Below are 105,848 nucleotides of genomic sequence, written 5' to 3' on the forward strand. Positions count from 1 at the left end.
CAATTGATTTATTTGATAATTGTATGGTAAAAATGAGAAAGTCAGCCATTTGTCAGTTTTGTAATACTGTGCTGGGACACTTTTGTATTTTTATATCTGATTTTGTAAGCAAGTAGTTTTTAAGTGAGGTGAAACTTGGGGGTAAACAAGACAAATCAGACTCCTGGAAGGGGTACAGTAGCCTGGAAAGGTTGAGAGCCACTGATCTTTGTAGCAGTGGTTGTCAACCTGTGGTCCTTGGATCCCTGTGGATCCACAGACTGTGTGTAAGATTTCCAAAGAGGTCCAGACCTCCTTTTGAAAATTTTAGGGGTCCACAAATGAAAAAAGGTTGAAAGCCGCTGATCTATAGCCAGGAGAACTGTTTGGAAACGGATGCTGTGTTTCATAAGTTTTTTTAAAGCTCATTTTTCAAATTTTCAAAAATCCACAGAAAATTTTGACCCCCAAAAACCCAAAAATGTTTTAGTTTTTTAGTTGTGAGGGCAGGAATGGTCTCTTGCTATGTGTCTGTGCAGCACCTGGCACAACGGGGGCCCTGATCTCCGTCAGGGTCTGTGCAGCACCTGTGTTTGGCTAAAGCATGTTTTCTGGAAAGGCATCCACTCTGGATCCGAAGATATCAGAGATGGAGAAGCTGCCCCTTCCCTTGGTACTCTGTTCCAATGGCTATTCACCCTCACTGTTAAAAATACCTGCCCTAGTTTCTAACTGGAAGGTGTCCAGCCTTCCTGTCCAGCCATCAGCTTCTGTGCTGCCGGTGGGAGTACTTACCCAACCTGATCAAGTCACCACATTTGTGGTCGTGGGTTTGGAGCTGAGTTAAACCAACCTCAATGCCAGGTCATTTCCTGCCCAGTCACCCAGCTCAGAGTTCCCCATCAGAGCACCTGCAAGGAAGGTAGGTTTCTGAGTCACCACAGCAGCAGTGGAGACCCCCAGTGCCAAAGCTCCAGTTCAAAATCCGTGAAACTCCTCATCGCTCACATCTGCCATGCTGAACCTGATAACAAGCTAGGCACGCTGCAACCACTGTTCCTGTTTGGCCCAGGATGGGGCCCATCCAATTCTTCCTGTAAAACCAACTTCCCTGCCCCCCACCCCCACCCGCCGGCGTCTCATTTGTCTCACCCACCCTATTACCATATACCTCACCATACATGAGGCAAGAAAGGGATTTTATGTCAATTTCACAGTTGGGGAAACCGAGGCACAGACGCACATACACTCTCTCTATAGAAAAAGGGGAGAGCAGAAGCAACTTTGCCAGGGCTGCAGACAAAGTCTGTGACAGAGCAAGGAATTGAACCCGGTCTGCCTTAAACCCCAGGCTAGTGTTCTAACCACTGGACCACTCTTCCCCTTTCTTTTCTGCTTTGTCTACTTGAATCAGAAGCCCTTCGGAGTGGACCTGACATTTTCTATGTTTGTCAGCACCTAGCACAGCTGCAGCTCTCTGTGCTACTGTTTACTGTTTAAAAATTTAATAAACAACAACATACTCTGGCATGTGAGAGGCAGTGGGGTCTAGTGGCTAGGGCATGGGCTAGGGACTGAGAACCTCTGGGTTCTAATCCCGCCTCTCCCACTGTCCTGCCAGGTGGCCTTGAGAAAGTCACGCCCCTCTCTGTGCCTCAGTTTCCCCTCCCTTTGTCTGTTTGGAAGGGGAGCCCTTGGGGGTGGGGTCTGTGGGTAAGTGCAGCATTGAACTCCCTGGAGTTCAGCTGATTTACACCAGCTAGGGAGTTGGTCCCCAGGTCAAGGCTGGCGATTGCAGCCCCCGGGTGACCTAATAGTGACAGCATCATCCTTCCTGACGCAGAGATTACTCATGGCCCCGGACACGGTGCTGCTGAGATGAGAGTCAGCCAGCTTCTCTCAGCCTCAGCTCTGTTCCAGGCTGACACAGTCATGGTAACAGCGGGGAAAGCTGTCAGCAAGCACCCGCCACCTGTCCAAGAAACTCACTGGAAAAGTCAACCCACTCCTTCCAGCCCCAGCTGCCACCAGCCATCTGGCCCGTTGTTCCTGCTTCAATCCTTGCTGGGCTCCTACTTCCAGAGTCTTTTATAAAGGAAAAGCTCCTTTATAAGGCCGTGATCTGATCTCCCAAGGGAGGTTGGGCTGGATCCGACCTGGGATGGGGAACCTTGCACTAAAGAGAGTGGTGAGGGTGGTTCCGAAGGGGGCGCTCTCCATTCCGAATCAGCGCTGGCCCCACTACCCCAGGGCAGCACTAGGGGGCGCTCTGCTGCAGGGAGCAGAGTGGGTGGGTGGCTGGCTCATTCAAGGGGGCTTTCCCCTCTGAATCAGTTCTGATCCCAATCCCATAGCCTGGTGGCAGGGGGGCGCTGTGCTCCAGGGAGCGGGGTGATGACTCAGTAGGGGTCGCTCTCAGCCTCCACACGGACCCCAGTGCTGCGGCATGGTGGCAGGGGGCGCCATTCAGCTTCACACAAGAGATGGGAAGGGGGGATACCAGGAACCCGTTGAACCAGAGGGTGGGAAGCAGTTCTGGCTGACACACAGCAAGAGGCAGTGTGGGATGGAGCCGAGGGGGGCTGTGCACAAGGCCCTGGTGACAGGAGGTGTTTCGTGCACTGGCACACACATTCACACTCAAGCCGACACCAACCCATAGTCACATTCACACCAACAGTCCTAGAGGAGTGGTCACATCTACCGCACAAACAGCAACCCTCACCGTGGCTGTGCTTACACCCTCACCCCCCATCACACCCACACCAGCTGCCCCTCCACAATCGGACTCACAATAACTCATAATCACGCAGGCTCCCAAACACACTTCTCACACCTTCAAGGCTACACAAACACACTAGCACCCAGGCACACTCGAAACACAGACTCACAAAGACAACCCAGCTGACACCCACAAGCCTACCCGAGGACACTAACGTGCCATTACACCAATGTACACCCAGAAATCAGACTCACAGACATACCAGCTCACACTCATACTCTTCAAACTCACACCCAAAACACACAACCAGACTCATCATCTCAGTCACAGAGATACACTCAAACTCACACCCACTATCACATCCAAAACACAAAACCCAACTCACCATCACACAGATACATTCAATCTCACACTCACTAACACACCCAGAATACACAATCCAACTCAGCAACGCACAAACTCAGTCACATACACTCCAGTCACACCCAAAACACACAACCAGACTCACTTTCTCACAGTCACAGAGATGCTCTCAAACTTACACCCACTATCACCCCCAGAATACACAACCTGACTCACCAACTCAGTCACACAGATACATTCAAACTCACACCCACTAACACACCCATAATACACCAGACTCAGCAACACAAACTCACAGTCACAGAGATACACTCAAACTCACACCCAGAACACACAACCAAACCCACAGTCACACAGATACATTAAAACTCACACCCACTGCCACACCCAGAACACACAACCCAACTCCCAGGGATACACTCAAACTCACACCCAGAACACACAACCAAACTCACAGTCACTGTCACACCCAGAACACACAACCAAACTCACAGTCACTGTCACACCAGAACACACAACCAAACTCCCAGGGATACACTCAAACTCACACCCAGAACACACAACCAAACCCACAGTCACACAGATACATTAAAACTCACACCCACTGCCACACCCAGAACACACAACCCAACTCCCAGGGATACACTCAAACTCACACCCAGAACACACAACCAAACTCACACCCACTGCCACACCCAGAACACACAACCCAACTCCCAGGGATACACTCAAACTCACACCCAGAACACACAACCAAACTCACAGTCACTGTCACACCCAGAACACACAACCCAACTCCCAGGGATACACTCAAACTCACACCCAGAACACACAACCAAACTCACAGCCACAGGGGTACACTCCACCTCACTCCCAGACTCACAAGCGTTCCCCACCTCACATCGTCACCCCCACAGCCCCTCACCGTTGCACGCAGCCCCGCCCACACCCACAGGCTCGCAACCCCCCCGGCTCCGGCGCCCCTGCCTGCTCCCGGGCTCCGCTGCTCCCGGGGGTGGGTCCGGGCCCTGGGCGGAGCCGCTGCCGGGCGCTGGAATGTGCGGAATGGGGAGAGCGGCGAGCCCGGAGCTGGCGGGGACCTGCCGGGGCTGGAGGGGGAGGGAGCCGGAGCCGCGCACGGGACCCCCAAGCGCAGCGCTGCGCCCCAACCGCTCAGGTACGGGAGAGACATTGGACACCCACCCCTGCGCCTGCCCAGGCTGGGGGTGGCCAGGAAGGGGGAGCCCTGCGGGGGGCGGGGGGGTCTGCAGGAGACCTGTTGCTTCTGTTTGGGGGAGCGGCTAGAATCGGGGGAGGTGTATCCTGGAGGTGAGATCTGGGTGGGTGCCCTGCCCTATAGGAAAGGAAATGAGCCAGATCGGGGTGGGGGACTGCCCGGGAGGTGAGATGCGGGGGGAGGGGACCTTGCCCATAGGAGGAGATCCAGATGGCGGGGGTGTCCTGAAGGTGAGATCTGGCGGGGGGAGCCCTACCCTATAGGAGGTGGCCAGGATGGGGGGCAGCTATCCAGGGCGTGAGATCTTGAGGGGATGCAGCCCAATAAGAGGTGGCCAGGATCTGGGAGGGGGGAATCTACTCTGGGGACCCCTGCCCTGGCAGTGACATGGGAGACGTTCCCACTGGCTCCTGCCCTGATGGGGTACCCAGTTACAGGGGTGAGAGGAGATTTGTTTGCGGGGAGTATGTTAGCAAATACCTTCTCCCCCACCCCTCGGAGCCTAGGGGGAATCTTATCTCTGTTCCCGACCGCCATTTTTCAGACTGTTTCCCTAGAGAGACTGGAGCTCTCCCTAAATCCCCTGCATACCCTGCCCACACCCCAACACCCTTTGTTTGTTGGTTACCCCCCAACACACACACACACACCCTACAGCTGGCTTAAAAGCACAACCCCCCTTATCTAGCCCTTGGAAGAGGGGCTTTGGCTGCGCGATGATCTGTCTGTGGGCAAGACAATTGGGGGGTGTAGGGGCTGGTTCAGCCCCGACCCCGTGGCAGTCGGAGGGGGACCCTGGATTTACCCTGGGGTATCTGAAATCAGCATGTGGCCAGCATGTGTCCTGCCTATGCTGTGGTCAGGTGGCCCGCGGCGCCCACGGAGCCCTGGCAGAGGTGAGTCCACAGGCTTCACTGGTGGCGGTGGGCCGTGGCTGATCGGAACAAATACACGTGTCACGTCACTTATTTCGGGTGACCGGCTTCCTTCCCCGGCGGTCGTCCAGTCGTTGGTGTCCATGCCCTTTGCCAGTTTTCCTTTTGGCCCCGGGTACATGGGCGTTGCTCTGCGGGAGTTGATGGGGCCAGATGCCCGGCTGGTGTAAACTGGCTCTGCTCCTTTGGAGTCGTGGCTGATTTACACCGGCTGAGTTCCCCGGGGAGTGTGGGAGGAGGAGCCAATCCCTGAGCCTGCCTCCGCACTAGTGTTGTTCCAGCAAACCGGGCCTGCAATGGCCGGGGGGAAGCACGCCAGGGTGGAGGATTTCCTCCCCATTGTGTGGCCGCCCAGCCCTTTGTGTTTGGATTCCCAGGGATGGAGCCACAGGGCCGGGGTTTCCATGTCCTGAGCCGGGCGTGCAGCTCCCGTCCAATGGGGCTGCGCTGGGGGATTAGAAGGGTGGTGAGAGCCAGGAAAACTACAGCATCACCAGGCCCCTGCATTGCCGCTCGCCCAGTGCCACGGAGTTCAGGGGCCAGGACTCAGGGACTGTCCTGCAGGATCAGGCCAATGGGCCCATCTACCCCAGTATCCTGCCTTCTCCCTCCCCGCCCACACCATGGTGCCAGGTCAGGCCAATGGGAGCATCTAGCTCAGTATCCTGCCTGCCCCACCCTGGATCAGCTCCATGGACCCATCTAGCTCTGTGTTTCCTCACCCTTGATGGCCCATTGGTCTGAGCTGTCACAGCCAGCCTGGTATCACCCCCCCCCCCCACCCCCCAGTCCCTGTTGCATTAGATCCAGACAATAGTGTTAATCCGGGGATGTCACTGAAGTGACTCTGGATTTACACCACCCTAGCCGAGGCCAGAGTCCGGCCCTGCGTCTCCCCATTCTCCGTGGAGCTTGGCTGGTGCGCGCGCCTGGCTTAGCTGCTTATTTGGTCTGCCCCACGGATAAAGATCAGGACCCAGCATGTGCCATCATCTCCCTGTGATTTTTTATCTGTCTCTCTAATTCTTTGCTGATGAAGACACCGGGGCTCCGGGTCTGGGCCCAAGAGCTTGGGAGCCGCCCCTCCTTTCATCTCACTTGACTCGCCATTCAGTTTCTTCCCAGGGGGCTTTTGATCTGAATCTCATCCCCTTTTAGGAGGAAGCATCTCTGTGGGGGGTTGGCGTGAGCCCTGGAGGGTGGAGACCCAGTGGTGAACGGTCCTAGCAGGTTGGATGCCCCGTCAGACTGGGCATCCCCTCACGTGAGGCCCTGGAGTTGCCTGTACATCGTAGATTCTTGTATCCCTTGATCAGAGTGATTCAAACCAGCCTGACTCTGAGAGAATTAAGCAGCCTGATTTATTTCGGTTAAGAGGTGACTTGATCACAGCCTAGAAGCACCTATGCTAGGCAGCTCTGACATTTAGCAGGAAGAGATGCAGCGGCTGGAAGCTGAGGCCAGACAAATTCATGCTGCAAATAAGAATCACATTTTTAACAGTGAGGGGGAATTAGCCACAGGGGAGATCATGTCAGATCTGGGCTTGTGATTTACAGAGCTGGGAAGCTGCGCTGGCTGGCTCTGGTGTAGGGGGCTCAGCCCTTCTGTAGACGGGGGCCTGTCCCTGACCTTGGCAGGAATTTTGTCTTGGCAGCTTTGCTGCAAGGATCAAAGGAAGCAGAGGGCTGGCTGGCTGAGCAGGGGATATAATCAGAGCTCTAACACGGTGCTTTCCACAAGCAGATCTCAAAGCCCTTCACCATTTTAATATATTTATCCTCCCAACTCCTCATCTGAGGCAGGACCCTGCTGGTACCCCCATTGTACAAATGGGGAAACTGAGGCTCAGAGAGGCTACCTGACTTGCCGAAGGTCACCCTGGGAGTCTGTGGCAGAGCAGGGATTAGAACGTGGGTCTCCCAAGTCCTAGGCTAGGGCCCAAATTATTGGAACATCATTCCTCTTGGAGCCTTTTCCTCTCTGATTCCAGCGCAGGTCTGTAGCAGCTGGTGCCCACGTATGGCAGCTCAGCAGCACCTGTGTTGAATGAACGGGTGGGTCTGAGCCCTGTTCCATATGGGCTTGTGTCCCTCCTGTGGGAACCCAGTGTCAAGATTCAGGGGGGCAGAGCATCCTGGCATCTGCAGGATGACGGCTCCCTCCCAGTCCCACGTGTGAGTAGTGTGGACGGTCGGGTAGCTAATGCATGGGGCTGGGAGTCAAGAGAACGGACCGCTGCCCACACTCAGGGCCTGATCCTAGACCTGTTGCCATCAGCTGCAGAATGCCCACTGAGTGGGATCAGGGCTGGAGGTAGAGCTTTTCTGATGCCAGAGCTGGGGGGGGGGGGGTGGCCCATGCTGCAGCACCCCACAGCTGGAGATGGGACACCACGGGGACCGGTGCTCTTAGGAGGTCCAAAGATGTCTGGCTGGTGGGTCTTGCTCACCTGCTCAGGGTCAAACTGATTGCCAGATCTGAGGTCGGGCGGGAATTCCCCCCCTGCCCCGGCCCAGATTGGCAGGGACCTGGGAAGTGACGGGATTTGCCACCTTCTGCAGCATGGAGCGTGGAATGTCTGCCGGGGTCACCTGGGCATGTCCCCATGCCCTGATCATTTTGGGCCCCTAGCTTGTCGGGCCGAGGAAGCGGGTTAAACTGCAATCGCTCCTCTTTCACCCAGCAGGATCCTTGTGTCGGATGGGCCTTTCCTCGTTAATTGCATTCAAGGCAAGCAGGCTTTGCGGGCGCCTAGTCCCCTGCGAGGAGGCTTCAGACCAGAATCCCAGTCGGCGGCTGTCTCACGTCATCTAAAGGGGGCAGAGCGTCCGTCCGGCTTGGGTGTGGTACCTGCGGGTGCACAGATGCGCTAAGCCTAGACAGGGGTTCTCAAGCTTTTTCTTTCCGAGCCCCCTTCCCCTCTCCCCCTGCCCCATGCTATACAAATTCCACGGCCCACCTGTGTCACAATGGTTTTTCTGCATATCCGGTAGATTAAAAGCCAGGGCGGAGGTCAGGGGGTAGCAAGCAGGGCAATTGCCCGGGGCCCCACGCCCCACAGGGGAGCCCCCGTGACGCTAAGTTGCTCGGGCCTCGGCTTCAGCCCCAGGTGGTGGGGCTCGGGCTTCGGCTTCCTGCCCTGGGCCCCAGCGAGTTGAACGCCGGCCCCTCTCTGGTTCGTTTTGGCGGGCCCCGCTGAAACCGGCTCGCAGCCCCCCTAGTTGAGAACCACTGCTCTAGGGTTCCCGTCGTGGAGACGCACCCAGGCCACATGGAAGGACGGTGTTTGGGGACAAAGGGGCTGGGTGAGCCATGTGGCCATGGCACCGGGAGCTCAGAGTCTCAGTGACCCACCGAATTTGGGATCCCTCTGCTGCCTCTGTTGTAGAAGTACCACGGTAGGAAATGTAGGCTACCCCAGCCCTGGCCTCTCCCAGCAGGGGGCGCTGTGGGGAGCGGGGCAGGAGAGCTGGCTGTCGTGGGAGCTCCTGGCTACCCCAGCCCTGGCCTCTCCCAGCAGGGGGCGCTGTGGGGAGCGGGGCAGGAGCGCTGGCTGTGGGAGGCACTCCAGGCCACTCCAGTCCCAGCCCCTCCCAGCAGGGACTGGGAGCCCCAAGGTGCAGCCCCTAACTGGAGGGACCACAGCTGTGAAGAGTAATGTGACTTATTGGGGGTCTCTGTAAGTAGAAGAGGCTGGGTGTCCGGGGTGGGTGGAGGAGACGGGGTGCTTGTGGGGGCTGGGGGAAGTCACAGCAGGAGCAGGGGCAGGAGTCCAGCAGCAAGGCTAGCAGGGGGTCCTGATCAGAGGGTGACCGAAGCCCTAGGAAAGGACTAGACGGACGTGGGGATCCTGGATCCAAGGGCTGAAGGTGACTGCTTTCTGTTCAGTAAGATGAATTAACCAGGCTCTGGGAGGGCAGTGGGGTGTAGTGGTTGGTGGGGAGACTGGATTAGAACCCAGGAGTTCTAGCTCTGGAAGGGGAGTGCCAGGCGGGCTGGGGAGTAGGACTCCTGCATTCTGTTCCCAGTTGCGTGGCCTCTGAATGCCACCACGGTGAAGGAGGAGGGGAAACTGAGGCACACACGCAACCAGGGTGCAGTGACCTTGTGGGGCGCACGCTGGCTGCAGGGCAAACCCCCAGCTCCTGCAGTGCCCTCTCCCTCTCCTCCGTAAGCAGGAGCGCAGACTCGTATCAAACGGCCCCGTCCCCTGTGCTGAGGGCTCTTGCACGCCAGCCAGTTGGAGCTGCACCACGGGGCCTGCTCGCTGGGCTGGAACTCTTCCGGCCTGCCAGGGTCACGGGCTGCTGGCGGGCTCCCAGTGCCGCTGACTCAGAGCCCAGGCATCCCAAGGTGTGCTCGGCGTCTGATAACCTGCCTAGGCAAGGAGCTGCGTGAACCGGAAGGAACCACCCCGAGCAGGCAGTCCGGAGGAGCCAGCGTTGGGACAGGAGGATCTGATCCCGAGGACTAGACTCCTCCGGGTCCGGGTGAACAGCCAGGCTCCTCACAGGGTAAAGGGATCGGAGAGGGTTACATGCCATGGCTGCTTTTGGCACTTTGCTCTTTCCACTCCCCCCCATCTTATCGTCTTCCCCTCGTCTTCCCGCTCTTTGCACAGCCATCCCGGGCCCCACCCGCAATGTTAGTGGTGATCTGACCGTAGGTTCTGGAGCAGTGGTTCTCAGGAAACCACGGGGGGGCCATGGAGTTTTTATAGCACGTTGGGGAGGCCTCACAAAGGAAAAAGTTGAGAACCCCTGGTCTAGGGGCCCCGATCGGGATCGGCTCCCCCTGCCCCCCGCCATCGGGCTGGGTCCTGTGCAGGCCCCAGTTGAGATTGGGGGTGCCCCGGCCATGCCGGGTGCTGCTCAGCCCTGAAGAGCGTCTGTGCCCTGAAGAGCTCACAGACTAAAGAGACACAGCGAGAGGAAGGATTGGTATCCTGCATTTTATCATTTTGTCTATTTCTCGTTGTCTGCAGTGTCCGGCACAGCGGGGCCCTGATCTCAACGGGGGCATGGACATGCAGGGGGTGGGACTCGGTGACCTCCTGTGGTCCCTTCCAACCCGGATAGTCTGAGATTCTATGACACTGCCCTGTCCTGAGGTCAGAGGCTGGGAGAGATCAGGCTGCGTGGATGGGCCGGGAGGTCAGAGTCCGGGGGGCGGGGGGGGGCACTAAACCAGTTGTTGGGAGGAAGATGTTGCTGCTGACCTGTGACCCTTTGCCGCCCAGGAGGCCTACGCAGAGGTGACCATGGAGTTGGCCAAGGAGAAGCTCAGGAAGGAGCTGGAGGAGGAGCTGAAGCTCAGCACGGAGGAGCTGCGGAGCCACGCGTGGTACCATGGCTGCCTGCCACGGGAGGTACCCACGATTCTGATCTATTAGGCGTATTATGGTAGTGCCCAGAGGCCCCAGCTGAGGTCAGGCCCCATTGCCCTGGCTGCGGCATAGATCCCATGGAGCTCAGTCCCACCAGCCCAGGAGGCTCGGTATCCCTGGTTTACGGAGGGGGACCCAGAAGTGCAGGGAGGGGAAGTGACTTGGCCAAGGTCACACAGAAAGTCAGTGAAAGAGCCAGGGATGGATCCCAGGAGTCCTGACTCCCAGCCCCCCCACCTCCCGCTCTAACCACTAGACCCCACTCCCCTCCCAGAGCCAGGAATGGAACCCAGGAGTCCTGACTCCCAGCCCCCCTCTCGCCCGGCTCTAACCACTAGACCCCGCTCCCCTCCCAGAGCCAGAAATGGAAAGCAGGAGTCCTGACTCCCAGCCCCCCAGCTCTAACCACTAGACTCCACTCCCCTCCCAGAGCCAGGAATGGAACCCAGGAGTCCTGACTCCCAGCCCCCCCCCCAACCACTAGATCCCGCTCCCCTCCCAGACCCAGGAATGAAACCCAGGAGTCCTGTCTCCCAGCCCCCGCTCTAACCACTAGACCCCGCTCCCCTCCCAGAGCCAGGAATGGAACCCAGGAGTCCTGACTCCCAGCCTCCCCCCCCCCCGCTCTAACCACTAGTCCCGCTGCCTGCCATCCCCATCAGTGAACAGCCCTTGTCTCCCCAGGAGGCCGAGTCCCTGCTGGGGGAGGACGGGGATTTCCTGATCCGGGACTCAGGCTCCAGCCAGGGGGACTATGTGCTGTCCTGCCGCTGGCTGGGCGAGACCCTGCACTTCAAGATCATCCGGGTGGTGCTGCGCCCTCGCCAGGGCTACTCCCGCACCCTCTTCCAGTTTGAGCAGGACCAGTTTGACAACGTGCCGGCCCTGGTGCGCTTCTACGTGGGCAACTGCAAGCCCGTCTCGGAGACCTCGGGCGCCGTGGTCTCTCGGCCCGTCAACCGGGACGTGCCGCTGCGCTGGCTGCAAGAGCGCTACGGGGCCACCGGCCAGCCCCGTCTGGACGAGCAGGAGCCGGCCGAGGGGGACGCGGCTCCTGCCCACAGACTCGGCCACCACAGACTCACCGCTGGGGAGATGCCGACAGAGGGGAACCTGCTCCGGTGAGCGCTGGGATGGGAAATGGCACTGGTTAGAGCTGGGGCTGGGAGTCCGGACTCCTGGGTTCTCCGCTCAATTCCAGGAGGGAAATGGGGTCTAGTGGATAGAGCCAGGGAAGGGCAGGGAGTCAGGATGCCTGGGTTCGGTTCCCAGCTCTGGGAGGGGAGTTGGGGCGGGGGGGGGGGGGTTGTGGGTTTGAGCAGGGAGGACTCAGAGTCAGGACTCCTGGGTTCTATTCCCGCTGTATCATAGAGTCACAATGTGACCTCAGGGGAAGCCCATTCCCCTTTCCTTGCCTCAGTTTTCCCATCAGTGAAGTGGGTCTTCTGATCTTCTCACCTGGAGATGGGTTGTGATGCTAAATTCCTTGCTAAGCGCTTTCCGAACCCAGGGGGATAGGGGCTGCCCTGATTATTAACCCTGTGTCTGCCAAACTGCCCCCCGTGCTGTGGGCTGGGTCTCAAAGGCCGGTCCCTGGTGCTGTGTGTGACTCACACGAGTGACTCGGGCTCCAAACTGGCTTCCCCACAAATGATCACGTTCCATGAAGCAGCCCAGCCCTGGCACGGAGGGCAGGATCCCCGATCCAACAGCTGGGCACATTACTCCGGCATCCCCTTCATTCTGGGCATGGGCTCTTTGCTGCTTGGGGGTCTGCAGCAGCCTGGGGCTCACGGTGTCGCCGCTTCTCCCTGCAGGGTGAAAGACAGGAGCGGGAGCCAGCCCACCGGGCTGGATCAGCTGGGCCGGCGCCCCCTGCTCTACACGGCGCAGTCAGACAGTAACCTGCGGACAGGTGCGTGGGAGCTGGGGCTGGAGGGCAAAGGCTGCCTCCACTGGGGGGAGGGGTATTAACCCCTTCAGCCACCTGGGGGGGTACAGGGCAGGGGTTGGTTTGGCTGCTACCTTCAATGCAGTTCCTCTGGATTTACGCCGGTGTAACAGAATTTGTGCAGCCTCCTAGTGCAATGCTCCCAGGTGGTACCGTAATGCACCTAATAGATAAGGTACAGTGCCTAGCATGCTCCTGGTCCATGAGCGGGGCTCCTAGGTGCTACCATAATACATCTATTAGATGCCTTAATATGCAGAAGGTTTAAAACAAACAAAAGGAAGTATTTTTTCACACAACACACAGTTAACCTGTGGAACTCCTTGCTGGAGGATGGTGTGAAGGCCAAGACTATAACAGGGTTAAAAAAAGAACTAGATAAGTTCATGGAGGGTAGGTCCATCAATGGCTATTAGCCAGGATGGGCAGGGATGGTGTCCCTAGCCTCTGTTTGCCAGAAGCTGGGAATGGGCGACAGGGGATGGATCATGTGATGATTCCCTGTTCTGTTCATTCCCTCTGGGGCACCTGGCATTGGCCACTGTCAGAAGACAGGATACTGGGATAGATTGACCTTTGGTCTGACCCAGTGTGGCCGTTCTTATGTATAATGTACAGCGTCTAGCACACTCCTGGTCCACGAGCAGGGCGCCTAGGCACTACCATAATACATCTAATAGATAATGTACAGTTCCTAGCACAACAGGGTTCTGGACCATGACAAGGGCTCCCAGGCATTACTGTAATACACCAAATAACGGACTCCTTACAAGCCAGATCCTCAAGCTGGTGTAAATTTGCATCTCTCCATTGACTCCAATGGAGCGATAGCCCATTTCTGCCAGCTGGGGATCTGGCCCTGCTGCATATCACCATCGCTCTGATTGCCACCCCACTGCTTTCACGCCGGTGTAACTCCCCTGTCCCTAGGGGAGCGACTTCAGATTCACATCAGTCCTGGCTGAGATCAGAACCAGGCTCTGTGGGAACCATGTGTACGGCTGCTCCGCTCCCCACTTTGACATGGTCCCGTCTCCTTCTGCAGGCAGCCCGGAAGTTCCAGCCGGCACCCAGGAATGGAGCAAGCTCCCGCCCCCCTCGCCCGTCTTCCGCACTGGCAGCGACCCCGTGCTGCGGCCCCCCGCCCCCAGGTGCCTGGACCCCGAGGGGGGTGCAGCCCTGAGCGGCTCGGAGGGGCAGCTGCACTCCAAGGCTCCCCCCAAGCCCCTGCGGGCCCCTTCCATGCTGGTGGGCGACACCCCCCAGGAGCAGCCCAGCACCTACTGCGAGCTGGTGCCCAAAGCCCCGGCCGGCCTGCGGAGCCACGTGGCTCGGCTGCACACCGAGGAGAAGTGGCGTGGCCGGGCCCGGGCCACGGACACGGCCTTCGGCTTCCTCGAGGACGAGGGGGTGCCGCTCCCCCGGCCACGCCACTACGAGGAGGAGATGGGGGACTTTGTGCGCCCCCTACTGGAGACAGCCTCCTCCTTCCAGCCCCACAGCTTCCCCTCGCTCCTCCTGCCCCCCGACAACAAGCCCCTGGAACCCGGCGCCCTCAAACGGCTCAAGGACCTCTTCACCCGGCATGACTGCCGGACCATGGCCCTGCATGTCCTCTACATGGACTGTCTGGTAAGGGGGAGCTGGGAGCCAGGATTCCTGGGTTCTATCCCTAGCTCTGAGAGGGGAGTGGGATGTAGTGGTTAGAGCAGGAGGGTGCTGGGAGCCAGGACTCCTGGATTCTATCCCCAGCTCTCAGAGGGGACTGGGGTCTAATAGTTAGGGGGGCAGGGTGCCAGGATTCCTGGGTTCCAGTCCCAGCTCTATTGCCAACTCACTATGCAACTATGGCCTGTGCCTCAGTTTCCCCCATCTGTATGGTGAGGGGGATGATAGGGCCCTCCAGGGCAGTGGGGTGCGGGGAGGTGAGCTGGTTGTGAGGCTTTGAGATCCTTTTTGTGGAAGACCCCATAGAGCCATAGAATTTAAGGCCAGACAGGATCATTGGCCTGGATATCACGGGCTACCAGCGCCATGGTAGCCACTGACACCCAGCACCCAGACACTAAACCTGACTGGCATGGGTAAGTGGGTGGCATTACCCCCTGCCTCTAACAGCCCTGGACCCCAGGACCCCCTGGGAATGCAGTCGGACCCTGGGGGTAAAAACTGGCCACTGGGATCTGTGCACTTGTACCCCAGCCATGCCCAGCGGCTGCTCCGCTCTCCCCTGGGGAGAAGCTCGGGGGGCTTGTTATCCTGCGCGGGTGGCCCCATCTCATACCTCTCCAGCCCAATTAATAGAGAGCTCCTCTCCTCTCACGCCCCAGCCCCACCCGTGGTCCTCAGACTTTCCCCCCTCCAAGTCCCCTCCATTGGACTGGCCCTTCCCAGAGCTGAGACCTTGCCAGCTTAGCGAAGCTGCAGCCTGTGGGTAGAAGGGGTTAAATATTGAGGGGGGGGGGATTGCTTGGGGGGTAGGGGATCTCGGGGGCTATGGAACTGTCCCCACCCCCACCATAAGGGGAATGGGTAGGAGCCCCATAGCTCCGATGGGAAGCAGCCCTGGAGAACAGGAAGTAGGAGATTGGGGTAGTTATAGCGGGTTGGGGTCGGCACTGCCTGTGGGGGGGAGAGCGCCCCCTCCTGAGCCCCCCGCCCTGTTCCTTTGTAGCACAGCACCCCCTAGCATAACTGTGTGGGGAGAGCGCCCCCTACTGATGCCCACTCCCTGCAGCCCAGCGATCCTGGAGATGAGTAGGAGGTAGCTTATGGACCGACGGGGACCCACCCTCCCTGGTCTTTGCATGGGCCTGCTTAAGCCTGGCTGGGGGTACTGCTCGCTCCCCAGTGAATGTGGAATGGGGGGATCGGAGTATCCATGGGCTCTCAGTGTAATAAGACAAGCCCCTGTCCCTTGGGGGACCCAGTGACCTCGCTCCCCCCCCCGCCGGCAGGAGGGTCCCTTTGTCCCGGCAGATCTCGGGCCCTCACCCCTGCGCTTGTTTGTTGCTTGCACCAGGTTGGCAGGATCACCAGGGTGTCCAGGGAGCAGCAGCAGGCGATGGGGGTAAGCTCGGGTCTGGAGCTGATCACCCTGCCTCATGGGCACCAGCTGCGCCTGGACCTGTTGGAAAGGTACCGGCCTGGGGGAGCAGGGTGTGGGGACGGAGGCTGCGGGATGAGGTGTAGCAGTGTTGAAATGCGGCTGCCTCTGGGTGAGGGCGCGAGGATGGCGCAACAGCTCAGCAGGATTTGCACTGGCAGGAGGAGGAGCTGGAGTCTAGTGAAAGCCGCGGGGGACAGTTAGAATAAAACGTGGCCGGGGCATGGCTGGGTAAAGCCCTTTACTGACCACAGAATAGGTTAAGACTGCATTTAACGGCTCATCTGCATGAAAATTTAGTTTGCGGCAAGCTAGGGTGGGAGCCTGCCCCCCCCCCCCCCCTGCACGCTCTGTCCCTGTGCACCCAGGTGACGTGCGACATGCAGTACCAGCTTGTGAATGTGCTTTGAAACACGACTGGATCAACTCACATTTCCAGTGGGCATCAGCCGGGGGACTGGTGGTGGGGGGCGGTTCACACCCCTGGGTGCCGGAGTTATAGGTGTGTAGCGGAGACCAGATCTTAGAGCGCGGCCGGCTGGGGTAAGTTCCCAGCCCCAGCTTGCTGGGGACTAAATGTTTGTGTAGACAAGCTCGGGGCCTCCGGTGAAAGATGGCAGAGCGCCTCCTAGCACTGCAGTGTGGTACTGAGGTCTGCACTGGCTGCCAGGGGGAGAGCACCCCCTCCTGAAAGCCCCACTCACTGCAGCAGACCCCAGTAGCACCACGCTGGGGCATTAGGATCTGCGCAGACTTAGAGCGTGTCTGCGCTACACGCCCTACGGCTGCAACGTGGCCCCCCCCGGCACGACAGAAGGGGTTTTTCCCATCACCAAGCCACCCCCTCCAGCAGCAGTAACTAGGGCAACGGAAGAATTCTTCTGTCACCCTAGGGTGTTTGCACTGGGGCTTAGCTTGGCTTATCTAGATCATAGGGGGAAAGGGGGGGGGATTAATTTCTTACACTTAGGCGGTTAACCTATGTTTTAAGTGGAGACCAGAGCTCAGCGGGGAGCGCTCCCCCTCCTGAGCCCCTCCCCAGGTTACGCAGGGGGTGTTTCCCTTGCAGGTCTCCCATTTAACACACGCCCAAGCCCAGACCTGCTTAGCTTGCCCCAGCTAACGCCAGCCTCCCTTGAGCAGCTACAGTCCCACCGCCCGCCCTGCTAGTGAGCGGTAGGGCTCAGCCCCTTGCGGTGTCTCTGCCCCTTCCAGGCACCATCTCATGGCCCTGGGCATCGCGGTGGACATCCTGGGCTGCACAGGGGGCGTGGCGGAGCGAGCTGCCACCCTGCACAAGATCGTCCAGCTGGCCGTGGAGCTGAAGGGCTCGGCCGGGGACCTGTTTGCTCTGTCGGCCGTGATGAAGGGCCTGCAGCTGCCCCAGGTGAGGGGTGAGCTGGGGGGGAGGGGGGGTGTGACTTAGCTCCTGCTCCCCATAGAGGCCGGCCCTGGCCCCAGCCTATAAGGCAGCCTTGATGAGGCCAACAGAGAAGGATGGTTCGGGCCGGCCCATAGAGAGGGGCGTATGGAATTGTCTTGTCACGGGACGGGCTGTGAGCCCTGGGGAAAAAGACGGGAGGGAGCAGAACTGCCTTGGTCCCCATTAGAGGGGAGGAGAGGGAGGGTTAGGGGGAGGTAACGTGTTAATGGACTAGGGAGACCTGTGACCTTCGGACAAGTCGCTTCTCCTCTCTGGGCCTCAGTTTCCCTTGCCCGCACTGTGCGTGTTCACAGTGAGCTGTGCAGGGCAAGGACTGCCTATGGGTCTGTGCAGCACCCAGCCCATGGGGGAGCCCTCGATCTCAGCCAGCACCTGAGCAACACCTGGCACCAGGTGGCCCCGACCTTGGTCAGTTGGTCTGTGCAGTGCCCGGCCCAGTCTTGAGTCGCTCTATCGTAATGGGATCCAATAGGCCTTGATCTACCCCTAAGGAACGGGACTCCCATCCATCTGGCGAGCGGCCAGCGTCTGGTCCACGACGCTTGCCCCAAGGCATGGCACCCACCGTAGCCTGCCCCCCAATGTCTCACTCCTGTCCCTGCCCCGCCCCCACCACTCTGCAGGTTGCACGGCTGGATCAGACGTGGCAGAAGCTGCGGCAGAGCCACACCGAGAGCGCCATCGCCTTCGAAAAGGACCTCAAGCCCTTCGTGAAACGCCTCAACCGGGGGGAAGGTGAAGCATGGCCCGCTGGGTGCCCAATCCGTGGACCTGAGAGGGGATGGAACAAGCTGGGGAGGGATCTGCCTGGGCAAGGAGGGGACGTGGTGGGAGCATCATGGGGGTGAATCTCGCCCCGGGAAGAGAGGGCTGCAGGGGGTGGTTGACACCTGGAGAGGTGGGAATTAGGCTGGGGCAGGGGGGTATGGACGGATGGCCTCACCTGGGCTTGTGTGCCACCAGCCTGGGCTGGCTCAAAGCCAGGCCCCCTTCCCCCACCTCTGATGCCAAATGGTACAGGTCCCCTAAATGTGCTGCTCTCCCCCCCCTGCAAATACCCTTTTATGCCAGAGCCCTGGCCCAGTCCAGGAGGATGGCTTTCCCAGTGGTTAGAGTGCTGGCCTGAGACTAGGGAAAACCAGCTTCAAGTCCCGGCTCTGCTCCAGTATCCCGGTGGACAAATCACATAGGCCCTTTGTGCCTCAGTTTCCCCATCTGTACAATGGGGATGAGAGCCCTGCCTCTCTGGGGGTGGTGAGGATAAATGCATTAATGACAGCAAGGTGCCCAGCTGCTAGGGTGGTGGGTGCCAGGTCAGTACCTAAGCTAGAGTGGACATCCTTCTTTCTGTCCATGCGGGGGAAGAGGATTCCTGTCTCAAATGGGGTCCGATCCTCTTCTTCTCCCAGCATCCCCTGCACTAAGCCTCAGTGCTGGCCATGGATCCACCCTTTACACCAGGGCTGCATTTCACCCTCCGTGGCCAGTCCTCCTTACTCTAGCCCCAGCCTGCAACAGCAAAGCATCATTCAGGTAGAAGGGAGAGAATTAGACCCTCCCCCCCAGGCCCCGTACTGACTAACGCTAGGTGTGACGGGTGATGGCTGGAAGCATCTACAATCATGTGGGAGGGCGCGGGGGAGGGGAAGCTGGTGCCCATTTATCCGAGCAGCTTCCACTGCAGTTTCGGGGCGGGGGGATGTGATTAGGACAGACCTCTTCTGGTTGCCTGGTTGCCTGATACATCAACCCCAGTGGCTAGACTTGCAGAGACCAAGGCCCGAGATAAAAGAGCTGTTGCTCGAGCAGCCACGGTGTGCATGTCTGGGGTTGCCGGCCCAGCTCCCGCCGGGTGCCTGGCCTCCAAGGCACAGGCTGGATACGCGACCCTGCTTGGAGGTGGCTCTCTGACCCCTTGTCCCCCTACTGCAGGGAACTCCTCCCCCGGAGAGGTCGCCGTCCCTCACCTCCTGCCTCTCATCAGCCTCATGGAAGGGGAGCAGCTCTGGGACGACCACGAGGAGAGCTGCGACCTCCTCTTACGGACGCTGGAGTCCGCTCGCTCCATCGCCACCAGCGCCGGGGCATACAAAGCCACCGCAGAGGCCAAGCTCCAAGGTAGGGCTGCAGGGAGCCCGGTCTATCTGTTGGGGCAGGCTGAAGGTTTTCCAGAGCCTCAGTGGAGTTGTAGTTCGGTTACCTCGTCATGCTCCCTATTGTCTCTGGGCTGCGTTCCCCAGCTGGACTACATCTCCCATGATGCCCCCCTGACGCCATTGCTTCACTGCCCCATGAAGTGATGCTGTAGTGAATCATGGGAGATGTAGTCCAACGAGGGAGCTCTGCCCCTAGAGGTGATAGTGGATATGCGGCCACTGCACTGCAACTCCCACAAGGCAGGGCCGAGGCAGATCCAGACAGTAACATTCTCAAACCCAGCTGTGATGGAAATGGTTTGAGTAGCCCCAGTGGATGTAGAGCTCGGTCTCGCCTTCAATAAAGCCAGTTCTTAGTCCCCGGGCCTGCGATTACACAGACAGCATAGGAAGGTGGGGGAGGGATAGCTCAGTGGTTTGAGCATTGGCCTGCTAAACCCAGGGTTGTGAGTTCAATCCTTGAGGGGGCCATTTAGGGATCTGGGGCAAAAGTTGGGGATTGGTCCTGCTTTGAGCAGGGGGTTGGACTAGATGACCTCCTGAGGTCCCTTCCAACCCTGATCCTCTATGAAGGAATGAGCCAGAGCCCCAGCTCTCCTGCACCTCTCAGCCCTTCCCTGGTATCTTCTCTCCTCTTGCTAGGATTCCAAGCCACGCCGGAGCTCCTCGAAGCTTTCCAAACCGAGTTTGCGCTCCGCTTATTCTGGGGCAGCAAAGGAGCGGCCGCGGACCGGGCTGAGCGCTACAGGAAATTTGACGCCATCCTCACGGTGCTGTCCCAGAAACTAGAACCAGCGAGGAAAACGGAGCCCTGAGTTTCCTCCACCGCCACGGCACAGCCCACGAACAATGGCTTGCAGAGCCAAGACAGGATGGAGGAGCGACAGCGCCCCACTGCCTGGAGATCTCTCCCCTAGCCTGGCCACCAGCGCCGGTAGCAGGATGGGGGCAGGGGAACGAGCCCAAGCCCAAAAGCCTCCTGGGCCCCGGGCTGCGGAGGACGGGGGGTACAGAGATTTCAGCGGCTTTACGCCCGGGCAGTATTCTACCAGCCCCCCGCGCCTTGCTGCTGGAGGCGGCTGCTCCGTGTGCAGAAGCTTGCAGGAGTGAGGAGGATTGGTGGACCCATTGCACCCACGGCTTTTTAAATGCAAAATGCCACTGCAGCTGCAGCTTCCCCCGCCTCTTTGCCAGCGTGGGAGGGTGTGAGATGGTGAAAGGGAGCAAAGGAGCAGGGGGGATTCCCCCTCCCAGCAAAGTGTGTGTGGGCGGGGTGGTGGTTGTAGCAATAGTAATAAACCAAAGCCTTCCAGCTGGTTTTGGTAACGGCTGCAAAGGGTTTCTCCAGGCCCTGGGGTGCTGCAGTTATGCAGGGGCGGCAATGCAGGGCTCTGGCAGAGGGGGGCTAAGTTGCAGCCTGGGGCAAGTTGGAGTGGTGCAGGAGGAGCGGGGCTAGAACTCTCAGCCTGGGGCTTGAGGGCTGTTGCCTTTCCCAGGACAGGGCAGGGCGGTAGACACCCATTGGGCCCTTCACCCCCTTCAGGGGGTGCCCTAGCCTGAAGGGGGATCCATGCCCTGCCCCCTTAGAATGACCACTGGAGGCTTAGAGGATGTTAAAAATCTCTGCCCCTACCCCCTTCTCCCCTGAAATGAAGCGGTTTTGTGCTGCCCTCAATGCATTGGGGGAGCTCCCCTGAGCGGGGGTGGCAGGGGGGCTGTTATCTCTGCCCTGGAGGTGAAGAATTGCCTAATGGTTACAGCAGGAGACACCTGGGTTTGGCTGCCAGTTCTGGCAGGAAACATGCTGCAGCAGTGGGAGCAGAAGGGGTGAAGACCCAGGAGAGGCCGGCCAGGAGTTAGACTAGGACCCTCGTAGCGTCCCCACCCCCAGCCTGGTCCCCCAACCTGAGCCCAACACGCTCCTCAGCCGAGGGCAGTGGGGAAGTGAAACCAGACAATGCACCACAGAGGGGAACAGTCCAAGCCAGGCTGTGGTGTCCCCCCCCAAGTCTATGCTCATGTGAGGGGAACCAGCTTGAGGCGGTGCCCCCCCCAAGTCTATGCTCATGTGAGGGGAACCAGCTTGAGGCGGTGCACGTCCAATGCCCCAAGGAGCGGCTGGCCAGGAGGGTTATGCCCATGAGAGCCTAAGCTGGGAATTTAAACGAGGGTAGTTACAACGGGGCTTAGCCCTGTGTGGATGCTCTGAACTCAGGCTAAGCCCTTGTCTATGGGGGAAGGTGAGGGTGTGAGGTTTAAGGCCCCTGCTCTCTGTAAACCAATGCACACTCCAGCTCAACTAAACTGCTCTTCCATTCATGGGGTCCCCCTCTCTTCCCCACATCCACTGTGGAGTAAGAAGGGGGGTGGCTGGAGACAGCACAAGTGTGACTGGCCCCCTGCTCTACTCTAGCAGAAATTAGCAATTGAAATGTTGCCTCTAACACACTATTGAGAACTTCCGAATGGAAGTAAAAGTACCACGTCCCTGACAGGGAAACTGAGACAGGCCTATAGTCACACAGCAAAATCAACGGAAGGCAAAGATAGGACTCCACACCTACTTGAGCCCATGCCCCTCCCACAGTTGAGAATAGAACCCAGGAGTCCGGACTCCCAGTCCCCCTCCTCCCCTGGGCCTAGCCCTGCTAATGGAACCCAGGAGTCCTGGTGGCCAATTCCCCCTACTCTAAACCCACTAGCACCCTGTGAGGGCACCTGTGTTCTGGTCTGCCACAGCGCAGCTGGGGGGTTGTCACTGCCTCTGTGCCTCCGTTTCCCCAAGTGAAAAACAGGGATAATCATTCCTTAGCTCTGTCCTCACTGAAAAACCAGGATGCATTTCTACTGCCGGGTAGCCACAGGAGGGCTGGACATCGCATTAGCAGACAGGGTAATTTACCTCAGGCGAGGTAGTCCAGAACAACCCTCCAAAGCTGGGGCTGGCCTCAACTAGCTACATAGCATTTAAAAGCTTCCTGGGCCACATCCCCATCCAGGCTCTCCAGCACATGAGCAAAAAAGAAGCACCCTTAACTTGTGAGCCAACACACTGACGCAAGGCAGAGCTCCAGGGAAGAGCGGGCGTAGCCTCAGGGAAACCTTAAGCCCCTCCGTAGTTTGTAGCGGGACCTGCTGGCACCTGGGAACACCAGACCCTGCCTCGGCCACACGAGAGCGTCCTCACCTGTATTAGAATCCCTCAGGGTTTGTCTTCGCAGTACAGCTGCATCGCTGTAGTACTGGTGTGAAAACGCTCCTCTCCCGCCGGGAGAAACTCTCCCATCAACAGAGCGCCGGGTACACAGGGGGATAAGTCGGTATAACTGCATTGCTCAGGGGTGTGGATTTTTCACACCCCCTAGATCGACAGAGGGGGCGTGGTGTAGACCTCGCCTTAGTGAGGACGAGGCCCGGCTGCCTGGCCCCCGGGCCACCACAGTGGGGTCCTGCTCTCAGCTGGGGGGCTTCTAGACAGGATGGTAACCTACACAACTAGCCGCGCCCCTCTCCCTAAGAGCAGGGTGGGCTAGGTGGCGCTGGAATACGGACGAACCGCTCTGCTCCCCTCCCACGGCCGAAACAAACCGAGGCCACAGAGTCTGTACTGTTTTTATAAACTTCTTAAAAACTGCACTGGGGAAGGGAAGAGAGAAATCAACTATTTACATAAAGTGTAAAAGGCACCAGGCTGCAGAGGAAATACATTCTATGGCTCGGGGGCTCCGGGCTCCGGCACAGCGACCCCCCCCCCCCCCCGACCAACTTCTCAGAACCAGAGGGGAGACAGGATCTGCCTCTTTCCCCCCCCCCCAGTAGGGTGAACAGACACCAAGACCACCGGGACATTTACACTTATGTTACGGGTTAACTGAGGCATAGGCTAAAACGAGCAGTAATTGGTCACTGTATAAAAGGCTAATATATTAGAGTCCTCTAAAAAAAAATTATTACACACAAGGGGTGGGCTGCAGCACAGACCCCTGGGCTCCCCCCAGCAAGATCAGCCCCCCCCCCCCCCAGGGGACAGATTCATTTATGCAGCAGGCACTTTATGCATATTTTTCCCCCCTTGGCTGGGGGGGGGGTTTGGAGTCTGGGGAATAAAGTGCATGTCATGGCCCCAGCGGTGGAAGGGGAAGTGGACTGGAGCTCGGCCAACGCTCGAGCTGGTGGCATGAGCTGCAACAGGCACTCGCTCCCCCCCAGGGCCAGGTGAATTGAGACCCACGGGCCCTGGCAGAGAATGGCCGGAGGTTCAGGCCCGGGGGCTCCCGGCCGGCTGGCACCTCTGTTCCATTAACATCTGGGCTGGGGCCAGCCTAAGCGGGGAGCCACAGGTCCTGGGTTCAAATCCCAGAAAGGAAACAACTGACCCAGGATTGAGGTTCGGCATGCTGCTTAACATACACCTGGAAGACGCCCAGATGCCAGGGTGATGAACGTGGAAGAATCAATGCACTTTCTATTCCATAAGCCCCCCCCCCCACCTCCACCAATGGGCTCTGCCCATCACACCCACATTGAGCCTGGATCCCTTTGCCCTAAACTAGCAGGAGGCGGTGCAGCTCCCTTCACCCCAGAGACCTCATGCACCCCCCCCTCCCCACAGGAGGAAATAACAACAGGCTCCTATGAGCCCCACCCAGGAGGGGGTGGGGGGTAGCATGGGAACCATGTCCCTATTGAGTATAGAGGGATGGAATCTGAACCATACCCCCTTGTGGACACAGGGATTATTGCAGCCACCTCCCTGGGGGAAATGTGGGGTTCACAGCCCAGGTGCTTAAGAGCAGGGGAGAGGGCAGGGTGCAGCAGATGCTTTTAGGAGGAGGTTGAGTTACTCACTCACTCACGGGGAACTGACAGAGGGGGCACAGTATGGGAGTATGCAGGGGCAACAGCCAGAAACCCAGTCCACCCCTCCCCCCAGGACCCACTGCGACCTCCCCCCGCAAGCCGAGAGGCCGTGCTGAAATGTGAAATGCCACAGAGCTGGGGCTTGGGCAGAAGGGGGTGATGGGGGGGGTTTCTCCTTCCCCTCACAGGCGATCTGCTTTGCAAGCAGGCACCACTGCTTGCCCACGAGGGCCACTTGTCTACGCCGGGCCAGGGGCCACTTCCACACCTGTACCCATGAGTCCCAACCCCCGGGCTCCAGCAGCGCTGCTCCAATCCCCGCCGCCCCCCCTGCAGCTCCACGAGCCAGCTGCCGCTCTCCAGCCGGGCGGGGAGGCCCGAGCTCAGTTCAGGGTGACCCGCAGGTAGGACGTCGGCACGTAGCCCTCATCGCCTTTGCTCCTCCGCACACGGGTCCAGCCGTCACCTTTGTCCTCCTCCATCAGGCTCAGCTCCTCCCCCTCCGTCATGGAGATGGTGCCTTCGCTGGAACCTGGGGGGAGAGGGAGGGAGGAACGGGGTGGGGGAAATCCAGGCAACGGGGTGAGAAGAATCGCTCGTTTCAGAGCTCAGCTAGGTTCCCCTCCCGCATCCCTGTGAAGGGATGGGAGGGCCTGTATGTTAGAGCTCTCAGAAGCCCTGGGGGATCACACCTGCAGCAATAGGCCACTGGGGGCTGGAAGTTTCCACTGGAAGACATGGGTGAATGACACAGACCCTAAATGACCCTTCCTTGTCCCCCATTAGCCAGGAAATATCCCAATGGACAGCAGTTAGAGGGAAACTTATGCCAAACCCCTACCTGGGGGTGTGGACCGAACAGGGGGTTGGAGATGTAGCCTGCTTGGCGGTGAAGGCTCCAACCCCTAAGTGGAGTTTGAACTCAAGGCCTTTCAGTATTAAAACCTTTCAGTAGGTTCCTACTGTTTGACCTAAAGGAGGAGCTCTGTTAGCAGCCAGCACTAGTAAGACTGTTATCCTCATTGCGCACCAGTCACTGGGATGTGGAGGGAGGGGGAAGTGGCAAAGGATGGTTGAAAAATTTCCAGCAGAAAATTGGTTTTTGACTAAATGAGATTTTTCAGGTCAAGTAACTGCTTCCCATGGAAATGTCCATTTTCTGTTGAAAAACTACCCAAAAAGCAGAATAATTTTTTATGAGGAAATGCTGCCATGATGCCTCATGGGAGTCATGGTTCAGGTGTGCCTCATTCTCCTTTCTGGGCCCAACTCCCAAGCGAGACTTCATTTCCCATGATGCACCATGGCCCAAGACTCCCATAATGTACTGCTTTCTCAGTCAAAGAGGGGCAAGACCCTGGTGAATCACGGGAGATGTAGTCCACCCTGGGACCCTGGCTCCGAAGTGTCTTGGGCGAGTACCTTCAAACTGGTACATGGCCACACAGGTGCCGATGGGCGAGGCCAGGTCCTCCTCGAAGTCCTCATCAAACTCTGTGTAGATTGGCTGGTTCAGGGCATCTTGGCTGTCATCAGAGTGGGTGGCATCAGGGCTGAGGGGGGAATGACACAGGGTGAGCGGCTGTTTCTGGGGGGTAGCTCCAGCCACAGGGAGTCCAGTGTGGCTGTTCAGAAGGAGTGTGGTCTAGTGGTTAGACCAGGGGGTGGCAGGCCGACAGCCAGGACTCCTAAATTCTAATCCCCATTCTGGGAGCGGTGCAGGATCTAGTGATGAGAACAGGGAGCTAAGGAGCCAGGACTCCTGGGTTCTGTTCAATGAAAAAAATCCTTCCCTCGCGAGACAGACGGCACCCAGCCCAGAGATCCCAAACCACACATGCAGATGACGATTCAGCAGCACCCACACCTGGGTATTACGGCTGCCTGCTCCCTCTAGCTCCTGGAGGCAGGACATTTCACCTCCTCACCTGTCCTTCTCGTGGGAGCCGTTGTTGTTCAGGGAGGTGGCGTGGTCCAGGTGACGGCTCTGTCTCAGGATGCTGTCCGGCCGGTTACTCAGCATTCTGCTCTCTGCTTCGGCCAGCCATGACTGGGAGGCGCGGGGGAGAAAGAGAGGTTCAAGCATTTCATTCCTGCCTCCCCACAGCAGAGACGGCTCGCACACGGGGCAAGCGTCTTCATTCACATGGGGCTTCCTTCTCTGCTCCTAGGCCTAGTCTCCTGGCAGGGCATGCCCCTCAGCAGCTGTCCCGCTGTGGGGTCTTGGCCCCATCCCTACCCTCAGACTATCTACAGACCCAGCCCTCGGCCAGACAGTCAGGTGCTTTTCCAGAGCAGCTGCAAGTACCCCGATGGTCAGTTCTGCTCCAGGCTTCACGCAGTCTTTGGGCTCCCCATATTTTGTCTTGCCCGCCCCGCCCCCAGTGTAAGGTAGTGCAAAATCAGAGCTCAGAACCCAGGAGTCTTGCTCCCTGCTCTAACCACTAGAGCCCCATTCCTCCATGGCGGTGCTAAGCGTAAGCAGACTAAGCAACTGCTTAGGGCCCCAAACGGCTCAAGGGGGACCCGCTTTAGTAATACCCCCAAGATACCATTCACCTTATTTAACAAGCTTATCAGTAATGCGTGTTGGTATATTTGTTATGGAAATACCACTCGTAGTTTTAGGAGGTGGGTGAGGGGCAATGAGGGGGGGCTCCCCCCCAAATATTTCTGTTGAGGGCCCCCAATGGGCTAGCACCGCCTCTGCCACTTCCTCCAGAGCTGCAAATAGAACCCAGGAGTCCTGCCTCCCAGCGAGTTTGATACTGGAGTGGGCAGGATGGGATTGTAGCTGAGACATGGGCTATGTATGCACTGTAGGAACAGGACACACCCAAGAGGGTCTGAATCACCAGAGGAAGGGGCGGGGGAAGTTGCCACGACCTGTGCTTTTATCAGGTTATGCAAACCCAGCCGACTCATTCATAAAATATACCGGTGGCCGAGAGTAACTTCCTTAGCGAATAAGGAAACTGGGCAGAGCCTTTTAACAGGATTGTGTAGTGTAACGTTCGTTGCTTGAGAAAGAAAGCGACTGAAGGCCCAGGTTGTTTCTATGAATGAAACGATACTGAACACTGGGTTACACACGATTCACCCCAGAATAACTTAGGCCTGACTCAGCTGCTCATAAATCAAACCAGCAGCCTTTGAGTCATAAGGACACCTACCCTGAGAACCAATGCGGTCGTGACACCATTATTTGTAGGGTCTCTGCCTGGTTTAAGATATTTTCTCATCTTTTGATATTATTCATATTGTGGGTAATGCCTAGGAGCCTCAGTCATGACCCAGGTCTCCGTTGTGCTAGGTGCTGTACATTATTTATTAGGTGTATTACGATAGTGCCTAGGCACCCCCGTCATGGCCTAGGTCTCCACTGTGCTAGGTGCTGTACGAACACAGAACAAGACGCTGGTCCTTGCCCCAAATAGCTTCTAATCTGAGTGGGACCCCACTACGCCTTAGAGAAGCAGGATGGTGCAGCAGATAGGGCACTAGCCTAGGACTTAAGTCCCAGGTTCAAGTCCCTGCTCTGCCACAGACTTCCTGTGTGACCCTGGGCAAGTCACTTAGCTTCTCTGTGCCTCAGTCTCCCCATCTGTACAATGGGGATAACAGCTTTGCCCTGGGAGGATAAATACACTAGAAATGGTGCGATGCTCAACTGTGACGGGGACCAGATAAGGACCTGAAATACTTAGAATCTCTCAGTAAGACAATGGACAATGAGTGGACCTGGAGCACACTGTGCTGGGGACCAGACAATTTTGACCATGTATTTATGTCGGTTAGGGGTGTGATTTTTTACATTCTTATTGCAATATACAAATGATTTTGCCAACGTCGCTTATTTTGCTTGCAGAACCAGCAGACGCTACCCCACCGAAAGCGCTCTTCTGCCACTACAAGCTGCGTCTACACTAAGAGTAGGCTTCCTAGCGTCCACCTGCTAGCGTAGGTGAGGCCTTAACAAATGCAGAGTAGCGTGGCCTAGTGGATAGAACACTTAGCCAGGGACTCAGGAGATCTAGGTTTTATTCCCAGCTCCGACACAGGCCTGCTGGGTCAGCCTGGGCAAGTCACTTCCCCTTTGTTTTGTCTCAGTTTCCCCCGCTGTAACATGGGGATAACGCAGCTCCACGGATGAAAAGCGCTTGAGAAGAGTGCGGTGCTGTTACAGGGTTCAGCCACTAGAGGGCGATAAAGACCTCCCTTATGGCTTTACCGCACTTTGAACCGGTTCAAAGGAAGGACTGGCCGGACACACGGGGCATCGCGTTGTCTGGAGCCACAGATGGCAGGACAGCAGAGCCGGATGCGTGGATTCCCAAAGGGGCCTGGGGAGCGTGTCAGAGGTAACCCCACCCCGTGACCCCCGCACTCCCCCCTTACCTCGTACTTCTGGATTTCTAGGCGCAGCTTCTCGATGTTGCTGAGGGTCTCCGAGATCTTTGGCTCCAGACTAGCGGGGTCGCCCATCTGGGGCGTCTTCTGGTACACGTCCTTCATCTTGTTTAAGGCATCTCTGGGGGGAAGGGGGGGGGGGGGGAAGAGTTCGGGGAAGGAATTTAAAGGAACAGCACACACAAAATTTCTGCCTTCTGGCAAAGAGATTTGAATGCAAATTGTAGGATGAAAACTGATTGGTTCCCTCCCTTTATATCCTCCTGCACATAGAGAGAACAAGGGGAAGGAGTTCTTCCTAACAGATGGGCACTGGACTAGGAGCTACATAACATCAGAATGGCCTCACTGGGTCAGCCCAATGGTCCATCTAGCCCAGTATCCGGTCTTCCGACAGTGGCCAGCGCCCGATGTTTCACAGGCACTGAACAGGACAGGCAATTATCGAGTGATTAAACCCCTGTCATCCACTTCCAGCAAGCAGAGGCTAGGGATGCCCAGAGCATGGGGTTGCGTCCCTGACCATCTTGACTAATAGCCATGGATGGACTTATCCTCCAGGAACTTATCTAGTTCTTTTTTGAGCCCTGTTTAGTTGTGGCCTTCACAACATCCTCTGGCAAGGAGTTCCGCAGGTTGACTATGCGTTGCGTGAAGAGCACTTCCTTTTGTTTGTTTTAAATCTGCTGCCTAGTTCTTGTGTTATGAGGAGTAAACAACACTTCCCTAGTCACTTTCTCCGCACCAGTCAGGATTTTATAGACCTCTATCACACTCCCCCTTAGTCTCTTTTCAGTTACTGGCTGTGCCCCGACCTGGGGGAAATCATTTCTCCTCCTCCTATTTTCCCATCCTACCCTGGTCTATTTAGACTGTAGACAAACTGGGGCAGGGACTGGCTCTCACAATGCACGTCCAGCGCCTGGCACAATGGGGCCGCCCATCTCGCTTGGGTTCACTGTACAATGATTATTTGAAGGGGTGATTACAGTGCAAGCGCACACGGTATGTGGAAATAGCATTTCCCTATTGTGCGCAATCTACAGAACTCACTGCAGCAGGAGGCCAGACTGTGGATAAACCCTCAGGGACTAAGAGCCTGGAGAAGGGTGGTGCATTGTGGGAGTCCCTGTCCATGAAGCCTCATGGAAGATGTAGTCCAGCAGGTGAGCCGCCACCAGAGAAGGAGAACAAAGACAGGAGGCACCCAAAAGGCACCGCGCGCTTGTACCTCTGGTCGATTTCCTTCTGCAGCTCCCGGTTCCTCTCCTCGATCTTCTGCTGCAGCTTTTTCCTCCTCTGCTCTGGCGGCAAGTGGCTGAAATCTTCCGTGATCACAGGCTGGCGGTGGGAAGGGGAAGAAAAGGATACATCAGTTCCCTTCATGATGAAACACCCCCCACCCCCTTCACACCATGGGTTGCAGGGGCTGCCGACGGCCCCTGCCCTGACTTGCAAGATGCTGGCCAGTGCCAGGGGAACGTGCGTGTCCCTCTCTGAGGGCCCGGGCCTCCTCAACCTTCACTGGTCACTGGGAGAGCTCGGTACCTAGCAGGATCGGGACAGCTCTTGGAAGCAGGGCAAGACGCTGCACGAGGCCATTCTGCAGCAGTGGCCGGGATCCGGAGATCTAGGGTTGTGCAGCGAAGAGCGCTTGGCACCTAGCTGTCAGGGAGACACCAGCCACGGCCCTGCAGCTTTACACCAACGCGGGCCGGATCTCGGCCTCCACCAGCAGCACGGAGGGTTAAGATCCTGGTTCTCTCCGGCTGCAGAACCCTCAGCCCGTGGAGGAGGGGACAGCTCACAGCATCCGCCCCAGCAGTTCCAGCTACGGGGGAAACCCAGCACTGAGCTGGGACTCAGGAGACCCGGGTGGCCTCCGGCAAGTCACTTGGCGGACAGGCCTTGGACAGCGGTGTGCAGCGCTACAGCCCCGCGTAACCAGGCCCAGGCAGAGCAAAGATCAGCCCATCAAGGCCAGGTCCTCGGAAGCATCAGGCGCTGCTCGAGATGCTACTAGCTGGACCGTGGTCCGGCCTGGCAACACTTTTATTCACACGACAAAGTTACTCAATTGGAGAGCAACTAATTTCCACCCCTTGCCGAGGCAGCACCAAGCAAAGGCATCTGTGATTTTTTTTATTTTTTTTTTAAAAAGCGAAACACACTGGGATCCTGGCACAATAACCACGTGCCCTCAGCCTGGTAGAGTCAGGGCCCCCCCACGGCATGGAGGGTGAAAGCCATGTGGGCAAGCCCTGGTTTGTGGAGGTGCTCCTACGTCCTGGGAATACCGGAGGTGGCGGGGGGATAGGTGCAGGGGGAGAGGGAGAGAGGAGATGAGAAATTGGCTGCTGGATTGGGTCTTCGGTCTCCTGCCTTGCAATGGTTTATTTAGAACAGGAAACGGTTTGATGTTGACTGGGGCTTGACCCCACCCCCACAGAGTCTGTACCCCAAGCAGCAAATGCAGCTTCCTAACAGGAGAAGGCAACAGAAGGGAAGCCTGGAAAGCAAGGGATGGCTTGGGGTTTGATGTGGCTCAGGAGCGGAGGCTGCAAATGCTCCTGGCTGGGGGATGCAAAAGGGGAAGCTCCTGGTTCGGACGGGCAGAACAAGGTGGAATATGGTGCTGTGAGGGGCAGGCGAAGGGCTGGGCTAGGAAGACTGGAAGGAAGGCGCGTGTCTGGGGAGCCGATGTTTTTGAAATGGGTGGAAGCACTGACTGCTGTACCATGCAAGGGAGGCTGGAGCTACGTGGAAAAGAGCGAGAACATGGGGGTTTAAGAACTGACCAGTAAAATAAGAAATAATTGGGTGCATGCTGGGGCTAGGTGAAAATTCCCATGGAAACTGAATTTTTATGGGAAAAACTTGGATTTGGGGATTTTGGGGAAGCGCATCTGCTTTGGGCAGAAAGATCTGATGTTCTCATTGAGCAAAACAAAGACCTGAATCCCAAGGCATTTAGATTTGACTATGCTGCCGCGGTGCCTCCTGGGAGTTGTAGTTCAGTTAGTCTCTGTCAAGCTCCTTCAGCAGACTACATCTCCCATAATGCACCACAGCCTGCCCTCTTTGTAGGGGGAGGTGGTGCATCATGGGAGATGCAGTCCCATCAGGAGCCGAGCTCACAGCGGAGAACAGGGACATGAAGCAACCGAACTGCATATTCCTATTCTCCTTTGTGAGCTCGGCGCCGGATGGGACTGCATCTCCCATGATGCACCACCCCTCCTTACAAAGAGGCCACACCATGGTGCATTATGGGAAATGTTGTCCAACCAGGGAGCCTGGTCCAGAGGACAATGGGCTCATAAGGCACGAGAACTACAGCTCCCAGGAGGCACTACGGTAGCATTTCTGAATAGTTCCATTTTCAGGGGGGTTTTGCCAGAAAGCCAAAGTAGGTGCAAAAGGGCCTTAAAAAAAACCTTTAAGCCTCCTTCCTGCACAGCCCCGCTGTGTTTCTCTCTTTGCAGGTGCCCTTCATAACAGCAGCAACTTCCCCCGGGTTGGTACAAAGCAAAAGACAAGACACAAAACTTACCCCCCGTTTGAGGCTGCGGAAGGAGGCGATGCGGGGTTTGACTGTCTTATTGATCTCATTCAGACAGTAAGACAGAGGGTCCCGGGTGAATTTGGGGGATGGAGGTCCGTTGGTGGCAGACGAGGAAGGAGGAGGAGGGGCAGAGATCACCGGGGAGAGGGGAGGGGGTGGGAGCTAGGGACAGACAAAGGGACAACAGAACACATGGGGACACACAATGGAGAGAACTCTGTAAGAAAATAAACAGGCACGCACACACACAAAAAATCCCCCAACACAGCACAGGGAGTAAAGGGGAGAGGGGTCAGGACAAGCTGCACCATCACAACCCACCAGCCGGGGGCAGCGAGGGGGAGGAGGGGGAGGCCCACCACCCATTTTGGCTGTCTCCCACGTGTAGGGAATCCCAGCAGCGAAGGGAAGGGGATTAGGCTCAGAACCCTTTCAAGGCCAAGTATTGTTCAAATGATCCTAAAGGGACCCGAGTCCCATGGGAAGACAAAGGACTTTGGGTGCCTAATTCCCCTAAGACCCTTGGAAATACTCCTGTGTTAAACCCTTGGGGTCCCATCCTGCACCAGGGGTGTGACTGACACCATGGATTGGGCCCCACCCTGCACCCTTGACCCTTCCTCGCACCCATGTGACTGGGAAGCTTGACACCGAGAAGAGGACCCAGCTTTCGGCTCCCACCTTCCTCTTTGTAGAGGGGCACTTTGGTGGGAAAAGTGAACTTTGTTCATGTCTCCCATGATGCACCACCTACCCTCACAAAGAGGGGAGACCATAATGCATCATGGGAGATGGTAAGGAGACTTGGGGAGGGGGGCATGTTACAACAGGAGATGAGCAACATGAAGGTCCCTTGTCTGCTAAACCAGAGGCTGCTTTGCTCCTACAGGCCTGTGTATACCCCCCCCCCCGATCTCACTCTCTCAGCCTACCTCCCCAAGACCAGCCTGCACCCCTTCCCATCACAGGCCCCCCCACTAGGGCAGCTTGAAGAGTTTCGCTGGATCCAGGCCTAAATTCCTGCCAGCTTCAGTGTGGTCTGTTGGTCTCATTCCCTTTAGCAAACCCCTGCCAGGGTGTGGGGGGAATATCCATTCCCCTACCCCACCCCTTACAGTAAGCTATTAGTCCCTCCATAGGGATCCTTCCATATGATAACTCCCCCCCACCCCTTCTTGAGTGCCTTGCACCCCATGACATATCCCCCCATAGAGGGAGCTTTTGGTTAACTGATACACCCTCACCCCAGAGGTCACCTACCTCAGCTGGAGTGGGGGGGGGGGGGGGGAAGGAGAGGGGTGTGGAAATCTGAAGGCAGGATAGAAGGGTCTGCAGGAAGCAATCATGGGAACACATGGCTAGTCAGGGGGTAGGGACTGATGCCCTAAAGTCTCTGCCTTGGATATATGTTCCCTAGGCCTCCTTATCTCGTCACCCTCCTTACCCACCCCTGCATGGCACCAATGCCCCCTGCTTGCCGCATGGCACAATGTGCCCTACCCCCAATGCAGCTCCAGCTCCAGGGGTGAGAAGAGGCGAGATGCTATTTTTATACCCCTGCTGGCAGAGGGGAAATGGGGCCCCAAGCCAGAAACCCCAGATCCAAACCACAGCTTGGGTTTCCCACCAGTGGGCTACCTCCTACAGGGGAGACCCCTTCGGGTTTTCCCCATGCCACCCCGCTCCCAGACGGACGCAGGGCGCCGAGCATCGATGTCTGCGTGTTGCCAGGTAGGAGTTTTTAGCGCATGCAACAAAGCGAAGCAGCAAGCGGCTTGGCTATGAAACAGGCGCGAGACGAGGAGAGCAAGAAGTTCCCTCTGGGGTGGGTGAGGGAGGGAAAACTTGACCCGTCCAGCAGTGCCTGTGAAATGGGCCCAGCACACCCAGGGAGGCCCACGGAGCCTGGGGCATAGTAGTGGCTCGGCGTGCAGAGTGCTAGAGCCCAGGTCCTTTTCTACAGGCTGCCATAAGCTGGGAGTCCCCTTCCAGCTTTGCTGATTGGCCGGCCAGATCTGGAGCGGGGGGGGGGGGGGGTACTTGGCCTACTAACCAATTGGGCTTCACTCAGCCCTTCCCCGCCCCCTTCTCCTGCTCAACGTCCTTCCTGAGGGCCGCTCTAACTTACTCTCTGCTTCCCATTGGTCCCAGGCAGCGGAAAAAGCCATAGCGTGGATCACGCTGGCCATGTCCCCAGTATGCTGGGGGCTAGGCCCTTATGCCAGCTCCATGCTGGCCTGGGAGGTCCCTGAACAGGGTCTTCTCCACCCACATTAAGTCCCCTTTATGCACTGCAGAAAGAACGAGGAGTACTTGTGGCACCTTAGAGACTAACAAATTTATTTGAACGTACGTTTTCGTGGGCTAAAGCCCACTTTATCAGATGCATGCAGTGGAAAATACAATAGGAAGATCACACACACACACACACACAAATGAAAAAATGGGGGTTGCCATACCAACTCTAACGAGACTCATCGATTAAGGTGGGCTATTATCAGCAGGAGAAAAAAACTTTTGTAGTGATAATCAGGATGGCCCATTTCAAACAGTTGACAAGAAGGTGTGAACAACAGTAGGGGGAAAATTAGCATGGGGAAATAGCTTTTAGTTTGTGTAATGACCCATCCACTCCCAGTCTTTATTCAAGCCTAAGTTAATGGTAAATAGTTTGCAAATTAATTCCAGTTCTGCAGTTTCTCCTTGGAGTCTGTTTTTGAAGTTTTTTTGTTGAAGAATTGTGACTTTTAGGTCTGTAATTGAGTGACCAGGGAGGTTGAAGTGTACTCCAACTGGTTTTTGAATATTATAATTCTTGACATCTGATTTGTGTCCATTTATTCTTTTATGTAGAGACTGTCCAGTTTGGCCAATGTAAATGGCAGGGGCCATTGCTGGCACATATCACATTGGTAGATGTGCAGGTGAACGAGCCTCTGATAGTGTGGCTGATGTGATTAGGTCCTATGATGGCGTCCCCTGAATAGATATGTGGACACAGTTGGCAACAGACTTTGTTGCAAGGACAGGTTCCTAGGTTAGTGTTTTTGGTTGTGTGGTTGCTGGTGAGTATTTGCTTCAGGTTGAGGAGCTGTCTGTAAGCGAGGACTGGCCTGTCTCCCAAGATCTGTGGGAGTGAAGGATCGTCCTTCAGCATAGGTTGTAGATCCTTGGTGATGCACTGGAGAGATTTTAGTTGGGGGCTGAAGATGATGGCTAGTGGTGTTCTGTTACTTTCTTTGTTGGGCCTGTCCTGTAGTAAGGTGACTTCTGGGTACTCTTCTGGCTCTGTCAATCTGTTTCTTCACTTCAGCAGGTGGATCTCGTGTGGACTCATCCAGGCTGAGGTTGATGGTGGGATGGAAATTGTTGAAATCATAGTGGAATTCCTCAAAGGCAGAATCATGGTGGAATTCCCCGATAATGTCACAGCAAACCTGGTGGCTGAACTTTGTCCCCACCCATAACTATTTCACATTTGGGGACAATGTATACCTTCAAGTCAGTGTCACTGCTATGGGTACCCGCACGACCCCACAGGATGCCAACATTTTTGTGGCTGACTTAGAACAACGCTTCCTCAGCTCTCGTCCCCTAACACCCCTACTCTACTTGCGCTACATTGATGACATCTTCATCATCTGGACCCACGGAAAAGAAGCCCTTGAGGAATTCCACCATGATTTCAACAATTTCCATCCCACCTTCAACCTCAGCTTGGACCAGTCTACACAAGAGATCCACTTCCTGAGCACTACGGTGCTAATAAGCGATGGTCACAAACACCACCCTATACCGGAAACCTACTGACTGCTATCCTTACCTACATGCCTCCAGCTTTCATCCAGACCACATCACACGATCCATTGTCTACAGCCAAGCTCTACGATACAACCGCATTTGCGCCAACCCCTCAGACAGGGACAAACACCTACAAGATCTCTATCAAGCATTCTTACAACTACAATACCCACCTGCTGAAGTGAAGAAACAGACTGTTTCTCTACTGTTACTCACACCTTCTTGTCAACTGTTTGAAATGGGCCATCCTGATCATCACTACAAAAGTTTTTTTTTCCTCCTGCTGATAATAGCCCACCTTAATCGATGAGTCTCGTTAGAGTTGGTATGGCAACCCCCATTTTTTCATATATGTGTGTGTGTGTGTGTGTGTGTGTGTCTTCCTACTGTATTTTCCACTGCATGCATCTGATGAAGTGGGCTTTAGCCCACGAAAACTTATGCTCAAATACAGTTGTTAGTTTTTAAAGTGCCACAAGTACTCCTCGTTCTTTTTGCTGATACAGACTTACACGGCTGCCACTCTGAAACCTGTCTTTATGCACTGCGTGACCAAATGGGGCCTCCAAACCATCTTTCACTAGACAGCAGCTCCAGGATCCCCAGCATCAGAGAGATGGGACAGCCCTGTGACAGACTGACAGTAACCCCTAATATCCTGTACAAGCCGGACGGAATGAAGAGAAACTTTCCTGAATGAAGCTGCACTTCCCTGTGTTAAGAGTTCATACCTTGGGGGAGCGCTGTATGAAAATGCACCAGGCTGGGTGTGCGTGGGGTGTACCCTCTCCAAGAGGGAGGGGGAATGCTAATTAACTCGGTTGGCCACCTGGGGAGGCATCCATGTCCTTGTTCAAATCGGATTCTCCAGAGCCCCATAGACCAGGAAGAGACGATCTGGATAAAAGCCAGGGTTCTAGCTAGATCAGAGCCTTCTTTCTGATCCAACGGACTGGTCCACGGAGGGGCCGGATCCTCAGGGAGCCTTGAAAGGACTTGGCTGACAGGGGCCTCCTAAGGCGGGGGGGGCTGTTGGGAGCTGAAGTGCAGAGGAACCGCAAAGGAATGGGAAGGGCAGGGTGATACCGGGGGAGCTTGCTAGCAGGCATTTGGGTTCTTTTATTGTTCGTAGAGGTTCTCTCTGTAATGCTCTTTATCTTAAGCATGAAGGCGTAACACAGATCTGAAGCAATCCCTCCATTCTCAGCAGGGCTGTCCTTGCTAGGAAACGCACAGTGAAGGCAGGGAACCGTGCAGCCTGGGACTCCCCCTGGCAGAAGGGAGCGAGACTTGGGGCTCCCTGCAGAAAGGGGACCGCTGCCGTTGCCCCGAATTGTGACGAGCCTCGGTGAGAGTTATAGAAAAGCCCAGAAAAGCCGAAGGGAGCTGACTGCACTATTGCCCCCATCCCCAAGGATTTCTCCGCCAGAAACGTGTCCCTTCCTCAGAACAGCAGCCTGCGCTAGCCTCCCACGCAGGCCGGGATGTACAAGGGGAAAGGGGAGAATGCAGCCAGAATGTGGACGCTGGAGGAAGATGGAGCATGCAAAGGACAAACGTGACGCGGGGGAGCAGAGCTCAGAGGACAGCCAGGTCAGCGGTTCGGATCGGGGCTCCGTTCTGGCCTCAGTCTGACCTCCTGTGTCACCCACCCAGCACCTGCACACTAAAGCCAACAGGCCAAATACAGCCCACTAGAGACTAAACTAACACATGCCGCAGGCAGAGAATCGGAGGGACCCCTCCCTGGGGCCCTGCATCGGCAGGGAATTAAGTGAGATAAACCCAGATAAACCGACTCACACCCCATGCTGCAGAGGAAGGTGGAGAAAAAAAAAAAAAACACCCAAGGCCGTGGCCACTCTGACCAGTGTGATCTGGGGTGATCTCTGTTCTGCACAGTACAGACGGGACATGGGGGTTAGGACACAGGTAACACATGGGGGAAGAGGACGGAAGAGAAATCCTACAAACACAGACGTGACCCTGGGGGGCGGGTTTCAAAGGGCTGAGACGCATGTGGCTGTGACCTGCTTTTGCTAACAAGCCTCTTGCTAAACCGGGCGTGTTGGGAGACCGAGTTTTTTTTTATTATTTTGAAAAGGATCCCACACACGAAAGAGCTGGCCCGGAGCACGGCCATCATTGATCCTGACCCATTCCACAGGGAGTGTGTGTGTGTGTGTGGGGGGGCAGGTTATTAATAAACAGCCTCACAGTTATTCAGGGATCCCAGAACCAAGATGCAAAAAACACACCCACCCCCTCCCTGCCCCAAGAGCTCTAACCTGGCGTAAAAGCCAGGTCAAGATTCCTTGTTGGAACAGCATGTTCCCAAGGCTGCTCTCCTGGGGCGCGGGAGGGAGGGGTGCCTCGGACGTGACTCATGGAGGACAAGAGGATTGGGCAGGGCCAGCGGTGGAGGAGACAGAAAGAGAGGGGCTCATGCTGGCTGATTTGCATCGTGCGCTCCAGAACTGGTTAATTATTAGCGTCTCAGCCTCGCTGGCTCACACCCGTCCAGCGCTCAAGAAAGACGGGGCTTAATGCTCTTTTATGGCATCATGCACAGGCAGGAAGATGCAGCCAGGGAGAACGATCAGAGACCGGGGTCAAACGGGGGTGTAGCCTGCAGCAAAGGGGGTTGCAGGCCACTACCTACCCGGGCATCTTAGCAGCGCTCGGGCCGGGGGGGGGGCAGCAGCTGAGGCCCAGAGCCCCCAGAACTGCATTTGGCAGCTGTTCCTCTACAGTTGATAAGGGATGTGGCCCAGGACCGGCGCCTGGTAGCACCTGCCCCTCTGCATAGCTAGTAGGCTAGACAAAGGGGCAGAAGGAGATATGGACGGGCTCATGCCAATTGGTAGTGTAGGAGTGGGGGGGGGGGGCGTGGCATCTAGTGGTTAGGGCAGGGAGTCAGGACTCATGGGTGCTAGTCATAACTCCGGGAGGGGAGTGGGGCTGGGGCTGGGGCTGGGGCTGGGAGTCAGGACTCCTGGAGCTGTGAACAGAACCCAGGAGTCCTGACTCCCAGCCCCCCTGCTCTAGCCACTAGACTCACCCCCCACTCACCTGCCACAGCTGGGACTAGAACCCAGGAGTCCTGACTCCCAATGCAGTGCTTCGACTGCAAGGTCCTGCTCCGAGTTCCAGCCAGGCTGAGCTGCCCCAGCCCAAGCAGTGCCCAGAGCCAGGGACTCAGGGCCTTACTGCCAGTTCCTACCTTATTCTTCTTGCTGAAGAGCCAGCGCTTCCCTTTGTTCTTGCCTAGCAGGCGGGGGTCCAGCCGGCCATCCAGGGTGCCCCGGGGCGTCCCCAGGCTGCTGTCCGAAGAGGTGCGGTTGATAGGCTGGCTGAAGTCTTCGAAGTCCACGTCTCCCGGCCTCTCGAAGCCAGACTTGTGTAATTCGATCAGCACCTGGGAGTCCTGCCGGCGGTGGGGCGAGGGGGAGGGCGTCACCGCCGGGAGAACCAGAGCTGCTACCCTCCCCACCTAGCGCCCGCTCCTCTTCGCTGCAGCGTTCCCATCTCCCCAGAAACACTTGCACGCAGGGCTGGGCTCCAGCTCCTTGAAATGGGCTCTTCCCCCGCTCCACATTGATCTCTACAGACCGGACGCCAACCCTTATTCTATCCATGGACACAAGTCCAAATAGGACCCAGGCGTCCTGACTCTCAGCCCTATCCCCCCTCCACTAGACCCCACTCCCCTCGCAGGGTCCTGACTCCCTAGGTCTGCAAGAGGAGCAGGTGTGGTGGTTAGAGCAGGGTGAGCTGGAGTCAGGATGCCTGGGTCCTTTTCCCATTCCCTAAGACACAAATACCCACAAATCCCTCTGGGTTTGCGATCTGGGGCCAGACTGACTTAACTCCTCCAGGTGAAGTAAAAGCAAAACTGCCCCCATGCTGGCCCGGGGCCCCTAGTGGAGGGGGGAGGTTATGACACCTGGATCCCACCCAGTTAGCCCCACCTACTTTGGGGGGCGGGGGAGGTCTGCCTTCCTATTGGAGGGCAGGTGCTGTAGCAACTCCAATGGGCTTTCCACTCCTGGGGCACTACATTTAAAGAGAGAGCAGGACCCACGTTCTTCTCGTTCACTGAGTCAGCCGCTGCCTTCATGCCATCTAGGCACTTGCCGATGATGGGCATGACTTGCCGCTCAGTCTCGGAGAAGATGCCGTAGCCTTCCTTCAGCCGTACCGTCCGCCTTTCGTCCATCTCCTGCAGCTTCTGCAAGGGGCAGGGAGCAGAAAACAGTGAGAATGATAAAAGCCCTGGAAAAGACTACATTATTAAATTATTATTATTAATACCCAGCTCTTATAAAGTGCTTTATCCACAGATCTCCCAGTGCTTTACAAAGGAGGTCAGTGCCATTATCCCCATTTCACGTATGGGGAAACTGAGGCACAGAGAGGGGGCGTGACTTGCCTAAAGTCACGCAGCAGGCCAGTGGAAGAGCCAGATATAGGACCCAGGAGTCCTATGCGCTGGACGGGCAGCTAGTTTGATTGAAAAAGGCTAGAGTTGTTTACCTTGGGGATGAGACCCCACAGAAATCCACACAATAATGGGTGGGACTGAGAAGGGAAGATCGAATAGGGCTGTTCCCACAACACAAGAGCAATGGGATGTGTGTTTTGAATTTTCCACCTTTCAGTTTTAGTAGACGAGGAAGAAATACTTTCTCACGTGTGTACTTTGCCATCCTTGAGCAGTGAGTTCCGCAGGCTACGAGACCAGGACCTTCCCAAGATTCACACACAAAAGCTACGTAGTGAAAGCACCACAACTCCCCATAGTGCACAGGCTGTTCTATTCCCATCTATTTCCTTACTTAGGCTGGAAGCTGTCTGGGGCAGTGACGACAACTTGTTCCGTGTTTAGACAGCACCAAGCACAGCAGAGTCCTGGCCCATGGCTTGGACTTCCAACATGTCAAAACCTGGTCTAGTGGTTAGAGCACTGCACGGGGCCTCGGAGACCTAGGTTCTATTTTTGGCTCTGCCACTGGCCTGCTTGGTGACCTTGGGAAAAATCACTTTCCTTCTCTATGCCTCAGTTTCCCCATCTGTAAAACATGGATAATGATACCTTTTGTGAAGGGCTTTGAGATCCACAGATAAGAGCTAGGCATCATTATTATATTGGTATAACTGGCATGAAGAAGGAAAGAAAAAGAAGGGAAGGACAGAAAGGAGGAGGCAGGGCTAAGATTAAGTAGAAGGGGCTTATATTGATGGGGAGGAGCTTATAGTCAAGGGGAGGGGCTTACATTGAAGATCTGCGGCATCTCCAGGAAGTAGAACTGGCTCTGGTCCCGGTTGAATTTCTGCAGGAAGGAGGCGTATTCGTTCTTGCTCTCTTCCGCCATGTGACTGCGCAGATTGGCTTGCTGCTTCGCCTGCCGGGGTTAGAGCGATCGTCACACCAGGCCCAGCTCTGTCCCCGGGGGCAGACGCAGCCCAGGGAATCCCTTATATTCAAACCCTGGGCCGGGGGCAAACTCCCCATCCTCAATAGCAAGCCCTGGGGAGGACCTCTCTCCCGCCTGCTCTTCTCCCCTGCACCATACAGTTAACCCCCCCACCCCCCATCACTGCACCCTCTGGTAAGGCTGGGGGGGGGGGGCGCCCCTGCATCGTGCCAGGTGCTGCAGACACGGCCCCTGAGAGGTCAGCCTGAACAGCCTCAAGAAGGATCGTTAGCCCCATCACAGAGAGTGTGAAACTGAGGCACAGATGAAGTGACTGGCCCTAGGTCACCTGGGGCTGGGGGGGGCGGTCTATGGCAGAGCCAGGAACTGAACCAAGATCTCTCCAAGCCTGAACTCCGGCACGATCCTCTCTTTCTCTAATGCAGCCTCTCTGAACGTGGCCAGTTCTGGATGGTCAGCTCTTTGGGGCAGAAACCTGGTCTTCATACCAATCTGTGAAGCAGCTAGCAAAACCCATGGACTACATCACCCAATGGGTCCCCTCCTATCCTGCTGGACCCATTCCCATGCCGCCTGATGGTTCCCCCATCCCCAACAGGCCCACGCTAGAGGGATTCAAGCCAAGGAGACAGCAGTGTTCCAACCTTCTCCACGTCCGCCTTGGTGGCATTCAGGTCCTGGTCGAGCTTCTCGGCCGCCAGCATAGCTTTCTCCGCCTCCCTGCAGTCCCGCTCGAACTTGCGTTTGCTCTGTGGGGGGCGGGAAGGGGGGGACGGCGGGTATACAAGCCAGCGTTACCTTGCCTGAGCGCACAGCCCCTTCCCACCCACAGGATTTGGGGGAACCACAGGGGAGGGGGCTCAGGGACTCTCCCCCGTTACAGAGGAGGAAGCTAAGGTGAGAGGTTAAGGGACTTGCCCTAAAGCATGGAGTGAGTGTGTGGCAGAGGTGGGAATGGAACCAAGGTGTCCTGACTCCCAACTAAGCCACTAGACCCAACTCCCCTCCCAGAGCTCGAAACAGAACCCAGGAGTCCTGACTCCCAGCACCTCCCATTGGTCTAATGCAGCAGTTCTCAAACTGTGGGTCACGACCCTACTTTCGCGGGGTTGCCAGGGCTGGCGTTAGACTTGCTGGGGCCCAGGGCCAAAGCCCGAGCCCCACTGCCTGGGGCCAAAGCAGAAGCCTGAGGGCTTCAGCCCTGGGTGGCGGGGCACAGGTTACAGGCCCCCTGCCTGGAGCTGAAGCCCTTGGGCTTTGGACCCCACTGACGGGGGACTCTGGCTTTGGCCCCCGCACCCGGGATGGCGGGACTGGGTGCGGGGGGAGGCGCTTCGGCTTCAGTCCCCCCTCCTGGGGTCATATAGTAAATTTTGTTGTCAGAAGGGCGTCATGGTGCAATGAAGTTTGAGAACCCCTTGTCTCATGCATCAGAGCCCACTCCCTTCCCTGAGTTAGCAACAGAACCCAGGAGTCCTGACTTCTAGCCTTCCCCCCACCCGAACCACAGAACAGTTTTGCTGCACATGTTCTGGACTTCCTCTGAATAAAGCCCCTTTCATTCTACTGAAGGCATTTCCTTCCACCAGCTGTGCTCTCTGCAAAGCACCAGCTGACCCGTGCAGCTGGGTCTCGGCGAGTGCCATCCAAAGCTTCCTCGCGGCCAGTGGAAAGGCTCCCAGCGGCTCCAAAGAGCTTGGATCAGGCCCAAAGCGAGCATGAACAGAACGTAAACAGCTGGCCCTGTTCCCCGGGACTCACGTTTTCGAGTTGTTTGAAGGAGTTTTCTAGCTGCTGCTGGGCTCGCCGGCCCTCCTGGAAGTGCTGCAAAGAGGAGAAACATCAGCAGAACCTCGTGATTTTCAGCCGTCTCTCCGTTCTGTGTTTGTACCGCACCTAGCGCGGCAAGGCACTACCAATGAATAACGTACAGCGCCTAGCACCAAGGAGCCCTGGCCTCTACCATAATACACCTAACGAATAAATTAGCCAACACCAGAACGTTCTTCATCACAACCAGAATTTGCAGAAGTGGCTAGAGATTTGGGAAGTTTGAGATTCCTTAAACTGACCCTGATTTTCAGACAGCACCAAGCACCCTGCCCCAGTGAAAAAGTCGGGGTCCCTTTAAGAAGTCTCAAGGGCCCCAAATCACTAGGCACTTCTGAAAATTCAGGCTGTGATGAAGAACGCTCTGGTGTTGGCTAATGTATTCATTAGGTGTATTACAGTAGCGGCCAGGGCTCCATGGTGCTAGGCGCTGTACGTTATTCATTGATAGTGCCTTGATGAATGTCCTGCTGTTGGCTATTTATTAGGTGTATTACGGTAACACTTAGACAGCCCCAGTCCAGGGATGCTCCTGAACCCCTATAAGCTGTATTACAGCAGCACCACGGGGCACGTACACGTCCCTTCTCCTCTCCAGGAGGACGGCAATTTTGGTAGTTCCCCAGGTTCTAAAAAAGCTCCTCAAAAGCAGCGTGACTACTGCACCCTACGATGTGCCCACTGATCCCATGTCCAGCCACGTGCAAACCCTCCAGGAAGGCAGAGGTGGCCCCAACTCCCAGAGGGAACGTCAGTCATTACAGCGAGCTGGCCGAAATTCTCACCCAAGGGACGCAGCATCTGCAGGGACTGAACCTGGGTCCCATTGGAGCTAAAAGCACCCTCCTCTACCACTTGAGCCAAAGGCCCCGGTACTTTACTTCAAGGCAGTAGCAGGCTGTTTCCCCCTAGTGGGTGGGCCCTGCAAAGAGGCACACTTGGCTGGTACCATTACCCAAGCTCTTCAGGCTCAGTGGGGACCCCACGTATGTAACCCGGCCGCAAAGGATGCTCAGGGCTTAGCTGGATCCACATCCCCCACCCCCCTAGATATTACTAAGCCCTGGACAGTTGCACTGGAAGACAGGGAGGGGGAAAGCATTACCAATTTCCTCTCCTGCTTGAGCTCCTGGGCATTCTTAGAGAGCTCCATGCAGATCTGTGTCATCAGGTTCTCCGCCACCACCTCCCTCTGCCCAGCAAAGTCATTGAGCTCCTTCACCACCTGCAGGAAGGCCTGGTACTGGCAAAACCTGGAGCACGGGCAGAGTTATGGGGCGAGCAACAAGATCATGTGAAGGTCGTTGGTGCAGAGGCTCAGTACATACACCCCCACCCCCTCAACCCCCCAGCTCATCTGCCCCAGGCATCTCCAACTCAGCCTGGATCAGAACAGGTTTCAGTCTAGGCCAGGATCCCGCCTCTGCTAAGCCCAGATGGGAATCTCCATGACGCACAAGGCCGCTCCACCGTGAGGAGGGGCTCAGTGCAACCACCTCTGGAGGGAATCCTCCGGTTGCAGGACGCAGGAGGTCACGGATTCAAGGTCAAAGACTTCGAGCGATGGAGGATCCACCACATCCCTCCGATGAGTTGGCCCAAACCTGTACCTGGAGGGGTCTACCTAGCTTCATCTTCCGGCCATCAGATCTCGTTCTGTCTTTCTCTGCTAGAACAAGAGGCCTCAGCTACTGGAAACCTTCTCCCCATGTGGCTATTAAATCATCATAACGGTTCATTCTGGCCTTAATCTAGGAATCAATATGAACTGCCTTAGAGGATGGTGCAAGAAACTCTCAATTAGTGCATGACAGGATAACCTGCTGACAGGGAAAGATGTCTCTGGCCCCCCGCAGTTAAAGGCTGGGGCATATGCCTTGAATCATGAAGCTTTATATCCTTTCCGAAACATTTTTTTTTTTTAAGTTATTATTCTAACTCTAGATTTTCTAGATGAGGCAAGGAGAAGAGAAATCCACATTACTAAAACCGGAGCCTTATCTGAGCTTTGAAATGGTTTAACTGTCGATGAAACAGAACTTAGATCCAAAGCCACTGAGACTAGAGATTTTGCAAACCCAGAACCCAGTTTCCTTCATCCACAATAGTGACATCCTCGTCTCTCAATACAGCCGATTGCTAACACTCCGGTGCAGTTCTCCAACTGGCCAGCAGGGGGCATCCTACTATTGACAGATCACCTGGCAGCTCTATAATGCTCCCAGCACTACAATGGTAATGCTGGCCCAGTGCAGAGGCAAGGCTCGGGGGTGGGCCTGGAAAGCAAGCCCCTGCCCCTATCCCCACTCACCCCGCAGCAGCAGCAGCAGCTCGGGCAGCCCCTGTGTCCCGGGGAGCTGGGCCCAGCGCTCGGCTCCGGGCACGGCACCCTGGTGTACAGGATCAGCGTGCTACCTGGGCTTGGCCCGGCCAGACCTGAGCGGCGCCGTGAGCCGGTGCTCTGGGTGGCGACACCTGCAGCGGGGAGCTGGGTCCAGCCCCACAGGAACCGCTGCTGCGGGGTGAGTCACAGACACAGAAGAAAGCCACGGACAAAATGGGAAAAGTCACAGGGGTTTTCCCCAGCCACAGCATTCATGTTTTGTAGCCAATTTCTCTGTAAATGGAACAGCCACCTGTTTCGTGCAGGCCCAGCAAGGGGAAGACGTTTGGGGTGCAAAGTTCTGGGCTGGAAAGTTCTGAAGGAAGTGGCCAGTCTCGCTATTGGCAGGGGAGCAGAGGGTTAGAGGAGGGTGTCTGATGGGCTGAATTTGGGCCGGAGTCAGCAGTTGATCCAGCCTGAAGCTTTGGATCAGCCATGGTCACCAGCTCCGGTCGGCTGCCTGGCAAGCTAAGTGTTCTCACGAGAGCAGCGGATCTCAGTCAATTTCCCCACCATCCAAGGGCAGAGCCCGGACCCAAACTGGGCGGCAAACAACAACAAGATCAAATCCAATGGCCCGACACTCCTGACGTTTCTGGGGTCTGGCTGAGAGGTTCCAGCCCATCTCTGCACCCTCACAGAAGCCTTTCCAGTGCTCTGCGCCAATCAGAAGTCATGAGCCTGGGGCAGGAATACACCAGACTGCATCAGACAGGCAGTCTACTCCATCGAGTCCAGGATCCGGACAGTGCCAGCACTAGACTGTTCTCAGTGGTAGCAGGTGACAGAACAAGGAGTAATGGTCTCAAGTTGCAGTGGGGGAGGTTTAGGTTGGATATTAGGAAAAACTTTTTCACTAGGAGGGCGGTGAAACACTGGAATGCGTTACCTAGGGAGGTGGTGGAATCTCCTTCCTTAGATATTTTTAAGGTCAGGCTTGACAAAGCCCTGACTGGGATGATTTAGTTGGCGATTGGTCCTGCTTTGAGCAGGGGGTTGGACTAGATGACCTCCTGAGGTCCCTTCCAACCCTGATATTCTATGATTCTAGATGGCAGGTGTAAGAACACCGCTGTATCCAATGTAAAATAATCTGCTCCCCGCATTAAGTCCCTTCCTGGCCTCTAATAGTTAGAGAGCAGTTTAAATCCCAACGCCTGAGGTTTAATAACCCTTCCAGAATAGTCGTTAGCTGTAATTGTGATCCCTCTGGATATTCCTGCTTCCCACATAAAAGCGTCCAATCTCTTTTTGAAACTTACTAAATTCCTGGTTTCAACCACTTCCTGTGGCAAGGAGTTCCAAAGGGTGACATTCTCTGGCCTTTTATGTACATCAGGCTAGAGGACAATGCTCCCTTCTGGCCTTTAGATCTATTAAAGAAACTTGAACCATTGCAATTCATAGAGTTTAAGGCCAGAAGGGGCTATTCTGTTATCTCCTCTGACCTCCTGGAGGGCACGGGCCAGAGAATTTCACGCAATTACTCCTGTGCCAAGCCTGATAACTTGCGTTAGTCCAACACAAATGCACCTTCCAGAAAGGCAGCCGGCCTGGATTTGAAGATCAAGGGATGGAGACTCCACTGCTTCCTTGGGGAAGTTGGGCCAATGGTTTATCACCCTACCATTAAAGCATTGTGCCTTATTTCTAACTTGAAGTTGTCCGGCTTTAAACTTAGAATCATAGAAACGTTGGGCTGGCAGGGACCTCAAAAGGTCATCTAATCCATCCCCTGCCACACTGAGGCAGGACCATTTATACCTAGCCAGGCTTTTGTGTCCTTAAAAACACCCAGCCTTTGGTTCTCATTCTGTCTCTCTCAACTAGCTTAAAGAGAATGACGCGCCGAGATCAGACAGAGGCACTTACTTGGATTCTGGATCTTCTCTTGTGTTCCGTTTTGGAAGATACTTTTTCACCAGATTCCTGCAAACGGGAAAGAAAAAAAACCCACAGGAGAGTGGAGGTTTCCTGGGAAACAAGGGTAGGGGGTTCCCTGCATCAGGAAGATTCCAAGACAGTTATCAGCCAGAGAGGCAGTTATCAGGCTAGAAGGCCCCAGATAGATAGAAACCATCGTAAGAAGTTGTCAAGGAACCCTGAGTCCCAGTTCCAGCACCAGAAATCTACCAGCCCCACCCCGAGGACAACGGGAAAGCTGCAGACTTTTTGTGAGAGCGCAGCCCTGCCCCAAACTGTTCGTGAGCTAATCCAGGCCAGCAGAGTGAGGGGCAGCTGAGGCAGGGAGAGAGGTAGTGACTTGCCCAGGGTCATCGGCAAAGCTGGGAACAGAATCAGCTCTGCCGAGTCTCAGTGCAGCGTCTGATCCACTGGACCCGGCTGGAACTATGTTGTAAAGTCCTTGGAATCCCTGTCTGTCTGTCGTACTTACCTGGTACTGTAACGTCTGAGTGCCCCTCAAACTTTAATATACTTCTCCACACAGCCCATCAGGTAGGGCTGTTATCCCCATGTCACAGATGGGGAAACTGAGGCAATGAGCGAGAAAGAAAAAGACGGACAGACGATCATTTCTATATACTGAACCAGTGGCAGAGTTGAGATGAACCCAGGAGTCCTGATTTCCAGGTCCCCTCTGCTTAACCACTGCACCTCACTCCCAGAGCTGGTCATAGAACCCAGGAGTGTAGTCTACTAGCCAGAGCAGGGCACAAGGAGCCAGGACTCCTGGGTTCTCACCCTGGCTCTTGGAGGGGAGTGGTATCTAGTGGTTTGAGCAGGTGGGGCGGGGAGTCATGACTCCCGAGTCCTACTCCCAGCTCAGAAGAGAAGATTCTGTACTTCCAATTTCCCCTCTGATGTAGCACTAAACCACGATAAAAACCCAGGAGTCCCAACACCCAATCTCCCACTGCTCCAGCCATTCGACCCCACTCCCCAGAGCCAAGAAGAAAACCCAGATCTCCCCCTGGGGCAGTGGAAGAAAGAGGGCATCATGGAAACGGAACAAAACAAAACAAAACCCTTTTCTACACACAGCCATGACGGGAAGGTGCTTTTTGGTGGGATTTCACCCCAAGGCCCGACGCAAGCGGTCTCTGAAAAAGCTGGGTGAGAAAAGAGAAACGAAACCAAAAATCTCCTCTGCTAGGAGCTCGGAGAACCCCCCAGAGTGGAGGGACAGACAGGCAGCCTGGTGTGAAATGGGCTCGAGAGGGAAGCTCCCCGTAATGTGGTTTGCAAGAAAAAGGCAGCGTTCAGACTTCTCTGCCACATGCCTGCTCTTCTTGTCAGCTACCCCGGGGCTGAGCCAGCCTGGATGGGGCTCTTCCTTCCTCCTGCTAAATATAGGCCAGTGGCTTCTGACTGGCCTGTGGCAGAGACCTGCTTAGCAGAAAGGCTAGTCTGGCCTGGCACTTGCCCGCAGCGTGAACAGCGGCTGCTGCCCCTTAAAGGGGACAGGACGAGGTGGCTGCCTTCACCACCACGTTGGCTTCCGTCCGGAGGGGGGGGGGGGGGGCTGCTGCAGAGGAATCCCCATCCCACCCCAAAGGAAAAAGGAGCTCCCAAGCCTGGAGCATGGCGGGATCCACAGCATGGAGGGAGCCAGGATTCACAGCCACCACCGCAGCCTTGGAGAGAACCAGCGCCAAGATTCACATGCAGCTGAAGCGCGACCAGGATCCATGCCCCGGTGCCAGGATCCACACCCACAGCCTCCCTGGGCACCGGCAGGACCCATAGCACATGGAGGCTTGGCCCGAGCCTCAAGGACCATGCATTGTTCAGCCCTGCTCCTTAGGGAGGCCAGAAGAGGCATTTCCTTCCCCACCAGCCATGCTCCTATGATCTGAGAGCCAGGATGCCCAGTGCCTCTGGGACCCATCCTGGAAGGGCTTCCCCAGGCGTGCATGGAGAGAAAGCATGGCCTATTGGGTAAAACACTGAGCTGGGAGTCAGGACACCTGGGTTCTATTCCCAGCTCTGCTGTGACCTTGGTCTGATTTCCCTGCTCTGTGCCTCAGTTTCCTTTCAACCCCTAGTCTGTTTAGACTGTGAGCTCTTCAGGGCAGGGACTCTCTGATCCGCCCCTGATCTCAGCTGGGGCCTCAGGTGCTGTCTAGGACACACCCAAACTGCACGCTCCGCTCTTGGCTGCAGATGGGCTCCTCTCCTGACACTCATTTCCACCCCACTGCTTTCCGTGGGGACAGGCTCAGCGCTAAGGGGGAGCAGCTCATAGGGGACTTTGGAAGGGGCTGGAAGTAGGGAAGAGCACGGCGTCAGCAGGAGGTGAGGGTCTGAGAAGCAGGAGGTGGGGATGAGGTTTTAAAGGAACAGGCCACCCCCTTCCCACCCACCCATTGGGCCCAAGCCTCTTGATCAGTAATAAAGCACATTTCACCCACAAGCCTTCAAGCACTTCATAAAAGCATCACAACCCTCGTTTTAGAGATGAGGAAACTGAGGCACAAGAGGCAGCAGCAACTTGACCCAGGACACCCAGCTCTGGCTGCCGGCAGAAACAGAGGCCCAAGCCCCGGCACATCCATTCCCAGATACACACAGCCCACCCTGCTAGCATGGAACCAACCATTGTTTATTACAGTCACAGCTACAGGGCCCCAGCGGAGACCGGGGTCCGCCATGTGCTGGGTGCTGCCCAGACACAGGCCCTGCCCTAAAGAGGCTAGAGAAGAGTGTGTCCTAGGGAAAACTGAGGCACGGAGTGGGGACACAGAACAGGGGAGGGGCAGAGCTCAGAACAGAACCCAGGTCTCCCAGCCCAGGGCTCTACCCACTAGGCAACGCTGCCTCTGCTGGCTGGTTGGTTCAGGACAGACTTAAATGGCACGACACCCTCTGCCTCAAACAGAGAATTTCCTAGCCCTGGCAGGAAACTCCCAGCCTCTCTTACATGATGTGGCCTTCCTAGAAACCAGAGCCACGGAGAGAGCCAGGCAGCCCACGGTTTCACTTGCAAGTTTGGGCACAGCCCCTCCCAAGAGCTGGGAGTTTCTTTCCTGGTTAGAAAGGAGATGGAGCCTATGAGATGAGAAAGGGGGAAAAAAAAAAAACCCACTGGACATCCAAGAAGCACCTTGCAAACAAATCCACACCACACTGCTGAGTTGGCAAGATCTAGCGCGTTCAATTCACCAACAGACGAAGCACGGCAGGGCTGGCCATGAGCCCACGATACTGCCAGACGCTGCCTCTCCCGGCTTTGTCTGCCACTCTTTAGTCATGATCTGGAGGCGGGGCTGTTGCATAGCAAAATCTTGTCCCCTCGCCCTGAGTTTCACGTTGGGTCTTTTTTTTTTTAATTCACCTACTGGTGGGGGTGGGCGGCGCTTTTTGGTTTGTTTGTTTTGTTTTTTTTTTACTTCTCAGGTCAGTTTCAAGCTTTTCCCGGCAGCCACAAGGGCTAGAAATTTACATTTTAAAACCATCTTGTCAGCAGAGGTGCTTGCGCAGACACCTGCGCCTAGGAGCTGAAGCGTTCGGAGACATGCTGTAAGTCGCGAGACTCGCAATACAGTGACAAGAGTTGGCTGCCCCCTACTTGAATTACGCCTTGCGTGCGTGTCCGCCCAGGCATAACGCTGCCCCCAGCTGGCGGGGTGGATCACAGCACCACCCAGCTCTGCATGTGTGTATTTACAGCCCGCTGACCGACCACATCACCCTCCTCCCACCTCATCCGCCGTGGTGCTTTTGCGCCAAGGCCAGCAATCATCATTGCCGCTTGGCCCCATTTAGACAGGGGAGCAGCGGATATGGACAGTCGCTCCTCTGCTGCATTATTGACCGATCGGCGTCCCAACTCAACACTCACCCACAGCGACTGGGATCTGAAGTAGCCACTAACCGAAGCCGACGTAACGCGACTAGATCGGTTCTGTGGCTGGGTGGGTCTCGCCTGCGAAAGTTTGTTGGTAACAGACCAGGGACTGGGCCAGGCTGGAGAAAGACGCCGAGACAGATCCCTCTAGGGCAGGGGGTGGAGGTGGACCAGCAGAGGAAGGGGCAGCAAGACACTTGCTGCACAGTAACTCCTCACTTAACGCCCTCCCGCTTAACGTTGTTTCCAAGTTACGTTGCTACTCCATTAGGGAACGTGCTCCTTTAAAGTTGTGCAATGCTCCCTTAACGCCGTTTGGCTGCCTGGTCGGTCCACTGCTTGTACGATTCTGTGGAAGAGCAGCGACTTTACAAGGGAGCACTGCACAAGTTCCTCTTCTCCGCCTCCTCCTCCTCCCCCTCCCTCCCAGCGCTTCCCCCGCCGCCAAACAGCTGTTTGGCGGCGCTTAGGACTTTCTGGGGAGGGAGAAAGGGAGCAGGGAAGCTGCCATCCCCCGGCGAGGCAGGGCCATCCAGAACTCAGGGGCATTAGGGGCTGCAGGGCCCTGGGCTAAGGGGGTCCCGGGGCCCTGCCTGCAGCTCTAAAGCCGCTTTCGGAATGTGGCGGGCCGGAGGAGCAGGGGCAGCCGCGCAGCCAGCGGCCGGAGAGAAGCTGTGCTTTCCCCTTCAAAGCGCTGCTTCTCTCCGGCCGGCTGGCTGCGTGGCTGCCCGCGTGGCTGCCCCTGCTCCTCCTGAGTCCTCCGGCCCGTGCTTGCAGGGCCGCATTCCAAAAGGGGCTTTAGAGCTGCAGGCCAGGGCCCTGCAGCCCCTGTGTTCCAGGTGGCCCTGCCTGGCCAGGGGGGCAGCTCCCAGAATCACGGCCATGGGGGCAGTGCCTCACTGCGCGGAGCCATCTGCACACCCCCTGCACCAAACAGGAGCTGCCCCAGGTAAGTGCTCTGCACCTCCTGCCTGCCCCATCCCTGAGCCCCCTCCCACACCCTAACTCCCTCCCAGACCCTGCACCCCCAGCCCCAGGAGGAAAATGGAGAGAAAAAATGAAAAACGGGGCGGGAGGGGAGATGAGAGAATGCTCCCCCTGTGGGGTGGGGGGGGGGGCAATGAAGCTGAGCACAGGGCCCCACTAACTCTAAATCTGCCACTGGAGGGAGGGGGGAGGAACGGGGAAGTGCCGCGTCCCTGCTCCTCCCCCCCCCCCCCAGAAAGTCCTAAGTGCCGCCAAACAGCTGTTTGGCGGCAGGGAAGCGCTGGGAGGAAGTGGGAGGAACAAGGACGCGGCGTGCTCCGGGGAGGAGGTGGAGTGGAGGTGGGAAGAGGTGGGCCTGGAGCAGAGCAGGGACGGGAACAGGCAGGCCTGGAGCATCCCACAGCAAAGTCAGCGCTTGTTCTTCCGGGGGAAGCTGCTGCTGCACAAGGTACTTCCCAGCGTCCTTGCCTGCCTCATTGTCTGCAGCGGGCTGTGCCTGTGTGGGATAAGCCAGGGGCGCATCCCCACCACAGTACAGTACTGTACAGTATATAATGCCAAAACAACTTCCTTGGAACCTAACCCCCCGCATTTACATTAAATCTTATGGGAAAATTGGATTCATTTAACATAGTTTCACTTAAAGTTTCATTTTTCAGGAAGAGAACTACACTGTTAAGTGAGGAGTTACTGCATCACTGCTACTCCTAGATCTTCCAGAGGCGCTTTTTTGAAAGCCAGTGGGGCAATGAAACCTTTAAAGGGCCAGTGACCACTTCACAGCACTGTTCCCTAGGCCGGGTGGAGACCCCCAAACAGCCACCTAGAGCTAGCATAGGAGGACCCAAGTATGAAAGTGACGTAAGGCTCCCTGGTGAAGAAAGCATGTAAATAGGGAACCGGCCAGAGAGCAGTCCTTGAGGTTTGTATAATTAGTCATCCCAGTGCACCACAACCGTGGGGGGAGGAAGGGAGAGAAGAGGAGAGTTCATTTTATTTTTAACACTATTTGAATTTATTGTCTGGCCAGCATCCCTGCAATAATAGGAGGTGATGTGGGGTTGGGCGGAGCAGGGGGGGAGAGTGTGTCCGTGTACCACTCACTGCTCTCTGCTAGATGGAATCAGAATGACTTGATTCTGTCTCATAGGCCCTGTACTGCTAACAGAGATTCTTCTGGGGAGGACAAAGGAGCGGGATGCGTGGGGATATTTGGGGTCGATCCCAGCTGCTCTTATCTGTCTAGCTAAGGAATTTATCTAACACCCCTTCCACACACACACACACACACACAGATACCCTTCAGGGCAGGAACACTTTACAGGTGGGGAATGGAGGCCAGGAGAAGATAAGGGCCAGGTTTTTCAAGGTATTTGAGTACCCAATTCCTGTTGATTTCAATAGGAATTAGGCATCCTAAATACCTTGAAAAATCTGACCCTAAGTGACTTGCCCACATCTCCCAGGGGTTTGGGGCAGAGCTGGGTATAGAACCCAGATCTCTTACATCTGAATAGCCAGTCCCCTGCCCACTGAACCACACGGCCACCCAAGGCCCATGCTAGAGCCCTAGCCACCGCACTGTCCAGGCTTCCTCGGGATGAAATGCCCAGCAGCCGTGCTGTGTCACATAGGGGCAGTCGTGCAGCATACGTGGGAATCATGGAGCCCCTAACTCAGAAAGACTCAACTCTGCATCCTCAGAGTCCCCCCTGAACAGCACAGTGCGCAAGGGGGAGCAGCAAGTTGCTCTCTTCCACCCCAGAAGCAGCCGCATTCAGCCAGCATCCAACCCTCCCCACATGCTCGAGAGAAACGTGTTACCCGGCAGCCAGGTCAAGAAAGCACCTTGCGTTTCCACGCTGCGTCAGCTCAGTGGGGTGGGGAGGAATCCCCGAGCAGGGCAGAGGGACTCGGCAGACAGCGGTTAGAGGACAAGGCTGGGACCCAGGTGACCTGGATTCTGTTCGGGTTCTGCCACTCATCTGCTGGGCAAGTTGCCGCCGCCAGCATTGCAGAGGAGCGTTAGGTGCTTTCCAGCTAGGCTCCCTCCACTTTCTCACGCAGTTTTTGGTTCCCTCCCTTGGAGGTTGCTAGGATCCCTGACTGATATCGTCAGCCCCCTTGCCCCGGGATCTGAACACCCAATTCCTCTTAAATTCTAACAGGAAGGGAGTGTCTACACCCCTTTGCCAGCTTGGGAGCATTCCCCTGCCATCCTCTGAGCCGTCCAGTCCCCCTTGCCTGGGTGAGCCTGGCTTGGCCACTTCTCCCTGGGCTTGGTCTTCTCTGCAGAGTTAACTCAAGTGTTGTCCCGAACACGGGTCCTGCCGGCGCACAAACCCCTCCCTCCTGTGCTGTGGGGCTGCTAACTGGAGCCAGTTGGCCCAAGACGGAGCGTAGGCTAAAGCCGGAGCAAGCACATCTCATCAGCTGCTAACACAGCCACCTTGTAGTGTAGACTTGGCCGCAGGCTCGTGCCCTTTGGATGCTGCTAGCCTTCCCACCATCCCCCACACGAAAGGATAGCCAAGTTCTCCCAGGATGCACTGGGAAGGAAGTCACAGAGGGGCTCAACTTAGTGCAGTGCTAAGAATCATGGGACACGCCCCCAGAAGCCCCAGCAAGCACAAAAACTGGGGCAGGGATGAATACTGAAGAGGTCAGGTCCCTCACACAGACTGATCTGGGCGGCTTGGTAAAATCGGTGGAAGCAAACCACGTGTGTTTTAATACAGCTAAATGTAAATGTGTACATCTGGGACACCCAGAACGCACGCCATGCTTACAGGATGGGGGCCTCTAGCCTTGGAAGCAGTGACTCTGGAAAGGATCTGGAGGTCATGGTGGATCATCAGCTGAACACGAGCTCCCATTGTGAAACTGTGGCCAAAAGGGCTAATGCGATCATTAGAAGATTAGGGTTGGAAGAGACCTCAGGAGGTCATCTAGTCCAACCCCCTGCTCAAGGCAGGACCAACACCAACTAAATCATCCCAGCCACGGCGCTGTCAAGCTGGGCCTTAAAAACCTCTAAGGATGGAGACTCCACCACCTCCCTAGGTAACCCAGTCCAGTGCTTCACCACCCTCCTAGTGAAATAGTGTTTTCTAATATCCAGCCTAGACCTCCCCCACTATAACTTGAGACCATTACTCCTTGTTCTGTCATCTGGGACCACTGAGAACAGTCAAGCTCCATCCTCTTTGGAACCCCCTTTCAGGTAGTTGAAGGCTGCTATCAAATCCTCCCTCACTCTTCTCTTCTGCAGACTAAACAATCCCAGTTCCCTCAGCCTCTCCTCATAAGTCATGTGCCCCAGCCCCCTGATCATTTTCGTTGCCCTCCACTGGACTTTCTCCAATTTGTCCACATCCTTTCTGTAGTGGGGGGATCAAAACTGGATGCAATATTCCACGTGTGGCATCACCAGTGCCGAATAGAGGGGAATAATCACTTCCGTCAATCTGCTGGCAATGCTCTGACTAATACAGCCCAATATGCCATTGGCCTTCTTGGCAACAAGGGCACACTGCTGACTCATATCCAGCTTCTCGTCCACTGTAATCCCCAGGTCCTTTTCTGCAGAACTGCTGCTTAGCCAGTCGGTCCCCAGCCTGCAGCGGTGCATGGGATTCTTCCGTCCTAAGTGCAGGACTCCGCACTTGCCCTTGTTGAACTTCATCAGATTTCTTTTGCACCAATCCTTCAATTTGTCTAGGACCCTCTGGACCCTATCCCTACCCTCCAGCATATCTACCTCTCCTGCCAGCTTAGTGTCCTCTGCGAACTTGCTGAGGGTGCAATCCATCCCATCATCCAGATCATTAGTAACGATGTTGAACAAAACCGGCCTCAGGACCGACCCTTGGGGTACTCCACTTGATACCAGGTGCCAACTAGACATCAAGTTGTTGATCACCATCTGTTGAGCCCAACAACCTAGCCACCTTTCTATCCACCTTATAGTTCATTCATCCAATCCATACATTTTTATGGATTGGATACTGGCAAGAATACTGTGGGAGACCGTATCAAAAACTTTGCTAAAGTCAAGATATATCACGTCCACCGCTTTCCCCATATCCACACAGCCAGTTATCATAGAAGGCAATCATCTTGGTCAGGCATGACTTGCCCTTGATGAATCCACGTTGACGGTTCCTGATCACCTTCCTCTCCTCCAAGTGCTTCAATATGGATTCCTTGAGGACCTGCTCCATGATTTTTCCAAGAGACTAAGGTGGGGCTGACCGGTCTGTAGATCCCTGGGTTCTCCTTCTTCCCTTTTTTAAAGATGGGCACTATATTTGCCTTTTTCCAATCGTCCAGGACCTCCCCCAATCACCACGAGTTTTCAAAGATAATGGCCAATGGCTCTGCAATCACATCAGCCAACTCCCTCAGCACCCTTGGATGCATTAGATCTGGACCCAGGGACTCGTGTATGTCCAGCTTTTCTAAATAGTCCTTAAGCTGTTCTTTCACCACTGAAGGCTGCTCACCTCCTCCCCATGCTGTGTTGCCCAGTGCAGCAGTGGGATGTGTAAACAGGGGAATCTCGAGTAGGGGCAGAGAGGTTATTGTCCCTCTATCTGGCACTGGTGCGACCGCTGCTGGAATCCTGCATCCAGTTCTGGTGCCCACAATTCAAAGAGGATGGGGAGAGATCAAAGAAGAGCCATGAGAATGAGGAAAGGGTTAGAAAACCTGCCTGATAGCGAGAGACTCCAGGAACGCCAACTTCTTTGCATATCAAAGAGACGGTTAAGGGGTGACTTGATCACTGTCTATACGTACCTACCTGGGGGACAAATCTTTTATAAGGGGCTCTTCAATCTAGCAGCAAAAGGTCTAACACGGTCGGATGACTGGGAGCTGAAGCTAGACCAATTCCGAGTGGAAATAAGGCATACATTTTTTAACAGGGAGAATCACTGAACACTGGAGCAACCTGCCAAGGGCACTGGTGGATCCTCCATCACGGAGGTTTTAAATTAAGGTTGGATCTTTTTCTAAAAGCTCTGCTCTAGGAATTATTTGGGGGCAGTTATCCAGGTCAGACCAGATGATCACAATGGTCCTGTCTGGCCTGGGAATCTGTAAATGTGGGCAGGAGGTGGGGGGCAGCCTACCCTGCCACTGCCCCATGCCATGCGCCAGTTTCTCCTGATGCCCATCACCAGGGTATCTGGGAGGCAGCGAGCATATCTGCTCTGGAGCTAGGCAGAAGACGGTCTCCAGGGCAATCCTGAGCGGATTCACCAACAACTCCCCACAACCAAGGGCCAGGGCACAAAGCGAGGAGTCACCGGTAAAATCCAGCCAGCAACCCGGGAAGGAGTCAAACAAACTTGGACAGCAGCTCCCAAATCTCGCCCCCCCGCCCGTCTGTATTCCAGGCTGGAAGCGCCAAGGGGCTGGCTGCCCTGCTGGCAGAGCAGCAGCTTTTGAGGGGGGGAGAAAGAGGTGGAAAATCAACTAGGAAGCATTGAGTTGCACCTAGTTAACCCTTTGCTCCCTGCTAGGCCAGGCCAAGCAGGGATCTTGGAGCACAATGCAGATAAAATGGCAGACATGACGCATGGGAGTGGGCGGGGGGAGCATGCAGGGTCATGTGCCTCCTCCCCCCATTTGCTCTTTGGCTTGTACTGAGCATGCTCAGTAACACTGCTGAAGCCAGGAGCCCTCACTCTGCCGCCGCCCCCCTCGCCCCCACCGACTATCGGCAGGTATGAGTGGTCTCTGCCACAAGGCATGGACAGGTCAGGGGTGGGGGAGAGACAAGGGAAGGACAGAGCTGTGAGTGGGGCCTGGGATTCAGCCATCCTGCCAGCAAGTTCCCTGCACGACTTTGGGCAAATCCCTTCTACTGCCTTTGCCTCAATTTCCATTTCACAGATGGGGAAATGGAGGCACAGAGGGTCTATCTACACTGCAACGAACCCCCACCGTGGCAGGCCCGGGCCGTGGGACTATAAGACCACAGTACAGACATTTGGGCTCAGGCTCTGGGACCCACGTTACACAGCTCAGGCTCCAGCCCGAGCATCAACACTGAAAATGTTTAGCCCCGCATCTCGAGTCAGCTGACACGGGCCAACCCCATGGGCGTTTTACTGCAGTGTAAACATACCCAGAGAGAGGAGACTGTTTGCTCCAAAGGTACCAAAGGAGGAGCTGAAGAGAAAGAACCCAGGAGTCCTGGAACCTGGCTCCATCCTTTAATCACTAGACCCCATTCCCCTCCAAATGCAGGGAATGCGACCCAGGAATCCTGCCCGGCCCTAGTTCTGGGAGGGAATGTGACTAGAACCCAGGTGCGCTGACCACTAGGCCCTTGTGCCTTAAGCAGCAGTTCTGGCCTTTGTCCCCTGCCCTCCTACCTGAGCTGCTTGGCGTAGGCCTGCTCGATCTCCGTCCGCTCCTTCACGAACTTCACGTACTTCTCCATCAGATCCAGCCCCCACTGGGTGTGACGCTCTATGTCGTCAAACTGGTCCTGGGGGGGGGGGGGGGGGGAAGAGAGGTGGGAGGTGTCACCGCACAGCTGGAAACAATACAGCGTCCTTCCTACGCCCAACCGCCCACTCTGATGCCCCCCCCCCGAACGCTGGGCTCAAACCGCAGCGTTCCCCACCCTGCCCCTCGCAGAACCCCGGGTTCAATTCCCAGCTGTGCCAACTCGCACCCTTGGCAACCCACCCCTCTTCCGCCCCAAACACGGGGCTCAATCTCCTGTGGTCACAGGAACACCCCCCCAGCCCATGCCCACTAATCTCAGACCACCCCCCACCTCCTCAGTACAGTCCCTCACCCCTTGTGGCCTCTCTTGATCCTGCAAGCAAGCCACCTACAGACTGGGCCCCAGGAAAACACAATGGTAGGAGTCCCTAGTGCTCCCCCCATACACCCCCCCCCACTCCCACCCCTCTCCACATCCCTGTCCCCAATTCCAGGCCACACACCTTCTCCCCCAGATCACCAGCCCTGACCCCCAACCTCCCCTCCTCCCAGCTCCCCACTGATCCCAGCTCCCCTGCATTCCCACACCTTCCCCTCCAGACCCTCATCATCCCTAATCCCCAAGGCCTCCCTTAAGATCCCCAGTCCTAATTCCTGCCCTCCCAGAGGCTGGGAAAGGAGCCCAAGTGCAGCAGCTCGCCTTCTGCAGGCAGTGGAGGAAACGCCTGCGTTCCCGTGGGCCCCCCCACGGGCTCGCCTCGCTGGCCAGCAGCCAGGCCCATTCAGAGCTTGGAGGAGAAAGACGCCAGGGCGGGGGGTGTGTTTATAAACCCAGCCTCACAATGCGGCCTTGTTTACAAGAGCAGCTTTTGCCAGGGCTCAGGCAGGTTTCACATGGAGACCAGATTCCCCTGCCCAACAGCTCTTCTGGGCAAGGGGGAAATCCCTGGCACCGGACCCGTGCCCTTCCCACCCCAATGCCAGAGCCACCCACCAACCCAGCTGCAGCCCAGTCAAAATGCATCCTTACCCCCGCCTGGCCTCCAGCCCCTGTCACAGTGCCAGTCGTCCACCCCAGCCCCCTCTGTCCCTTCTCCATGCCACCTTGGCACCATGGTGCAACCCTCCCCCGCTGCAGGTGGGCAGCGCCTCTCAGGCATCGTCTGCAATGGGATTTTAGCCACTGGTGCCCCTGTGCAAACAGGTACATCCCCACCCTGGGGCAAAAAGCTGCACTGTCACTAACAGGGGTTTCGGCCTCAGCTGAAACATCCGAGTTATATTAGTCGTAAGGCATTAAAGTCAACTCAACCCAGACACCCAGTAGTATGAAAAGGATAAAACCCTCATGCTCCAGAGCCAGATCCCCATGGGGGAAAAACCTGCCTCTAACGGCCACCCACAGAGTTTCTTGCACCATCCTCCGAAGCATTGGATGCTGGCCCCCCGTCACAGAAGGGATGCCGGACTAGACGGGCTCCCTGCTCTGATCCGGTCTGGCAAATTCATACGAAGACACATTCCCTGGCCTACGCCCCTTCATTTCTCTCTCCAGTGCTCTGTGTATGATGGCAGTGCCTCGAGGCTCAAACCATGCCCCATTGAGCCAGGTGCTGCAGAGACATAGTCCCTGCCCTGAAGACACAGGCAGAACAAGAACTGCCGGGGTTGTGCATTAACTATTATAAAAAAAGGGATATAAAACCTCAGGCTTAAAGCAATCTCTGTTAGTAATTGGCACAAAACTTCACAGGAGCCTGAATTAGGAGACCCATGGGTGTCAGCTAACATTAGACACACTATCTAGATTCACACACTGAAAGGCCAGAAGGAACCACCATGATCTACTGAGCCTAACCTTCTGCGTAACACAGGCCAGGACGAAATAGACCCAGAAAGGGTAGAAGAGGAACACAGCGTCTGGGGCACAATTTTCAGAAACCATTAGTGGTTTGGGTCCCAGCTAGGGCCCACCTTAATGCTGTGTTGGCTCAGTTCTCGGGACCCCGATCCTCAGAGGGCAGGTGCTCAGAATTGTGACCCATGTCTCTTTAAGGAGCCTCAGATCATGCACTTGGTGGCTTCTCCAAACACTTGAAGCCGTTTAGAAAGAGAAACCCGGGCTTGATCTAAAGGTACACTCTCTAGCTCAACCACCAGACGTGGGCTGGAGGCAGGATTCTCTGGGTTATAAAACAGGTCAGGTTCATCCAGCGTTTCTCAGCCCTTTCAGCTTGGCAGCTCCTTATTCAACATCAAACGTTCACGGCAAAGGTCCCTGCTGGGTCCTGGGCATAAAGCCAGCCTTGGAGACGCAGCTCACAACACACTGCTTTTGGGCTGCCAAAGCCACCCCACAAGGCTGGAGGCCTTGCTCCCCCACAGGAGCCAGCACTGGGACCCCAGCAAGTTACCGTCAGCCCCCCTCCCCCCACCCATGGGGAAGAGCACACTTACCCTGCTGTCCCAGCACTCAGCAGGGCATCTCTCCCCTGCTCCCCTCCTTATACAAATAAAGAGACCAGACCAGGACTCAGGAGATCTTAGCTCACTTCCTAGTTCTGTGTCACACTCCACATGACATCAAGAACCTCTCTATTTCGTTATTACCATAGCGTCTCAAAGCTCCAGTCACGAACCAGGACCCCACTGCGCCAGGCGCTGCACAAACAGAATAAAAAAAGATGGCCCCTGCCCCAAGGATCTTACAATCCAAATAGAAAAGAAAAAGATGACAGCTGGATATGGACAGACATACTTATCCCTCCATAGCACAAGGAAACAGACTATATTGGTCAGCCTGTCTCCCTCTCTCTGTGTGTCTGTGCAGTGCCCAGCTGTCTTGGTGCAACTCTAACAAACAACACAGAAAGATTTTGTTCAAAATATTAGATGCGAGATTCCAAGCGAAAATAAAGGTGGAGGGGAGAGGTTTAAAACACGGCCTGTTAGTGAGGAGAGCTCAGCAAACAGGTAGGAGCAGGGAGAAAGGAAAAGTCATGACATGGACTAGAAATAATGTGAAACGGACCCATTTTAGGCCCGGATCTCTCTCAAGAAGATTTGCTCTGCTGCAACTAGATCGATAGGGGCTATGGGAGTGCAAAGCAAGAGGGTATTTAGAGAAAGAACTACGCCACTTTTTAAACCCACATCCTACATTTGGCTGCTGTCTCTGGCAGACTAAATCCAATCCACCTTGCATGAAGGAGAAAGATCAGTACTGAGGGATATCTGAAATACTTTGCAAGGCACCTAAGGAGCTCCTTCCATCAAAGGCTCTCTAAGCCCCTTGGAAACTTTGCAGTAACCTTCCCAGCAATTTGTTAAGTAGGGAGCTATCCATGTGTAAGACTGCGGGGGTGGGAGGGAATGACCCACAAGGAGGAAGTGAACTTGCCTTAGGGGAAATTCTGTTGCCTCTTATACAAGAGGTCAGACTAGATGATCACAAGGGAACGTTGGAGTCTATGAATCCACAGTTAGTGAGGGCCCACAAGGCAGAAGTGGCGGAGCTGGGGGGTGGGAGGCGGAAAGAACCCAGGAGTCCTGCACTTCCACCCCACAATCATCCTTCTCCCCGTCCCCAAGCAAATGAGGATTAACGAGAGACAGGCTGAGATTTCAGGCCTGCACTCTTTGAAGCTTAACTAATGGGACCATTCTCCCTAGCGGAGTTGTCAGAGAGGAAGGCTGGCACCGTGGTTAGGGTACTCGTCTAGATCTTGGGAGATCCAGGTGTAAGGCCCTGCTCTTCCACAGAGACCTCGGGAGAGTCACTTAGCTTCTCTGTGCCTCAGGTCCCTAAAAAGGAGATAGCCCCGTGAGGCAGCACATCACTAACGGAAGGGTGAACAGACATTGTGAAGTGCTCAGCTACTAGTGACGATGGGGGCCAGAGACGTGCAATAAATGGTTCCGTTTGCGGAGTCCTGACAGGATGCGACTAGAACAGTCAATTCCCAGAGTCAGGGCACGTCTTCACTAGACAAGGCGGCCTCAAAACACGACCTCGGAGTCACCTTAACGAGCACAATGTCAAACTCCTACTTCGCAGATCATGTAGATGGGGGAGCGAGCCGGGTTTAACATCCCATCAGCTGGTCAGGATGGACTAAGAGAGCTCACCCCAGCCAGCTGACGCAACGTTAAACCCAGCTTGCGCCCGTCCACACAGGAGCGTTTTAATGTCCTACTAGTTAACATGACTCTTCGAGGTTACATTCTAACACTGCCTGGGGAACCCATAAGGCCATGGGCCACCGCGCTGTTCAGAGCAGGGGGAAAGGTGACTCCTATTGCTTGAAGAGTTTAAGGCCCCCATAAAAAGAAACTTCACTGATCTAATCACCTCTGTAACCCCCCTCCCCCCAAACGCGACAAGAAGAGCCGAGCCAGCCGCAAAAGGGAAGGCAGGACTGCCTGTGACAGAATAGGGTGTGGCTTTAGGGGCCTCACCTCGCATAGCTCAGAGCAGGCTGGGAATGGGGCCGTTCAGATAACGGACACCACGCCTGTCACCTGAGGATCTCAAATGCTTTGCAGAATGTCCAGCAGCATCCCTGGGAGGGATTTTTAAAAGTTTTTAGAAGGGGGGAAACAGGCACAGAAGGGACTGTCACCTGATCGGATAGTGAGTTACTAGCAGAGAAAGGAATAGAACCCAGGAGTCCTGACTTTTCACTAGACCCCACCCCATGCTCTAGCCACTGGACTCCACTCCCTCCCCATAGCTAGGGATAGAACCCAGGAGTCCAGGCACCTGGGATCCTGTTCTAACCATTAAGCCAAAGTCCATCCCACAGATGGAAACAGAATGAAGTTCAGACGCCCCTTCCCCCCCCCGCCCCTCCCAGAGCCAGGAATAGAACCCAAGAGTCCCGACTCCCAGCCTGCCTTGCACTAGTCATTCGACCCCACTCCATCTCTGGTGGTAATTGCTATGCAGCAACACTGAGGGGCATGTTCGCAATCAGAGTTACACGGGAAGTTGAAGTAGAAGATTTACCCAAGATAAAGCCATTATATTAGGGCTAGTCTCCACTGGACTGTGTGGTCGGGGCACAGCGCTGGGAGAGAGCAAAAAAACCCACCTCCTTGAGGGGTGTAGCTCCCACCACTGGGGCACTGTCTACACTGGTGCTTTACAGCGCTGAAACTTGCTGCACTCGGGGGGGGGGGGTGTTTTCTCAGACCCCTGAGCAAGAAAGTTGCAGAGCTGTAAAGTGCTAGTGTAGACAAGCCCTTAGTTTCGCCCGTAGTGAGCACAAATTTATTTATTTATTTTTTTTAAAACAGACATTGACACAGGATTGTCAGAACCCGGAAGTCCTGGCTCCCAGCCCCTCTGCTGCTCTAACCACTAGACTCTACTCCCCTCCCAGAGCCAGGTATAGAACCCAGGAGTCCTGGCTCCCAGACACACCATGATCTCCCTCCCCACTTTCTGAATACAATCCAGGTATCAACTCCCCATCTTCACTGCTCTACTCAGAGCACACTCCCCCTCCCAAAGCTGGGAATAGAACCCAGGAGTCCCAGACCCCCACACCGCCGTCTAGGAGGCTGTCCTTCCCTAAGGAATCAGCCAGGCACCCTTCCCCAGCAACAGTGACACGCTAGCCCTTTCGAGTGGAGTTGGCCCGTTTGCCATCGGACTGGGGCCTTGACACCAGGGCTCTGAAGCTCTCAGCACCACTCACAGGCTTCCCCAGCCGGCGCCAAGCATGACTCACCAGCTCCCCTGCCTTCCTGCCGTGCGTCGCAGTTGATTGTAATTAGATGCCAAAGAGCTACATGCCAGGTTAGATCAGCCTGGGGGCAGAGGCACCCGAGTGTGAAGGGGAAGGCAGCTCTGCATCACCCGGCATAAAGAGCCACAGGACGCTGGTTCTCAGTTACCTTGACCTTAATGGACCGTCCCTCTGCACCATAAAAGGGCCTTAGTTAAGGCAGCAAATCTTCCCCATGCAAGGGGCACCTCCGGCAGTGCGGAGCTGACACCTGGGTTCAGTAGTCAGCACACCATGTACTGGGCATAGCACGGTGCCTACTCCCTGCTCTCACCGGCCGTGGCCTTTGCTCCAGCTCCCATCCATATAGTGTGACCAGATGTCCCGAGTTTATAGGGACAATCCCGATATTTGGGGCTTTTTCTTACAGAGGAGCCCCCAACTACCCCCCAACCCCTGTCCTGAGTCTTCACACTTTCTATCTGGTCAGCCTACATCCACACCAGCTCAAGCGATTACATATCAGGCTGGGACTGCCAGAGCAGCTAGGATTCAACTTCCTTGCGTTAGGCAGGGTCGTGAAGGAGTCCAAAAAGCTCAGGTTCTCAGGCCACCCTCCTCCGGTCTGATCTGGTACAAACACAGGTCACACGACTTGCCTGGATCCCTTCCTCTTTGAACTGAAGCAGATTTTAGGAAAAAAAGCATCCAATCTCGATTTAAAAATTGCCAGCAATGGAGAATTTACCACAGCTGTTGGTAAGTTGTTCCCATAGTTAATCACACGCATCGATGAAAGTTTACAACATATTTCTACCTTGAATTTGTCTAGCTTCAACTTCCAGCCATTGGATCACGTTAGAGCTTCCCCTGCTAGACTCAGGAGTCCTCTGTTATCAAGTTTCTGTTCCCCATGTGGGTACTTATAGATCAAGTCACCCCTTAACCTTCTCTCTGCTAATCTGAGTAAACTGAGCTCCCCAAGTCCCTATTTGCCAATCCTTTAAATCGTTCTCATGACTTCTCTGACTCCTTCCAATATCTTGACATCCTTCTTGAATTGTGGCCACCAGAACTGGACACAGTATTTCAGCAGCGGTCGCACCACTGCCAAATTCAGATGTATAACCTCTGCTCTAGATTCCCGTTTACACATCCCAGGATCGCATTAGCCCTTTTGGCTACAGCGCCACACTGGTAGCTCAGGATCAGCTGATTATCCACCATAACCCCCTAATCTTTTTCAGTCACTGCTTCTCAGGAGCGAGTCCCCCACCCTGTAAGCATGGCCGACATCCTTTGTTCCTAGTTAGTGTCACATCACAGTTAGTCTGACGGATCTATTTTCCATAAACTCATGTTGATTAGCATTAGTTACCTGCCTTTAATTCTTTATTATCTTGAGTCCCAAATCAGCTGTTCCATTATTTACCCTGGGATCAACATCAGTCATCCTGTTTAGCCTTTTAAAATATTCTTCGAATAGACCCTTTCATCCAGACTTATAGATCTTCCACAATGATCAAAGAGTTATTGGGGGGAGGGGGAGGGGGGCAGAACAATGCAAATGGTTCAGGAAGCTCCTCGCCTAGCTCTTTTATAACTGTTGGGTGCTAAAATACTCAAGGAAGGTTGACTTTGCACAGAATCTAGTACAACAGGGTTCTGGTTAACGCCTGGGGTTTCCAGCACTACTGTACCCATGGCTCTTCTATGGTGCCTTCCACACATAACCGCAAAGCACTTTACAAAAGGTGACACATCCTCCTCCCTCCCATTTCACAAATGGGAAAACTGAGGGACAGAGACACAAGCCCAAGAGCTCACACAGAGAGCAGAGTCGGGAACAGAACCCAAGCCACCTGCCTCCCTGACTGGTGCCCGATCTGCAGACAAGACCTAGAAGTTTAGCCCAGCATTCCACGTAACTCGGGGCCTGATCCCAGCTGTATTAGCATGGGAGGGTGGAGAATGAGGTCAGAGTGCCAGGACTGCCCTCCCCAACCCTCCAATAAGCCCTCCAGCAACTGAGACAGGGTGCGGTCATATCTTTTATTGGACCAACTTCTACGGGTGAAAGAGACAAGCTCTCGAGTTAACATGCAAGCCACTAAAGGTACATCTACACTGCAGTTAGACGCCAGCCGACTTGGGCTAGAGCCCAGGATCTAGGACCCTGAGAGGAGGGAGGGTCCCAGCGCTCTGGCCCCGGGCCCAAACATCTACATTGCAATTAAACAGCCCCTTAGCCTGAGCCCAAGTCAGCTGGCAGGGGCCAGCATGGGTTTTTAACTGCAGTGTAGACAGACCTGGTAAACGCAGCCTGGAACGGATGCTGCGGCACAAACAATGTGCCAGGTTCTGCTCCCATTTACGCCATCATAAAACGTGACTGCAGGCAAGAGGAGTCACTCCGGATCTACGCTGGCAAGCAGAGATCAGGACGTGGCCTGTAGCCTAGTTCCGGGATTGGAGCCTCCTTCCCGAGCAGCGGACCTCATGTGACCTGCAGCCGTTCCAGATGCCTGGTTCTATGGCTCTCGCTGAGCCTTTCCCCAGCCAGGAGGGTTACGATCTAAGCTGCAAGCTATTTATCCTAGGGACTCCCACTCCAGCCAAGTCTGCCCCACCCAGGAAACAATGACCCCCGCCCGGGCAGAGTTAACTCCTTGAGTGCCAAAGCCGTGTCCCCCTTGATAGACCCCCATCGTGACAGCGGCACTGATCCCTGCAGATGGCTGAAATCAGCCCAGATTTCCACCCCCGTCCATTATCTGATGAGAGACAGATGGCAGCAGATTGGGTTGGAGGAGAAAGGCTTCCCAGTGGCCCAACTTTCAGGCATCGGTGCCCAAAACCAAGAGCAACATAAAGCACATCAGGAAATCTGGCTCGGCACAGGGGCCTGGCATGTGTATCAGAACAGAGCAGCCCAGCTGGGAGCTAAGGCGACAGACACCGATAGATGAAACCCTAGAAGATCAGTCTTGTTACTGACCCAAAACGACCAGCCCACAGAGCGTGTACAAAAGTCTTGCAACAGGCGCCTATGAAACTTCTGGGTCTTTTTCCATTTACTTCCTGGCTTCCAAGCCTTTGCAGTCAAGTTTTGAAGGTTCCCCCACAGCCCTGAAGGTTAGAAACTTAGCAGAGACTGTCACATTCACATGACTCCAGAAGCCTCTGCCTTTAAGAAAAAAGCAGCCATCAAACGGCATGAGAGGCGTCAATAGGTGGCGAAAGAGGGCAAGTTCCCCTTAATGCAGAACCCCCACCCAACTCATGACACCTGCTTACAGAGAACTAGCCTCCATCCCACCGGGGGGGGAGGGGTGTGTGTGTGTGTGTCAGATTAAAGGATGTTCTCTGCTGTGGGTTTCCCCAATCCGACTGGGGAGCGTCCCAAGTGACCCTATTATTTCCAGCAAGAGGCCAGGATCTTATGGATATCACTTTTCTCTTGCCCTTGGTATCCAGCCAAGATTCAGTTCCAGGTTACACACTAAGGTAAGGCCTTTACTATTAGCGGTTACAGATTGAGATCGGGCCCCCATTGGGCTAGGTGCTACACGGTCAGTCCCTGCCCCGGAAAGGGGAGACAAGTCCTGAGAGGTGAATGACTTGCCCCAGGTCACACCAGATGGCAGAGCAAAGTCTGCTGATTACCAGTCCAGTGTCCTACTCCTGGACCACCCTAAGCACTGAGGAAGGAAGATGACCCTCCCTGCACAGACTCCTTTGAGCTAAAGGAGTAACTCCATTAGCAGGCAGCAGCAGTAGGCTGTTATCTTTCAGAAGGCTGGCCACCACAGGGAGACATGAGTGGGTGCATTAATACCACCTAGCTCTTACATACAGCCCAGTTCATCCACAGATCTCAAAACACTTGGGGCCAGTATCATTATCCCCATGTTATAGATAGGGAAACTGAGGCACGATGAGGGGAATGACTTGCCCAAGGGCACCCGGCAGGCCAGTGGCAGAACCAGGAACAGAACTCACATCTCCCAAGTTCCAGTCTTGTGCTCTGTCCACTGGGACATACTGCTCCTTGCTTAGCCAAGCTGGTTAGTTCTCTTACCCTCTGATCCCCCGCATCCAATAGGATGCATCCTCATGTCCCTAGTTGCAATGCTACGTCTTGCCATGCTGCAGAGACACATCACGGCTTTCCTGATTGGGGGGGGGGGGGGGGAGAAGCAGCGAGATAGAAGAAATAGGACTGTGAATTTGAAGGGCAATTCACGGTTAAGTACCAGGCCTGTAGGACAGGAATGATGGAGCCTTCTCTCCTGGGAGCTCCCTCGATAAACGGCCAAGACACCCTCGCAAAGGATGGAGCTAGAAGCTGCGTTGATCACATCTATGCTGCACCTAGAGATACCCAGCCCCAAACTCCTGTCCCCAGCAGGCACTGGGCCAGGATGGGTTTTCCAAGAGCCAGCATTCTCCTGCCTGGTGGTCCCGGCCCAGAGTCAGGATTTGGAGGTGGATGTTCCCCAAGGTACGCTCCGAACAGGAGCCACCCCCCACCGCAGACGACAGAGAAACAGAGTCAACATGTCTTATATGGCCCATTGACTGTTCTGACCTGGCAGCTCTGCAGGAAACATAACGGGTAAAGGCAGGCAGACCTCTTGCCTTACAGCCCCAGCAAGCTCAGTAATCAGACGCCAAAGCCAGATACTACAAACCCACCTGGCCTTTGCTACCGAGTGATACCGACGCTGCCAGTTTTGAAACAGGCTTGGAGGGGAGATATGCCGCCGAGGACAGACAGAGGCCTCCTAGAGCCAGGAAGCTGGGCCAGGAAAGCGGAGGTTGGCTTGCTCAGATCAGCCGAGGTTCGGCTGTAATAGACAGAGACTTGCTCTCCAACCGCAACCCTCCCGGAGCACGGACCCTCTGAGGGCTGTCATGGAAGGAAATGCCAATCCACCCACGGACTTCGGTGTCTTTCAGTGAGAAGGGGGTGGTGGGGGAGGAATGTAACTCAGGGAGGTTTGTTGCAGAAGGAGTTTCCAGAGTCCGAAAGAAAAGCTACCCGCAGGAAGACAAGTCCTGAAGTTGGATGGAGAAGGGCCACAGGTCGAGAGAGATGGAGCCTATCAGACAAGGCCCATTTTGCCATGCAGTGGAAACACTGAGGTTCTCTCGGCCAGTTCTTCGGTTAGGATCTGGAGCACCACAGGAGACATGCGGACGGCCGGGATTCCTGGGGCTAAAGGGGCGCTGTGCTGCAGGGAGCAGGGCTCAGGAGAGGGCGCTCTCCCTTTACATTCAGTGCGGACCTCAGTGCAGCGCTAGGAAGCAGGGTGGGTGCTCACTAGGGGGAGCTCTCCTCCCCACGCAATCCGTGCAGACCCCAGTGCTCCGCTAGGAGGCCCTGTGCTGCAGGGGGGCTCAGTAGGGGGACTCTCAAGTCCTGGGCTCACATCACTTTCCCCCAGGTCTTTCTTCACTTCCCATCCTAAATGGGGTGGATATTAAACAGTCGCTGTGCCCCACTCCAGAGCCAGCTACATCTCAGTGCCAGGTGAACGATCCCCGCACAAACAACTGCCATGTGCCACCCCAGAGGCAACTGCACCCCAATCCTGGGAGCAAGGAGAAGATGGTTCCATGGTTCGGGCATTAATATGGGACTCAGAAGACCTGCCACAGACTTCTTGTGTGACCTTGGGCATGTTGCTTATCTCCATTTTATGGCTGAGGAATTAATACCGCTGCCTTCTCTCAGAAGGTGTGTGAAAGGCACTGCTTAGGAACAGGGCATTCAAAATTGAGAGGCACTCTGATACTGTGGTAATGAGAGCCATATCAGACATAGAACGGCCCGTGCTCCACCCCAGAGCCTGCTGCATCTCTGTGCCAAGCAAGTGCACAATCCTCATGCCCCACCCCAGAGGCGGCAGCCTCTCACCGGCGGCAGCCTCTCACCGGCGGCCTTAGCTATCCCTGTGTAGCTTGTGAAGTACTTTGGTCCCTTCAAATCTATGAATCCTGTCGAATGGCACTGTGATTATCTAGTGTGGCTCCCTGTAAAATACAGGCCATAAAACTTCCCCAGAAAAATTCCTAGGGCAGATCATCTTGAAAAACTTCCAATCTTGATTTAAAAATTCCCAGTGTTGGAGAATCCATCACGACCCTGGTACAGAGGTGGATTAGGAGGGAGTGGAGGGCCCTGGGCCAGAGCAAGTGGGGGAGGCCATCTCTACCCCTTCTGGCTGCAGTCCCCCCACCTCCTGGAGCGCCGGGTGGGTGGAGCAGGGCAAGCCCCCGCTCCCCGCCAGGAGCGCTGGGTGGGCGGAGCAGGTTGGAGTGCAGGGGCTTCCATTTTTCCAGGGGGCCCCCCCAACTGGGTAGGTCCTGTGCCCACGGGCCCTGTTGGCTCTGTGGCTAATCTGCCACTGCCCTTATAAATTGTTCCTGTGGTTAATTACTCTCGCCATTAGAAACATTTGCCTTTTTTCCAGTCTAAGTTTGTCAAGCTTCAACCTCCAGGCATTGGACCGTATTACACCTTACACAAAATGTTTATTCTGCCAACGACCTGCAGCATGCAGGTACGGAGCAATCCCTGCCTTCGCGATTCCCTTTTCACTTGCCCAGTGATCAAATCCATAGCTACTGGTGTCGAGATGCAGCTGGCTCTGGAGTGGAGCACAGCTGTGGCGTAACTCCACCACCCTTCAAGATAGGCAGCTACCATCACCACCCTACCTGCTTCAACCCTCTAAGAAGCAATGCCCCAAGACAGCAGCTCCCCCTCTGCTGACGGGGTCAGGCAAAGAGTTCTCCCCCCGCACCCCACATAGCTGGATCCAGACTCCTGCGGCCATTCACCAGCTGGGGGAACACACAGAAGGGAGTATCACAACAGACTCCCTGGGGATCTTCTGGTTGTCAGCTTCCCACAGCGAGGTGTGTGTGTGCGGGGGAGGGGTGGTAGGGAGTCTCCGAGCGACTGCGCCCAAGGATCCAGCTTGCTGGCTCAGGGAGGGTTCATTCCTCCCTAGCCCCCAGCTAGCGCTTCTGGAGTTCACATTAGGGCAGAACGCTGCGGCTGGCTTTTCCTGGCTCAGGGCGAAGGGGAGAGGAGCAGAAGCTGCAAAACACGGAGACGCTCTCCTGTTTGCCGAGGGCTGTTTGGAGATTTGGGGGGGGGGGGGGGGCGCGGAAGCGGGAGGCGGGGGTGTTGTCAGCAAGGGAGGCATGGAAAAGAGATTTACCATCCCTTCTACCAGGGCCCTGCCCCTATTTTAGGGCCAGGTAGCATATGGCACAGAGCCACTAGCGAATCTGGGAAGCAGTTTAGCCTAGCGGTTAGAGCAAAGGGAGCTGGGAACAGAACCAAGGAATCCCAAGTTATTCGCACACCCTGCCTACGTGCACGACCTCACAGCTCTACACACTGGACCACACTCCCCTCCCAGACCCAGGAGGGGAATCTGATCCACACACGCTCTGCTCCAGACCCCACTCTTGCCCATCACTGGAAACACAAGCCAGGGATGTTGCCTAGTGGTTAGAGCAGCAAGGCTGGGACTCAGGACTCCTGGGTTCTACTTCTGGGGTCTAGTGATTAAAGCAGGGGGGGCTGGGAGCCAAGACTCCTGGGTTCTACTCCCAGCTCTGGAAAGGGAGTGGGTTCTAATGGTTGGGGGGAGGGAGGGGCTGGGAACCAGGACTCCTGGGTTCTACACCTGGCTTGGGGAGTCGGGTCTGGGGTGGCAGAGCCAGCATGAAGGACTCCTAGTTCTCTTCCCAGCTCCGGGAGAGGAGTGGAGTGGAGTCTAGTGGTTAGAGCAGGGGCTGCTCATCAGGACTCCTGGGTTCTATTCCTATGACTCTCTGTGGGACCTTGGGGCTGGGGGTAGGAACAACCTCAGCATCCCCCTCTAAAGTGGGGGTAACCAGGGGCGCTGGAACTAGGGGTGCAGCAGCACCCCCTGACTTGAAGTAGCAACAACAACAAAATACATGGTTTCCGCTTTAAGTACTTGCACGATACAAATTGCTCCAGCACCCCTGGGGGGCAACTCCTATGGCGGGGGTGGGGGGCAGAGGGTTAGCTAACAAGTGTTCTTTGAGATCTTCCAACGATAGGCAGCAGAGCAGGATAACACACGGGCCAAGATACTCATCGGCACGATGAAGTTTTAATAACTCTCCCCAATACACACCCCCCCAGAGCAGCCCAGCACGGCCAATGCTCCCCCCTCGCTGCTTCACCTCACCACCCTTAGCCACGTGACCATCATTTGACTATTCAAACCAGACGACCCCCACATCGGCCTATTTGCCTATACAGAGGAAGCTGCAGCCTCATTCCCAGGCAACGCCTTTGGCGCGGCGTGGAAGCTCAGGCAGAGAGACTGGTAGAGCCAGCCCCGCCAGGTGGAGGATCAGCAGGGCCGCGGTTAATGCTGTTAAAAGGGCAACGGTTGAGTGCCTGTGAGAGAGAGAGAAAGAGAACGAGAGACTGGACTAGTTAGAGGACTAGGGCCTGCTTTTTCATCGATCCCAAGGCCACTGTGATCCTCCGGTCTGATCTCCTGCAAAACACAGACAGAGACCTGCCCCCAAACAATCCCTGTTTGAACGAGAGCAGATCCTTCGGAAGCAAGCCAGTCTTGATTTTCAAATTGCCAGTGAGGAGGCCCAATGGTAAATGACCCTTGCTCTTAAAGATGCACACCTTCGCTACGGGCCAAGTTTGTCTAGCTGCAACATCCAGCTGTTGGATCTGGTCATCGCCTGCCCCTTGCCGCCCCCCGCCCCCCAGCTCTGCTCTTCACGAGCAGAAAGAGACCATGCACATTTCATGATTTAGCTGCATTCTCCTCCCCCCCTACCCCCCCCCCACACTGTTCTAAGTAAAATAAACAGACCAAGTCCCTTCTCAGGACTTATCCACATGGAGAAACTGACTGGAATAGCTCCCCATTTGCACACACTACTCCAGAACAAAAAGCCACTTGACTGCAGTTCTTCCCCTCCCATTTATTCTGCCCTTCTCCGCCATAAAAGCACAAGAGAGTCAGCACAAAGTCACTAGCTCGCCCTCTGCAGCTGGTACCTCTGCCCTCTCCTCCCCATGAATAGAACCCAGGAGTCCTGCCTACCAGCCCCCCAGTTTAACCCACGACCACCACAGCTGGGAATAGAACCCAAGTGGTCCCAACTCCCACCCACCCTGCTCTAACCCTACTCCCCTCCCTAACCTAAATTGCTGACTCCTTGTCCACCCTGCTCTAGCTGCTAGATAGCACTGCCATTTGACCAGGATGGAGAGCTACAGAGAGGGCACGTTTAAGAGAGGCCTCTCCCCTTAGAGGGAACAATTCTCTGGCCCTCCTGACCAGCTGTAATGGATGCAAATTTAGTATACAATGCCAGAAACATTTCATGCAAGTGGGGAGACCTCCCACCCCATGGTAGGCAATGGTGGGAGTAAGCCAAAGAATGCAGGAAACCTGCAAGTTGGTACCACGTTGGACTAAGATCCCAGCTGATCAAGAAGCTAAAGAGGGTCAGGCTGGGTCTGTGCTCAGATGGATGATCGACACCTGAAAGCGTATTAGTGACACTCACTGTGGCCCCAGTGGGTGTTTAAATAGCCCCAGCAGACAGATAATTCTGTCCAAATTCCATCTCAGGTGACTCATTCTGCTGCCTTAAACCTCCCCCTAGGCACAAAAAATCGCCGGTGCAGACTTCAGGTTTTAGCTGCCGAATATGAGTCGGGCTAGAGCGCCCCAATGCGAGACAACTGGGTCATTATCCAGCAGCACAGCCCCGACCCGGCTCCAGCCACGGCACAGACTGCCACCCAGGATTACCGCTAGAAGACGGTCTAGCGCATGGGCAGCGCTCCCGCTGCTGGCACTGGGCTCCTTGGACTGCCGGTCACAAAATCAGTTTGCAATTCACAAGGAGTCTGCAGAGATCTCCGCTGGAATCCAGGGTCTAGGGTTCTGGGAGCGGAACACAGCCCCCGTTTTTAGAAACTAGGTGCAAGTTGTTGTTTTTTTAAACAGCAAGGGTGATGAGCCACAGAAAAAGCCTGCCTATTGCCGGAGTAGATTCTCCATCCCCTGAAGTCTTTCAATCAGGGTGGGGTATTTTGGTTAAAAAGCAGCAACAGCTCAAACAGAAGTTACTGGCTTGATACAGAAATCATCAATCCCCAGCCTGGGCTATGCGGATGTCAGGCCATAAATGTCCCTTCTGGCTTTCAAATATATCAGTCACCAGCAAAACATGTGGGCTTCATGGCAAACTCCCCACAGCCCAACCCATCGTGAGCGAGAGCAGATAAGTTTCCACATCAGCAGGCTGCAGGTTATTAGGTGTATTACGGTAGCATTTAAAGGCCCCCAGCTGAGGTCTTGTCTACATGGGGAAGTTGCACGAATTTACCTTAATTCAGTTCTTAAGCAGATCTCCTTTGACTGGTGCAAACCCCAGCGTGCATGTTCCCATTTTGGTTTTACTCAAGTAGATTCAGGCTTTTTTTGGTTGAGCACAATTCAGCTGGGAACAGGATTAAACTAAATGGAGAAAAAAAGCATCCAACATGGGATTTCGCACCCGTTTTAACTACATTGGTTTAGAGTCTCACCTTAGTTAAATTGGCGCAACTTTCTCATGTAGACAAACCCAGAGATTTGTCGCCACCTCCCCCATGCAGGGGTGCTGAAACAATGTGTATAGCGGGGTGCTAAGAGCCATTGAACCAAGCGGTCAGCGCTGTATATGACGGAAACCACTTCAAGCCAAGGGGATTCTGCCACACCCCCAGCACCCATGTCTCCACCATGCTGGGTGCACAGACAGTGCAAGGCAGTCCCTGCCCCACAAAGGGTTTATCATCTAAATGCACAAGACAAAGGAAGGACTGTGATCCCCATGTTAGAACTGAGGAAGTACAGCCCCGGAGAGGACGTGATGGGCCCAAGGTCATACAGGAGTTAGTGGCAGAGTCAGGAACTGAACCGAGACCTCCCAAGCCCCACCCACTAACCACAAGGCCACCCTCTCTTTGATGAGGTTACACCACTGGCCTTTGACAGGGGTCTCTGCAAAAAAAACAAACAAACAAACAAAACAAACAAACAAACCACACACCCTCCTGGAGAGTCTAGTGATTTTTGCAGCAGCCGATCAACTTTTCACCCTGCCCTCTGGGCGGAAGGGGCTGTGGACTCTTTACAAGTTGATTTACCGCTGGCCTGTCAGACCTGGAGTCTGGAATCCTCCTGATAACAGATCAGGTAATAAGGTACGACTCCCACCCACCCCCATCCACACCCCAGTGAGTCGCTGCCCTATCCTGGGGGGCAATACAGGGGGAGGAGGAGTGGAAGGGAAATTCTGTCTCCAAGGATCATTCTGTTCTTGTTGAGATCTGCAGCGGGGGTTGGGGGCGAGGCACCCCACACATGGAGTGAGCTGTGGAGTCTCAGCACAGTTCGCAGCACACACGAATGGGGTGTGATTGTCCAAGACTTGCTGCAATCAGCTGGGCTGAATCCGAGCTAGGGAGAAGAGCGAATGGGCTTTGTGTCTCATCCCTGACCTCCACCCCCAAACTAGCGAGCTCCCGCCCCCATATAATCACAGCCAGGTCTCCGTCACCAGCCCCTTCCCATCTCCAATTTCCAAGCCAGCCAGCCAGCCCCCCCAGCCCAGCTCTTCCACGAGCCACTCCCAGGGTTTATGCAACCAGTACGGTGGCGTGCCAGCTCGACAAAGAGCTGCAAAGCCCGTTGTGCAAAATCGAGAGCCAGCTCCAAACCCCAGTGCCATGGAGGGGCATGCACGCTAAAAGTGCCCCTGCAGCCCAGCCCAGCCAGGGAGATCCACGGCTCAAGTGACCCCCACAGTCTCCCGATCAGCAAGAGGGGAGCCTGGGGGAACTCCAAACTGGATAAACAGAGCTGGAATTCTAATGAGGCCACGAGGAGTGAGTCACTCCCGTTCAGAGCCAGAGAGCTGCATTGTTTGAGCTAATCAGCTCAGCAAACCCGTGGCTGGTTTCTGGACTGTCTGCCCCAGCCCTGAGATGCGAGCCAGCCTGCAGCAACGAGCGCCCAGTTTGACAAACAGCGCCCGGACGGCGTGGGGAGATCACACAGCGAGTCGCACGGAGCCGGGAATCGGGGTCTCAGCCCGGCACCTTATTACAGCAGTGCCTACCCGAGAGCAGGGGCCTATTGAGCCAGGTGCTGTCTGTACCCCAGCTCTCTGGGGCAGATTGTCTCCTGCTTACAGGCTTAGCTGACAAGAAAGTTCAGGGATGAGAGCAGGGAGGTCGGCAGTCAGGACTCCTGGATTCCACTCCCAGCTCTGGGAGGCAAGTGGGATCTAGTGGGGTCGAGTAAGGAGGTCTGGGAGTCAGCGGGTAGAGAAAAGAAGAAGGTAAAGAGGTTACACAACTTGCCGGCGGCCGGGGCACGTGTCGGCGTCCGGATGCTCCTCTGCGAGAGGGATAAGCTAGAGGACGAGCGAGAGTATCGGTAACCCACTGCTGCTCTCGAGTTTCAGTGCTCCATATTTATACACAGCCTTGTCGATCGCCAGGCTTAGCACCTTCCAGCCAAGGACACCGAGTGCAAGTACAAACGCATTCAAAGCTGGGAGGGGGAATGGTCAAGTGCCATTTTAATGACTCCAAAACTGGGGGACGCAGAAGAGAAGTGACTTGCCTAAGGTCACCCAGCAGGTCAGTTGCAGAGCCGTGAATAGAATCCAGGAGTCCCGACGCCCAGCCCCCTCCCCCAACCTACTAGACCTCACTACCTTCCCAGAGCCAGCAATAGGACCAGGAGTCCCGACTCCCACTACCCCCACCAGACCCCCCCCTCCTCTCCCAGAAGTGGGGGGCACAACGCAGGCATCCTGACTCCTGAGCATAGGACCATCTTCACCACCCCTGCAGTAGGGCGTCTACCAGTGGCAATCTCCGGCCGGCTCACGAGTCTAAGTGGCGGGTTTCACTCCAGGTGTCGTCCTTCCCTCGCCCTGCTTGGTTTCAGAGGACCCCCCGCACCCTTCAAGGCCAGGGTGGGGGTGGGGGGGCGGTCTCAACTTCCTGCTGTCTCTCTTCCCCAGCAGAGCAGGAATAAACACAGGCAGGAAGTGGAAATAAAGTCCAGATGTGGGACCTGCAGAAATGCCTGCTGCATCCCGGTTCTTTTCTCTTTAATCCCCTGCCCCCGCCCCACCCACCCCCCCCTGGGCTCAGTAGGGTGGGGCTCGCGAAGGGCTCAGAGGCAGGAAGGCTTGGACTGGGGAGAGAGCACCCCAGCAGCAGCAGTGGAAGAAAGAGGCAGAATTGTCCTGTCTCCTGTCCCCCTCCTCAATGATGCTTAGAGAGGAAATTCGGCCGCCAGGCCACACTGATTAGAAACACGATTTATAATCATCTGTCACAACTCCGGGTGAAGGAGAGGGGGCGGATGATGAGGAGAGACTGATAGGAGTCAGCTGGTACTGAAGTTCCTGAAGCAGATCCAGGCTGGCTCAGATGAGAAGAGACCAGATCAGGCCTAGTGGCTAAAACAGGTGACAGGGGAGACTGGGAGCATCAGCACCAGGTCCTGCATGCCCCAGTCAATCGGGCTTTGTACAAGTCCTTTCCCTGCTCGGTGCCTCCGTTTCCCACCCACTCCTCTCATCCTACGGATAGGGGAGATCAAATTCTGAGGCTTGCTCATTGTCCAGGGAAGCTCTAGTCTGAAAGCGACGGGGAGATGCACAAGCTCCATCACTGCAAGGTGCTTAAACAAGACCAAGTATTCAAACAGTCTTGCTCCGAGCAGGGGCAGCAAGAGTGGCCTGATGGTTAAAGCAGCGGGCTGGGTCTCAAGAGATCTGGTTTCAGTTCTTGGCGCCGAACGCCACCATGAGCAAGTCACTGCCTCGCTCTATTCCTCAGTTTCCCCACTGCAAAAGGGGGATGATCCTTCCTGCTCTCTGGTGTAGGGACTGTCACTTGCTAGATGTACATACAGCACCCAGCACACTGGGGTGAAATTATCCGGGGGGTCAGATAAGATGATCATCATGGTTCCTTGTAGCCTGAAAATCCACTAGTCTCAGTTGGGGTCTCCAGGTGCTACAAATAAGGCAGCGGGCTGGGCCCTGGGAGATGTAGGTTCAATTCCTAGCTCTCCCACTCACTCTGTGCCTCAGTTTCCCCATCGGCAACTATTAGCACTGTCCATTTCCCTACCTTGCAGGGGTGTTTAGTGATGCAACAGCAGTGGGGAGGGGCATAAAAGAATCTAGCTAGAGGCCCTGATAGTTCTTTCCTTCCATGACCCCTCTGCTTCTACAGCAAAACACGTCTCTTTGCAAACTCTGCTGGGATTCCTGCCCAATTCCTCTCAGCTGCCCGACCTGTTTGTGTCCTAAAAATAGCCCATGACAGAGTCCGCTTCTCCTGGCCTCTGCAGAGCAGCGCCTCATTGACACACACACGCACTTTTTGCTCCTAACAAACAGGCCCTTGCTCAGCGCAAACAGGTGGCGGAGGATGGAAGAAAGAGGGCAGACAATGCTCTGATCTCCCCTGACAAACTGTTTTCCAAGGCGGGAGACCCAGTTCCAGGGCTCTTTCGAGGAAAGGCCAGTGGAATGGAAACCTAGGTCTCGGATCCCACCCCTCCTGTGTCCTACGATCTCCTCCCACACGATGTGGCTGGGAACCAGAACCCTGAGCACAGACAAACTCACTAGCGGAGGCACAAATGTATCAAGATCATTTATTCCCACGGTTGGGGTCCAATTCTGTGACTGTTCCACCCCCCACCCCCCCACGCACAGCGGATCTGTACCAGATCAGGCATCCTTGGAGTTAATAAGGATGACTTTGTGGTTTAGGCTTGGGAAGCAGGACTCCTGGGTTCTCTTCCCAGCTTTTTTCTTTGGGGGGGGGGGGTGGGAGGGGGGAGAAGAACATGCAGGAGTCTAGTGGATTAGAACATGTGGAAGGGGCGGACAGAACTCCTGAGTTCTATCCCTGGCTCCAAGAGTGGAGTGGGGTCTAGTGCTCACAACAGGGGGCTGGGAGCCAGAACTCCTGGGTTCCATCCCTGACTCCGAGGGGTGGGGGGCGGGGTCTAGTGGTCAGAGTAGGGGGCTGGGAGCCAGGACTCCTGGATTCTAGTCCCAGCTCTGGGAAGGGAGTGGGGCCTGAAAGCAAGGTAAGTCAACTGGACCACAAAGATGGGAACAGAATCCAGCAGTCCTGACTCCCAGACCTGCTGCTCTAACCAGTCGGAGTCAGGACTTTTGGCTTCTATATTACACAGGTAAGTCTGCTGAACTGGGAATGTTAAACAAGTCGCCTCCCTGTTCTGGGCCTCAGTTTCTCCTCCCATCCATTGTCTATTTAGACTGAGCTTTCGGGGGCAAGGACTGTTCCTCACTTGGTGTCTGTGCAGCACCATGGGCCCCTGATGCCAGGTGTGGCCTCCAATCAACACAGATAATAAATCTCTCCCCCAGGATCAATTCTAAGGTCCACTCATGGCAAACCGGGGACCCCACCAGGCTGAGTAAGTGACTGCTTGCATGCCCCTTGACCGGCCCCCCTCCCAAACACACCCACATCCCACTGCCCTGCACCCAGGACCAATGGTTTCTGCATAGCGTGGGCCCACAAACTCTTACAGGCATTGTTATCTTTCCAGATAAAGCCTTTGTTACACAGCAAAGATCGCTAGGCCTCACAATAGACAGGGCAATTCGGGCCATTGTGTTGGGAGTTGGTTATCGACAGGGAACATAATGACTGGCCAGATTAAGTTGAAGCCCAGAGATTAACAGAGGAAAATCGGCAGGGCCATGGCCAGGAGGAGGACTGCACAGACTGGGATTTTAGGTACCAGCTTAACTTGCACCAGTGCAAACCACTAAGCACAGACGTGACTTACAAGACCCGAAGAAGAGCTCTGTGACATTCAAAAGCCTCTCTCTTTCACCACCAGAAGGTGGTCCAATAAAAGATATCGCGTCCCCCGCCTTGTCTCTCCTATCTCCGGAGACCTCACCGAGGGTCGTGGTGAATTCTCCATCTCTGGCCATTTTTAAATCAAGCTTGGATATTTTCTAAAAGTTCTGCTCTAGGAATTATTTGGGGAAGGGTCTATGGCCTGTGTATTACAAGAGGTCAGACTAGATCATTTGAAGGCCAGAAGGGACCATTATGATCTAGGAATTTATGACCCACCCACCATTTTGTAACTAGGATAAACCACAGCATTGTTTATGTTAGGTGCAAAATGGTGTATTGGTGTAAATCATGTCTATGCTAACGGGTGGCTGAAATCCCAACATAAACAAGGCCTTTCATGAGATCTGGTCTATTTCACAGGAAGGAAGGATGGGCCCAGCGGTTAGGGGCACAACCGAAGACCTGAGGCACCCAGGTTCAGCACCTGCTCTGCCACAGACTCCCTGTGTGACCTTGGGCATGACTTATGTGATTTTTGAGGTGACACATTGGATATGTCTAGGTTGCAGTCAAGAGATGTCTTTGTCTGAGAGATTGGAGCAAATTCGGTTGTATTTTAGGGAAGGAGGCCCTTGAAGAATTCCACCTGGATTTCAACATTTCCACCCCACCATCAACCTCAGCCTGGATCAGTCCACACAAGGAGATCCACTTCCTGGACACTACAGTGCAAATAAGTGATGGTCACATAACCACCACCCTATACCGGAAACCTACTGACCGCTATACTTACCTACATGCCTCCAGCCTCCATCCAGGACACATCACACGATCCACTGTCTACAGCCAAGCCCTAAGATACAACCGAACTTGCTCCAATCCTTCAGACAGAGAAACACATACAAGATCTTTACAAGCATTCTTAAAACTACAGTACCCACCTGGAGAAGTGAGGAAACAGACTGACAGAGAGAGATGGGTACCCAGAAATCACCTACTACAGGACAGGCCCAACAAGGAAAATAACAGACCACCACTGGCCATCACGTACAGCCCCCAGCTAAAACCTCTCCAGCACATCATCAATGATCTACAACCTATCCTGGAAAACGATCTGTCACTCTCCCAGATCTTGGGAGGCAGGCCAGTCCTCGCTTACAGAAACCCCCCTCAACCTGAAGCAAATACTCACCAGCAACCACACACCACAGAAACACTAACCCAGGAACCAATCCCTGTAGCAAACCTCGTTGCCTACTCTGTCCCCATATCTACTCGAGTGATAACATCAAAAGACCCAACCACATCAGCCACACCATCAGAGAGGCTCATTCATCTGCACGTCTACTAACGTTATATATGCCATCATGTGCCAGCAATGCCGTGTACATTGGCCAGACTGGACAGTCCCTACGTAAAAGAATAAATGGACACAAATCCGACATCAGGAATGGTAACACACAAGAGCCAGTGGAGAACACGTCAATCTTTCTGGGCATTCTATAACAGATTTGAAAGTAGCCATACTTGAACAAAAAAACTTCAAAAACAGACTTCAAAGAGAAACAGCAGAACTAAAATTCATTTGTAAATTTAACACCATTAATTTGGGCTTGAACAGGGACTGGGAGTGGCTGGCTCATTACAGAAGCAGCGTTGCATCTCCTGGAATTGACACCTCCTCATCTATTGTTGGGAGTGGACTATATCCACCCTGATCGCAGGGGCCCTGTCCACACTGGTTCTCCACTTGTGAGGTAACTCCCTTCTCTTCACGTGCCAGTATATTTACGTCTGCACCTGTAATTTTCACTCCATGCATCTGAAGAAGTGGGGTTTTTACCCACGAAAGCTTACGCTCAGATAAAGCTGTTAGTCTTTAACGTGCCACCGGACTCCTTGTTGTCTTCACTTTTTTTGGTTAATCTCCAATCGGTTTAGATGGATACTTATTCCCAATTACAAAAAAGGCAGCTGAACTATTAACTCAGAAAAAGGCAAATCGAGACACGAATTCTAAAAAAAAACCCACATGCATGTCCCCACCATGCAGCCATTCTTGCTGGACTATCTGACATTGCCTATTCGCCAGTCAATCAACCGGCTTGCCAAGCTCACCTGAGCTCGCTTTAAGCATGGGCTCCCTCTTCCCCGAGTCTATAGCCAGGTAGATCCCGGATGGGCTTGCACTTGAGCAGCTAAGCACGTGCTTCCACAGCTTCATCACTATTGGTAGCAGAGCCGGATTCAAGCGAGCTCGGTACGTCTATACACGCTGCAATCAGACCTCGGACCGCAGCGTAGCCACACCCTTACGTGGGGCCTCTCTCATGTGGGGACAACAGCATGTCCCTCCCTCCCTCGAGGGTTGTGCAGAAAAACACATGAACAAGGGAGATGATCAGATACCATGCTGATGGGAGCCACATCTGAGACAGACATATCTGCGAGACTCACCTTACGGACACAAGTCTCTGCTCCATCAACTCACCAGTGAGTCTATCCATCCTGATTGCAAAAGCTGCCTTTGCCAGATGCTTCAGAGGAAGAAATCCTGTGGTTATGATTTGTCTTACTGTGGTGCCTCAAAGCCCCTGGTCACGGAGCAGGACCTCGCTGTGCTAGGTGCAGTCACAGAACAAAAAGACACTCCCTGCCCCAAAGAGCTTGCAGTCTAAGCAGTGAGGGGACAACTTGCCCCCAGGGAAAGTTTCCACCTAAGCCCAAGGGAGTTACATGCCACAGCAAGCTTCCTAGCCCATAGAATAGCAGGGTTGGCAGGGACCTCAGGAGGTCATCTAGTCCAACCCCCTGCTCAAAGCAGGACCAATCCCCAATTTTTGCCCCAGATCCCTAAACGGCCCCCTCAAGGACTGAACTCACAACCCTGGGTTTAGCAGGCCAATGCTCAAACCACTGAGCTATCCCTCCGAAAAGCTTCCTTTTAAAGCTCCTGGTTATTTGTTCCATTCTCATACATCTGGCTTCCATGAAATCTTGTGGCCAAGGGTTCCACTGGCTAGTTGGGTGGGGAAGAGCGTGGTTTCCTTTCCTGGGAAAATAAGGGAACATGTAGAAACCCTGGGAACCTAGGGAAATCTAGAGCGGGGAAAGACAACACAGAGCAGGGGTTAGAGATAAACGTTAATGCTCCTTTTACTGTGACAAGCCAGACACGCTAATTTTCAAGTGTTGGTTTTACGACTGTTTGAGAGGGGGAAATTACGACTTAATTCTGTCCCCACGCAGAAGGGATCAAAGCACCGCCAGATCTATACTCCTACATACAGAGCTGTAGCTCCAAAATCCATCCTGGTGAGATTTAAGGGGGCCATTGGCTCCCTTCTCCCCACACCTAGCTGTCCCAGTCCCCCGGGGAACTGCTAATCAGGGATGATGGTAATCGCATTAGCAGCAACACACAGCACAAGGGATTTTAAAGGAAGCAGGGAAATCTGGACTGGGGTATTTAATCTCAGAGTCCAAGCAATCAACACCTTGGTATTTTCGCTACCTATTTCTCTCCCCCGCAGTCAAGAACAGTGTCCAAGGGGGCGTCACCTGAGAATGATGCAGCATTAAACTTGATGCTATTTATGCGGCTTCAGACAGGATGCACCCCCCCAACACCGCAAATCTTCCATAGCCCTTTTAATGACCATTACCCAGGAGGGCGGGAGGCCAGACAGCACCTTCAGGCTGCCATTTAGAAAACAAAAACCACACATCAAGGTTAAACAACGATTAAACCACCAATAATGAGAGTAGGGGCACTGAACACACAATCCTATTTACTGTACCAAAAGCAGCTGTTTAATGGGACAGAGCCACCTTTGCTGGTGCAGGGCAGGGCAGCGCCCATGTGTAAAAAATTTTCCCCAGCTCAAAGCCGGGCGATTAAACAGGTGGCTCCATTTTCAGGTCATCGCCAGGGTGGGAGTTGGAGGCTCGACAGCTACTTGGGTGCTAGAAATTTTAGCCCTAAAGGCCCTTTTCTGGTTTGGGAGCCAGACACCCACACAAACACACACGAACACATACCGCGTCAGTGCAAACAGGCAAAGCAGATTTTTGACCTGGAAGAGACTAAAGCAGAAGCAGCAAACCGTAGTGCTGCAAAGCCCAGTCTAGAAAATCTTACCCTGTCTACCAGTAGCGGGGCCTAGTGGTTATCTCCTGTCACCTCAGGAGACAGGTTCTGTTCCGGACTCCGCTACTGACTTGCTGGGTGCCCATGGGCAATTCACTTCCCTTCTCTGTGCCTCAGTTTCCCCTCCCACCCTCTATCTGATTGTGAGCTTCTTGGCGGGGGCAGGGACTGTTTCTGCAGAATCTAGTAGGATGGGACCCTGATTTCAGTTGGGGTCTGTAAGTGTGGCTCTCCTATCACTAATCATGTTTCTTACAGTAGTTCCAAAAGACCATAGAATCATAGAATATCAGGGTTGGAAGGGACCCAGAAGGTCATCTAGTCCAACCCCCTGCTTGAAGCAGGACCAATTCCCAGTTAAATCATCCCAGCCAGGGCTTTGTCAAGCCTGACCTTAAAAACCTCTAAGGAAGGAGATTCTACCACCTCCCTAGGTAACGCATTCCAGTGTTTCACCACCCTCTTAGTGAAAAAGTTTTTCCTAATATCCAATCTAAACCTCCCCCATTGCAACTTGAGACCATTACTCCTCGTTCTGTCATCTGCTACCATTGAGAACAGTCTAGAGCCATCCTCTTTGGAACCCCCTTTCAGGTAGTTGAAAGCAGCTATCAAATCCCCCCTCATTCTTCTCTTCTGCAGACTAAACAATCCCAGCTCCCTCAGCCTCTCTTCATAAGTCATGTGCTCTAGACCCCTAATCATTTTTGTTGCCCTTCGCTGGACTCTCTCCAATTTATCCACATCCTTCTTGTAGTGGGGGGCCCAAAACTGGACACAGTACTCCAGATGAGGCCTCACCAGTGTCGAATAGGGGGGAACGATCACGTCCCTCGATCTGCTGGCTATGCCCCTACTTATACATCCCAAAATGCCATTGGCCTTCTTGGCAACAAGGGCACACTGTTGACTCATATCCAGCTTCTCGTCCACTGTCACCCCTAGGTCCTTTTCCGCAGAACTGCTGCCTAGCCATTCGGTCCCTAGTCTGTAGCGGTGCATTGGATTCTTCCATCCTAAGTGCAGGACCCTGCACTTATCCTTATTGAACCTCATCAGATTTCTTTTGGCCCAATCCTCCAATTTGTCTAGGTCCTTCTGTATCCTATCCCTCCCCTCCAGCGTATCTACCACTCCTCCCAGTTTAGTATCGTCTGCAAATTTGCTGAGAGTGCAATCCACACCATCCTCCAGATCATTTATGAAGATATTGAACAAAACCGGCCCCAGGACCGACCCCTGGGGCACTCCACTTGACACCGGCTGCCAACTAGACATGGAGCCATTGACCACTACCCGTTGAGCCCGACAATCTAGCCAGCTTTCTACCCACCTTATAGTGCATTCATCCAGCCCATACTTCCTTAACTTGCTGACAAGAATACTGTGGGAGACCGTGTCAAAAGCTTTGCTAAAGTCAAGAAACAATACATCCACTGCTTTCCCTTCATCCACAGAACCAGTAATCTCATCATAAAAGGCGATTAGATTAGTCAGGCATGACCTTCCCTTGGTGAATCCATGCTGACTGTTCCTGATCACTTTCCTCTCATGTAAGTGCTTCAGGATTGATTCTTTGAGGACCTGCTCCATGATTTTTCCAGGGACTGAGGTGAGGCTGACTGGCCTGTAGTTCCCAGGATCCTCCTCCTTCCCTTTTTTAAAGATTGGCACTACATTAGCCTTTTTCCAGTCATCCGGGACTTCCCCCGTTCGCCACGAGTTTTCAAAGATAATGGCCAAGGGCTCTGCAATCACAGCCGCCAATTCCTTCAGCACTCTCGGATGTAACTCGTCCGGCCCCATGGACTTGTGCACGTCCAGCTTTTCTAAATAGTCCCTAACCACCTCTATCTCCACAGAGGGCTGGCCATCTATTCCCCATTCTGTGATGCCCAGCGCAGCAGTCTGGGAGCTGACCTTGTTAGTGAAAACAGAGGCAAAAAAAGCATTGAGTACATTAGCTTTTTCCACATCCTCTGTCACTAGGTTGCCTCCCTCATTCAGTAAGGGGCCCACACTTTCCTTGGCTTTCTTCTTGTTGCCAACATACCTGAAGAAACCCTTCTTGTTACTCTTGACATCTCTTGCTAGCTGCAGCTCCAGGTGCGATTTGGCCCTCCCGATATCTTTCCTACATGCCCGAGCAATATTTTTATACTCTTCCCTGGTCATATGTCCAACCTTCCACTTCTTGTAAGCTTCTTTTTTATGTTTAAGATCCGCTAGGATTTCACCATTAAGCCAAGCTGGTCGCCTGCCATATTTACTATTCTTTCGACTCATCGGGATGGTTTGTCCCTGTAACCTCAACAGGGATTCCTTGAAATACAGCCAGCTCTCCTGGACTCCCTTCCCCTTCATGTTAGTCCCCCAGGGGATCCTGGCCATCTGTTCCCTGAGGGAGTCGAAGTCTGCTTTCCTGAAGTCCAGGGTCCGTACCAACTGAGATCAGGGCCCCTTTGTGCCAGGCGCTGCACAGACACACAGCAAGAGACAGTCCCTGCCCCCAAAGAACAGAGAATCTTAATCCCAACCCCTTGTTTGATGCATCTACATGAGGGACTAGACACTGAAGGCTGTGGAAGTGGGGCAAATCCCCATTGCAGATAAGGCCTCCATGGCTCAGCTCTGCTCAGAGGGGGAAATTCGCCATGGGCCCCTCCTCACAGCTGCGGGTGGGAAAGGACCTTGAACAAGGATGGGGGTTGCGTCAGAGAGCCATTTATCTGGTTGGAGAGCATTTAAAGCCCCTAGCAAAGGAATGAGGACAGGATCAGATCCAGAAAGCCACAGCCCCTTTGTGCCCTTACATATCAGCTCCTCACATCTCCATCTCCAGCGTTTTGGCGGTTTAGATTGGCAGCAATTAACTTCCCCTGCTGTTGTCAGCACTGCAGAGCTGTTATAGCCTTTGAAACAAGCCGCCGTCCACTCTGCTACTATCAAAGAATGTCCACCCTGCTGCAGGAGAGATGTCAGACCCTCCCCTCCCTAGCACTGATTGCCAGACAGCATATGCCCTGTGGCAGTGAAAACACTCATGTGGGGGGGGAGGAAGGGGGGGACATAGAAAGGTTCAGGGGCTGACAGAGGGAGTGCACCTTGGGGGGGGGGGGGGGGGCTGGGGGGGAGAAAGAGGGTCAGTCTGCCCTTGGAGAGGACAGATAGAACAGGGAAGAGTTGTATAGTTCCAAGGCAACATGGTCAAGTAGATAAGATCAGAGGGAATCAGGACTCCTGGGTTCTTTTCCCAGCCCTGCCACCGACCTTGGAAAAGTCACATCCCCCTCACCTGGCCTCAGTTTCCCCTCCCTTTTGATTTATCTGTTTAGAGTGTAAGCTGTTTGGGGCTGCCTCTTAGGCTGTGTCTTCACTAGGAAATCGGCATACTACACTGGCACTGCCCTCCTAGCGTGGATGCAGCAACACCCGCAAAGCTGCACCTGGTACCACTATATTAAAATCCACCCTGAGCGAACCAAGCTGTGCCAGTTTTGCCGACATAGCTGCGTCCACACTTGGGGGTTCTGCTGGCCCAGTGGTCGATCAGGGGATCACACCTCTTCACAGAGCTGACTGACACAGCTTTGCCGGCAGAAGCCTGTCGTGTAGACACAGCCTTATCAGGGAGTCTGATCTCCCAGTTTGACAGTAATACAAATAATCATAATAAAATCAGGGTTTCAGATATAAAACACAAGTGACAGGATTTCTTGCTTAAAGGGCTGCCATCAATCTAAAAGCAGCGTCCTTTCCATCGGAATTCCACCCTCCTGTTGTTACAAGTCACACCCAAGGGTTCTTACAGTTTAAAGGTAGAAAAATGACACACACACACACACACACACACACAGCTGCTACTTGATGCATCTGAGAGTACTTGAATCTGGTCAGTTTCACCAGTTTTCGCCTGCAGCTGCCTTTTACACAGCAAAAAGGGGAAGGGAAATTCCTTTTTAAAAAGAGAGGACAAAAACTGTAAAACCACAGTAAACAGCAAGGAGAAGCTTACAAGCCCCTGAAGAGGTGAGGCTTCTGTTAACACTGAACATTGCCTCAACTACAAACTGGGGATAGGAATCGCCATGCTGGATAAAATGAACCATCCATCTCGCCCAGTGGCACTCTCTGCAGCAGCACCAGATGCTTAGAGGAAGGCGCAAGAAACCCCAGAGTTATTGGGGACCCGAGCGAGAGGTCAAGAGGAGCCTGGCCCTGGGGGGCAGGAAGTGTCTTTGCTGCAGAGTTAACTACTGTGATCAGCCCCCAGATCTGAGCAGCCAGCCAGAGTAGCCTAGGCCTCGCGTGAGCAGCCACCCTGCACAGCCCTAGCGTCATCCCCGCTGCTGGGTCACTAGGCCATCTGGGAGGCACATCCCATTATCCTCCGTGCTGCAGTACACTCCATGATTCTTCCCCTGGTGAATGGTGGGAGAACCTGTTGGTCCTCCTGGACACGCAGAGGAATTGTGGGCAGGTACCGCAGGACCAGCGACACTTGGGTGATTTTTAGCCTGTATCCCTCTGCACACTGGACGGGTTCTAGGCCAAGTGAAAGGTGTACCACCAGGCAGACCAGCTTGCCTGGGGCGAGATGATTGTGTGTGGATAAGAAAGTGGTGGGAATAACACCCAAGTAAGACCCTAAGTTAACTCTGCAGAGAAGAAGGTATCAGCCATCCTAAGGCAGGAGGATTCATGGCCCTACGTAAACTTTGGGGGTTTCGTTTTTTGTTTTATTATAAGCCAGGATGCTCTCATCCATATAAGTGCTTTCTTTTAAATCCTGCTGAGGTTTCAGTTAACAGTGTCTTGTGGCAATGAGTTCCACATGCCAGCTACATGTAATCTGCGTGGGGGGGGGGGGCACTTCCTTTTATTGGCTTGAACTCTACCACCTTTCAAGACATCCCTTAAAAGGGAAGCTCCTACATAGTTTAGATCCAACATTTATAACTACTTAAAAAAAAGTTTCACAGCAATTTGGCAGAAATCAATCTTTTTGTGACAGTTTGTGCACATTTTGAAGGGGTGGCGGGGGAAGGGGGGATCTTCCCATGCATGGTCTGCCACCAAGCTATCCCAGCAGGCACTGTTAACTAGGAAGCGAAACAGTCTAGAAACAGTAGTGAAACTGACTAACACAACTTCAATCTTCAAGCTGAGCGAATGTAAACTAGAGCTGTAAGAAACTGGATTTTAAGTAAGAGATTCAGGTGTCCTCACCTCCAGCGTCTCTAGCACACTTTGTTTTACAGGTGGGTGGAGAAGATTAAATGGACTTGCCCGAGGTCATGCAGCAAGACTGTAGCAGAGCTGAGGATTGAACCCAGGAGTCTGACTCGGAGCACAAAACCACACTCATCCAGAATCCCGACTCCTAGCTTTTCCCCCTCCTCCAGCGGCTACAGATTTCTGCTTCCCTTCAGAATCGTCTATTTCACCATACTTATAAAAAGCCAGCCGAGAAGTTTTTACCACTCCCTCCAAATGACTTTCAAGATTTTGGATCAAAGATAAGACAACCAGGCTTCAGAACAGGATTGATCTTGCATGCAGAAGATTTAGGAACCGAAAGCAAGAGGCCAAAAAGGTGTGGGGGGAGAAGGACACACATTTTAAGTCAGAAACATGTTGCAAAGTTTCCGAGTGGACTTAAAATTCAAAGCCAGGGGGATCATCACGCTAACATTCAGAGAGGTTTGAACTGCTAGGCACCAATTGGGTCTGCTGAGATTTGGAGAAGCCAATGCAAAAGGAACGCAGCACAAAAATAAAAATAAAAAGTTCCCTGAAAACTGATCCTGCTTTGCTGGAAGCTGAGACCTTGCAATAGCTGCTCGAATTGATTGTTCAGATGGCAGCAACCTGAAGTGACCCCACTTCCTCACCTCATCCCCTCTCACAGCATCATCTGGGGAAAGTAACCCACCTAGTAGCATCCCCCCGGAGGGGGGAGTACTTCGTGTTGCAATGCTCCCCTGATGGCTCCATGGGCTTGGACAGACTTTAAAGGGCCAGAGCTTCATTTACACGAAGGTCCCTCTTACGCCTCTCAGGCGGCCAAACGAAGCCTTAAAGTTGGCATCAATGTTAAAAGAATTTGGCGTGAGAATCACGTCCAGATTTCTCCTTAGCTTTCAGATCCAGGCTTGGGCCACATCGGGAATTAGCTGCGTTGGTGTTGCCAGGTCAAAACTGCTATTAGCCCAGCGGGTGCTGACCCCCACCTTGAAACCAAGGATTAGTCAGCACTGGCAGCAGCCTCAGCGTTTGGCTTCTTACCCTGTCCCGAGGCTCTGCCGAGGGTGCAGCTGCATTGAAAGGATAGGTGGCTTCCAGCCAGCTGGACCCCGGGCCAGTAGTGGCTTCGCAAGCGGCCTATCTGGCTGAGCTCGTGGGGAACTGTGGGATAGCGGCGAAGGACCAGCCCCATTTGTGTGTGGAAACACGACCCAGCCCCGCACTGGCACCGTGCAGCACAACCCTCCATGCTATTGAACGGGGCTCCCAGGAAAGTTATTCCAGAATGAGGTACGATTTGGACTTTCAGTGCTCTAGCTATTCTGGAATCAGAGCACCCACATGGGGAGTTTATCCAGATCAGCTATTCCGGCCAATTTCATCACGTAGACAAGCCTTTAGTAGTAAATTACAGTAGCACCTAGAAGTTTTAGCATAGATCAAAGCCCTGCTGGGCCAGGCACCATCCATGCACCTAACAGAAAGTTCCTACCCCAAAGAGCTTCTCAAAGGACACAAAGGAAAGATCCTTATTTTACAGATGGGAAACTGATGCACGGAGCAATTAAATGACTTGCCCAAGGTCACACAAGTATGCAGCAGAGCCAGTAATTGAACCCAGGTTTCTCTCATCCCAGCCCAATGACTTAACCACCCTTCTTCCCCACCCACCTCCCCCTGTCCTCACAAGCCTCGTAAGACTGGTACTAACCTCACTCAGCAGGGCTGGTTACTAGGTTGCGTTTTGATACAGTCCCTTCCGGGAAGGCCCCTCCCTGGTGTCAAATGCAACCCACATGCCACACATCACAGAGGCCAAGGACAGGCTTAGTCAGGGAAGAGGAAGCCAGCAATCCTATCCATCCGTGAAGTTGCACAACAAACAAGGGACATTAGGACGCAGCAGTCCAGCGCCCGCTAGAGAGGCACCAGAACAGACACAGCAGCAGGGCTAGCTCCAAAGACAGCCCACCCCCTGGGCCGGGACCAGTCCCCATGGGCCATTCAGACTCTGCTGAGGGAGGCAACAAGAGATGGTGCTAAATAGGAAAGTGGTGGGGGAGGTTGTATGAAGCAGACACCTGGGAACAGAACCAATTTGCCTAGTCACACGGCATAAGCGCTCGCCCCCCTGCCACTACCCATGGACTTTGGGGGCACCATGGGGATTGTTCAGTCTGACCTCTCGCAGAACACAACTTGCGGAGTCCCACCCAGCTGTGGGGCCTAGTGGGTAGAGCACTGGACCAGGTCTCAGGAGCCCTGGGCGCTATCAGCTCTGAGACGGGCCTGCTGGGTGACTTTGGGCAAGTCATGTCCCTGCCCTGTGCCTCAGTTTCCCCCTCTGTAAAATGAGGGTAATCCTGTGGCCCTTCCTTTGTAAAGCACTTTGAGGTCAGCTGATGGAAAGTGCTGTAGACCAGCTAGGCAATATTACTACTCCTGAACGAAAGCCACCCCTTCATCGCCACACGCAGGGCTAGTTCACTTCTTAGCAAAGAGACCCTCTGTGCTTCTAGGGCACCAGGGACAGTCTCAGGTTACCAGCCACAAGTTACAACAGTAGCTTCCCCGTGCACAGCCTGTCCTCCAAACATAGTTCCCTTCACAAATGACTAGACCCAGAGCTTGCATCCTTCGCTTCCTCTACACCCCCTTCCCCAGATGCATTGTTTTCCTGCCCCCAGTCAGCCTCTGATCCACACCCACCGCTTGCTTGAGCCTTCAAAGTGTGAGACAGTCTCCATGGTAACTAGGGCTAAGGCTTCTCCAGGCAGAAGCCAGATTCAATGGGAAGGGAGCGGGGAGCTCAGTGGGTTCTGCAGACACAGGAGAGACCACGAGACTTGCAAAAAAATGTACCATTTGCACCAAGCGGAAGACTAGCCCCTCCACTGCCACCCGCAAAGGTCTGGGGCAGGGCCCTAGCAAAAGAGACACACGCTGCTGGGAAAGGGGCTCTTGCTGGGATTCCTCCGCTGGAAGGACATCACCTCATGTCAGCTTAGAAGAGGAGCTCTGCAAAAGTGCCTAGTAAATAGGAAAAACCCCTCCCCATTTCCCCCACCCCATCTTCATGCCCTTCAAAACACAGAGCTGTCCCATCGCAAGGCATGGCGGGTTTGCTATGCGACCCTCTCCTTCCCGCCTCCGTCTGTTTGGGGTGTGGGGAGACTCCTCTTTCCCAGCAGAGGGAACTGTTGCCTTTCAGGGATGAGAAACTCCCACAGGGGTCCCCCCCAACAGCAGCTGCAAAACTTACCAGTCTTGATCATTTCGTTACAGCTGCTGTGGGCAGAGACGCCCTCCCTCCGCCGCACCAGGTCTCCTTGGGCTACAACATTTTTAAATCAAAACTCATCAACTCTGCAAAAGTTGATGGCTCAGGGTCATTCCACCCCTTGCAAACCTTCCTCAGGAATTTCCTACTTACTTACCCACCTGGGAGTGGACTTTCCCCAAATGTATTCAGAAAAGCAAGTGAGGGGAGGGGGGATTCCTTCAGCAGAGAAGGGGGGGAGGGGGGAGGGAGGCGATGCACCATTTCCAAAGGGTGTGTCACTCAAGGTAGCCACATCTACTCAAGACATACTAACTACGGAGAGCGAAACATCACCTTTCCCATTCAGAGCAGGCGAATTGGGTTTCTTAGACTTTCTTCTGAAGCATCTGGTGCTAGCCACTGTCAAGACACTGGACTAAACGGATCCCGAGCCAGATCTGGGATGGCAATACTTTTGTTAACCCCTTCGCCTTACACTTTGAGGGTGTGAACTTGTACAGAAGAGTCCATAACGCCAAGATGGACAGACGTGTGTGAGAACCCCCCAGCCCCAAGGAGAGAAACCAAACACGCTGGTGAACCCAGATGCAGCATTGCCAACGAGCAGAGTTTTCTCAAGACTGTCATGATCTCTGAGGCTTTTTTTTAAAGCTCCAATGTCTGGAACCAAGAAACTGCATGAGAATAATTCTTTTTCCCCATTAAAATAAAAGAAGGGTTCTAGCCTCCAGCTGCAGATAAAAGCCTGGAAATTTGAAGCTAATGCACCCTAAAGGCTCAGAAACTGGCAGGCAAACAAAGTGGCCCCACAAGTTATTTTTTTTAAAAAAGTTTTTTGGGGGGTTAACCCTCAGGGTTAGCAATGCTGCAGATGCATTGTTTGCAAGTGGCATCCCAGACTGGAGAGCATCGTACACAGCTTCCTATGGGAAGAGAGGAGAACATTGATCATATCTGCGTGTAGGAGGAGGGGGCAGAAAAGCCTGGCTTATTACACATTCTTCCACAAGAAGTTCTGGCCAGGCTGTAAACATGGAACATGCTTGATCCCGCTCAAGTCATTAGTTGAAATGGGCTCTCTTCTCCTCCCCCACCCAAAGCGCATAGATCCACAACTAAGACAGCCAAACAGAATACAGTAGGCCCTACGTAAACGCTGGATAGAACTGAGCAATGGATTAACAGATCACGCAGCGCTTTGCAGATATGAAGCAATTATTACTAGCAGGTATAGGTTCCACAGCCTCTTTCAAACACGGATTCAAGTCGTTTTAGGAGTTAAGCCTCATCATCCTTCTCTCCTCCCCAAGTATTAGCCCCACGTTATAGACAGGGAAACTGAGGCAAAGAGGTTACAGGACTTGCCTTCCCCAAATCTCATGGCAGAGTCAGGAAAAGAACCCAGGAGTCCTGGCTACCAGCCCTACCATGCTAGCCACTAGAGGCACACGCCCTCCCAAAGCTAGGGAGGAAAGGCAGGAGGAGTCCTGGCTGCCAATCCCCTGCACCAGCCACAACTCCTCCTAGAGTTTACAGTAGGATCCAGGAGTCATAGCTACCCCCTCCCCTGTGCTCACCACTAGGCACGTCACCTCCCAGAGCTGGGAAATAGAACCCAGGAGTCCTGTTCTAACCACTCCCGCACTGCTCAGGCATGCATTATAAAGGTGTCCCCATTTCATATAGGCAGGAGCAAGCCAAGATCTGTATGACAGACAGACAAGAGCAACAAACATCTGGGAGTCTCCATATTCCCCCCCCTCGCCCAGGGCAAGCACTCCCAGCCACAGTCTGCTTTTGCCCAGGCAGGGGTGGGCACTGAGAACTCCTCCCCCCTCCCCAAAAAAAACAACACAGGAGATTTTTTACTCAAGTGACCCAGCTCAAAGTAGATCTGATGCCTGTAGAAAAATTTGAGATTAACCAGATTAGAAGCAGACCAACTCCTTTCAGAGGCCAAGGGCAGTTTTTCAAATGCTTCCTACCCACCCACCCTGCCCCAGTGGCATTTGAACACTTTTGATAGCAGGGGCACTGAAAACCATGGATAGAAACTGCAAGCCAGGGGGTGCTACCGCACCCCTAGTTCCAGCGCCTCTGCCCCCACTGCCCCCTGGCCTAAGGGAAGCCATGATCCCAAACCGGCAGAGAAACTTCTGGAGCTTAACAACAAAAATGCTCCGGGGAGAAAACTACACAGTAGAGTTACACACACAAACTCTTAGCCCAAAGGACCACACAGAGAAGAAACTGACACACACAGGCTGGGGTCAGGAAGCCAAGTCTCCACAGAAGCCCCATTACAAACCCATCACAAGGAAGGGGTTGAACCAAAAGTGTGGTGCAAAAATGGATTGCAACCCCCCCACTACTGAGACAACATCCCCCCCAAAATAAAGTGCTTGCAGAAATGTATCAGTGTGAACACTTAAGATCTAGACTAGGTATGTTGCTTTAAAATCAGGGTGAGTCTCCATTTTTGTGATCTGGGAGCCACTGACAAAGGGGGTTCATACAGGAGGAATGGGGGGGGGTGGTAAAGTGCATCCCAGCAGTGTGCAACTCCACCATCCCAGAGGCTCTAAGGGGGGTTGGGTTGGGGGGATAAGTTACATGACATCACATATACACCCCAACCCACATGCCCCATTACAAGGCTGGGGAATTCCATACCCAGGAAGTGTGTCCATCCACTGGGGGAGGAAGGGGAAACACCCACCCCGACACCGAGAGCTGGATGGAAATAAGGGCTCTCCCCCCCCCCACCAGGGCTGGGAGAAAGTCAGCACTAAGATGGGCCAGGGGAGGGAGAAGCGGCCCCAGTGGAAAGGGGGAGAGGGGAACAGGGAGGTAAGAAGAAGGGAAGGGAAGAGCCAGAGGGGTTTGGGGGATGATCACAAGGAAAAGGAAATGGGGCTTAGATGGGGGAGAGAGAACCAGGATAGAGGAAACAGGCTCCCAGGAACTGGGGAAGGGACAGAACTGGAGGAAGAGGGAAATAATGGGGAGCCCAGACCGAGGATATGGGGGGACAAAGACAGAAGAAGCCTAGCCCAGGGAATGGGGGGGCAGGGTTGGGGGAAAGAAAGCCAATCCCAGGGGATGAGCGGGGGACGGCGGGCAGAGAGAGAAAGGGGACTGGGCAGGGGAGAGGAAGCCCAGCCTAGGGGGAATAAAACTGGGGGGCTTGCCCAGGGGCTCAAAGGGGGAAGGAAGCCCAGCCTTAAGGAAGCAGGAAAGAGGGAGGGAATTGAGGCAAGGGGAGACCAGCCGTGGGAGGGGGAGGGGTGTTGGGGGGCTGGCCCCGAGGGGGGGGAAGGGAAGGGAGGGGGAGGGGAGTTGGGGGGCTGGCCCCGAGGGGGGGAAAGGGAAGGGAGGGGGAGGGGAGTTGGGGGGCTGGCCCCGAGGGGGGAGGGAGGGGAGTTGGGGGGCTGGCCCCAGGGAGCCCTGCCCGGCGCTGGGGTCCCGCAGCCCGGCCCCACTCACCCACAGCTCGGTGCCCCAGTCCATGCTGGCGGCGCCCGCTCCCCCCGCTGCGGTCAGAGCGCGGCCGGGCCCGGATCCGCCGCCGCCTGCTCCGGGCTCACAACATCGCAGCGCGGCGCTGCCTCCTGCCGTGGGGCCGGGCGGCCCCCGCCCCTGCCCCCGCCCCCTGCGCCTTAAAGGGACAGGGACCCCGCCCAGCCCCAGGCCGGGGACGCCCCACAGCGAAGGGCATCCCCCCCTGTGTCCCCTATAGAGAGAGGGGAACCCCCCCACACTTGTGTCCCCTATAGAGAGTGGGGAACCCCACACACTGCCCCATAGCGAAGGGCATTCCCCACTGTCCCCCATAGAGAGTTGGGGACCCCACATTGACCCTTATAGAGAGAGGTGAAACCCCCCCCACACACACACACTGCCCCTAGAGAGAAGGGCTTTCCCCCACTGGCCCCAAGAGAGATGGGAGCCCCACACACTGCTGTTATAGGGAAGGGCACCCCCCACTGTGCCCTATAGAGAGATGGGAACCCCACACACTACCCCCTAGAGAGAGACGGGAACCCCACACACTGTCCCTATATAGAAGGGGATTTCCCCACTGGCCCCTATAGAGAGAGGAGGACCCTACACACTGACCCTATAGAGAAGGGCATCCCCCCCCCCCCCAAATTGTCCCCACAACCCCCTATAGGGAAGGGCATTTCCTACACCCTCCTCTGACACATCTGGCTCTGGCCATGGGATACCACCCACTTATCATGCTGACCAGGTTTGTCTCACCCTTTCCTTGTCGTGCCCCGTCTGTCTGGGTCCATCTGTTATCGCCTCTCTTATATTTGGCCCTGCTGTGCACTTCGCAGCTACAGCACTAAGGGGGCTGCTAAATCCGCACCCCCGAGCGCCGTAGCAGGGCCGACCCAACCCCAGGTGTAGACGCAGCTCGGCAGGTGGACGACCGCTTCTGTCGACCGAGCTATCGTCGCTCAGGGACGTGGGGGCCCTACCCCGATGGGAAAACCCCATCCGTTGCCATCCTCGGCCTCTACACCGTGGAGTTATGCCAGCATAGCTGTGGCACCATAACTATGCCGCTAGAGAGAGCGCCCAGAGCGTAGACGTGGCTTGGGATTGTGAGCTCTTTAGGGCAGGGGCTGTGTTTTTAGTCTGTGCCTCTACATCATCGAGCACTGCGGTGTCCTGGTCCCTGACTCGGGCCGCTGGTCACTGTGATAATACAAAGAACACATAACAGGCCGCGGACCATCAATTATGTTCCTCTATTGTGGCAAATTCCTTGGGATTGGGATTCCTACCGGTCAGCTGGAGGCAATTAGATATATACCCCATCCCTACTCTCAGACACCTTCCAACTGCTCCCCTCCCCCAAAAGGGTAAAATGACCCTATGGGTGGCAAATTAGACATGAGTTTGCATTGTGATACAGCAGGAATTTAGTACTTGTGGCACCTTAGAGACTAACCAATTTATTTGAGCATGAGCTTTCGTGAGCTCACGAAAGCTCATGCTCAAATAAATTGGTTAGTCTCTAAGGTGCCACAAGTCCTCCTTTTCTTTTTGCGAATACAGACTAACACGGCTGTTACTCTGAAGCAGGAATTTAATGGCCAGTGTGATCTGTGCTGTATAATGTAACCTGCTGTGTGGGTCTAGAGCCCCCTCTCGTGGCTGGTTCTTGTAAGAGGTTTAGGAGTCTGCTGTGGTGTCCATCTCGGTAGCTCAAGTGTTCCTGGTTCACCTGTTTCGCGGTGAAGGTGCTGGGTTCAAATTCTGCTGTTGGCCTGAGGCACATAGATAGAAGCATCACCACAAAGATCAGGGAGTTAATGGCCTCTGTACGGCTCGAGGGAGATCTAGTGCACAGGAGCTTGATTCTTGGGGTGGGTTTGTCTGTTAGCTTGCTTGCATGCTTGAAGATTATAGTGTGGTCTGTTTTGAGGGCTCTGTGCTGAGTCAACCAGCAGGCTAGGCTAGGCTGAGAGCTTCCTAACGAGGCTCTAGCCTGATGCTATCCCTTGGTCCATGACCCCTTTCGGATCCCTTGACAAGGAGGTGGGGCTAACTCTGGGAGAACAGGAGTTTAAAAAGCCAGCTCCTAAGCAAACAAGGGAGTTTTGAGTGGGAGTATGAGAGGCCTTCCTTCCGGGTCCGGTTTTTGAGCAGCGAGCGCCTCGTGACAGGGAGCAAGATGGAGTGAGCTACCCAGGTAAGGAGAGTTTAGCAGTGGGGCGGGAGGCCGACAGACTATAAGCTAACTACTAGAAGGGTGCTAGCAAAGCTTCCTCAAAAAGAAATAGGGGTGGGAGTAAGGAGAGAGAGAGAAACCCAACCCACCTAACAAACATATGCTAAACTTCCTAACAGTAATGTTCTCCCCTAAAAAACCCACAACCCTGGCAAGAGTAAAAATAATGCAGGCAGAAGTCCAGCCACAAAGCAGTTTATTGCATGGAATGCAGCATGGGCCGGTGATGTGTGTGTGCACACGGGACAAGCAGCTCACGGCCCGCAGAGACACAGTACGGGCTCTTGAGATCTATGTGGCTGAACTGGAGGAGCAAAAGGAAACAGAGAGACACCCAGAGGACACTTTCAGGGACACAATAGAGTGGTCCCACCCCCAATCTGACAGCTTCTGTTCTGTTATGGAGAATGAAAGTCTCAGGGAAGGAGAACATCAAGATGGAGCAGAGGGAGACAATTCCATAGTGGGGACCCTCTTCCAGATGAAGTTGTGGTATCCCCTTGCATCAAGGGTACCCCTCTGGGGGAGGGGACCCCAGTTACTAGGAAGATCCAGGTAATCGTAATGGGGGATTTGGTAGATAGTTGAGTTTGTGATGGCCAGGAGAACCACGTGGTAAATTGCCTGCTGAGTGCAAAGGTTGCTGACCACATAAGACATCAGTGCTGGTGAAGGTGGTACCAATGACATAGGGAAAGGTAGGACAGAGGTCCTGGAGGCCAGATTTAGGCTGCTAGATAAAAGATTAAGGTCAAGGACTTCCCTGGTGCCATTCTCTGAAGTGCTTCTAGGGTTTATTTAGTGGCATTATATTTTCTGTCTTATTATCCATCTCCTTCCGAATGGTTCCTAATGTTGTTAGCTTTTTTGACTAAGATGGGTGAACTAGAGTGCCCGGCATTAAATGAGGATATTGATATAATAGGCATCATGGAAACTTAGTGGAATAGGGTTAATCAATGTGTCCTGGTAAGACCAGGGTACAAAATACACAGCAATGACAGAGTAGGTCATGCCAGTGGGAGAGTGGCACTATATGTGAAAGAAAGCATAGAGTCAAAGAAAGTGGAAATCTTGAATCAACAAAGCTGTACCACAGAATCTCTATAGATAGAAACTCCCTCCTTGAGCAGTAAGAGTATAACAGGAGGGCTATATACTACCCACCACCTGACCAGGATGTTGATGGTGATTGTGAAATGCTCAGGTTGATTAGAGAGGCAGAAAACACAATAACAGTGGCGGGACTGGCCATATGTCACCCCGAAGGCATGAATCCAGATCTTGTACCACCCTGAGTCTTCCCTGCGCCCAGCAGTTTTTCAGCCACCGCACCATTTAGCCATGTCTCAGTTTCCCTGCTGTCAGTGGTGGTGTGGCCCGCAGCTTTCCTAGCTGTGCCAGAGTCTCACCACACTCTGCAGTCTTCCCTGCTCTCAGCAAAGGACTGGCCCACAGCTGTGTTAGTGGCTCACCGCTCCCATCAGATTTTGGCCTACGGCATCTCTTAGCCGCGCCACAGACACACTCTGCACTGACTCAGTTTCCCCAGTGAGCGTTCACCCCCTCGAGCACTGAGTCTGGCCATGGCAGGCTTGTACCTGAGCACCCTTGAGATCAACTCTGTTATATCAGTACAGAAAATAACAAACACCAAAAAAAAAACCCCACTTTCCGAATCCCAGAACAACCTTTAGGGCCCACAATGATCCAGGCTACAGGCAAAGAGATGAGGTCCAGCATTCCCACATCTGGTTGCTGGCTAGCCCCTGATCCAGCACATCACTAGGCCTTCCTCCTCCTGGGTCCCATGGGCCTGCTTTGACCCTCTTCTGCTGTTCGTGCTGCCTGCATTTGTCCTGGTCAACAAGTTTCTATTGCTCCAGGTCAGCCTCCTCGCTCTGACACATCGCCTTGTGTTCTAGCCATCTCTCCTCCCCTAGCAGCCTCTGGCTAAACAAGACCTCTGCATTCTCCAGCTTCGTTAGCCGGAGGTTCCATCTTCCATAGATACAAAGTGCTGGCTTCTTCGTTCTCCCAGCCAATGGATCCCAGAATGGCTCTTTGCTTCTGTTCAAGTTTCCAAAAACTCACGGTTTTGTCCCCAGAGTCAGAATGACCTTCCTGTTGCCGTCCCATCTCCCTGATGCTTTGATGGTGTGACCACTGTTGTGATTCCACAATGCTTAATTTACACTGGAGACAGGTAGGTAGCTGCCTTTCCTCCTGTCCGGGAGAAAACCTGTGTATCTCTATGTTTGGGCACAGACTTGAAAGCCTAATATCCATATGTATCCATAATTTGTCACATGAGTGTTAATACAGACATTTCACTGTCATATTAATCACCAGCGTGTCACCAGCTTTCATAAAAGACTGCCCTCGATACACTTTTATAGTACAGTAATAGTGTATCTGATTCAATTGCTTATTATTCAGGGTTCAGACCCCCAATTGTCCCCCTGGGGTGTTTGGACCTTGATTGTCACAAAGGTCCTTCAGCAAAGACTCTTAAGCAAACTAAGCAGTCACGGGATAAGAGGGAAGATCCTCTCGCGGATCAGTGACTGGTTAAAAGATGGGAAACAAAGGGAAGGAATAAATGGTCACTTTTCACAGTGGAGAGAGGGAAATAGTGGGCCAGGGAGCAGTACTGGGACCTGTGGTCTTCAGCATATTCATAAATGATCTGGAAAAAGGGGGTGAACAGTGAGGTGGCAAAATTTGCAGATGGCACAAAATTACTCAAGCTAGGTAAGTCCAAATCTGATTGTGAAGTGTTACAAAGGGATCTCACTGACTGGGCAAGAAAATGGCAGATTAAATTCAGCCTTGATAAGTTAAAAGTAATGCACGTTGGAAAATGAAATCCCAACTATATATAAAACGATGGGGTCTAAATTAGCTGTTACCGTTTAAGAAAGAGATCTTGGTATCATCAGGGATAGTTGACTGAAAAAATCTGAAATCTGCTTTATGTGTAGCCTCACTCAAAAAAGCAAACAGACTGTTAGGGACCATGAGGAAAGGGATAGAAAATGTCATAAAGCCACAATACAAATGATAGAGGTTTCTAAAATCATTACTGGTGTGAAGAGAGTGAATAGGGAAGTGGCATTCACCCCACCACATAACACAAGAACTAAGGCTCAGCTGATGGAATTATTAGGCAGAAGGTTTAAACCAAATCAAGGAAGTACTCCTTCACACAACACACGGGAAGCCTGTGGAACTTGTTGCCAGGGGATGTTGTGAAGGCCAAAAGTCTAAATGGGTTCAGAAAAGAATGAGATACGTTCATGGAGGACAGGTCCATCACTGGCTATTAGCCAAGATGGTCAGGGACCGAGCCCCATGCTCTGGGTGTCCCTAAACCTCCGACTGCCAGAAGCTGGGGCTGGATGACAGGAGATGGATCACTCCAAAATGCCCTGTTCTGTTCATTCCCTCTGAAGCATCTGGCAGCGGCCACTGTCGGAAGACAGGATTCTGGGCTAGATGGACCATTGGGCTGACCCAGTATAGCCATTCTTATATCATTATGATCCCCCTACCCTTTTGATCCTAAATATATTTCAACGGGCTTATTTATGGGAAGGGTTAAAGAGGGAGAGGAGTTTTTTTAGGTGGTGTGACAGAGTTAAATTAAACCTTAACTAGGTCTCTTGTAAACTGTCTGTAATGGGCCACTCTCTTACCACTTCAAAAGTTATTTTTCCTCCCTTGGTATCCTGCTGTTAATTGATTTCACTCGTTAGACTGACCTCACACTTGGTAAAGCAACCCCACATCCTTTCATGTATTTATACCTGCTCCTGTATTTTCACTGCATGCATCTGATGAAGTGGGTTTTAGCTCACAAAAGCTTATGCCCAAATAAATATGTTAGCCTCTAAAGTGCCACAAGGACTCCTCGTCGTTTTTGCTGATACAGACTAACACTCTGAAAGTGTACAGTGCTCACTTTATATTTATTTTTGATTACAACTATTTGCACTGTAAAAGAACAACAGAAATAGTATTTTTCAATTCACCTAATACAAGTACTGTCGTGCAATCTGTTTACCATGAAAGTTGAATTTACAAATGTATAATTATGTAGAAAAAAAACTGCATTCAAAAATAAAAACCATGTAAAATTTTAGAGCCTGCAAGTCCTACTTCTCATTATGCCAATCACTCAGACAAACAAGTTTGTTTACATTTGCAGGAGATAAAACTACCCAGTTCTTGCTTACAATGTCACCTGACAGTGAGAACAGGCGTTCTCATGGCACAGTTGTAGCTGGAATCGCAAGATATTTATGTGCCAGATGCACTAAAGATTCATATGTCCTTTCATGCTTCAACTACCATTCCAGGGGACATGCGTCCATGTTGATGATGGGCTCTGCTCGATAAGAATCCAAAGCAGAGCGGACCAACACATGGTCATTTTCATAATCTGAGTCAGATGCCACCAGCAGAAGGTTGATTTTCTTTTTTGGTGGTTCGGGTTCTGTAGTTTCTGCACTGGAGTGTTGCTTTTTTAAGACTTCTGAAAGCATGCTCCACACCTCGTCCCTCTCAGATTTTGGAAGGCACTTCAGATTCTTAAACCTTGGGTGGAGTGCTGCAGCTATCTTTAGAAATCTCACATAGAATCATAGAATATCAGGGATGGAAGGGACCTCAGGAGGTCATCTAGTCCAACCCCCTGCTCAAAGCAGGACCAATCCCCAAGTTTTGCCCCAGATCCTAAATGGCCCACTCAAGGATTGAACTCACAACCCTGGGTTTAGCAGGCCAATGCTCAAACCACTGAGCTATCCCTCCCCCCAATTGGTACATTGGTACCTTCTTTGTGTTTTGTGAAATCTGCAGTGAAAGTGTTCTTAAAATGAACAACATGTGCTGCGATATCACCCGAGACTGCTATAACATGAAAGATATGGCAGAATGCGGGTAAAACAGAGCAGGAGACGTACAATTCTCACCCAAGGAGTTCCGTCACAAATTTATTTAACGCATTATTTTTTTAACGAGCGTCATCAGCTTGAAAGCATGTCCTCTGGAATGATGGCCAAAAGGGTGGGGTGGGGCCTATAAGTAGGGGCATAAGCAGCGTGGGGTGGGGTCTTGGGGGAAGGGGTGGAGTGGGGGCGGAGCCAGGGGGAACACCTTCCAGCAGATTAAAAACTCGGCGTCTATAACATTTCCACATTTTCAAAACGAAAGTTTATTTTTTTTTGGTTCCAAGCAGCGTCTCATTTTGAAATGTTCATGAATTCATGAGAGAAAATGTAAAATTTATTTTTAAAAGGTCAACATTGGAACGAAACGCTGCTAAATTATCAAAGCAAACTGTTCTGATTGACTCAATGGCTCAATATTTTTCAGCTTATCCCAAGAATCTTCGAGATTTTGACTTTTCAACTTGATTCAAGATCAAGATGTGGAAAAGATTTCAAAATCTCAAACCCTTGCAGGACAGTTTCCCACCCAACTCTAGCTGTGATCCCACCGGCTTTCAGCTCAGCACTGCTTTATTGCCATAACAAACGAGAGGAGTGTTGTCAAAGTGAGAAAGCTAAGATACTAGTCTTCATTTTAACCCCTTTCCTATCCCCACCCTACCTATCATCTCTTATATGTATCAAGGTATCACATCCACACCAAGTCCCTCCTCTTTCCAGAAATGATGGCAGTCTTAAATGTTCATTTAAACTTTTCCCCCCATAAGCATCTTTGAGCATTCTCCAAGCATTTTCTCCTTCCAAGCCTTCCTTAAAATGCTTCTCTGCTGGGACGCTCATAAAAAGCTTGATGGGGTAAGGCTACAGATTTGAGATTTTCACTGTTTTTCATGCTAATCAGTATAATTTTATTGTTTCCTTGTGTTCCCCTCACTAGACAGCTGTTTATTTTATCACCTGCTGTCTTTTGTCTTGGTCTGTAAGTTCTTTGGAGCAGGGACTGTCTCCTTGTTATATGTTTGCACAGCACCAGCAAAATGGTTGGGGCCTCCAAGTGCTATTGCAAGGCACCTAATAATCATGAAATAATTAAACGGGGTTAGGCAGAGGTGTTGGGCTGTAGTAGGAGGTGCTCTCTCCTATGACTCAGCTGGAAGGCAAGGCTCCAGTGTGGCGTGAGGAGGGTGTGGTGAAGATGCAGCTTTGAGACATAAAATTGCAGCGCCGAGCAACTGTGGTTATGAAAAAGCCCCTGCTATTTTCGCAAGTTGTGATGAAGTATTCATGTTCACAGTTCAGCTGGCTCCAGCAGCGTCTATCCCAGGGCCTCAAAAGTTCTTTACTGGCAGGTCCATACTGAGCCTCAGAACCCCACTAGAAAGCCCCACCCCTCCCTTGGGAAATCTAATGGGAATAGAACCCAGGGGTCCTGATTCCCAGCTTGCCACTGCTCTAACCACCTGACCAAACCTCCTCCTAGAACCAGGATAGATCCCAGGGGTCCTGGCTCCCAGCTCTAACTGCTAGACCACCCGAATCCATCCCAGAGTTGGGCCTAGAACCCAGGCGTCCTAGCTCCTAGGTCCACCCCTTTCCATTGTCTTAGAATTCAGGGGTTCTCAAACTTCATTGCACTGCGACCCCCTTCAGACAACCAAAATTACTACATGACCCCTGGGGGGGGAGGGGGGAGCCAAAGCCTGAGCCCCACCACCCCAGGCAGGGGGGCTAAAACAGAATCCCCAGGGCTTCAGCCCCAGGCAAGGGGGGCCTGTAACCTGAGCCCCGCCACCCCGGGCTGGGGCCCCAAGCGGTGGGGCTCAGGCTGCAGCAAATCTAAGCCAGCCCCGGCCACCCCATTAGAACAGGGTCACGACCCACAGGATCTCTGCCCCCTGTTGCTGCCACACCCCACCCCAGAGGTGCCCCTCAGCT

The 105,848-nt window shown here is 54.2% G+C and overlaps 2 protein-coding genes across 4 annotated transcripts; one reads left to right on the plus strand and one right to left on the minus strand.

Moving 5' to 3' along the window:
• Positions 1-10,365: 10,365 nt before the first annotated feature.
• SH2D3A (SH2 domain containing 3A) lies at positions 10,366-22,967 on the plus strand. The gene is made up of 10 exons (XM_074935250.1): positions 10,366-10,392; positions 10,479-10,607; positions 11,310-11,746; positions 12,443-12,540; positions 13,622-14,208; positions 15,599-15,714; positions 16,898-17,069; positions 17,750-17,861; positions 19,059-19,244; positions 19,925-22,967. The coding sequence occupies exons 1-10, from the start codon at positions 10,381-10,383 to the stop codon at positions 20,095-20,097; spliced, it is 2,022 nt and encodes a 673-aa protein (XP_074791351.1). The 5' UTR covers positions 10,366-10,380; the 3' UTR covers positions 20,098-22,967.
• Positions 22,968-24,302: 1,335 nt separating this feature from the next.
• TRIP10 (thyroid hormone receptor interactor 10) lies at positions 24,303-96,830 on the minus strand. Of its 3 annotated transcripts, XM_074934934.1 has the most exons (15): positions 96,699-96,830; positions 58,752-58,867; positions 47,442-47,498; positions 44,292-44,439; positions 43,118-43,180; positions 42,001-42,105; positions 41,195-41,323; positions 40,003-40,149; positions 39,142-39,345; positions 32,106-32,279; positions 29,784-29,893; positions 28,541-28,673; positions 26,071-26,192; positions 25,565-25,695; positions 24,303-24,674 (listed from the first exon to the last, which is right to left on the minus strand). In XM_074934934.1, exons 1-15 carry the CDS (start codon positions 96,720-96,722, stop codon positions 24,526-24,528), a joined length of 1,812 nt encoding a protein of 603 aa, XP_074791035.1. In that variant the 5' UTR covers positions 96,723-96,830; the 3' UTR covers positions 24,303-24,525. The 3 variants fall into 3 exon arrangements, with proteins under 3 accessions (XP_074791035.1, XP_074791036.1, XP_074791037.1); XM_074934935.1 differs by lacking the exon at positions 47,442-47,498; XM_074934936.1 differs by lacking the exon at positions 32,106-32,279 and having other exon boundaries at positions 24,305-24,674.
• Positions 96,831-105,848: the final 9,018 nt, after the last annotated feature.

Source organism: Natator depressus, chromosome 20, assembly GCF_965152275.1.
Source record: "Natator depressus isolate rNatDep1 chromosome 20, rNatDep2.hap1, whole genome shotgun sequence".
Classification (NCBI taxonomy): domain Eukaryota; kingdom Metazoa; phylum Chordata; order Testudines; family Cheloniidae; genus Natator; species Natator depressus.

Coding starts and splice junctions, on each gene's coding strand:
- SH2D3A (XM_074935250.1), top strand. Junction 12,541..13,621: donor AGACAGTAACCTGCGGACAG/GTGCGTGGGAGC, acceptor CTCCTTCTGCAG/GCAGCCCGGAAGTTCCAGCC. Junction 17,862..19,058: donor ACGCCTCAACCGGGGGGAAG/GTGAAGCATGGC, acceptor CCCCTACTGCAG/GGAACTCCTCCCCCGGAGAG.
- TRIP10 (XM_074934934.1), bottom strand. CDS start 96,722: ATGGACTGGGGCACCGAGCTGTGG. Junction 29,894..32,105: donor TCCGCAGCCTCAAACGGGGG/GTAAGTTTTGTG, acceptor TCCCACCGCCAG/CCTGTGATCACGGAAGATTT. Junction 28,674..29,783: donor CAGAAGGAAATCGACCAGAG/GTACAAGCGCGC, acceptor CCTTCCCCCCAG/AGATGCCTTAAACAAGATGA.